General features: G+C 42.5%; 1 protein-coding gene across 2 annotated transcripts; it reads right to left on the bottom strand.

The window, feature by feature from the left end:
* Window positions 1-77,357: 77,357 nt before the first annotated feature.
* LOC123362041 (ADP-ribosylation factor-like protein 8B) lies at window positions 77,358-121,531 on the bottom strand. 2 transcript variants are annotated; one of them, XM_045002317.1, is made up of 7 exons: window positions 121,145-121,531; window positions 111,349-111,429; window positions 87,688-87,761; window positions 83,876-83,969; window positions 81,133-81,200; window positions 78,902-78,972; window positions 77,358-77,743 (listed from the first exon to the last, which is right to left on the bottom strand). In XM_045002317.1, the coding sequence occupies exons 1-7, from the start codon at window positions 121,265-121,267 to the stop codon at window positions 77,694-77,696; spliced, it is 561 nt and encodes a 186-aa protein (XP_044858252.1). In that variant the 5' UTR covers window positions 121,268-121,531; the 3' UTR covers window positions 77,358-77,693. The 2 variants fall into 2 exon arrangements, with proteins under 2 accessions (XP_044858252.1, XP_044858253.1); XM_045002318.1 differs by lacking the exon at window positions 78,902-78,972 and having other exon boundaries at window positions 121,145-121,484.
* Between the last annotated feature and the right edge of the window lie 21,248 nt (window positions 121,532-142,779).

The raw sequence follows: 142,779 nt of genomic DNA on the forward strand, positions 1-142,779 counted from the left end.
CTTCAGGAACTGACCTCAAACGAAAACACTGGTGTACTCTAAATCAAGCTGGGATGGCAAAGACTGGTGACAGTATGAGTAATGATCCCAAACGTGAATATGGAGAAGCTAGGCAAACATTTGAACACTGGCTGATGCAGTGTCCTCTATTGACATCCTGTACGCCTGAGGAATTATTTGAGACAAGTCATAACACCAGATCTTGGCTGCAGGTTTGGAGTGATAAGCTTTGATGATGATGATTTGCATGGTGCTTCACAGACATATAAAATACAACAGGTCTCTTACCCAAGGAGTTTACAAATTAAGGGACCAATCCCTGTAAGGTGAGAGGTGTGCTCAACTCCACTGTAGTCATTTGAGTTACTTAGCACCTCACTATATTTGGACGTAATGCTAATGGTCTCCCTCATAGGATGGAAAATCTAGACTGGGTTGGCCAAAGCTCCCGGCACTGACCCAGCATCAATCCTTGAAGTTCTCACATAGGCTCAGTCCCACTGACTTCAGATGGAGATAAAACTAGAAAGGACTTCACATTTTGTCTCCTTGGGCATATTTATGCAAGAAGATAAAACAAGCAGCAGATTAAAATTCAGCTTTGAAGATGCAATGAGATTTTCTTGCCAGCATTATGTCAGGAAAACACTAAAAAAATTATGAATTATTACATTGATTATGATTATTACATCTTCCATCTATATTGTTTCAACATCTGGCCAACCTGATTCTAGGAAGCAACACAGAATTATATTGCAGGTGATGTCTGGAGAGTGGAAATATATATGATGTTATATATATATGATGTTATATATATATATACATGTCTTGGACGTGAAATGTAATTAAAACTTTGTACTTCTTATTTTATCAAGTGCTTTACATGTGTGTAATCTGTATTTTAATGTGAAGCCCAAGTTCTTTATCTCTGTTGAAGGCTGCCATATATTGTATCCAGCTACAGATGCAGATACAGAATTCTGTGGTTTGTCACTTGTTTCATTCTATGGTGCTTGATGCTACCCTCCATTCCAAGCATAAGATACACTTTTTCAACCTGGTCTTCTCTGACACACATTTAGAAAGATGTGGAGAAAAGAAAAGAAAAGCACATTTCACTGGAACAACATACTGCACACACAATTCTTCCTCTGGGGAAAGGAGGGGAGAGAGAATGAACCACAGATGTTAGTCATGTTACTTAATGTACAACTGGAAGATGCCAAAATACTATGATGATGATGACAGCAGTAAAAGAAACTATATTGTCTAGAATAAAACTTAATTTATGTTTAAAATAACAAATCAGTGACCTGGCTAGATGCCCTCTAGGTTTTTTTTAAAAACCTTGTAATTTCTACCCACTATACCTAAAAATATTTGATAACTACTTGTGTGTCTTGCTTGCGTATTGTCCTATGTGAACTGCAATATTGAGTAGCACCTCCGGTTTCATCTAAATTACAACTTGCACAACAAAGTATGATTGATTTCTTTTTAATGGCACTGCAAATGGCAATATTTACATCCTTTTTGATCTCTCATCTCATTTCAGCACCACACGGAGACAGATAAATAGCATTTTATGTCCGTTACCATGAATGTAGTTTGTTTATGATTTGCTTATTCTGGAGAGCTCAGATTTACATAATCTGAATAGCAAATAAATTTTAGCAAAAATGTAACATTTCTGTTCTTCAGTAATTCAATCTCCAGACTTGGGTTTGACTCAGAAATTAAAATATTGAGGGTGTGGGCAAAATTAGAAGTCACCAATCCTGCTACTGACTTCAGTGGAATCAGATTTGGGCTCTTCATGTGGTGTAGTCAGTAATGATTAAAACACAAAGCAGATGAGGACAACTGTCCGTCATCATTCATGTTCCTTCATGGTTATTTCAACAGTGTTATGAAGATTGGGAGTCATATGGTTAGAGAAGGGGACTGAGCATCAGGCTCTTGGGTTTTCTTTGTTATTTCATTACAAATGACTTAGGGGTATGTCTGTACTGGAGCTGGATGGAATAAATTCCATCTCAAAGAGACATACTCGCTAACTCTGATCAAGATAGTGCACTAAAAATAGAAGTGTAGCTGCAGTGTAACAAGCAGCAAGAGACTATAGTCACCCTGAATAAAATCACAGGTACATACTTAGGATGACTAGCCCCTCCCACTATTTGCACCATGGCTACACTTCTATTTTTAGTGCACTCCTCAAATGGAATTTATACCTTCCATCTCCTGCATACACATACTCTAAGTCCACTAATTTGGGGTGCCTCATACGTTCCCTAGCAAAATGACTGCCTTTATCTAAAGGAAGGTGGCAACAGTTTGCCAGAGAAATTGACATTTAGCAGAATTACTCTAGTGCTCTAACCAGTGCCTTATTTTCACACTTGACAAATATAAATATTAGCTAGTCAGGAAGTAACAAGGATTGGATTTAGTCTGCGATTCCACACTATTCTTACACATTTTGAGCCCCTAAGCAGGATATGTTGTTGGAGTTGCCTCAAATCCAGAAGTGATAAAATCAGAACCCTAGGATCTAGCATGCAAGTGCAATTTTTCAGAAATCTACAATTCTGGTTTGAGTGATGTTATCTTTGCTTTCATCACAGAAACATGAAAGAAGAGATCTCAAGGCTATTTGCAGGGCCATAGTAAGGAAGGAGAAGGGGACTTTCAGAAAGTATGAATGAACTTTGGGTCAGATTTCTGAAACTTTATCCAAGCTGAGCCTTAAACCTTTTGAGCTTTGCCCATTGCCATTTAGGATGATTCTTAATTAAATTGCTTGTCAACAGGGGCAGCTGACTGACCACAGAAATAGGAAAGCAATTTGCATTACAATAGGCCTATAATACTGTTTGATTTTGCTATAACATTTGGGCAAAAGGATGGTTGAGACACCTTGGGCAGGAAAGCAAAAGGCCCAGATGCAAAATAGGAAACAACTGAATAGGCTACACGGTAATTTGTCATATGTGTTGTTAATTTAAAATAGGCCTGGATGGGCAAACAAATCACTAAACATATCACAGAGGGGTAGCTGTGTTAGTCTGTATCCACAAAAACAATGAAGAGTCCGGTGGCACCTTAAAGGCTAACAGATTTATTTGGGCATAAGCTTTTGTGGGTAAAAAAACCACTTCTTCAGATGCATGGAGTGAAAATTACAGATACAGTCATATATATATATATATATATGACTCACTCACAAAGAAGTATAAGATTTCGTATAACCGGTGTAGCATATTATAAAGGAGACATACTGCAGTATCACCATTCTTTACCGATTACCACTGGTAGAGTAGTAAACATTTATATATCAGTTTGAGTCTTCAGTATACTGTAGACACACTAGCTAAATCAATCTTCACAGCGCTCTTACAAGGTAAGTAAGAAAACAGCATTATACTGAACAAGCAGAGTAAAGAATTGATCAAATCATATTCACTGGGAGTTTACTTAAAAAAATCAAAAACAAGAAAACTCGGTTTCTTCGTTTTTCTTTTTCTAAATATTTATCTCTTGGTGCCTGATTTGAGGGCCCTGCTCTGATGAGATTCTAGGTGCCTAATGTGCATTTTCATTCACCTGACCCTGATGAGATTTAGCTAGGATTGTTACAAATGTTTGCTATTGAATTAATGCCAGAGATTCAGTAGATTCAAAGACTCCTCACATTTTCTCAACTACTGTGTCAGAGCTACCCAGGAGCAAAGCATCTTATGCCACCAGCCCCTTGCTCGTCTTGTAACAGTCAGTTGAAATTCAACTAAAAAATGGCCACCTGGACTTTTAACTTCACTACAGAATAAAATGGTACATCACATGCTTCAGCCCAAGACACGGTCAAGTTGTGAGACCCTGACCTAGGCCTTAGTGCTGTTGTGGCAGGACCAGGGAACTCTTCTCCTACCCCAGTTCCACTCAGGACTCCTCTTTAGGAGAAGCAGGCAAGCCTTCTTATCTTTCTTTGTGGGTCCTGATTGGCTATTGCCTTCTTCCTGGCCCTTCTACTTGCTGGAGAATCAAGTTTTGTTGGTTCTGCCAGTACAAGAACCTGAGTAGCCTCTCTAGGTAATGTTTGAAGGTATAAACTCACTGTCCCTCTTCTCCAGGTGACATGTTTCCTTTGTGCAGATGTATCAATATCTCCAACAGGGGACAGAGAAGGTGTGATACACCCTGTCACACACTGGTTCAGTTATTGGTATCTAAACACTTAATGCAGTATAGTCCCACTTAAACTTAAGGACAGTCTTTCCTATACTAAATAGATCCTAGTTAAAGGTAGTGAGGTCAAGGGGATAGGACACTGGATTAGTGGTCAGGAAATCTTGATTCTGTTCCCAGCTCTGCCACTGATTTGTTGTGAAGCAACTTCTCCAAAGTCACACGTCTCCGTGTCTCCTCTTCCCCTCACCCTTTTACTGCCTTTTCTAGGGGAAATTGAGTGTTATTTCCAGGGTCATGTCAAAACTCATGGAATTCAGCTACCCGATAATTGGCAATTGACAAAAAGGGAGGAGTCACTGGAATAGACCCATCCTTGGGCAATCCTCTTCAACTGTAGAAAACATGAAGCTGCCAAAGCCCCTCTTTAATTTCCCACAACCCCTCGACAGTTCCATCTGTTGTAGCTAAACAATTTCATATACTGAAAGCAACCAAACTAAATAACTCTTTGTTATGAGATGGAGCCTCCACAGTCTCAAATTCCTACATGGGGAATAAACCACTCTCTGATATGTTGTAAAATAGGACAGAGCTCTAGCTTCTGCTGTAAGAAATTATGTTAAATACAATCAAGAAATAGAGTGCAATAATTGGTCATGCATCCTGCTGAAGGGCACCACTTGTATAATGAAGAAAAGAAAAGGGGAAGGAGGCACAACCTTTTGCATCCTCTGTTTTCCTTTTGCTAATCACATCTATTATTAAGAAGAATCAGCAGTAAACATATTGGGAGGTAAACATATTGAGATAAAACCCCTATGGATTAACTGGTTTTGCTTTCTTGTTGTGTCCCTTTAAGTGCCAGCCTTCCCCAAAGCTATTCCAAGGTTGGTCATCTCTGACTAAGTGTCTCTTCTCTGCATAACCAGTAGTTTCACAGTTAATTCCCTTTTTCTCTATTTTCTTCTTCCATGACTGAACACTGATAAGTAATATTGTCAAAACATTTAATTAGCAGTATTTCTCAAAACAGAAGAATCAGGTTCAATCCAGAAATAAAGTCATCTTTATTTTAAAAGTACTACAGAGTAATAGTTTTTTTCAAACATTAGCCTCTTTAGTTAAATTCCTAGCTAAACAGTCCAAGAAACATTAATGAATTAAAAATAAATAAATAAAAATAATGAGTAATTGAATGTAGTGCAAAATAAGAAGTGCTTGCATTCTGGCTCAGCCAGTTTTGGGCAAATAGCAATCTTCAAAGTTATTATTATTTCAATAAGTTTGTGACCATTTATGATAGGGTGTCCAGCCCACACAGGGCCTGAAGGGGTTAAGGTAGCTAGGTGGGCCAATTAACTACCCAGACTGCACCTGGAGGAACAGCCAGGGAGCAGGGATTAATTAGATGATGCTCAGCTGGACAGGAACAGGAGAGGCCTGTATACAATTCAGGAGCTGAGATCAGCTGGGACTACAGGGGAGTAGTCTTCAGTCACTTCCTGGGAGAAGGAAGGTGTGTTTGGAGCTATAGAGGGAAATACCATACTGGGAAGAGGGAGTTTGGGCTGGCAAACCCAGAGAATAGGAAGAGCTGGAAAGGCTCATGGGGAAAACAATAAGGTATATAGAATAATGTAGACCTTGACCCCTGAAGAGAGAACCCCTGAGCTGGAATCTGGTGTCAAGGGTGGGCCTGCATTCCCCTACCAGCCACTGAGAAAGTAGCACAGACCAGGCTGTGGAGAGTGGACTGCCTGAGACAGTTTGCCTGAAAATCATAGAATCATAGAATATCAGGGTTGGAAAGGACCTCAGGAGGTCATCTAGTCCAACCCCCTGCTCAAAGCAGGACCAATTCCCAACTAAATCATCCCAGTAAGGGCTTTGTCAAGCCTGACCTTAAAAACCTCTAAGGAAGGAGAGTCCACCACCTCCCTAGGTAACCCATTCCAGTGCTTCACCACTCTCTGAGTGAAAAAGTTTTTCCTAATATCTAACCTAAACCTGCCCCACTGCAACTTGAGACCATTACTCCTTGTTCTGTCATCAGGTACCACTGAGAACAGTCTAGATCCATCCTCTCTGGAACCCCCTTTCAGGTAGTTGAAAGCAGCTATCAAATCCCCCCTCATTCTTCTCTTCTGCAGACTAAACAATCCCAGTTCCCTCAGCCTCTCCTCATAAGTCATGTGTTCCAGCCCCCTAATCATTTTTGTTGCCCTCCGCTGGACTCTTTCCAATTTTTCCATATCCTTCTTGTAGTGGGGGGCCCAAAACGGGACACAGTACTCCAGATGAGGCCTCACCAATGTCGAATAGAGGGGAATGATCACATCCCTCAATCTGCTGGCAATACCCCTATTTATACAGCCCAAAATGCCGTTAGCCTTCTTGGCAACAAGGGCACACTGTTGACTCATATCCAGCTTCTCGTCCACTGTAACCCCTAGGTCCTTTTCTGCAGAACTGCTTCCTAGCCATTCGGTCCCTAGTCTGTAACAGTGAATGGGATTCTTCCGTCCTAAGTGCAGGACTCTTCACTTGTCCTTGTTGAACCTCATCAGGTTTCTTTTGGTCCAGTCCTCTAATTTATCTAGGTCCCTCTGTATCCTATCCCTACCCTGCAGCATATCTACCACTCCTCCAAGTTTAGTGTCATCTGCAAACTTGCTGAGGGTGCAGTCCACGCCATCCTCCAGATCGTTAATGAAGAAATTGAACAAAACTAGCCCCAGGACCGACCCTTGGGGCACTCCGCTTGAAACCGGCTGCCAACTAGACATGGAGCGGTTGATCACTAGCCATTGAGCCCGACGATCTAGTCAGCTTTCTATCCAAGAGACATTGATAGCTTGGAAGGGGAGAACCATAGTGACCTGGCCGGAGGGCCAAGCCATGAAGAGGAAGCTGCAGCTCCTGAAGAAAGAGAGCTTGCAAGGGGAGAATGGGATGATGGGTGGAGACACCACCAGGGAGGGTGTGGCACCTGGATGGAGGTAATCCCCAGACTGGCCATGATGAGGCACCCTAGCAGTAAGTGCACCCTGTGATATTGTTAAGCATATCTGTGTTGCTGCATTTTCCAAACTTCAAAGAGAAGAAGTTATTTGGATAGGGAATGTTTAGTTAGACACAATCAGGTTTATTTTTTATTTTGGCTTGTGGATCTCCTCTGTGCTAACCCCTGATGCTTTTGTTTGCTTGTAACCTTTAAAAAGAATCCCCAAGACAGCTAGTTTTGGTACTTCATTTTTGGAATTGCTCTTTTAAAATCTAGCAAAAGCCTAAGTTGCAGGTGTATGTTCTTTCTTTTTGTTTTTAATAAAATTTATCTTTTTTAAGAACAGGATTGGATTTTTGGTGTCCTAAGAGGTTTGTGCATATGTTATTTGATTAGCTGGTGTGGGGGAGAGGTGTGAAAGGGCTTGAGGGTACCCCACAGGGAGGAATTCCCAAGTGATCCTTCCTGGGTCCAAGGGTTTTTGTTTTGTTTTGTTTTTGTATTTGGATGGTGACAGCATTTACCAAGCCAAGGTCAGAGAAAAGCTGTAACCTTGGGAGTTTAATACAAGCCTGGAGTGGCAAGTATTAATTTTGAGAATCCTTGTGAGCCCCCACCTTCTGCACTCGGAGTGACAGAGTGGGAATTCAGCCTTGACAGCTTGATAAGAAGGGATTTGAACAGGTGTCTCCAACCTCTCAGGTGAGTGCTCTAGTCATGGACTATTCAAAATATGCATTGGGGCAAGCGAGAGCGATTCTCTGCGCATTTTGACTTTTTCTGCTTTTTAGCATGTTCACATTTATGCACTTATAAAATACTGCAATTCACCTGAAAATGGGACTACATTGTTTAGGGTGGAAAGCGTTCTCATAGTATCAAAGAAAACTTTTTATGTTTCTGTGAATGTTTTAATTTTTTTTTAAAAACAACAAAACAAAACCCTCGCGGATTGCTATATGCTAAAACAATTAGCACTCTAAGGAGTTTAATGTAGCAGGTTGAGCAAAACATTTTTAGATCATTTATTAGAAGCATACATTAAATATGTATTTTGTTAGTGCTTCAAAGCAGCATTTAACTCAGCTCTTCCAAAAAATATAAAATCAACCTGGACTGACTCTTTTCTTGGACTCTTTTCTGCTGCATAATCAGACCTTGAGACTTGGCCAAGCTCCACATAAAGTCTTCAGTGACTGATCGTATTAAGGTCCAATATTTCTTATTCATTGCAAATATTGCTGTTCAATTTCATTGCAGGATGAAATCCAAAAATATAAATCAGAGTATATTATATGATAAATATTAAAATATTTCTGGATCCAATCCTGCATTCTTTACTCATTTAAAACGCACCAAAGTAACTGGGACAAATTCTGTTCTCATTTACATTAGGTAAATCAGGAGTACTTCCCTGGAATTGAATGGGCCAGATTTGCCCAGGTTGGTGAGGCAAGGATTCAACATAGAGGAAAGGAGGTAGTAGTACTGATGAAATTTTCCATCAAGCACAGGTGTTTTAGTTCATGGCAAGGATGTCATAGGAAGGGATGAAAAGATTCAGCCGTTACCATAGCCACTTTTCCCATTCCCTGGCCAAAGCGGGACTTCCTTGGAAAGGTGCTGCAGCTTCTTATCCTGGCAGACATTTTGGCTCATGGACCCTTGAAAATTTACATTGGCTGAAGCTGGTGAAAACTTGATCCAGTGGACTTATTCCAGACAGATATCAATGTAACAGAACAGAGGGCCCAATTTCCTTTTCACATGCACCACTTTAAATGAGGAATCCGTGGAAATACACTGATGTAATGTCTGTTAGCAAGGTCAGAATTAGGCCCTCAGCCGCCAGAAGTGCTTGATAAACTTTAGTCACTGGATAGTGGGAGGAGAGTGTTACTATCACAGGGGACTACTGCTTTCTGAGAACTGTTATGGAGGTTAAGTGGAGTAACCTGTTGATTGAGGGAGAATCTGAGAGAATCCAAAGTTGATGCCAAAGCCATCTTGTCCAAAGGTGATCTCAGAAGTGTAGGCCTGTGCAAGCTTTGTGTTCAGTACATTTTACTAACAGCATACACTAATGTTTCATTCACAGCAAAGTTTGTAACTTTATGTTTACTGAGATAAGTTTCTAAAAGAACTCACCACTGTCAAATGCGCTCTTCTGCTGTTCATTATTTCCCCTCTGGGTACAAGCAGTGACTGCCTCATTATGCACATGAAGGGTATGTAAGTCAAAACATGGACAAAATCAGCATAAACAAGTTCTCCCTCTTCAATTCCTTATGTTGCTGCTTATTCTGTAAACACTGAAAACTGGCAGCTTCTAAGAAGTACGATGCATAAAGTAAGCTGCCTGTAAAAGAAACTCTCATTAGAGGGTTTTCTTTATTTGCAATGGTGGCTCCACAAAAGTACAAAAAATGAGAACTTGCCCTGGCAACCACAACATCACCATATAGAGCATATATATTACCTCAGTCAGATACTTATCACATCATTGTTATGGGGAGATTTTCATAGGCTTTCCTCTAACCTCAAATACCCCTTGGCTCACCATCATTTTCACCAGTAGGTTTTGTTCTGGGGATGTCTATGAGAACAATTCCTCTCTCCTGAGAGCAGGTCTCCTGTTTTGGAGCAACTGAGTATCCTGCTTCATCATCAGAGGATACAAACTCCCGCTCATAGTGACCAGGTGACTTGCTTCCTCTCACTCTCCACCAGTGTTACAAGTGGGTCCCACAGGGATGCAGCAATCTTTCCAATAGTCCCACTGAACTCTAATTAAAAATGCAAAAGCCCTCTCTTATTTGCCCACAATTTGCTCTCAAAAGTGTATGACAAAATTGTAGAGTCCCAGAGGAAGAGCCTTCCTCTTGTCAGTTTAGATAAACTCCCATGGGAAGGAATCTTAGACAGTGTGGGATTTTACAGTCATTTAAAGCCATACATTGTGGAGAAACGACCTTACATCCTTAAATCTGCATAAGAAATAATGTAGTTCTTAAGAAGTTGCTGGTTACCAGTAACATCAATCTGATGCCTGGGAGGCTAAGTGGAGCCATTCTCCATATACGAGCTAACCACCTGTCATACCTTCCAAGGAGGTGGGGGGGCACCTCCTTGACCAAAGATATTCCATCCTCTCTACTCTTTTGCAGCATGCTGCACACCTAAAAATGTCAATTAATTTTTTTTGAAAATTGAAGTATTTTGACAAGGATTATACATGGGAAGTGGTGGACTCTCCACTTGAAACTGGATGCCTCTGTGGAAGATATGCTTTAGTCAAACACATTTATGAGCACAATGCAGGGGTTAGTGAGTGAAATTGCAATGGCCCATGTTATACAAAAGGTTAGACTAAATGATCTAATAATCTCTTGTGACCTTAAAATCTACTAATTTATGAATGAACATCCAAGTACCAATTAGCTGATCCATCCAGCCTCCAAATTTCAGTTTGTGAGGTTGATTTGTTTACAAGGAGGAGAAGTCTTGTGCCCCTCCCCTTAATATTTTGTTTGGTAATACATCCATGCCCATTCTAATCAAGATTACCCAAAATGGGATTTCCCCTGCCTCCAGCTGCTACTGGCAGACTTCCCACATGTGTAGAGCCGTGACAACATCATCATCTCATGCTCAAACAACTGCACTGGTTTCCCATTCATTTCAGAGTCCATTTCAGAATTCCCTTCCATAGACCTGCTTCAGCTGAACTTGCAGACTTGATTCCTCTCTTTTACCCTCTCCACTCCCTCAAATGCTTTAGTCTTTCATGCAACCTTACCAGTTTTACAAGGAAAGCCTTCTACAGCTAGAACAACCTTCCTGCAACTCTCTACATCACCTCACCTCAAATTCTTAGCTAAAAAAAATACTGTTTTCCCTATATTCCTTAAACGTTCACTCTTCAAATTATTTTTTACTCTTATTACACTCAACTCAAATGTCTTAGGATGCAGTTCACATGCAAGATTATATATAATTTAAATTACACTGTATTATCCTGAATACTTCCAGTGCTTTCCTTAGTGCAATAGCCAGAATGAACAGAAGAAATGTAATATAACATTGTAATGCTGCAGATAGACAAAAAGGTTAGTGACAGTGAGTCAGCAGGGGCCTAAATTTTGCAATCTGTCTGGAAAAGCTGAGCTGGCTGTGAGCACAACCATTAGCAGTAGGGCTGCCACCACATTACACTCACTCTTTCTGTGTCTGGGAGGACAGGTATACTTCCTACTTCCAAGGTAGTGATAAAACAAGTCTTTGTAGAAAATGAAAACCTTCATTATCTGGAGAGGTAATTTAACTGGGAATCCAAGGGAATGAAAAACAGAAAGAGAATTTACTCTGAGAGGTAGAAATAGAGCTATCTAGGCAATAACCTACTTTCATACAAGGAAACTGTTTGTTATTAGAATAGGGTGACCAGATGTCCTGATATTATCAGGACAGTCCCGATTTTAGGGGACCTGTCCCATGTCCCGACCTTATATCGGTCGGGACGCCCTTTGTCCCGGTATCGGGGACTGTCCAGACTGCAGCTGCGGCACCACAGCCATGGCACCACCACTCACCGCTTCCTAGTGCAGCTCCCGGTGCCTGCCTAAAGGCAGGAGCACCGCGTGCTGCAGGGGCTTGCAGGCATTGGGAGTGGGAAGAGAGCCCTCCGCCGCCTCCACCCACCCCGCCCCAACCCACGACCCTAGGAGCCAGAGGGACCAGCCTGCCAGTTGCTTCCCAGGATGGGAGCCGCCCCAGGTAAGCACCACCAGGACTTCTCACCTTGCCCCCTGTCAGGACCCTCTAGCTCTTAGGGTGGGGGAACTCTGCGTGCTGCCGGCGCCTGCAAACCCTGCTCCGTGGCTCCAGCAGCTCCCATTGGTGCTTTTCCTGGCCAATGGGAGCCACAGAGCTCGCGCTTGTGGCGGGCGCAGTGCACGGAGAGTCTGGAGACTCCCCTCTCCGCTCTCACCCTAGGAGCCAGAGACCTCCCATCAGGGCTGATGAGTGCAGCCAGGGAAGGGGGCAGGATGGAGTGAGTGCCTGGGAGATGTGTGGGGAGTGCTGGGCTGTGAGGGTGTGGATGGCAGTGGGCAATGGGGGAGGTTTGTGTGTTTTGGGGTACTAGATGGTGGGGGCCTGTTGGGGGGTGCTGGGCAGTGGGGGAGATCTGTGTGTGTCAGGGCACTGGCAATGCAGGTCTGTGTGGAACATTGTGTAGTTGTGGTGGTGGGGCTGCGGGGAAGGGCACAGAGAGGGAGGAAGGGAGGGAGGGGAAATCTGTGTGTATTGGGAAACTAGCTAGTGGAGGGCTCTGTGTGGGGTGCTGGGCAGCTGTGGTGGGGCTGTGGGCAGGGGGGCGGTGGGCAGGGTGTGTGTGCACAGCACTGTGCATTTGTGGTGGAAGCGTTGTAGGGGGCTCTGGGCATAGTGGATCCAGGGGGCGCTGGGCAGGGAAGCTGTATGGCACAGCATGGGCCCACCCCCAACAGTAAGGGGCACGCTGGTAGCACAGGGCCAGGTGGACCAGTGTGCCTCTGGCTCCAGTCGGGGCTGTGCACCTGTGTCTGTTCCGTGTGTCCCATCTCTCCCCCCCCACCCCCGCTCGCCCAATGTGTCCTGATATTTCACTCTTGCAATCTGGTCACCCTATATTAGAAATATTCAAAGAAATATATACTCACTCACACACACACTACACTACACACAAACTATGTTAAAAGAACAGTATTAAGGTTGCCAAGTCATGCACTGAAAGATCAGGAAATGCCAGAATTAAGATTGCTTGTGAACCCTTAATTCATCCCTGGGTTCTGATTTGAAGAAGTGCTAAGCACTCACAGCTGCAGCTGAAGTTAGTGGGAGCTGTGCTTTGAAGATATAACAAGCTATATAATGCTAAGTACTCTTTAAAAAAATCAGACCCTCAGTGTCTCAAATTGAGCACCCAAAGTTAGTGGATACTATTGACCTTACTCTATCTGTGCCTCAGCTCCCCACCTGTAAAATGGGAATAATACCATCCCTCTGAGGTGAGGGGTGGTATGTAGATTAGTATCTGAGTGCTTCACAAACGTTAATTATAGTGATGCGCACCATAGAAAAGACTACGAAGAAAACGATAATTCTTTCTTTGAGGCAGGGTTTCTATAGTGTGCAATAATTAGGGGAAGAAGCTACAAATTGTTCAATGAGGATAAAACAGATTATTGAATAGCTGCTCACTAAGTGAGCACCATCCATCCTGTGCACAAATAAGGCAAGGCTGCTGTGAAAAAAATAGAATGTGACCATATAATAAAAGACTATATCATAATGCATATGCACAATGGAGCCAAGTTAAGGTTGCACAAAATATCCTTAATTCTGACATTTCCTAATGTTTGAGTGCTTGATTTTGTAACCTTAATAATGTTCTTTTAACATAGTTTTTTTGTAACAGATTCCATGATGTTACATGATACTAAGACCCACATGGTTCATAAGCAGGTTTGAACCCTTTTGATCCATCGCATAGACCTCTGCCACTTCCTCTAATGAAGTAACTGATAGCAATAGTAGGTTGCCATCCTCTATGAGAGCCAGCAATAGAGGGGAATAGACACACATTTTGCCAGTGGGTTTCAAATATTTGCTGACAGCAGAGGAATGGTGAGGATCAAGAATCATGGTTCCATTCCAGGCTCTGTAGAGGGAGTGTGCTGTAGTGGGCACAGACCATTCTGTCTGTACCTCCCAAGCATGGCCCCTTCTGTCTGTACCTTACAACCTGTCCCCATCCCAGTCCTGTTTCTACCCCACCCAGCTCCTCATCCTAGTCTGATTTTCAGTCTCCAGACTCTCCACACATCTGACTCCTCATCCCAAGCCCAGTCTCCTTGTCCAACCCGTCAAAATGAGCCCTTGCGGGTCCCTCTCCAAAGCCCAGTCTTACCACCACCACTAGTCCCAGTCCTCTTGGCCAGCCAGTCCCAGTACTTCCCCACCCAATTCCTAGCCCCCCGTCTCCTTGCACTCCAGTCTACTTGTCCAACTAGTCCTGGTTTCCACACTCTGCCAGCTCCTCATCCTATTTCTGTTTCTATCCCCCAGAAAACTGGCTGTCAGACCCTCCTTCCCTCACTAGAAACTAGTCTCATTCCTCCCCTCCCACAACCCAGTCACAGTTTCTCTTCCTCCCATCCCTTCTGAGTACAGTCTCATCAGACTCCTTGTCCCAATCTACTCCTTTCCCTTTCCCCTGGTCCAGTTTTTAGCCCCTTTGCATTCAGTTAAGGGGGCTTCCTCCTGTGTACTCCCTGGGTGCCAGCAAGGGGGGCATGAATCATAGAATTTCAGGGTTGGAAGAGACCTCAGGAGGTCATCTAGTCCAACCCCCTGCTCAAAGCAGGACCAACACCCAGACAGATTTTTGCCCCAGATCCCTAAATGGCCCCCTCAAGGATTGAACTCACAACCCTGGAGAACACGAGAGACAAGTTGCCGGCCCTCAGTTCCAGTGCCCAGCCTGGACTGGCCCAGAACAGACAGTAGCAGTAATTACAGCAAAAGTCTGACTCCACCCCATAGTTCTGGAGCGCATACAGGCATTATATACACACAATTCATTCGCTACAATGAACAAACTAACAAGTTCTAGGAAGGGTAAACACTACATTTCTTCTTGGGGGATTCATTTTTTTATTTGAGGTTTGAAGGAGCTGCTGTTTGAGTTTTGAATTCCCAGTGCTATCATGTTAGGTGAGCTGCTTTTCCTATTTAGGGTGACCAGACAGCAAGGGTGAAAAATCGGGACAGGGTGGGGGGTAATAGGCGCCTATATAAGACAAAGCCCCAAATATCGGGACTGTCGCTATAAAATCAGGACATCTGGTCACCCTATTCCTATTACTTGCATTTTAGCGTAAAGGGATTCTAAGCACACATAGGTGTTGTCCAAATATTTTAGAAATAGGGTGACCACACATTCCATTTTGGCCAGGACAATCCCCCCTTTAAACCCCGATGATCATCTGGCAAGAGTAAACGGGACAAATGGCCAGTTTTGCCAAAAGAGTGGGATGTGCCCCCCAAGGGGGGCGTGGCGGAATGTTCAGGGGGGCGAGCAGTGATGGCAGGTGCTGGGGCTCGCCCACTCAGCCCCAGGTGACTCAGGTGACCCCTGTGTGGGAGGCAGTGGGGGCTCAGGCAAGTGGCAGTGCCAGGCAGCTTGGGGCAGCCCTGCACAGTGTCCCATTCTCCCCATTTCTAAGGTTTTTATTGTGTAGTTGGTGAAGTCTCCATAATTATATTGGTGGTGACTGAATGGTTATTAGGTGATTTTAATCACTGAGAGGGCAATCAATCACTGTTCCCCTGGAGCTATTATTGTGCAAAGTGCTTTTTAGTGCTCATTTTTCTCAATTTTCTTTTTTTGAGGAAGGGAAATGGATTGGATTAAGTTTCTCCACTAGTGATATAAACTGATTCCTCCCCTCTCGCTCCCTCCCCCAGTTCTATGTTTTGCTTTAGGGCTAAATTCTAGTTGTCTTTCACAACAGAGCAGAGCAACTGAGGTCAGCAAGACTTCCAATATGAGTAAGGTGACTAGGACTTGGCCGTAGTTTTGTATGTGTTTGGTGAAAGCTTGGTTTTTCCTGAGCAGTTTTTTTACTCCAGACTGTTTTGTGTGGGGCAGAGCATCAGTGCTAGGTTTGCTGTGGAAGGGAGGGTTGAAAACAGCTTCACATTTTAAAATCTAGAGAGTGTCCATTGCCCATTAGGCCCTCACCCCGTTTAGTAAGGGGGCTGTGTCCCAAGAGAAGAGACACACCTTGTGGGCCCCCACGGAGCTCCAGCTGCCCAAGAAGGCAGGAGGGAAAGCTATGAATATCCCGGCTTTCCCGCCACACCGTGAAGATGGGCAGGAGTGCAGAGAAGAGAGAAGTCTCCCAACAACTTGCCCACACAGCACTTTTAGGCCCTGCACCTGGCCTTACTGCTGCACCTCCAGGCCCGTCTTTCCCTTCAGCCTGCCAAATAGCCTCAGGAGGGGACAGGCTGTTTCTCCTGCAACCTGCCTGCTAGCAAGAGGAGGAGACAGCCCATTTCTCCTGACCCTACCTGCAACCTGCTTTCCCTGCAGCCAGCTTACACCGGATCCTGGACTTTGGATCAGAGACCAGACCTGCGTGCATCTGAACCCATGGGTTTCAATCTTTAAAGACTGTCAGCACCATTTCAGAAGGGAGTGGATGGTTAGTCTCCATCTGGCAATCACCAAGGAAGACCTGCTTACCCGTGTCAGGCTCCAGACTGATCAGCCAGAAAAGGAACCTGAGTCAGTACCCTGTATTATAGGTAGGTAGGTAGTTAGGGTTATGTTGCACACTGTATCTGCACAAGGACTTTCATCTGCCTGGATTATTAAGACCTGCACTGCCAGTTCCCATTATAATAAAGTGTGTTTCTAACAGCATCTCCTTACAGTCCTGCAACGTGTCTCCATGAACACCAGCTGGGTACTCAGGTTGTGGAGGACAGGCAGAACTGGAGGGGGAGACACTTTTAGTTAGGAATACTGGGGAGTATGTGGTCACATGTGATTGCCAGCATAGCTTTTAGTAATAGAAAAGGATTGTTGATATCTCCATTGTTTTAATCTTTTAATATTTTTATTAGTTATATAATTTTATTTAATCAAATGTTTATAAAAAGTTCATGGTTATCGTTTTTACACTGTTTGTTTGTGTGAGTCTGAATTATTTGTGAGTTCAAGTGTGGTAGCCATGGCCTTAGTGTGGTTAGCCCTTCGTCTCATTGAAGGCACCTCCAAGTAGCTTTATCCTTTAGCACACCAGGAGGAGTGGGGCACCTACCAGCAGCACCGTGAAAGGAGCCCAGGCAACAGAAACTTGTAACCATTCAAAGATTGTGAGGTACCCCTCTCCTGCTGGCACATCATACAGGTATTAAGCCAGCACTAAAAGGCGGGTTACACCCAATTACTCATATGCATGTAATGGTACCACGAGTAGAAATATTAGAAGACAGAACTTCACCGGGGAGCATATGCAGACTATTTTGAAGCAGTTCTCTCTGTGTGAAATCATAGGCCTGATTCTGCTCTCACACTGATAAAACTCAGGAGTAACTCCATAGAAGTCAATGGAGTTATCCTGGTGTAAATCTGGTGTAAATAAGAGGACAGTCTGGCCCAACTGGCTCTCTCTAGTGCACTGTTACCTGCGTGGAAGTTGATTTTGTTGCCACATACTTTCTAAAGCCCCAGTCCTGCAAAGATTTACACATATGCTTAACTTTAAGCCTGAATTCAATGGGCCCAGCCATATACTTGGCATTTTGTATTTGCATAAGCCTTCCCAGGATCAGGGACTAAGATTTTCAGTCCATGAGGTCATTCAGATTTATGTGACCCGCCATTGCGGTATTGCATAGCTGGCTTGAAATACACAGCCAAGCCACATAGTCTGTACTGTTCACTACTGTAGTTAAGTATTTCAGAAATTCACTTTTGTTTAAGAGTGTGTAGCATGTGCACAAGCAACCTGGTATGGAAAAAATCCATTAAATTCAAATGATCTGCATACATATGACTGAATCAGAATAGAACTCTGTAGGTCTACGATGCAACAATCTATTAACTGGGTGATTGCTGCAGATTTAGGCATGGTCTTTGCATTAATTAAATCTATTTAAACTCACCATAAGGTCTTTAAAAAAAAAAAAAAGGTTAATTAGCCAGCCATTTTCATGCATTTCATCCATCAGTAGTCCTAGTGTGGCTAGGAAGCAAGTAACCATATGCCATCTGCAACTCCACAGAACATGTGACAATACTAGAAAAGCGATTCTAAATGTCATAAAATATTCTTTATATATTTGATGGATCACACCTAGTATGAAGATACGAGACAATGAATTCTGTTTATGTAAGTGAATCCCCTCTTTATCATTTAAATGGCATGCAATTAAGTCAGTTCTTGATAAGAAACAAAATCTGCCTTGAGACTGAAATAGATCAAAGGTCAACTTGGATTAGGCATCTCACTGACAAATAATCATTTTAACTTCATCTCTCACCATAGAGAATACTTTGACAGAGAGGCCACTGAAAAGGCCTAGTAAAGATTTTGAAGATCTTTGAAGTATTAAAGTCAGTGTAGGCATGAACCAAGATTCTTGAGATTCAGTCTTTGTCAGTACTACTCTTCCTTGTATATGATATCTGCTTTAAAACCTATCTACAGCAAAAGTTACAGTTATTGTGGTTCATTTCTCGTAGCTAATAGAATAGAAAAAATTATAAAGAATTGGGATAAATGTGCAGAAAAATATTGTGTGTATGCTTTTCTTTCTGAATTAACAAAACATTCCTTTGTTGAGGGTATTACATATACCGGGGTGGGCAAACATTTTGGCCCGAGGGCCACATCTGGGTACGGAAATTGTATGGCGGGCCATGAATGCTCATGAAATTGGGGGTTGGGGTGTGGGGGGAGGTGAGGGCTCCGGCTAGGGATGCAGACTCTTGGGTGGGGCCAGAAATGGGAGTTCAGGGTCCAGGAGGCGGCTCTGGGCTGAGGCAGGGTGTTGAGGTGCGGGGGGGAAGGGGAGGGCTCCGTCTGGGGATGAGGGGTTGGTGGTGCAGGAGGGTGCTTCGGGATGGGACCGAGGGGTTCAGAGGGTGGTTGGGGGATCAGAGTTGGGGTGCAGGAGGGTGTCAGAGTGCAGGCTCCAGGCTGCGCTTACCTCAAGCAGCTCCCAGCAGCAGTGTCATGTCCCCCTTCTGACTCCTACACAGAGGCGCGGCCAGATAGCTCTGTGCGCTGCCCTGTCCACAGGCGCCACCCCCCGCAGCTCCCATTGGCCACAATTCCCGGCCAATGGAAGCTGAGGGGGCAGCGCTTGGTGTGGCAGCAGTGTGCAGAGCCCCTTGGCTGCCCCTATGTGTAGGAGCTGGAAGGGGGACATGCCACTGCTTTTGGGAGTCATGTGGACTAGGGCTAGCCCCGGACTCCGCTCCCCAATGGAAGCTTGAGGGCCGGATTAAAACATCTGGAGGGACGGATGACCCCTGACATGTACTGTGCTGATATAGAGTTTTTCATTTATACTTTTACCAGCTATAATTTCAGAGTTCTTCCTGTTACTTCTCATGGATTCTTGACACTCAACTGTTATAATTCTCCATACTAGGCAGGGCAGCTCAGAAAGAAATAGCATGAGAAAAAGTGCAGCAACTTAACTTGTAGAAAATTATTACTTTTCAATGCAAATCTGAATCAGTTCAAACTATCATCATGATTAACATTTTCATCCTTCTCTTTTTCTCCCAAAGATTCCCTCTTTTCCTGTTGTCTTAGAACCAGCATTCATTTTTCTTAATATGGCCTCATTTCTAGGTTTATTTTTACCCTTTTTACTCTCTCTACATTTCACCTTTTTGTTTTTTCCGGTCATTCTCTCTCCTCCCTTTTTCTTTTCTTACATCCCCTCTCACCTCACCCTCCTGCTTTCTGATCTCTTCTCATCTACCTTTATGATTGTATTTTCTATCTTACTCTCCACAATCTCTTCTCAGGACTTTCAGTCTCTTTGTTTCCCACCACCATCCATCATTTAGATTTAAAACGGTATAAAATGAGTTAATATACTCCCATGATCTAAGACATACTCAAGACTAGAAATGAGCCAGAACAAGAACTCTTTATCTAAAAGATCCCCTCTGACAAATGTTGATAATAGAGATAAAGCAAAATGAAATCTAGAAGTCCAGAGCCTGACTTTTAGTTTTGAAAAATCAAACTCAGTGTTTCTATCATTGTAGATAAGGCTCAATGCTAAAGTATTTTTCTGAAGCTGTTATTCAAACAAGTTTTAGTGGTTTGGTTAAACTGAACCACAGATCCAACCAAGGAGGTTTTGAAAAACCAAAACAAATGTCAGGCCAGCCTCATGCACAGTTCAAGAATGTATTGTAATCTGAATTAACTAATGAAAAACTTCCTAATCCTACTTTTTAATAATGACTGGTTATAATATTTATCTCAGAATGATGTATCACAGTTTTGGATGTAGCTGCAGTGCTTAATTTCTAACGAAAGAGGTTCTGGGGCTCAAGCAAGTAGGAGCTTGGGCTCAAGCAATTTTTTTAGATTTGTAACTGCTGCAGCAAGTCCAGAGGTGCCAGGACTATGATCTGCCAAGCCTAGAGGTGCCGGGCCTCAGCCCTGGCAATCCCTACCACAAATTAAGCCATTTTATGATTTATTTTTTTAATGTACTACTCTTCATTTTCTTAAAAATATATGAATATTTGAAACAAGAAACTTAGTAGTTTGCCAATTGCTCCTCAGTCTTTAAATCCATCAATTATTTCGCTATAATGAAAAATGTGCAAGCATACTACAGTAAATCTAAAACTCCTTATTTATATTGATTTTTTAAAAATACCTAGTTTTGTAATAATCTATATCTGCTTGGTACCCAAAATGTGTGACGTGGGAAATCAGTTCTTGAAAACATTAATTCTGAAAAAAAACCTGCTTCTAGATAGAAATGTTGTTTCATTAGAATTCAGCACAACTACCAATCACCACAGCATACAAGAGAGAGAGAAAAGATCCAAGAATAGCATAGGGAAGAAAGGGGGACAATTAAAAAAAAAAGTCTGTTAGTGTGCTGTGCACTTTGTACTATTGACTTTTACTTTGTCTCTATGGAATCCTCTTCCTGACAAATCCTAAGTCTAGCAAACAGCATGTGATATGTTCTACAGCTGGATTGTCTATGGCACCCATAAGTCACAACTTTGCACAACTGGCAGACAGTTATGGAGCTTATTTGCTTGCTAGTTAGCTGGAGGACAGGTTTTAACTTGAAGGGATAATCTACAGATGTTTTAGCATGAAGAGGGATGTGGTACGCTTGCCATGAGCACATGTTACTCTCGCTGCCTCCCACATCAATTTTATTCCCCAGAGTGGGGTAGCTGTAAAGATTTACCTGAAAAAAAATCTGACATGTTCAGCACTAGCTAATGAGGGTCCTTCTGACTGGAATCTTCTGGAACCTTCTGGTCCTTCTGCCAGTTTCCTCCAACTGGATCGTAGATGGAGAAAAAGGCAGGAAGTGAAGTGTTTTTGCCAGAAGTCCAGCCAAAACCAGTTTCTTAAATCTCACAGTATTAAAGGGTTTTTCCTGACATTAGAACAACAAATCCTTGGACTATTTCCATGATGAAATAACTCCCCCATGTTCAAGGAAGATACTCTGTTTTATGAAATCATTATGTAACCGTTACAACCCCGACATCATGCATCAACAGAACAGTTTGAACCCAGAAACATTCAAGGCTGCAGCATAAATCTGAATAACTATTATTGTATGGGAATCTAGGATAATTTGAAAGAGCCTGAACCAGCAGCAGATGATAATATTGCCTCTGATTCTTTTTTAAATTATCATAGAGATTGGAGGATGAATATTAGGTCTTTAATCCATGCCCTTCCGATGCAGAATGGTCCCCCTACAGTGTATTTTTAATGCTTTAACCAGACTAGTTATGACTTACTTGAATGATGAAGTCTTTTCCATGCTCCTAGGCCTCACTATTAGGAAATGTATCCAGACATTCTATTTCTCCCCCATGCTTAGTTTCCAACAAAGTGGCTGTCTATGTGCATTTCCTACCAATATTGTCACTTAAACTGTAGGAAAATCCCAAGTTAAGGACGGGGCGGCTCCAGGCCCCAGCACGCCAAGTGCGTGCTTGGGGCGGCAAGCCGCGGGGGGCGCTCTGCCGGTGCTGCAAGGGCGGCAGGCAGGCTGCCTTTGGCGGCTTGCCTGTCGTGCTTGGGGTGGCAAAATCCCTAGAGCCGCCCCTGGTTAAGGACTAGGGAGAGCCAGAAGAAGAGAATTCTGTTTCACAAAGTCCCTGCTTGGCCTGATTCACAGCAAAGACTTAAACAAGGGGTCTCCTGCATCCTAACTCACAAGACTATAGACTCAGTCTCTTGTGTTCTCCCATTGGAGCTGTTCCATTTTGTATAAAAAATTAAATATTCGTCAGGCCAGAGAGAGACTGACTTACCTAGAATGTGAGAAACCCAGGTTGAAGTGCCTACTCTACCTGATTCAGATTAGGTGAGTGCCTGATCATGTGAGCTAATGGCTATTCTGGGACCTCTCTCTGGGCCATCTTGGATCTGAGTAACCTTTCCAATAAAAGTTTTGTCAAAAAGGATACATTTCTGTGACTCGGTGACCTCTTGGTGTCCTGGGACAGAAGGCACAGAGGTGTATAACGGTTACAGAGATCTCCTGGGTCTCACATCTACATACTAGTTTACCAAAGAGTGTCATGTAAGGACTCTACTGAAAGCCTGTGTCACACAAGTCTTCATAATCATTGCAAAACATATGTATGGATAATACATTAGGTGTTATGTGTAAATATGCTGAAAATTATGTTCTTAAGGTCTGTTACTTGGGGCTCGCCACGAGAAGGTAAACACAGGAGACTCTTTTCTGCCTGTCTGCTAATCAAGTGATAGCAAAGTCTCCGGGGGAGATTCTCGGCATGTTTGCCCTTTTTACAAGTTAAGACAATGGATCAAGTGAATGATATGTGGGGGTGGAGAGGTACACCCAGTTATCCCTCACCATGGGACAAGCTGGTAACTACCTTGTCTTATGAATGATGGATTACAGCCAGCCTGGCTGTTTGACTCTGGGAGAGAAATCTATGAGACAGAGGAATGTCTCATTAGTAAAGTTTAGGCTCTAGACAGCGTGTTATGTTTTTATTTTGCACATAACCTTTTGTTTTCATTGATTCTACTTGCTTCTTCTCAAATCTCTGTTCTTTATTGAATAAACTACTTGTTTTTACTATAAACATATATTGAATCAGAGAACCATTGGGTTAGAAGGGACTGCAAAGGTCATCTAGTCTAACCCCTGCCAAGATGCAAGATTTGTTGTGTCTAAACCATCCAAGACAGATGACTACCCAGCCTCTTTATGAAAACCTCTAGTGAAGGAGCTAAGTGCTGTGTGTTGGACTGAGTGGTGAGTAAGATAGTATGAGAGGTAGCCGTGTTAGTCTGGTTCTGTAAAAGCAGCAAAGAGCAGTTGAGGTGTGAAAACCAAGGGAGGAGAAACTGGTTCTGTAGTTGGCAAGCCATTCACAGTCTTTGTTTACTCCTAAACTGATGGTGTCAAATTTGCAAATGAACTGAAGCTCAGCAGTTTCTCTTAGAAGTCTGGTCCTCAACTGCTAGAACAGGGCCTCATCCTCCCTGACTGATCTAACCTCGTTATCTCTAGCTTGCTTCTTGCCTGCTTATATTTACCTGCCCCTGGAAATTTCCACTCTTGCATCCGACGAAGTGGGCATTCACCCACTAAAGCTCATGCTGCAAAACGTCTGTTAGTCTATAAGGTGCCACAGGATTCTTTGCTGTGAGTAAGATAGTGTGTACTATTCCTTTGGGAGTGGTGGATCTGTGAGTGCCTTGTGGAACATGGGCTGGACGCTCCAGGGAGATGCTCAGAGTGTTCGGATGTTAGAGTGTGCCTGTCATTAACTGGTACTGAGGGAACAGGGCCTGCAGAGGCCTGGGAAGGCAGTGCTTGTGTTGCCAGAGGCTGGTGGTGGTGGGGAACTGGCCCATGACATGCACAAACAAGGCTTCCTCATGCTAAGGGCAGGCAGAAGCAAAGTGCCTCACAACCCTGGGTGCCCCAGGAAGCATCACAGATTCCACTTCAGATTCAAGGTGTCTGCATTTTCTGATGAAAAACATTTCACTGAAAAATTCCCAACCCACTCGAGTAAGGACATCATGAATATCCAGGCCAAACTCAATTCACGTGCCTTAGCACCCAGACTTCATAATACCCAAAATGTACACATCTGAAACACACTTTTCAGTTCCAGCATAGAGTCACTAACAATCAACACATCCAAATTCTTCTGAAATTACAATGAAAGTCTCATCATTCACTCTGATCTCAGATTGTTATTTAAGGTATTTAATAAAACACTACAGATTTTTAATCTGTCAGATAGGAATTAGGGTTGTTTGTTTATGGTGCAGTGGGGCATAGAGGTTTGACCAAGGGTATGGAACCCTAGTGGAACATATTGAGAGGAGTACAGGATTCTGTTGGGAGACATGCTGCTTAGCCACCACTGCTCCAGGCCAGGTTGCGACATACTCACTGAGAGACTAAACCAGTGGTATTCAACCTGTGGTCTGTAGACCCCTGGGGATCCCCAGGTTATGTCTCAGGGGTCTGGAAAAGTTTGTCATTACCACAGAATAGTTGTTTTCAACCTGTGGTCCATGGACCCCTGGGGTTCTGCAGGCTATGTCTAAGGTTTCTGAAGGGGTCTGCACCTGCATTAAAAATTTGTTAGGGGTCTGCACACGAAAAAAGGTTGAAGACAACTGGACTATGCTGTTAAATGCCTGAGACTATGGGAGTCTCACTACTCTTGTGGACAGTGGAGAAGCACAGGTAAAGCTCTGGGAGGTGCAAGCTGGAAGATCCAAGGGGAGCCAGGGCTCCTTCAAATATCAGGATGTCTGTGTACAGGTGAGGAGCAAAGACTAACCGGGGAGGGTCTTAAGAAGCTGGCTCAGCTCTGCCCTCAGCCAGCCTCTTTTTCCCTATACAGCTCCCCCAGGCAGCCTCCACTTCCCAGCTGTAGTCCCCAGCAGATCTAGCTGAAACTGCCGGCTGGAGTAGCTGAGCTGAGGAGAAAATCCGCATAGAGGGTTGGAAAAATAACCTTGAGCTGGTGAAAGCTGCTCAGATCAGAAGGCTCGGTGGGGTCTGCAAGAAGGGGAGAGAGGTAGTTATGGGACCTCAGGAACAGCTCATAGCTGCAAGGAGGAAAAGCAAATGTATATGGCTTGCTCTACAAGAGCGAGCTAGTGCTACAAGCTGCAGCAGGCACTTGCCTGCAGCTCTTACTAGGTCTCTTGCCCTTCACACAGAAGCCAGGACACACGGCTGCATTTTAGTTCTGGATATGTGGGACAGACAGGTCATGGTTTCTTAGAATTTTCCACTTCAGATTTATCAGCTTGTTATTTGAGCACAATACCTTATTTGGCTAATGTTGTGGCTCTATATCAAAGCTTACTATGGCATCTAGAAGCCTTTGGAGCTTAAAGAAAGGAAAATAGTTATTCTAGCAGTTTACATTTTCTGGATAAATAATAATTCGTGAGTAGCTAAACTTGTCAGCCTTTAGACTGGAGATGAAAAAGTATCTGCTGCCCTAAATGAAGTATTAAAAACAGATTTTGTGACAATGGATTTCAGTTTTGTGTCTCAACATTTAATAGCTGGAATTATCACCCACACAGCTTTCCTGATGGAAATCAAATGAACCTTTGCTCTGATAAATAATATTTACTTCTGATATTTTTAGTACTCAGCTGTTTCCTCTGAAAATGCCAAGGGAGTCCCAAATTGGAGTCCCTGATCAAAGTCCCTTGGTCCTGGAGCCAGAAGACAACTAAAGAGGGAAAAACTATTAACCAGGATGGAAAAGGCGGGTCAAGGAGGCTTAAAATTAACCACTCCCTGTCTTCTTAAATCACACCTTCGTGGTCTTTTATCCAGGCTGACAAATGGCTTAGCATCTTATTTTTTCAAATTATTTTATTGTCATTATGGGAGGTGTAGTGCATGGAATATATATGACTGAGATCAGGTGATTGCAGGACTACATAAACTCTTATGCTTAGTTCCAGAGAGACCAAGAACAAGCCAAAATCTAAAGTAGGGGTGTTTTGTCAAAGAACCATAGCTGTAGACTGATCCCTGCCTGAGCTATAGATTCTCTTAAAGGGCCAGTGTAACATCCCCCTTTCATCCCCCCACCCCCGTTGCAGAGGTTTATTTTTATTGCTTTCCGGAGCTCACCCTATTTTGGCTTTTTTGATATGCGAGGCCCCAGAGCAGTGATACTCAAACTGAGGCTCACAAGCCAGAGGAAGCTCTGTAATGTGTCTCCTGCGGCTCTTTGCAGCACATGATGTTAAAACACCATGTGATTTAATTATTAACCAATCTAAGTTATTAACCAATCAGGATGCTTTTACTATGTTATTATCCAATTAAGTTGTCAACTTGCACTAAGTTATTAACTTATTTGCTGTGAGAATTACATATAATGATATAGTACTCTAGTAAATGAAACAATGAATTCACACTACTGTGGCTCTTTTGGGTAATGTTGATCGCTAATTTGGCTCCTGAATGGCTGAGGTCTGAGTATCACTGTCCCAGAGTGAATACAGTACTTCAGCTGAGGCCCCAAATAGAGTGGGATTACCACCTTAATTGTTTTAGACATAGTACTGTTATCTGCTCTATAACCCAACAGGCCATTTGCTTTTTTCTGGAACAGCATCACATTGATGACTCATTCAATTTATCATCTGTTATAAACAATGAGGTCTTTCCCTGCTGTGGCACTACCTCATCACTTATCCCCTATTCTGTATCTGTTTATCAGTTCCCATGGCACTCCCATGTGTGATTTTTTGTTTTTTTTCTGGGAGACTGCTAACTATTTGTCCTTTGCAATTTGGAGAAATGGATGATCTTGTATCTTGAGAGGTGGAAGAAAATAATTATCTCAGTTCATCTTGGCTCTCTGAACACAGTGCCTTTTCCAGACGGTTTTCTGGTCTCATTTTGTTCCTCTGCCTTATCTGAAACTGGAACACTTGAGTGGGATGATTGTGTTTACATTAACCCGCTCATTAAAGTCCCCATCAGGTGCTCACTGAAGTCAATGGGAGCCCATCCACTGATTCTAATGTGCATTGGATCAGGCCAGACACTGTCAGCATAAAAAGCCTGGTGAAGGGAGAGAGGGAGAAAAGGGACACTTTTTCATGTATTCCTCTTAGCTCATAAGCTGCCAAAAAAAATAATAATAACAAATGAAAAAAAAGTGAAGAATAGCATTTACAGGCTAAAGTTTCAGCACCCTGCACAGGAAATTAATTGCTCACCTCCAATTATCACTAGTAAGAGTTGTGCATCTAATCCATCACAAGTATCAGAGGGGTAGCTGTGTTAGTCTGGATCTGTAAAAGCAGCAAAGAGTCCTGTGCAGACGTTTTGGTGCATTAGCTTTCGTGGGTGAATACCCACTTCGTCGGATGCATGTAGTGGAAATTTCCAGAGGCAAGTATATATATGCAAGCAAGAAGCAGGCTAGAGATAACGAAGTTAGTTCAATCAGGGAGGATGACGCCCTCTTCTAGCAGATGAAGTGTGAACACCAAGGGAGGAGAAACTGCTTTTGTAGTTGGCAAGCTATTCACAGTCTTTGTTTAATCCTGAGCTGATGGTGTCAAATTTGCAAATGAACTGAAGCTCAGCAGTTTCTCTTTGAAGTCTGGTCCTGAAGTTTTTTTGCTGCAGGATGGCTACCTTTAAATCTGCTATTGTGTGTCCAGGGAGGTTGAAGTGTTCTCCTACAGGTTTTTGTATATTGCCATTCCTAATATCTGATTTGTGTCCATTTATCCTTTTATCGCCTTATCCTTATGGCAATATACAAAAACCTGTAGGAGAACACTTTGTCTAAGACAAGAACTCCAGACTTGGCTATATACACCAAGTGTATCTAGTCCTTTCATTTTAAAACATTATTTCTTATTCATATTACAGCTGTACCTAGACACCCCAGTATGAAATCAGAACCCCTTGTGTTAGGCATTATACACTCCTTGACCCCCTGAACAGACAGACCAAGGGAGGGAGATGAAACAGAAATGTAAAACAACTTGCCCAAAGTCACAGAGGAAGTCAGTGGCAGACCAGAGACTAGAATCCAGGTTGCCCAACTCCCACTCCAGCACCTTATCCACTAAACTATGTTGCCTCTCACCTTTGTTTCAAAATTCTCGTTTACTTTTAAAACAATGTCATTTGTTAAACAAATTACATACTAAGTACAAGCAGTACACTCTCTAGTGCCTTTACACACACCTCCCTCTAGTGTTAAAAGGGAGCAAGTGACAACCCTATAGCAAGCAGTTAACATGTTATCTTTACAGTTGACTCCAATGAAACCCAATATTCTGTCCTCAGTGGAATAGCATCCAAATAGATAGTGCTGCAAGTATAATATTAAAATGTTAGCATCCCATCAGTTACTTCCCTATCTGAGCTATTTCAGGTCCTGAGGAAAAACACCCTGCCCAAGTTAGAAGATTCAGCAATATAATATATTCATTAAACACTGCCAGGGATTTGTGCTTTGTAGCTATGTATTAATGTTGGACCCCACTTTAAATAATCAATAGCTAACACAGCACTGCTGACATGAAGAGATTCCTAATATAAAATATTTTAATGTCTGGCTATCTACTAAGAATGTAGCTGCAAGGCAAAACCTCCAATCATCATAATATTGTGAGCCAAATTTAGAGGACAAATTTTGTAAATATCTTGTATCTACTTATGACTAATTAGGTTATTGAGTTGTGTTAAATCTTGATTTCAGTTAAAGGCTGAAATCGTCCAGGGTGAGTAAGAAGTGGCAACATGTCACTGTAACTGTAAACATGATGTGTAAATTGTAAAAGAAAGCACACAACCAAGTCAAACAAATTATGTCAACAGAGTTTGTTTGAGCTAAAAGAATGGCGGTTTAGGGGCTTTCAAGGCTTCTGATGGGTTTGCAAAGTTGTTATAGCAACGAGACCAGAATCTTCTTCATATGAAACAACATGTCCACATATGAGCCACTGGATATTTGATTTGATTGGACACAGCTGTCATTCCTTTTCTACTTAGGAAATATATGGTAATTTACTAGCATTGCAGGAGCTATCACCAGTGCTACCCTGAACAACATCATTGCACACTGGGAACCTGGGAACTTATTGCTTGTTGTGTCTTTTTGGTTAATCCCCAAAACGTTCTAACCCAACTAGTTTAAAAATATAAATTAAACCACCATCTCCACAGGTGCATGCTAAGCAACTCCTGAAATGTGACACTAATGTTCCTGCTATTCTCCATTCCGTGTCAATTTCTACCCTACATTATTTATCCTACCCCTTTTCTATTTATTTTTTTCAGTTTACCTTAATTCTGCGTGGTTTTACAGCTCACATACCCATTTGAACCTATGCAAAGTGAGTGGAAATGCTACCATTCTGCCTGACTAGGTTCCCCCCCACACACACTTAATATAAGTTTAGGTGACTACACCAGGTCCAAGGCAATAGAGATTAAGGTCCACTATGTCCTGTACTTTACTGCAGCAAGTTTAATGAGCTAAACACAATGCTTAAGCTGCTCAATTTCAGTGAAAGTTTGCCAGGACCCAGGGTAGCTAATAAGGCCAAGACCGTGTAGCTGACTGTGCACAGGTGCAGTGTTTGCATCACTGAGGGCTTAGGAAAATCAGTTATGCTAATACACAGGTGTCATAGGTCTCACCCCCACTTAGAGCTGTTGGGTTCCAATATGGGGACCTGCATGAAATTTATCTCTAAACTAAAATCCTAGTTTAGATCTAGTAAAAGCTGCCACCACCCAATCAGGAACATGGATTGGGACACAGTCCTTCCCCAAAATCCTTGGGGATCCCAAGAGCCCCAAATCCATCGAGTTCTTACACCCAGGAGAAATAAACCATTCCCCCCTGTTTCCTCCCCCCTCCCTTTTCCTAGGAGAGACACCAGGATCTAACTACAGAGGGATACCTCCCTCCTCCTCTTTCCCTGAGAATCCACCCAAGGAAAGACCAACCAAGTCCTTAATAGAAAATAATTTATTAAAGAATAAAAAAGAAAGTCACTGTCTCTGTAACCAAGATGGAACAATATACAGGGTCTAAACTTATCAGTCTCTGGAGAGAATTCCCCCTCCCTTCTTTCTCAGTAAAAGCAATCACAGTACAGACTTAAAGAAATTCTATAGCAAAACACAGAATTGCAAATACAGAAATAAAAGTATAAGAATACTCGTTCCTTGCTAATACTCACTAGCTTGAATAGAAGAATTTATTGCAGAAACCTGGGAGGACTTGATTAAGATGTCTGGACTCTCTTAATTCCCAAGAGAGACTCTCTAAAAAATAAAGAACAGGAAAAAAAAAACTTCCCTCCACCGGGATTTGAAATTATCTTGTCCCTCATTGGTCCTCTGGTCAGGTGTCCACAGGTACTGCTTGTTAACCCTTTACAGGTAGACAAAAACCTTAACCCTTAACTAACGGTTTATGACACGCCCCCCAAATTGCCAACAGTGGGAACCACTGGCGGTGATTTCCTCCTAGAACTGTAAAATAAACAGATTACTAAAACACATGTAGTATTACATATACTACTAAGCATGTAAACATGTGAAGAACACTTTTTAACCACTTGATTCTGGGAAACTTTCACGAGAGAGTGCATCAGCAACTTTGGCTTCCATGTCTCTCTTGTGGTCAGCCTGTTTGGCTTTTTCTTTTAGTTCCTCCCCCTTTTGGATAGCTTCTTCCCTGGCCATTTCTGCATTAATTAGTTCTATTTGCAACCTAGCAAGTTCCAGTTTATCAACTGTTTCACTGCCACTCATGATTGTGTGTCTTCTGGTGCTGGCCACACCCCTCTGCAGTCAGCAATATTTCTGGGGGTTTGGTAGTGCTGGCCACACCCCTCTGCAGTCAGTGAACTTCTCTGTTGCTTGCTTCAGTTCCTAACCCTGTCTATCATCGACTATACAAAGAAAAATCAAATCTATTGTTTTGCAAATTGTGTTCTGCGGGGTGACTGTGCTTTTGACCGAGAAAGAAAAAAAAGTTCTCTCCTCCTCCTCCCAAGAGCAAGACAAACCGGTTTAACCAGTTTCTCTCGCCCTTGCTAAGTAGCTCTCAGTATGGGGGTCTCCTGAAACAAAGGCTTGTCAGAAAACCTACCCCTCCTTTTCCTCCAAGGTGCTTTTTGAAGCAACCAGAAAGAAAAACTGCTTCCAACAAAGCCTGCTGGAAAACTTAATTCCCTCCAGCCAACCTTGCTGAAGATTCCTTCTAACAATACCAGATAGAAACTGAATACTTGTAACCCCCCCCCCCCTCTTCTCTCAGGTTGCTTTCCTGCTCTAGAAGAAGAGAATAGCTCCCTTCAGCTTAGCCCAGCTGAAAAAAACCTCCTTCTAACCCTGAAAACTGCTTCAAAACTGCCTTTTGGTAGAAATGCCTTGCCAGGTTCGTCACCGCTGCCAACCATGGCATAGGTCTCACCCCCACTTAGAGCTGTTGGGTTCCAATATGGGGACCTGCATGAAATTTTTATATCCTAGTTTAGATCTAGTAAAAGCTGCCACCACCCAATCAGGAACATGGATTGGGACACAGTCCTTCCCCAAAATCCTTGGGGATCCCAAGAGCCCCAAATCCATCGAGTTCTTACACCCAGGAGAAATAAACCATTCCCCCCTGTTTCCTCCCCCCTCCCTTTTCCTAGGAGAGACACCGGGATCTAACTACAGAGGGATACCTCCCTCCTCCTCTTTCCCTGAGAATCCACCCAAGGAAAGACCAACCAAGTCCTTAATAGAAAATAATTTATTAAAGAATAAAAAAGAAAGTCACTGTCTCTGTAACCAAGATGGAACAATATACAGGGTCTAAACTTATCAATCTCTGGAGAGAATTCCCCCTCCCTTCTTTCTCAGTAAAAGCAATCACAGTACAGACTTAAAGAAATTCTATAGCAAAACACAGAATTGCAAATACAGAAATAAAAGTATAAGAATACTCGTTCCTTGCTAATACTCACTAGCTTGAATAGAAGAATTTATTGCAGAAACCTGGGAGGACTTGTTTAAGATGTCTGGACTCTCTTAATTCCCAAGAGAGACTCTCTAAAAAACAAAGAACAGAAAAAAAAAACCTTCCCTCCACCGGGATTTGAAATTATCTTGTCCCTCATTGGTCCTCTGGTCAGGTGTCCACAGGTACTGCTTGTTAACCCTTTACAGGTAAAAGAGACCTTAACCCTTAACTATCTGTTTATGACAACAGGTACAGGGCTGAACCCATGCAGTGAAGCTTGAAAGGTTAGGGCATTATTTTAAGTGACTTGCCAGAAGTCACACAGAAAAATCTGTGGCAGACCCAGGAATTCAATCTAGATCTCCTGCATCCCAGTCCAGTGCCTTAACCATACATGTATTCGTCCTCCCTATGGGCCTTCCCTTAAAGATTTCCTAAAGACCTCATGGGCTTTGGATCCACAATTGGCATCTCCAGCAGTCCTTGCTCTCATGAATTGGGAAATACTCTTGACTATTACAGCTCTAGAAAGTAAACAATATTTTAATAGGAATATGAAAAGGGGCTAGCTATCTCAGACAAATGCTAATTATCAGAGCTGGTCAACTGTTTGAATCTTTCCCATATCAATAGCAAATGAAAGCTGTTATCGCTCAGTAGATTTATACCATTCCTCAAGTTGGGTAGTACCTTACTCAGTGAATAATCCTTTTAAAATCAATGAGATTACCCAGAAAAAGGTGCTTCTCAGCATGAGCAAAGGTTTCAAAATCTACTCCTAAGTGTCCTGCAATCAAGTAAGAGAGTATTACTGTTCTGCATGGGAATTAGTACCATGCAAAGGAAAATTCCCTTGCTGGTAATCCCTCTTCAGTGCAACATGGCCTGATTTGCAGAAGTTCAGTGGTTAAATAGCAAACTTAGTCCCCAGTGGCATTCAGCCGATGTTGTTTTGTGTTTTGAGGGGGAGCTAGAGGGTTGATTTTTGGAGGAGATTGTTGGGGCTTTTGCAGGGGGTGGGTTGTTTTGTGGGGATTTTTTTTAAATAAACACAACTTCACTAAAAATAAATGTAAAAAGGAAAGAAGGTAGACAGGAGCTTTCCACAACACTGCTCAGTGCTTTGGACAGGAAAGTGAACAGAATATAGATAGTGTTTTTCCTGTTCATCTAAAATGAGAAGAAGAAAAAGCTGCACTTTTGTGCATAAATGGTTACCACTCAGTTTTCATTGCAGACGTCCTTTTCCAGTTAACCATGAAAGTTTTGGCCTTCACTGCCGCTACAGGATGTTCTTTGAATTACTAATTTGTGTCCTTTGTGAAATACAGTAATCACTGCAACTGAACATGAGTACATTTAGTGAGATATTTCTTAAACATTATTTTCTTTTATTACTTCCAGGAGAAGGCTATCAGTCCACGGGAGTTGAAGAGAAGCTAGCTTTAAGTGTGTTTTTATCCAATTTGTTCAGCTACGTATGCAGTGGAATTTCGTTTAAATCATTAGTATGCTAAAAGTAAGTGAAGCTTGTGGGTAATGGGATATAAAAGTAGGTCAATATATAAAGAAATTCTCTCCTTGACAGTTTTATGACTTAAAGCAATAGCACATCCTTGACTACTTGTGTTCTGAATTCTAATGCACAATTTACCAGGTTAATATGGGAGATTAATATGTGAGCTTTCAGCATCGAGATGTATCAAGTTCTCCCATTGAATGACTAGGACACATTTTAATTCCAAATATATTATCTTTCTCAAAATATTTAAAGTTAGAGAAGTCACTCAGCTGTCTAATTCCTCCTTTCCTTGCAAGGCAATTACTTGCACTTTTGTCACTTAACAGGAAGATAATATCAATACAATATAATACTGAATGTTCTGAAATGACTGTTTTAATCATCTGCAAAGACTGTCAAAAGCACACCTGTCGGGCGATTGATAATAAGTCAACATACAGATGCTGGAAGAGGAAAACACAGTATTCACAGTTGTCATACCTATTAAGGCCCTGATTCAGGAAGGTACTCAAGCATGTGCTGACTTCAGTGGGACTACAAACATATTTAAAGTAATGCATGTGCTTATGTACCATACTGCACTGGGAACCTGAACTGCTTGAATTACTCACTGAATAATATTAATTGTGAATTCATCTCTCATTATCTCTTTGCAAACTCATCCTGTTTTTAGCCTCTGTGTTTGTTATTTGTAAGCGTTTACTGAACGGTTTGGATTTTCAGCCTATTGAACTGTTCACTTTAAGTATGTATTGTGCCTAGGGTTCCCAACCCTCCCGGATTGGCCAGGAGTCTCCCGGAATCAGAATTAATCTCCTGGTGGCTTCTGAAACCAATCTGGGAGATTTTAATAGGCCACTAAATGTGCAGTTGGCGGCACAGCAGGGCTGGCAGGCTCCCTACTTACTGTGGCTCCACGCAGCTTCCAGAAGCGACTGATATGTCCTTCTGGCTCCTAGGTGCAGGGGTGGCCAGGGGGTCTCTGCACACTGCCACCTCCCCGAGCACTGACTCCACAACTCCCATTGGCCGGGCACCACGGCCAATGGGAGCTGAAGGGATGGTGCCTGCAGGCAGGGCAGCGCACAAAGCCTCCTCCTAGTCACCCCTGAGCCTAGGAACCAGACATTCCAGTAACTTCTGGGATTCACCTGAGGTAAATGCCGCCCAGCCAGAGCACACACCCCTCACCCTCTCCCACACCCCAACCCCCTGCCCCAGCCCTGAGCCCCAACCCACACTCAAACTCCGTCCCAGAGCTGCACCTCCTTCCTTCTGTACCCCAATCCCCTGCCCCAGGCTCAGCCCAAAGCCCCCTCCCTCACTACAAACCCCTTTCCCCACCCCCCAGCCCAGAGCCCACACCCCCTTCCTGCACCCCAACCCTCTGCCCCATCCCGGTGAAAGTGAGTGAAGGTGAGGAAGGGGAATGGAGTGAGTGGGGGCCTCAGAGAAGGGGCAGAGGCAGGGGGTGGCCTCAAGGAAGGGTGGAGAAGGGGTGTTTGGGTTTGTGCGATTAGAGAATTGGCAACCCTAACTGTGCCACCCAAGTCTCCTGGTATTGTGTCTGTGTAACGCCAACAGACCCCATGGTCTTGGTGCCACTAGATGGGACAGAACACCACACCCAGAAGGTGTGTGGGTTACATCTGCTCCCAAGCTGTGACACAAACTTTGTGATGAATGGTAGGCTTCCAATCCAAGATTTTATGGATGAATACTCATTTGTGGAAAAGTATAATGAAACCTTTGGGATTCACAGAAATTTGGATACAACAACCAGTGGTCACTGGAACATTTGGGAATGATGAATAACATGACTCCACAAACAGCAACATAAGAAGGTCACAGACAAAACACTGGGGAAGGACTTGCTGCCTCAGCTTGCTGCATGGGGGGAAGACATGTTTCCTGATGTGTCTAATGAGCTTTACTCTGCCTAGCTAACTCAGCAGTTTCTAGTCTCCTCTAGACAATGGATACTGTGTATGGAAATATTTTTAGTAGCTACTGAATATCTACCTGCTAAGCCCTCACTTAAAAGATTCTCTCCTGAAGCAGAACAAAATTAAGGACTTCGGAAAGAAATTTAATGTTATTTGAGATATTTTCTTACAGTCCATTTGACATCCTTTCCTATAACTTCAGTGACCTCTTATGATCATGTGTTATCTGCATTCCTGTAGCATCTCAGGGTATGTCTTCACAAAACCTAGACACCTGCAGCTGGCCCATGCTCGCCAACTAAGGTTCATGGGTTTGTTTTTCCCCTCCCTCTCAATTCAGAATGTTTACAGTTTTGAACATAAAAAAAAAGTCACTGGACATGCAGCAAAAAAGTGCAGTCAAAGAAATAAAATTAACAAAATGGCAATCTTACAAATTAAGCAGAATGTGTTTCAGTTCTGATATCAATTAGTGTAGAAAATCTTTTTTTTTACTCCATTTAAGTTCTAGCTAATAAAAAGTATAAAGTTCCCGGGTCAAATACTGGGCTCTCATTTACACCAGTGAAAAATCCAGGATAACTCAGAGTAATTCTAGTGAAACAGAGCAGAAATGGGCCTCGTATTTTGAGGAATTTTGTTTTAAATAACATATTTTCAATTCTTGCTATAATTACATTCCTGGAGATATGGAATATGTTGCCTTATGAGAAGTTATGGTGTATAAAATGGAAAAAATAGAGATTAAGCGTATGTTTCTAAGAAGATCACCTTGGATAGATTTAATTGAAACCTGCCATCCAATTCTCAGCAGCAGCAGCATGTCTGTTTCCACACTAAGTGATGGACCCTGCCTCTTTGTTACATCATCATACAAAGATAACATTGTGACCTACATAACATGCATAATTACTTGTGAAACAAGGTATCAAGGTCACCAAATGCAAACACAATTATTTGGATTCTGAGAACATTAATATGACATTTTTACGGATACCGAGACCGAATCGCAGTTAAATTAAATAGGATATTTAAAAATTAGAAGGGATATAAACTCTCATGCTGCAGGGCATAAGCCAAATACTGACTAATTGCAGCTATGGGCAGTTTACCCCATTATGTTCACTACAGGGTTTCCTGCACAGTCCTCTGAAGTACCCAGTAACTGTTAGAGTCAAGATACTGTTATGAGCTGTGTTAAACCTTGTTGGCTGAGCTAAAATCTCATTGAAACTGATGTGTGAATGCACTCTTCACTTAAGATAGTTGTAAGAGAAAGTTCAGGGGCCACACCTAAAACAAGGCCTAATAGATTCTGCCCAGAAACTAGCACCATGTGGGTGGAGAGTTCCACTGGGTATTGTTCTGACCAAGTTGTGGGGAGAGGGGTTGTGTCTATGGAGGTATAAAAAAGACAAGCTGGGGTGCAGACAAGAAACAGAGACTGTGGAGAGCTAGACAGCCAAGCGGCAGCCTGGGAGCATGATGTGACTCTGGGAGAAGCCTAGAGAACGTTTCTGGGTCAGGGGTGGTGGCTGAGAGAAGCCTGAGCCTATAACCTAAAACTGCTGCTTTTGTTTTTGGTTCTTCCTGTGCTCGGAGAAGCCGGACTTTGTATATTCCTTGTGAACAATCCAGCCTGCACCAAAAAAGTGACAGACTTCATCATCAATTTCAACATTTCCAGGGCCCCAAATTCTGATTAGTCACTTGGGCTGAAAAGGGGGCAACAGTACTGATTAAATGAACCGCCAGTCTCAGCTGAACCACTGATGTGATATTTCTGTAGGTCTATATTTATATACAGTGATCACCATTTAAAAAAAAAGTCTGCATTTACCAGTTACTACTCTGGTATGTGAGAAACAGTAGCACTACCCTTTGCATAGTATAATTTAATACTAAATGATCTAGTACTGCTGTAGTGTGGTAATTGCTGGCAAAGGCTGACTTTTTAAAAAACATTGAAATTAATGGTGATTACCACATAATGTAAATATACCAATAGAAGAAATCCCTGGCAAAGAAGAAACAAAGTAAATGAATTTAGAGGAACAGTGCTATAGGAGAGATATTAATGTTATATACACAGTCCATAATGTGACAAGCTATATTTCATCCTAAGTAGGAAAGTGAATACAAAATATGAGCAGCTCATGAACAAAGGAAACAGAGTTCTAACTGGTTATAGTTGTGTGGACATTTTATTTTCCATGTGACAATCTCTGGGGCAGCAGGATACAGCAGATTACCTGCACAATAGGAAAGAAAATTTAAAAAACTAGCACAAATGAGAGAGGAAGTCTTTTTTCTATAGGACAAAGAAACATGCAGAGCATTAGTTCTTGAAGTCCTATTGGATTTGGTTTCTCTCACTAAGGAATGCAGGATCAAGATCAGAAGATATAAGACGCCACCATAAAAATGCATTGAACTGTTATGCAGTGGGATTGGAAAAACAAAAAACCCCTGAGACATGAAGGCCAAAAAAAATGGGCTTTTCTTCTACATTGTCCTTTGACTAAAGCATTATCTGGTGAACAGTCAGTTTGTGAGCTCCAAATGTTTCTTACATGAAGGCTTGTGCATCATGTGCTGAATCAATATTAATTAATTAATAAACAAATTAAAATTTTGCATTTAATTATTCCAATTTAAAAAAAATACAGCATCAACTAATCATCTGTATAGTTAGGAAAATGTATCAATTTTATGGTTGTTCTAGATAAACAAGATGTGTTAGTAACGTGCCTTTGGAAAGTGTAGAAGAGGATCAATGTATACCTTAGTGTAAGGAACTCTTGCATTTGAACTGGCGCACAGTCACTTGCCGCAGGAACATCTTTTGTCTGCAATTTTTCTTTTGAAGATACTCATGGTTGAAGAGAGATGAATTTCTTAATACAGCTCATTATAAAAAATATTCTATTGCATCTATAATGTGCTTGGGTTTTGCATCTGCATAGAAGGATGGAAGCTATAAGTCGCTCTTACCTATTAATCAAAATGGAAATTTACGGAGCATTGTCCTCACTGAAGAGCTCTTGGTAATGAGCAGCTGACCCCAGATGCATATGCACAGATCGCTACTGCTGTCTCTAGTGTGCCACATGCTCTTCAGGGTAAGGGCTCTCATAAAAGCTTTAAAATAAGCAATAATTTTGAAAAAAAATCTTTGTATTTGGCATTTATTTGAGTTCTAAACTTGGAGGGGGAACAGATCAGCCATTTTTTAAATATTTGCTGTGACCTGAAAATTAGGGATCAGTGAACCATTTTGAATAAAATGAGAACTAGCCTGACGCTTCCTCTAAACATGGACCTGTACCCAACTCTGTTGAGGAGTTGAATTGAACTCCATAGAAAGAGTTCCATTTTTCTAACATTTTCCCCTGTGCCTTTTCACTATTGCTTTTGAATGGACCCAGAAATGGAACATCATCACAATACCATAGGATAGGCCATTTTCATAGGGCCTAATCTTGCTATCCTTTTTCAGAATGTACTCAGAGGCCATGTCTACATTACAAACTTTGATTGATGCAAGTTACATTGACATACAGTGACCCAAGTAAGTATATAAATTGTGCACATGCATACTTGGCTGCTTGTGTCAGTGCTGCATGTACTCACCATGAGTGCTTGTGTCAATGAAAAGTGGAATGTACCACAGGTAGGTATCCCAGTGTGCCATATGCCACCATCCAGCTCAATACCGTTTGGCAAATTTTTACAATGTGTTATGGGGTGGAAAGGACTCATGCATGGATTTCTGGGAGCTAGGGGTCAAATTTCCAACATACAACATTCTCCATCCCATAATGCCATCCATATCCCATATTTTTTGCACCTTCTTCTTTTAAAATCCCACAAACCCACACTGCAATTTTTGGTGTCCACCATCTCTGACAGAAGCATGGTGCCCACAGAGCTCTGCATTATTCTCATGAATGCTACAAATACAGGACACATGAGTATGTGGTATTTACAGACGCACAGAAAGAATCTCAACAGCAGGGCACATGATGATTTCTTCAAGGAAAGATTGGTGAGGGACAAATAATTCAAGATTATTGTTGGCATTCATGGAGCAACTGCAGATCATGAATCACTGCTTCTGGGCCCAAGAAATGAGCAGTGACTGGTGGAATTGCATCATAATGCAGGTTTGAGATGATGACTAGTGGCTGCAGAATTTTAGGATATGAAAAGCTGCGTTCCTGGTTCTGTGTGCTGAGCGCACCCCAGCCCTCCAGTGCAGGGACACCAGAATGAGAACTGCATTGACAGTGGAAAAGTGAGTGGTGATTGCACTCTGAAAGCTAGCAATGCTGCGGGACTGGTACTGGTCAGTGGGAAATCATTTTGGAACTGGAAAAATCCATAGTGGGGGCCTTGTCGTGAAAGTGTGTAGGGGCATTAATCGTCTCCTGCTACACGGGACTGTGATTCTCAGCAATGTACAGGACATAGTGGATGGATCTGCTGCAGTTCAGGAACTGCATTGCAAAGGGGTATGCATACTCCTATTTTGGCACCAGCCCACCTTGCCACAGAGTACTTCAACAGAAAGGACTATTTTCCATTGTTATGCACCAGGAATGCTTCACCAATATCAGTGTGGGCTAGTCAGGTAGGTGAATGATGCTTGCATCTTTAAGAACATCTTTAAGACCACAGGACTGTTCAGAAAGATGCAGTCAGAGGCATTCTTTCCCAGCCAGCAGATTATCACTGGCAATACTGAAATGCCAATAGTGATTCTGGAGGATCCAACCTACCCCTTGCTCATGAAACCATACACTGGCCACCTCAACTGCATTAAGGAAAGATTCAACTACCAGCTCTGCAGGTGCAAAATGAGAGCTGAATGTGCTTTTGGTGGATTGAAGGGAAGTGCTTACTCACAAGATTGGATCTCAGCGAGAAAAATACCCCAATGGTTATAGCTGGCTGTTATGTCCTACCTAATATCTGTGAGGCAAAGGTGGAAAAGTTGCCACTGGGGTGGAGGTGGAGCGGCTGTCTGCTGAGTCTGAACAACCAGACGCAAGGGCCATTAGAGGAGCTCAATGTGGAGCTATACATTTGAGGCAGGCTTTGAAAAAGCATTTTAGAGTCAGACACAGTTGTGTTCTATGTGGGACTGTTCTCTGGCCCTGTAGCTTTGGGTGCTGATAGGAATTGAATAATACTGGCTGTACATTTATAAATATTACACTGTGTACTTTACTGAACCTATGATTTATGCAGTGCTTGCTGCACATGTATAAATAGTACACTGTGCCATGTACTGAACTTATGAATTATGCAGTGCCTGCTGTACATTTACACGTATGACTAGTTGTTTTCTTGAACCTCTGAGTTCTGTGGAGCTGTACCCTTGCAAGTACTCCCATGCTTTGAATGACACTGTGTATTCTGCAAATTGTTTGTGAACTAAAATATTTTATTTTCAAAAAATAGAAATTTGAGTGGCAGAAATGTGCAAATAGAAAACATCTAACCAAATAACAGAACAGAACTTTAAAATCAGAAAGGCAGCAAACATCTGTCCATTTTGGTGCACAAATGTAGGCCATTTTGCCTACACATACACTAACCATGGCTCTCTGAGGTCAGTATATGTGAAGATGTGGATGTCCTTCTGTCCCCTCGTGTGCAGTAGTAAGGTTGGGTAGGGATGCGTCCCATGCGGCCACACAGAATGTTGTTGGGGATAGGGAGCTGCTACCATGGAGTTCTCCAAAAACTGCACAGGGTGGCGAGTCCAGGATTGCTAGACCTATAGATCTACCAGAGCCTGCAGCATTTGTGTTTGCTGCCCTAGAAGCCCCATTATGTCCTGATGCATTTCACTCTCCTTTTCCTGCTGGGATTCCTGGGCCTTTCTCCATTTTCTCCTGTCCTCTCTGTCCCTCTCCATGTTGTCTTTAAAAAAAAATCCAGCAGGTTCTTTCTTTGCAGTGTGATGCAACAGTGGCTTGCATGATCTCGCTGAACATGTCCTCCCTAGTCCTCTTGTTTCTCCTCATGCTCAGGTATTCCATGGGTGTAGAGGGCGCAACCCTAAGGCTGCAAGAGTAGTAGCTACAGATAAAACTGATAGATGTATCACGGATTTACAGTCACAATGGAAAGGGAAAGATAAGTTTCGAAACTGTCTTCTCTTTTTCCCCATAGAAACTTTTAATAAGACATGCTTACTGATATTTTGGGTTTGGAGTAGTTCTGCACAGCATCACTCTCCAGTCCCAGCCATGGTGACTAGAGCCCATCTGCGGGGAGGGGGAGGAAAGGAGGAGGGCATTAAGATTTTCATTTGGATGAAACAATAAAATTATGGTCTCTTATTTCCATGGTTATGAGTATCAGGCAATGGCACTGAATATTGACACTGCTTTTCACAGGCGGTGGTGATTTTAGCTGATCTCTCACTCCTGAAGGTAACAAAGTCAGAGAGCCCAGCTGGTGGTGTCCTGAAGCTGCTTGAGCCCATATGCCACTAGGCAGTTTACTGTAATGGAACCTGCCAATCACATCTTGGAGTGGTGTGGGAAAGTGTCCTTCTGCAGAGAAAGAAATAAGGCTGCCATCACTAGAAACCGATGGGAGAGCATTGAAGAGTATCTCCATGGAAGTTTTATCAAGATTGTTCGGGATGATACAAGGGACATCCCTACGTACACAAACAAACAGTTCTGCATAGCCTAACTCAACAGGGGAATGAAAAGCAGAGACCAACCCTACCTGTTTGTTGTACCACTACCTCTTCTCATAGGAGTAAAACAATGAAAAGTTGATGTCTTGTTATCTTGGAGATGGGCCGAGAATCATTTTTACATTTGAACATTGTAAGGGAAAATGGATGCATACACACTTGCCCAAGGTCCCTCCCCCTTCATCAGGCTCATCTGTGCTCAACTGGTGGGACTAGCTAGACAGCGATGGAATCTCAAACAGGTCCTGGTTTGTAGCATAGGTGGACTTCCCCCCCACACCAACATCTATCCCACCTCTCCTCCTCACTGTTCATGTTAGTTCTTTCTGTTTTAGGCTCCTCCAAGGTATCTCCAGTGTCTGTGGATGCTAGTGGGGTCTCCACCCAGTATGATATGCAACTCTTTATGAAAGCAGCAGGTCTGTGGTTCAGTAGTAGATTGACTGACTGCTGGCCTTGTGGTATGCCTGCCACAGCTCCTCGGCTTTCACGCGGCACTGCTGCTGATCTCTGCCAAACCGGCACTGCTGATGATCTCTATCAAAGCCCTGCATCTCCCGGGCAATCTTTTCATAGATGTCCATGTTTCCGTGGCTGGTCCAGAGCTGTGTTTACAGATTCATTAAAAATCCTTGCTATTGGGCTTGCAATTTCATGTGACATTCTTTTAATATTCCTGGATGGAGATTATCTGCCCTGTGAAATTTTTTCCCTTGTTTGGGATGCAGGCTTCAGATACTTTAAGTCAAACTTGGAGAAACTAACTCCAAACCTCCTCCACATTCAGTTCTTGAGTTCTTTGGTCCACACCACTTCCCTAATTACTTCCCTTAATTATTTAAAGAGTTCCTTTTTAAACCAAGGACCTTAGTTGCAGATCCATTTTTGTTTATCCTTCCATTTGGTTTAAAGTGCAGGGGCGGCTCCAGGCACCAGCGCTCCATGCCGAAGCCGCGGGACCAGCGGACCCTCCGTGCTTGGGGCGGCAAAATGTCTAGAGCCGCCCCTGTTAAAGTGAATTAGCTTATGATTAATCCAACCAAGGTTGTCCCCTACAACCAGTTCTTCTATGATGTCCTCACTACTCACCAATACCAAATCTAAAATGGCATCACCTCTTGTTAGTTCAGCGACTATTTAGTGAAGAAATCTGTCAGCTATCACATCCAGGAAAATCTGGGCCCTATAGTTATTAGTAACACCTGTCCTCCAATCTGTATCTGGGAAGTTAAAGTCTCCCATAATCCCACAAATTCCAGTAGTATTTATTTTATTAAAAACATTAAAGAAGTCTCTATCCTTATCCAGATTTGATCCTGGGGATCTGTAGCACACCCCCAAGCACTATCCCAGGGGAGCTTCTGGTAGCTTTCTTCCTGAAAGTGATTTTGACCTAGACAGACTGTCTTATCCATTCCATCACTTCTTATCTTTTACAGTCTACCTCATCATTCATATACAATGCTACTCCACCACCTTTCCCTTTATTTGTCTTTCCTGAACTGCACATACCCTCCAACACCAGTATTCCAGTCATGACTACTATTCCACCATGTTTATGTTATCTCTATAATATCTGGTTTCACTTCTTGCACCAGTAGTTCTAGTTACTCCATTTTGTTACCCAGGCTCCTTGTACTGGTGTACCAACATCTTAGCTGTTTCTGCTTGATTTCGCCCAGATTCCTCACCTGATTGGGGACAGTCATTCTACTGCCAGTATTGCCTAACTGTTAGTTTAATTGATATCAGCACTAGCTTTTCTCTTAACGTCCATTCTCCTAGCCACTGCTGTTCCTTTCTCCATTGATGTATCCTCTCTTACTTGATTTTCTTCCTGCTCAATGTTAAAATCAGGAGTGGAGGTTACATGAGCATTTCCCAACTGTCTCCTCTGAGTTCCTAGTTTAAAGTTCTTTTAATCAGGTGTGCCAACCTCCATTCCAGAAGTCTATTTCCCCTACTTTACTGAGGTGGAGTCCATCCCATAAGAACAGTCCTCTGTCCATGAATGCCTCCCAGTGGTCAAACATCCAAAAGCCCTACTTATAGTACCACTGCCTGAGCCATCTGTTGATCATCATAATCTTGTCTTGCTTTCTTTCTCCTCTTCTAGGGACAGGTAGAATCCCACTGAAGTTCACCTGAACCTCCATTTCTTTCAGCATCTTCCCCAGCCTGGCCTAGTCTCCTTTGATGCGTTCCAGTGAGAATCTATCAATATCATTTGCTCCCACATGAGGGACAATCAGTGGATTTTTTCCTGCTCCCATTAGGATCCTCTTCAGCCTCAGGTTCACATCCTGTATCTTAGCTCCCGACAGACAGCACATCCTTCTGTTCTTTGGATCAGCTCTGGTGACAGGCCTGTCAGTTCTTCTTAGTATGGTATCCTCAATCACATAGCTCTGCCTCTTCCTCATGTTGGTGCGATTCTCCAGCCTTCCTCTTGTTATTTCTGGTTGGAAGTCTTATCTTTTGTTCTCTCTTGCAATCTTCTGCAAGTCAATCTGTATCCTCCCAGTGATCCAAAATCTGGTTATCGCCATTGACTCTTCCCCTCTTCTTATAGGACTAGCCATTCTTCTCTCCTTCCTTGCCCTTCCACCATCATTCTGTGCCCCTTCTTCATTTTCCAACTCAGCACACCTGTTCCTGAGCTCTATTTCTCCTTCATTAGCCAGTCTTTTCCTCCTCTTGGTTCTCATAGTCACATTGCTTTCACTGGACACTTTCTTCACCCAGCCATCTCTCCTCAGAGTTGTTCAGTCCAGATTGTACCTGCAAGTCTTGATTTTTCCTTTCAGCCTCCTCCTGCCTTCCCTTCATCATCTGCTCAAAGTCTCTTCAAAATTCAACCATAGTTTATAGCTGAATCTCCAAACCTTGGATTTTCTCTGGCAGCAACGCTATCAGGAAACACTTCTTACAAACCAAGCTCTTTCCAGGTACCCGCTCCAGGATAATGTACATGCCACAACTTCCACATCCAGTCATCTTCATTGTGTCTTCCATTCCTTGGGTCACTACCACTGCTGCCTCTGTATCTGTCATAGCCTACCTGCCTAAACTCCTGTCAAGGAAAAAAAACAAAGAAAAAAACCAAACACCACACACACTTTCCCCAAACTCCTCCAACAGAACTCGCACTCAAACTCCCCTGTTTTCAGCTCTGTTTGCTGACTCCTGTGCCAATGGTTGCCTTTATAGGCCCCCTAATCAGGGTTCTGCTTCTCTCACTGTTACCCGGGGTTCTTTCAACCCAAAGCTCTTGGTAACTTTACTCTGTGCGAGGAGGTGTCAGGAAATAAATCAGAGGAGACACGGCCGTCCGACCAATAGATGGCTGGCACAAACAGGACAACACAAGAGTGCTTTCACTTAAAGCTAAACTTTACTAGTCTCAGGCACTTACACACGTCCGCAACAAGTTAGTAAAACACCCCCAACCCTTGATAATTACCAAAGCTGAGTGTGGCTTTCAAGTGGTACAGCGGCAGCCTGTCTGTGGCTGGGGAACACAAGATGCATCCAGAGGGAGAGACCAGTCCCGAAGAGTCCCCCAAATGAGTCCCCTTATTTATACATTAGTAATAGAATGACATGTCCCTTAAAGAAACCTTGTTAAGTAAGCAGTTTTAAGCAAGAAGTTCCTTCTGATTATTGATTAACCAGATGTGGGTTTTTCCAGAACTTGCAGCCTTTAGACCTCAATAGACATTCCTGGGGCATATCCTACTCTTTTAAAACGCATGTATCAGCAACTTCAATGCAATTCTTATCAGGAAGGATGCGGGGTCAAGCTGCCCTTTAGGTGGCACCCTAACCCCCCCCCCCTCCTGCCTTGGTCAAGCTGAGACTTGCTTTTAACAGCTTGCTGACTAGGCTGTCTTTAACAATAAGCCATAGTGGTTTCAGGCACTTTACTGGTTGGCCAAAGTCTCCCCGTATATCACTGCTTCTGCAAACTGCAAAAAATAAAATAAAATAAAAAAAGTGGGGAGTTCCATTGATGTAGGTCAGCCACCTCTCTGAAAGGCAGCAGCTAGGTTGATGGAAGAAGTTTTTTATTGACCTAGCCACATCTACAGCAAGGGTTAGGTCAACCTAGCTGCACCTACAGTGAAGGTTAGGCCCTCATAGAATGCACATTTTTTCACAGCCCTGAGCAATGTAGCTAGGTCAAACTAAGTTTTAGATGTAGATCAGGCCTATATAAATGAAAATGAAACTAACCAGAAGCCATAATGTCATCTTGTTACAGCCTTCATTTCCCTTTCACTTGCCATCTCTCCCACCCCCACTTATGCTGGTTTTGCTCATCATTATATCTAAAATCAGAATGGAGTTTCCTTTGGGCAGAGTGGGCCCCAATCCTACAAGTGGCCCAATACAGAGATCCGTGGAAATCAACAAGGCTCAGAGCAACTGCAGAGGTCTTCCCATAAAAGGCTAGTTACAGGAGCAGGGTATTGGTCTATAAATGACCTAGCACACTTTGTGCACTGCATAAGGGATAACCACTAGTTGAATTTCCCATACCTCATTGTACAATTGCCATACTTTAATGGGATTGGTTTGGTTCCAGGTGCCTTTCACTATAAGAAATATTGATTGGAAAACAAAATGTACATATGAAGGATAACAGGTGAATAATGGCAGTATAATTCACACAGAACCGACTAACATGAATGCAGCATCCACCGTGCACTGGGTTTCACTTTGTTGCAGACAGGGACACCACTGGAAACACGTATTGCTGATTTATATCTAGGTAATTCTGCTCCTTAATCACCAATATAAGCTACAATCAGACACATATGAAAGCACCTCTAGGGTCCAAATGGGTTCCTGGTGGCCAGATGAAAGTTAAAATTCCTGTTGGCAAATTGCCTCAACTTAATACTGGTAGAAGATGCTTTTATGGTTTTAAAACCCTTTTTATGATGTGTAAGTAATTGCATCAATTTGGCAACCATCTACTTAATTTTAAAGAGATTTAAGAGAACGCCTAGAGTTGAAAACAATCTTTCTCAATGCTACAGTAAATTGACTCATTTTAACTGCTATTCTGCTATGAAAAGGGGAAATTGAAACAGCTTTTGTCACTGCTAAATTGAGTCACTTGAACTGTTATTTACATGTAGTGTAAAGTTTTATTTACTGTCAAAAGACTGTTCATGCAACTGCATTTACATTGTAAATCCTAGACTTTGTTTAGCGTGAAACAGTTAATTTTTTGCTTTTTATTATGCACTCCTAGTTGGCAACAGAGTGATCAGAAATAGACAGGTTTAAAAAAAATAGTTTCCATCACAAGTAGTACTCATTTCTATCATTAGTTTCCAATAACAGAATACCTTCTGAAAGCTGAAAGAGCCCCTTACTGAGCATATATCAACTCCTCTCTCAAAGACCAGCTTTATTCAGCACTTTGTAGCCACTGCCAACAGAGAATCCTTTTATCTGCTGCTTTTGACAGGTTTTTGTTATTGACTGAACTGCCACTGTAATGGTAGATTAAACCATTAAGCCCAGATGAGCAGCAAAATATCTACCACTCATTAATGACTTGCATCTAACCATTTAAAAAATCCACAGTATTGACATCACTATATTTTACATCTTCACACACAAATGTAATGCCTGTCAAAAGTGCCAACTTGACAGCCTTGCTTAGCATGAAATCTTGTCTCAGCAGAAGAGATGTATGCTGTGGCTGGCTCTGTCAGATTTCTCTATGCTGCCCTTCCAGCCTGCCTCCTCACTGACTCAGACGGTGAGTAGAGAATTCAGACTATCTGCACCTTCAGCCTTTGACCTCTTACTAAGATTATCAACACAGGGAGTTAATTAATGCCAGTCATGGTTATGGTGGGTGTACAAGAGATGGACATCTGTCTGCTGGCAAGTTAGTTTCACATTGTCCCAGTTTCAGTGACCCTGGGCTGGATTTGAACTGTTAATGCAAAAGGTAAAGATTTAATATAATCGTTATTTGACATTCAAAAAAAATATTGTGTATGTACAGAAATTTAAAGCAATGTGACTTTGTTCAATAAGGGGGTTGCACTTAATATGGATAGCTAAATACTTGTACTCTTCACAGATTAATTGCTAGTCCTTACTTTCCTGCTATTAAATTCTAGAGAATGAGGTGAAGAAAGGCTTAGCTGTTATAAGGCCGTTATAGCTCATCCTATATCAGGGATTCCCAAACTGGAGGTCGGGACCCCTCAGGGGGTCGCGAGGTTATTACATGGGGGGGTTGCAAGCTGCCAGCCTCCACTCCAAACCCCGCTTTACATCCAGCATTTATAATGGTGTTAAATATATTAAAAAGTGGTTTTAATTTATAAGGGGGGTCACACTCAGAGGCTTGCTATGTGAAAGGGGTCACCAGTAAAAAAGCTTGAGAGCCACTGTCCTATATCCATGTTCCACAGCATGGTCTGTCTCTCACTCTCAAAATGTATCTACAGAGTGCTCAACCACCTTTGTATTGAATGTGCTAAGAATTTCATTTAGTTTATACCTGCTCCACTTCTTTATCTTTTTTGCTTGTTGGCCCAGACATTTCTTGTGAATCAAACATGACTAGGCTCCTGTGTAGGACACCCTTGCCGTTTCACTGAATTTTTTATCACGAGCACATCATTTCATTCATACTGAAGATATATGTTGTGGAGCATGTTTTCAAGAAACTATGCCTTAACCTTCTTCAAGCTGCCATGTTTGTTTGTTTTATTTTTAATTTTTTTAAGGAGACCCGTCTTTGGTCTTTGCACCTCTCGCAGTAGTGTGGCCAAATGGCTTGCTTCTAATCTGGAAAACTAAAGCTCTTTTCCTGAAGTGCGTGCCGTATGTTTGCTGCAGGTACATTCTGATATAGAAGGGTATATTTTTGCTTGATTTTTACAAAATAACAATTTGCTCCATTGTCAAATGGTAGCAGGTATAGGAGTCTTGCAGTGGGTCACAGACCCACAAAAGCTTATGTCCAAATCAATCTTAGTCTTTAAGGTGCCACCAGACTCGTTGTTTTTGTGGATACAGACTAACACGACTACCCCTCTGATACAGACTCAAGGTATTTTCTCCTACTCAATTTTTACTCACAACACAAAGAATTTCTCCAAGACTATTCTGAGGCTATTTTACAGGCCAAGAGAACCTTCCTATCAGTATCTGCTGAAGCAGCCAAATCCAACCCTGAAGAACTACCCATGGTGGTAAACCAATTCATCAATTATAAGTGTCTACAGCCCACAAGAAAACCTCGTACCATGTAAGGATAACTATCATCCTATTTCATTGAAACGGTCATGCATATTTGGGAAGGCTTCTCACACAGCATGGACTGGGTCCCCTTATGCTAGCAAGCAAACAGCCTTTCTACACTTCCAGAGTTCAGCAAATGCACTCCTCAAGAAGTATTGGCCATCCTAACGGAGTCTTGGCCAAAGACCTGAACGAATGACCCAGGCTTTTCCTGGTTGGTGAAAGAGTCATGAGCAGAGCTGACCAGAAGGAGGATGATTCTGTTTCACAAAACTATTGAGGTTTTGACATTTATTTTTGGTCTTCACTGGAACAAGAGCAAAACCTCTCAAACTTTTTTGCAAAAATGGAATTGTCTCAACATGTCCATTTTTGGACCAAAACTGAGCTCTTTAGTTTGGGGTGTGCAAATGTTTTTCCATGAAATGAGTTGGCTTTGACAAAACATCATATTTCAGCACAGTTTCATTTAAACAAAAACCTTCCAACCAGCTCTGCTCATGAGCAATTGGTGCTACTCATGACCAAAATAATCAATGGCTCATTCAGGAAAGAAATCTTTCCTTCCTCTATCAAACATGCAATAGTACTACTGACACTGAAGAAACCCTCCTCAGGTAATCATTTTTAGCAACTATCAACCAGTATCAAACATTCCATTCCTGAGAAAGCATATAGAAAAGCTAGACAAAAGCCAGCTAGAAGCTCATCTAATATTTTAGAGCTAGCACAGTCTGGATGCAGGCCAGCACATAGAACAGTTTTAGTGACACTGATGGATGATCTCCAGCAATCAGTGGATGTTGGGAAGACATAAATTCTCATCCTCCTGTGCCTCCTGCAGAATTCAGCACTATCAAGTCTGAGATACTGCTGTCCTGCTTGAGAGATAACAGCATTTGATCATGTAATCAGAGACTGTATCATAATGCATACACCAAGGTGGCAGATTATGGTTGTACAGGCACTGGCAGTTGGAGGTTTAGGGACAGCCAGAGCATGGGGTTGCATCCCTGACCATCTTGGACCTATCCTCCATGAATTTATCTAATTCTTTTTTGGAACCTGTTATACATTTGGCCTTCACAACTTCCCTTGGTAACGAGTTCCACAAGTTAACTGTGTGCTGTGTGAAGAAGTACTTCCTTATGTTTGTTTAAAACCTGCTGCCTATTAATTTCATTGGGTATCCCCTGGTTCTTGTGTTATGTGAAGGGGTTAATAACAACACTTCATTATTCATTTTCTCCACACCATTCATAATTTTATAGACCATTAGTTGTCTCCTTTCTAAACTGAATAGTCCCAGTCTTTTTAATCTTTCCTCTTATGGAACCTGTTCCATACCTCTTGTTAGGATATAGATATTCAGACCTGTCTGCAAAGGCCTATACTATAAGAATTTAGGTGTACTCTTATCACTTAGCTAGTTATAGACGTATAAAAGAAAGAATCAAAATCACTGTCTGCCACTGGTGTAAGAGCCTTCTCTTACTGTGACAGTGTGAGGCCCTGTTCTTAGGCTAAGTAAGACCTTTGGCTAAGCAGTAGAGGCCAGCCATAAACTGGGAAGTGTATGGTCACGTTCTTACATTCCAAACTAGTCACATTGAAATAAGGTGCTATTGGGCAGTTAGGAATACAGTCCTGTCCTGATATTCTTATCACCTCCAGAGAAAGGGAAGAGCCTAGAAAATGTAAAAGGAAACTTAATTTGAAAGCATCCTGTCTGGTAAGAACTTACTTATCAATAGCTGGGATGTGAAATCCTCATTTTTGTTCTATCACTGTAGTTTCCACTTCCCTATTGTTTGTCTGTATAATCTCTGGCTGGTTCTGTGATTGTTTCTGTCTGCTGTATAATTAATTTTGTTGGGTGTAAACCAATTAAGGTGGTGGGATATAGTTGGTTAAATAACCATGTTACGATGTGTTAGGATTGGTTAATTAAATTTCAGTAAAATGATTGGTTAAGGCATAGCTAAGCGGAACTCAAGTTTTACTATATAGTCTGCAGTCAATCAGGAAGTAAGGGGGGGATGGGAACAGGAAATGGGAATGGGGGAATTGAAATTATGTTTCACTAAGGGGGGGAATGGGAACAGGGAATGGGGACAGGGACACAGGCAGGGCTTTGTGGTGTCAGAGCTGGGAAGGGGGACACTGAGGAAGGAAACAAATCATGCTTGCTGGAAGTTCACCCCAATAAACATCTAATTGTTTGCACCTTCAGACTTTGGGTATTGTTGCTCTTTGTTCAAGCGAGGATGACCAGGGAAGTGAGAGGGTGAAGGAATAAGCCCCCTAACATCCCTTATTATTTTTGTTGCTTTTTTCTGTGCTTTTTCCAATTCTAATATATGTTTTTTAAGAAAGGGGAACCAGAACTACATTATGCTTAGTTTTCAAGGTGTGGGCGTACTATAGATTTATAAAGTGATATAGTGATATTTTCTGTTTTATTATCTATTCCTTTCCTAATGGCTCCTAACATTCTCTTAGCTTTTTTGACTGCTGCTGCACATTGAGTGGATGTTTTCAGAGAATTATCCACAATGACTCCAAAATCTCTTTCTTGAGTGATAATAGCTAATTTAGACCCCATCATTTTGTACGCAAAGCTGGGAATATGTTTTCCAATGTGCACTACTTTGCATTTACCAACATTAAATATCATTTGCTACTTTGTTGCCCAGTCAGCCAGTCTTGTGAGATCCCTGTGTAATTCTTCATGCTCAGCTTTGGACTTAACTCTCTTGAGTAATTTTATATTGTCTGCAAATTTTGCCGCCTCACTTTTCACTCCTTTTTCCAGATCATTTATGAATATGTTGAACAGCACAGGTCCTAGTACAGATCCTTGGGGAACCCCACTATTTAACTCTCTCCATTGTGAAAACTGAACATTTATTCCTACCTGTTGTTTCCTGTCTTCTAGTCAGTTACTGATCCATGAGCGGACTTTCTTCTTATCCCATGACTCCTTACTTTGCTTAAGAGCCTCTGGTGAGGGTTCTTTTCAGAGGCTTTCTGAAAGTCCAAGTCCACTTTAAATTGACTGGATCACCCTTGTTCACATGCTTGTTGACACACTCAAAGAATTCTTATAGATTGGTGAAGCATGATTTCCCCTTACAAAAGCCATGTTGACTTTTCCCCAACATATCATGTTCATGTACATGTCTCATAATTCTGTTCTTTGCTATCATTTCAACCAATTTGCCTGCTACTGAAGTGAGGCTTCCCAGCCTGTAATTGTCAGGATCACCTCTGGAGCCTTTTTTTGAAAATAAGCATTGCATTATCTACCCTCCAGCAGTCATCCAGTACAGAGACTGATTTAATGATAGGTTACATATCACATTTAGTAGCTCTGAAATTCCATATTTGAGTTCCTTCAGAACTCTTGGGTGAATCCCATTTGTTCCTGGTGACTTATTACTGTTAAATGTATCAATTTGTTCCAAAACCTCCCCTATTGATATCGCAGTCAGGGACAGTTCCTCAGATTTATCACCTAAAAAGAAGGGCTCAGGCTCCCACATATCCTCTGCAGTGAAGACTGATGCAAAGAATTCATTTAGCTTCTCTGCAATGGACTTGACTTCCTTGAGTGCTCCTTTAGCAGCTTGATCATTTAATCTGAGCCTCTACTATCATGTTTTTATGACGTTTCCATGCAGCATGCAGGCATGCAGGCATTTCATACTGTTCCTTTTAATCTCTATTTTAACTAGCCTCCTCATTTTCATGTAACGATCCTTTTTTAAGTTAAATGCTAATGTGGTTGGTTTCTTTTGTATTCCCCCCCCCTACAATGATGTTAAATTAGTTACACTATGGTCAGTATTACCAAATGGTTCAGCTGTATTGACTTGGACTTGTCACTTAGGAATAAGTCAAGAATTGCCTCTCCCCTTGCGAGTTCCAAGACTAGTTGCTCCAAGAAACAGACATTAATGATGTCTAGAAATTTTATCTGTGTGTGGGGGAGGGGAGCATCTTCTGCATACTGTTTGTTGTTGGCCTAAGTTCAGAGTATGTTTGTTGGGTGTAACTGCCTCTAACATACCCTGTGTAAACTCCCTTGCAAAACTCCCATTTGCTATTCCTGTTCACTAGCTTTTGTTTGTCTGTCAGTTTGTGGTTGTATGCTTGCTTGTGTATCCCTTCTGCCAAGTGGAGCCAGCAGAAACAAGGGTTGGGTTCTGTATCTAGGGGTTCCTTTTCATCAATACAACACAAAACCAGATCGAGCCCCCACCCAATGACCTGGAACAATTACACACAACCCCCCAGGCACTGCTAAGAGGCAATACTTCCCCTCTCACAAGCACAGAGTCTGGATGTGGCAAAAAAATTAATAAAAGGAGAGAATTAACTCAGCATTTATTTGGGAAAACTCCTCAACTAGGGGTCAGAAACACAAACCATGAGCAAAAGACCCACCCCCAAGTAAGTTGGGCAGTGTCCTTTTCCCCTCAGGGTCTTAAGTCCGGCAAGCCAAAAGTCCCTTTAACGTGCCCGTCCCTTCTTTGTACCCCACCTACAGTTGATGTCCTTGGCCAGTGCAGCCCTAGAGTTCAGAGGTTCATTCGCAGAGTTCGCCTCCCACCCTGGGCGGAAGGCGGGTGTGAGGGTAAGGAAGCACCTTACACGCTACACTGCTCGGGCACTCACTTGTTGCCCCAATGGCCGATGGCCACACTTCTGCAGGGCTCTGCTCTGACCCTCTCCACCAGCTTCTCTGCCAGCTGTCCTGCTGGCTGCTTCTCTCTGCCAGCCACCCTTTTGGCACTACCTTTGTGATTTCAGCTGTTAGTGGGGGAGCTGCACCGCTGGTGCACACTGGGCAGTTTCTTGCAATAGAGACACTGTCCCATAGTAGGTCTAATACTCTAGACCTAGATATCAGTGATTTCAGCTCTGCAGTATGTAACAAGACTCTCAATTGAGACTAAATTAGCTTTTTTTATTATACCATGGAGAAAGGAAGGGTCTAATTGTGTCTGGCACCCTTAAACCCTTTATTACTCCTGCCCCAATAACAAGGAGATGGGGATCCAACACCAGCCACAAGTGATCATTTGGGCAAGCAATCCCATCATGCTGAGCTCCTAGGCAGGGTGGGTGTGTCCATGCAAACGAGATCAGCTTCTGAAGTCTTTTTCCACAGCTCACCACTAGATGTCAGGGGAGAGCTCATTCAGATTCTGCTTACACTTGCCTGACGATTATAGCATGGTCTGTTCTGGGGTCCATGGTGCTAGGCTAGGCTGAGAGCTGATCTGAGAGCTGAGGTGAGGCTCTTCATGGAGAAGGAAAGATTATATCAATATAGATCAACAACAAAAGATTTGGCACATATGGTGTTGCACTAGTTGATTTTTAATATCCAGTGCAGATAATATGGTACTTTCAAATAACAAACAGGAGCAAATGGGGGTGTGGTGTCAAAATAAAAAAAATTGTATGTGTTAATTGCTATGTGTTAACTTTTAGGTGTCTAGCCATGCAGTAGAATCCACAAACCCTGAGTTAGGTGCCCAAGCTCCCTATAAAATTCATGGGAAGAATGCCTGCAAATGTGTGCTGCTTCCTGGGGGTACCCAGAATTGGGATGCACCTCGCTACCATCTGCCCGTTGAGTGAGGAAGCCGTGTCTGTGCCTGCCATGGGTCAGCTTCCTGACACCACCAGCCACAGGCAGCACAAGCACTGCCCTCTCAACCTAGGTAGGCTTCACTGTCCCTCTGCAGATTAGGGATAAGCACACTCCGACCAATGAGCATCCACCTGCAGTGCCCAGCCCCAAAGCCCCAATTCTGACTTGTGCTTCAACAACCAGTTAAGCTGAGGCTCAAGAAGAAGCGGAGCATAATAGTTATGCAGAATATTGCCTGATCATCCCCTCCTTTCCCTTCATTACACAAATGAAATCAATGAGACTATGCACATGCATAAAGTTAGGCACATGCTTAAGTCGTTGCAACATCAGCGTCTGCAACTTTCTGGATGTCCGTGGCAGGGCAGCAGCGGGAGAGTGCGTAGGAAATCCCTACAGTTGAGGAGATAGTCCAGTCCTGCCCTGCCTACAGCTTGCGGCTCTTCCCCCTCTGCCCCTCCCTGATCGCTGGGGGCTACACACTGCCCCAGAGTAGTGAGGAACCCATCCCTTTTAGTGTGAGGATGGTGGTTTCTTGTGGTGATGGTTTTTGTTTGTCATTGTTGCTATTGTTTTCCACTTATGCACTGTGCTCTAGGAGCAGAACTACCGAGTTAGTGGAGGATGCAGTCTGCATGACCTAGAGCTTTAAGAGCTTCCCTAATGAAAAGGGAATCGCTTGACTTGGTTTTTAGGAGTTCTGTTGCTAAGGAAATTCAGAGAATCCTCACTGATCCAGCAGTCACTTCCTGATGATCACTGTGATTAGGAAGAGAAAACCAGCTGGGGCTAACTGGTAGGTGCACAGGTGGATAATTAGCTGAAGTCACTCTAAAATTGCCTGTATAAGTCCAGAACAGCAGCTAAAAATTGGTTTTGCTGCATTCCCCAGGAAACTGGCCAGGTACTGGCTCTCCGGTTAAGGAACATAGTAAAGTGTTCTCAGGCTTTAGGGAGACTGCAAAAGCTTACTTGAGAGCCTGTCAAGTTCTTTGACATTTATTGGTTAATAAAAGACCTGTCTGTGTGTGTCTTTCTGCCAGCTTGCCCAAGTCAGCAACCTTCGTAATATTCCTGTGGAAGTAAGGGCTGCTCCACTGCTGGCTAGCAGCCAGAAGGCTTAGAGCCATCAGTGGTGGACTGAGAAACCTCTATAGCCAACCAGGGGTCTAGTCCACTTCAAAACCCAGAGAGCTGTGGCTGATAGGATTCAAAGGGCAGGTGTGGGAGGAGGTCGGAATGAATGTGAATATCCCGTACAGCTGATGCAAAGTCCAATCCCTCCCCTCCTTAAGGGGAAAAACATCAATTGCTTTGCTTACAGAAATGGCCTCACTTTTTGACTTGTTGTAATATCGTGGGGATCTCAGGAAACACCAGCCTGACAGACTTTCAATAGTTGGGACCAATCTATATTTTCAAAGCTAGCGTTGCGAACAAAACAACTAAAACTTGATTTTAAATAAAAGCTTAGATTAACTTGGATGTCTGTAAAGTCCCCAAATGAGAAGGTGAGAGGCTGCAAACATGGGCTTCATAGACCCCAAATGCCATCTGAATGGATGGTTACTGCCTTTGGTCACAATTGGCTTGGGAGAGATTGGAACTGGTTACTTAGAAATGAAAAGTTGTTTTGTTACCAGTCACTTGACCCGGGATGTTATTTCATGCTTTAATATTTTTGGAAGAGCAATTTCACCCTTTTCATATTTTGGAGTTGGAAAAGAGTTGGTTAACTTTTTATTTTTGCCTGACTCTTCTCTCCCTGATTTCTGCTACAGCAGACAATGGAAGAAACAGAAATTTCACAATAACAATACTAATATGTAGTGCATGTTTGCTGGACTGGAGGTCAAGTCATGACAGAGCTGGGGATAGAATCCAGTCCTATCCATTAACCCTAACTGCCTTCAGCTTGTAAGATTTCCTGCCATTTTACTAAACCAAAGAGGTCTGGATGAATTAAGAAGCACTGAAACTTGTTCTGCTTAGTTGAACCTCCAAACCTTTTCAGATTCCCCCTTCACTACTAAAGACTCCTTCACACCCCAAGATAACATCACCATATTTTGAAAAATAAAAATAAATCAAAATGTGAGAAGTAGTTAGGGCACTAAAAGACTAACCTTCCTTTGGTCATATTCTGCTCTCTGGATACAGACATTAGGAGAATTTTCTCCTTGTTAATTAGTTGGAGAAAACAGAAAACATATTCTTTTATTCCCCAGATGGACTCTCTCCAGTTCTGTAATGTGCCTCAATCTTTGGCAGTCTATCTATTTTCCATTTCAGAATAATCTCATATCTGCCCACCAACAGCTAAGAACTGATGATACTTTGGCACAAATTATCAAAGACATGGTTGGTGAAATCCAACTGATTTGAAGTCAATGGGAATTTTGCCATTGACATCAGCAGAGCCAGGATTTCACTCCGTCTATCTAGAATTTCAGTAGTAATTAAAGAGATTCATTTCTCTCAGTAAAGGGAAATCTGTTACCCCAGTCGGAAAATTAAATGGTTGGACAAGGCAATAACATTTGAGGCAAAGTTCCCTATAATGGGTATATAGGATTTTTAGAGATGTACAGGACTTTTGGGGAATCACACAATGCTAGTGGAACTCATTGCCACAGACTTCATTGTGTTCAAGAGCTTAGCAGGATTAAAAGAAGGACTGGACATTTATATGGATAACATGATCAAAAAGAGAAAGCATTTTGGAAGGTTATAAACTCTCAGGGGTCAGAGCATAGATCTGTCTCTAACTAATAGTGATTAAAAAGGAACTGTCCTTGGGTAGGTTATTCCATAATGGCCTATTGCTGGTTTTCATTGCACCTTCTTCTAAAACAGTGTTTCTCAACTGGTGGGTCATGACCCCGGGGGACTCATGAAGGGCAATTAGAGGGATCACAAGACATTGAAAAATTGATTACAATCTGAAGCAAAATCTCCCTACCCCACACGCCCTTAACCTTCAAGGTTAATTATTCTCAGTTTACCTCTCAAAACACAAAAACAAATAAATGACATAGGCTTATCATTGTTATTGCTGAGACCTTTTCTTGCTCTTTTATAGAAATGAGGTTGAACATTTTTTCCCTCCAACTTGAAAAGATTGAGAACATAAGAACATAAGAATGGCCATACTGGGTCAGACCAAAGATCCATCCAGCCCAGTATCCTGTCTACCAACAGTGGTCAATGCCAGGTGCCCCAGAGGGAGTGAACCTATCAGATAATGATCAAGTGATCTCTCTCCTGCCATCCATCTTCACCCTCTGACAAACAGAGGCTAGGGACACCATTCCTTATCCATCCTGGCTAATAGCCATTAATGGACTTAACCTCCATGAATGTATCCAGTTCTCTTTTAAACCCTGTTATAGTTCTAGCCTTCACAACCTCCTCAGGCAAGGAGTTCCACAGGTTGACTGTGCGCTGTGTGCAGAAGAATGTCCTTTAATTTGTTTTAAACCTGCTGCCCATTAATTTCATTTGGTGGCCCCTAGTTCTTATATTATGGGAACAAGTAAATAACTTTTCATTATTCACTTTTTCCACACCACTCATCATTTTATATACCTCTATCATATCCCCCCTTAGTCTCCTCTTTTCCAAGCTGAAAAGTCCTAGCCTCTTTAGTCTTTCCTCATATGGCACCCATTCCAAACCCCTAATCATTTTAGTTGCCCTTCTCTGAACTTTTTCTAATGCCAGGGTATCTTTTTGCAGATGAGGAGACCACATCTGTACGCAGTATTCAAGATGTGGGTGTACCATGGATTTATATAAGGGCAATAAAATATTCTCCATCTTATTCTCTATCCCTTTTTTAATGATTCCTAACATCCTGTTTGCTTTTTTGACTGATGCTGCACACTGCATGGACGTCTTCAGAGAACTAAATGATGATTCCAAGATCTCTTTCCTGACTTGTTGTAGCTAAATTAGCCCCCATCATATTGTATGTATAGTTGGGGTTATTTTTTCCAATGTGCATTACTTCAGCTGTTCTCAAACTTGGGCCACTGCTTGTTCACGGAAAGCCCCTGGTGGGGCGGGCCGGTTTGTTTACCTGCTGCGTCCGCAGGTTCGGCCGATCACGGCTCCCACAGGCCACGGTTCACTGATCCAGGCCAATAGGGGCTGCGGGAAGCGACACGGGTTGAGGGACGTGCAGGCCACCCTTCCCGCAGCCCCCTTTGGCCTGGAGCGGCGGACTGTGGCCAGTGGGAGCCACAATCAGCTGAACCTGCGGACGCGGCAGGTAAACAAACTAGCCCAACCTGCCTGGGGCTTTCCATGAACAAGCAGTGGCCCAAGTATGAGAATCCCTGCATTACTTTACATTTATCCACATTAAATTTAATTTGTCATTTTGTTGCCCAATCACTTAGTTTTGTGAGATCTTTTTGAAGTTCTTCACAGTCTGCTTTGGTCTTAACTATCTTGAGCAGTTTAGTATCGTCTGCAAACTTTGCCACCTCACTGTTTATCCCTTTCTCAAGATCATTTATGAAAAAGTTGAATAGGATTGGTCCTAGGACTGACCCTTGGGGAACACCACTAGTTACCCCTCTCCATTCTGAGAATTTACCATTAATTCCTACCCTTTGTTCCCTGTCTTTTAACCAGTTCTCAGTCCATGAAAGGATCTTCCCTCTTTTCCCATGAAAACTTAATTTACAGAAGAGCCTTTGGTGAGGGACCTTATCAAAGGCTTTTTGGAAATCTAAGTACACTATGTCCACTGGATCCCCCTTGTCCACATGTTTGTTGACCCCTTCAAAGAACTCTAATAGATTAGTAAGATATGATTTCCCTTTACAGAAACCATGTTGACTTTTGCCCAACAATTTATGTTCTTCTATGTGTCTGACAATTTTATTCTTTACTATTGTTTCAACTAATTTGCTCGGTACCGATGTTAGACTTACCTGTCTGTAATTGCCGGGATCACCTCTAGAGCCCTTTTTAAATATTGGCATTATATTAGCTATCTTCCAATTATTGGGTACAGACAGCGATTTAAAGGATAGGTTACAAATCCTAGTTAATAGTTCCACAATTTCACATTTGAGTTTTTTCAGAACTCTGGAGTGAATGCCATCTGGTCCCAGTGACTTGTTACCAGGGCCGGCTCCAGGCACCAGCACAGCAAGCAGGTGCATGGGGCGGCCAATGGAAAGGGGCGGCACGTACGGCTCTTCGGCGGCAATTCAGTGGCGGGTCCCTCAGTCCCTCTCGGAGGGAAGGACCTACCGCCGAATTGCCGCCAAAGAAGAGGTGGCAGTAGATCTGCCACCGAAATGCCGCTGATCTCAGCTTTTTTCTTTTTTTTTCTCCGCCAGTTGGGGCAGCAAAAACGCTGGAGCCGGCCCTGCTTGTTGCTGTTAAATTTATCAGTTAATTCCAAAACCTCCTCTAATGACACTACAATCTGCTCTAACATTGCTCTAACACATCTGGTACTGGTCATTGTGAATTGCAAACAACAGGATTAGCTGGGTCATGGTTCTGATGCAGTATGGCAATTCCTATGTATCTGAGATCACGCTTTGTCTCTCTTTCAGAATAACTACACTTAACACAGGGTGCGAAGGTGGGGTGGAATAGGAGGCCACTAGCATAGCTCCCTGTCCTCTGTTTCTCTAATAAAAGGGCCTCTCCTCAGGAGAGAAATTTTAAAGGGAGAGACTAGGGTAAGGCTCCTGTGACTGGATGACTTTCAAATAGGTGGCTGAGTAGAAATTATCTGTATTGTTTTTATTTGTTATTTGCATTACAGTAGCATCTATGTATTCCAGCCAGGGACTGACCTCACTGTGCCAGGTCCTGGACAGCCAAATAACAAAGACAGTCTCTGCCCTAGTGAACTTGCAGTCTTGGTGCCAGACAGGACACTACAGGTGGTCAAAACAGACAAATGGGGGTGGGGGGTGAGTGCGAGTCTGAGATGAGACAATTAACAGTTTAGCAGAAAAATGAAGCTTTTTCTTAGTTCTTGCCTAACCAACATCAGACAAAGGCTTGTTAATTTTAGTGGTTTTTTAGCTGGGCATAATTGTCACTAGTATCTGGTGAGAGGGAAGATACCCAAGACCCTTTATTTGTGTTTAGCTGAAATGTGCTATAGACTGTTTCAATAAAAGACCATTCCAGACAGGGATTTCTTCTGGTTTGAACCTCTGTGATGTATTGATCCCTCAAAAACCTCTGGCCTCTTGCATTCTCTTATGGCTGAAGCATCTGCATCATCTGTCTGATATCCATTCTGCTATGTTTATCTGGGCACTGATAAAATCCTAAACCAAATGTTAGCGCAGTCACACTACAAACAAAGTCAATTGTTCTTAGAGCAACTGAATCTCTCTCTTCAATTCCAAACTTCAGCACTATCGCCTCCCATTGTTCGACAAAAGGCTGTTACTTTACAGAGAGCATTCAAAAGGTTTCCACTAAGATTTGTTAAATTCAATGACGGAGAAATAATCCTTTCAATTTTATTTGGGAGCGGAATGATGTGATGTTAAATGTGCCTACTAAAGACAAAGAATTTGCAAGGAATTCAGTTAAATTACATTTAATTTAAGTAGGAGTTAGAAGCCTAAACGCCTTTGAGGATCTGGGCCTAAGTTCTAACTTTAGTTATGGAAACTAATCTACAGCCCCCAAAAGAACTGTGAGTAGATAATAAGGCTTTACCTTCATTATATTGATCACATCATTATTAAGCAGGGAACAGGACTGCCACTAGCTGAACACAGGGAATTCATCTGGTCCTTAATGTCTCTCAAATTATAATCACAGAAGAACTTAAGGGGTGGTGGTTTCTGACACTTACATCTGAGTGGGAGCATTCTGAGGAAGTTTAACGGCAGAAGCTGGTCTGTGCTACATCCATCGAATGACAATGGACTACGTTTAACCTCCAATAAATTACCAAACAGCGTAATATAAAGTCCAGCAAGTCCTACAAATGTAAGGAACCCCAGTGCTTATCTAAGATTTATGTTGTTTTAAATAGATTTATCTTGTTGCAATATCTTAAATTTGACTCAGGGTCTTTCATAAGCACAAAGGCAATGACAAATCCCACTATTAATCACAAGGAGGAGAAAGATGAAGGTAAATCAGCTGGTGGCATATAGAACAAGTGAATGATTCTGGCCAACCAGTTCATTTCTATTACACTCAAGTCTTTCTATGGAAATACATAGATATAGCATCTGTCCTCAGCTCTGATTTTGCAATCAAGAGCAGGCTGAAGTTTGTTTTACATAACTACTAAATTTTGGCAGCAAAGTATAATCTAAATATCTTAGTTTATCTTTCTCCCTCTCTCTGAGGATCATAAGGCACATAACACATCACTCACCAGAGCTGGTACAGTATGTTTGACAGGAGAACCATTGGTTTCCTCACAATAAATCATTTCTTTAAAAAAATCCAATTTCTGCTATGAATTAGAAATAAAAGTAACAGAGAGGCAAGAAAACTGGCAGCCTATTTGCTTACAAAACAAATTTCATTTAATTAGACCAAGAGAATTTCCTTTGATGCTCTTTGGCTGGCTGTAAATGACCCGAAAGCTAGAACAAATGAGGACACCTTCCCCTTCGTAGCCCAAAGCTATTTATAAGGTTCTGACTCAGCAATATCCAGTTCCCCAGTTTAATAAACATTGCAGGGTCCAAACCTCTCCAATTGCCAGCAAAACCCAGTGTATTCAATTGAGTCAAGCAGAGCTCTCTTGTCTATCAATTGCAATGTTTACATACAGCAAAAGGAGCATTGATTGTTGACAGGTCAAGTGGATAATATCAAGTATATGAAATTGCCTGATGGGAACCAAACATTTATAAAAATGGTTTGATATTGTTTGATGAAACCTATAAAAATATCCTTTCAGTAACAGATGATAACATGGTTACACTACATGGCGAAAAAGGCATGTGCAATACAAACTCATGTTTTGGTTTTCTATTTTAGAGCTATAACTTGGAAACTTTAATGGGACTACTTACGAGTAAGATCTACAGGATCAAGCCCTTTTAAAAAAATCATCTGGCCCCATGCAAATAATAATTAATAATACATGGCACTTGTATAGCACTTTTTATCTGTAGATCTCAAAGCACTTTACAAAAGAGGTCAATATCATGTACCCCTATTTTACAGATGGAGAAACTGAGGCACGGAGAAGTACAGTGATGTGCCCTGGGTCTTTCAGCAGCAGCGAATTGAACCCAGGTATCCTGAGTCCCACTCTAATGCCCTACCCATTAGGCATTAGTGCTTCCCTAATGGATATTATTTCCACTCTTAGGGAAAATCATACAGCAGGTTTGGATAATCAGATGCTTAAGGCCTCTTGGCTGTGGATCACTAGGCATTTTCAGGACTGCTCAGCTTTTATCAAAGCAATGTGTGTACTGAGCTGTGCCATGGCTTGTAGGTTCTTATCCTAGACTAGACAAAACATTCATATTGAACCTACTCAAACTGAACTTCAATGCCCACTTGAGCAGTGGGATGAAAGTTTGCACAGTGGAGGATCTCACAAACCCTGTTGAACATTCTCCCTTCATCTGATTGGATAGCCTCTTGCATTTTCCTCAGTTAGGGTCCCTCTTCCCCCCACCATCACCCTTTGTGCCCAAACAAACCCTGGGGCCCCTACTTACTATTGCTTTCTTCAGAGATGCCTGGTTTCCCCCTCTCACTTCCCTATGGGTCTTTGGAGTGGGGTGCCAGTTGCTGATGGCCCATTATGCTCAGGAAGCACCAGACACTGTTCAATTGTTGCCAATTGTAGTATTATTTCAAGTCTTGTGATATTGGTGAGGGGGGGAGGGGTTTAAGCCTCAGCTTCCATAGTCAAAGGATTGTGTGATAACCTCAGTTTTCTTTCTTTTCTTTTTTAATGTAAGCTTCTAGCTCTCTTGGTTGAGGAGAGAGGGTTAAAAATGTGGCTCCCAAAGGCTCAAATGAAAAGAACCCCAAAGGTACTACTTTTAAAGTTCCCCTGATTTTTAAGCCAATCTCCGGATCTTTGGTGGTAGTGGGAGATAACTCATGATGTTTGAATACTTGGGTTGGCAATACTATGGTTCCCTCAATACCAATGGTCTTGGGGGGAACTGGTGAGAAAGAAGTGACCTGATCCGAGCTCTCTCAGGGCAGCAGGACGGAGAAGCACTGCACTGCACTGTGTGTGGCTTCTGGTCCCTGACTGGATGACTCTAAAAGCCACGTAGTTTTCAGAAACAAGTATGCGTGACATGTCCTGTAAGAGTATAGGACCACATTAGACCTGGGTGAACTATAGTTTTAAACTGAGTTTGGATCTTAGCATGAGTGATAGGCCCAAAGCATTTGATCAAAAAGAATGAACTCACAAGAAAGGATTGTTTGTGCTAAAACTTGTGGTGAGCCTGGAAACACCAGTGTTATCTTATTTAAGTATCAGAGGGGTAGCCGTGTTAGTCTGGTTCTGTAGAAGCAGCAAAGAGTCCTGTGGCACCTTATAGACTAACAGACGTTTTGCAGCATGAGCTTTCGTGGGTGAATACCCACTTCTTCAAAAGCGTGGAGTGTAATATGGTTGAACAGACATTTTTGTTTTCCTTTGCTTTTGTTTAAATAAATGCCTTTACTGAGTTATTTCTTAAAGCATCGATGTAGAAGTGGATCTTTAAAGAGGGTTGCAAGGCCTGCTCCAATTTTCATTACAGTTAATGTGAATCTTGCCACTGACTTCAATGGGCTTTGGATCGAGTCCTAACTGAGAGATTAGGGCCACTGTGGACTAGCTCAGGTAGAGCGTTCCATGGGTAGTGAATGCCATGGAAGGAAATGCAGACCACTGCAGGAGAAGCAGACAAATGTGGCATTGAGGCTGGCATCATTGGTAGAACAGCTAGTGTGGAGGTCAGATAGGAAAGGAGCAGTCACATAAATCTTCATTTCACTCATTTCTGTTTTGTTTTGTTTTTTAATTTGCATGGTTATTTTTACATGAAGACTTTCCAAGGAGTGTTCAGTCACTCTTCATTAGCCATTTGAGTGGTAAATCTGAGCCATTATAGCTGACCTTTAACTCACCTCCCTCCAAGACTGCCATTCAGATGTTTTAGGATTTGTGTAGTTCTATATACTCCTATTTTTACATTATCAAAAAGATAATACTGGACACTCTTGATGCAAAACGTAGGGCCTGATCTAGCCCAAAATCTTTTCTGCATTATGTATGGCAATTCTTTAAATCTCCTCAAGAAAAGTCTTCCGCTGTAATACTCTAAGTACAACTCCTAAATATAATTAAAACTAAGCAAAATAAATATCAATACACTGCTTTGTGCAGTGAGAAAATTACTCCTGCTGAGCACTAATCTTTAATCCATTGTATAAAGAAATTGATTTGTTAATTTACTGTTTCAGTGAAACTGATGTTCCAGGGAAAGCCCTGAGCTCAGTCTTTCATTAGATCTGGTTTCTGACTCTTTGTTTCTTAACAAAATGTACTTTGAGTCTTTCTTGTACAGTAGCATTAATTGGAAATCCTTTTCTAAAAGTTCCAGTATTATTTTATTAGTGCTTCCCTCTTTTATATTAAATTTAAGATGAACTGAACTGCACTTTTAAACTTTATTTTTGATCCAGTTAGGCCAGTGTAACAATTTCGGATTTGGCCATCTATGAAAACCTAATAATATATATCAGTAAGAAAAGCCTTAGGCAAACAAAGCTCTTTTGAATTATAATTCCCCAGGAAGAAAGGACTCCTAATTCTCAGAATTATTCATCTTTTCTCTGAATTTTCAGAGATGTGTGACCCCACTTGGCATACATTTTCTGATGATTATACACACCCACACACCTATATATATTTTGCTGGAAAAAGTTATTACAAGGAGCAGTGTAACAGCAAATAAAGGGTAAATGGGGATTAGATTAACTCTTGGATTTCTTTAGAGATGTCTCGATAGTGCAGTAAAAGGCACAAGCATGTTGCAACTTATTTTGCCATTAGTGTGCCAACAGGTCCTCCAAAGAATGGATTTGGTTCCAATACCAGATACTCTGCTGTCTACTGTTGGTTAAGCGCTGCTTTCTTGCAACGTTAAGAATACTATTCTGCCTGCATTTATGAGCCACTCATCTCTAATTTTTGCATAATTGATACAAATGAGGCATGCATTGTGGCTTTATCAAGTGTGTGAAAAATGGCTGTATATTACGTGTGACTTGGAGACCTTTCCAGTTGCATGGAACTGGAACAGGTCACATAATTTCATTCTTCCATAATGTGAACACACTGAAGACGAGCATATTAACTTTCATCTATTTGATCATAGGGTCATTTTATAAACAGTAGATAGACATCAACTACTAGCAACTGCACAGGTGTTATAGAAGGTGACATTTATACACTGGTATTTGCTTGTAGGGAACACAATGAAGACTCCTGAATTGTAGCTTAAAAATTCCACCTGCTCCATATTAACTGAAAAGTATCATTCCGTGCCCAAATATGGATGTTTGCGTAAACGGTGGCTCCATTTATTCTTTCCTGCATTCAGAGTACACCTCAGAACTAAACCCCACAGTCAAAGCTTGTGATTTCTGAGGCTTCAGAAATCCAAACGCTCTGGGCCATAAACACTAAGGAAGCCTTGGCATATAGGGAAAATCAAATGTTTTCTTATTTGTATTCTCATAGAGCCCTGTATATGGGCAAGGACCCCGTTGTGCTAGACACAATACAAACACAGACACTACCTGCCCCCAAACAGCTTACAAGCTACCACAGATGGATACATAAAGACAGAAGAGTACAAAGAAACAATGAGATAATACTGGTCAGCATGATAGGCTATGGTCTTAGCGTACATTGTCAAGTGTGCTAACATTGTCTAGCCACTGTTGAGTTTTCTGTCGGCATCAGCAAAGGAAAATTTTAAGGATGGATTTGAAGTAGGATAATGAGTTAGTTTTGCATGTGTTTACAGGGAGCTTTTCCCCAAGTGTGAGGGGCGCCAGAGGAGAAAGCTTGAAAATTTTAACAAGAGGACACTGGAGTCTGACATCCTGGGCAGATCAGATAGGGGGCTCAACCCACAGGAGGGAGGGAGAGCTCAGTGGTTTGAGCATTGGCCACCTAAACCTGGGGTTGTGAGTTCAATCCTTGAGGGGGGCCACACAGAGATCTAGAGCAAAACCAGTATTTAGTGAAGGCTGGACTCAGTGACCTTTTCAAGGTCCCTTCCAGTTCTATGATATTTTTTTCTATATTGAATGAGAGATGAAAAGTAGGGTGGGGATAGGTTGTGAAAGGCTTTGAAAGTGATGCTAGAGAAGAGCGAGCCAGTGGAGGGACTCAAAGAGATGGGCAAAATAGTCAAAGAAACAGGTACGGGTATGAGCAGGGCAAGATTGCATTTGTGAAGACCAGAAAAAAAAAAAGATGCTGCAGTAATTGGGATGCAAGGTGATGAGATCCTGGACAAGAGCTTCAGCTGTATAAATGGATAGGAAAGATTGTATCTTAGAGAGGTATGCTTGGATATGAAGACCTGGAGGAAAGTCCAAGTCAAAGATGACCCCCAGTTTACAGGCCTGAGTGACAGATAGAAGGGTGAGAAAGAAATACAATAAAGATTATTAGTAATAAAATAAAACACTAAAAGGGTTGTAAAAAAAAGGGGGGGGCTACAGGGGCCCATTGCCTACATATTACTGTTGATGTCTGACCTCTGCTCCAAAAAAAATCTTACGAGGATGTTAGTATCTGCTAGTAATTATTAACCCTTTTAGTCCTTCGCTTTCTGTATATTTGATTCATTTATATATTAACTATTCTTAGAATCTTTAGGCGATTAACAAAGAATATGTTGAATTCTAAGGCCTATAAGTTACCCTATTCAGGAATTCTATGTGTAAGACTGTATTTAATAATCCTGGATGCCTCTATGTTCATAGAACTACAGATAGTCTGGGAAACCAGATATCTTCTGTTGGGGAATCAAGAGGCAAGAATAAATGTGGGGTAAGAAAGACCCACTGAAATACATTACCTTGTTAGTCCTCTCAGCTGTAAATAATCATGCCTTCACACAAATCAGGTAAATTGAGAATCAGAACATATGTTTCTTTTGGCAAAAAGGTTTTATTTGAAAACCCTATATAATGACACTGGAACTTAGTTGGAGAATGAATCTGCTGTGTCACTCCAGTTACAGTGAAGAAGAGCCAGAGCCAGCTCTTTATCATATTGTCATATAAAGGGGGTAACGTGTCTATTCTTTCTGTATTCTGCATAGTGCTGCATTAATCTCTGATCATCTTTGATTAAATAATTGCAATTTAGTCTGTTATTTGACCATCTTGAGTTGTCATTAACTCAGACACAGAACAAGGGAGACAGGACATTTATCCCCCAAACCAAGAAAGGAAGCAGGTCTCCCATTCATTCATTCTTCATCACCAAGGCAACCCTGCACTGGGGTGTCTATGTACAGTGTAACGCACTGTTACCAATCCTTAAAGGTAGTTTGGTGGGGATGGGCAAAGCCATTTCCTGTTTTGGCCAAGCCATTTCCCCATTCCTTAAGCAGAACTGCAGGATCTTGGGGCTTGTCTGTAAATGCTGTGTGAGACATGCTATACTCCCACTTTTCTGCTGTGACATGGCTCCCAGTCTGTCTCTTGGTTGTAATAGCTTGTTGTATAGCTCAGACTAGGAAACACTTCACAGCTGAAGAGCAGGTGTAGGCTATTCCTCTCTTTTCCCTGACATACTGCTGGATCTGAGATCATGTCAAGAACCACCAGCACAGTATTGTTCGAGGTGGCAGAGTCTGGATTGGTTAGCTGCATGCCACCACCTTTGTTCACAAGCATTTGGGAGGGGACAGAGGAGTGGTTTTTGTGGTGGCGTTTGAAGGTTAAAGAAGAGAGCTTTTGTGCTGAGATGGAGTACGGTGAAGGCAATAAAATGTCAGTCGTGTAGGGGCAATTTAGTTGATCTGACTATTGGATTTTGTGGCCTTGTGCATACTATGGTAAATGCACCCAGAGAATCTGGATGGTGCTTATTTTCATGGATTGATTATAAATTAAAATAAATACTTGTAGTAGCAAATAGTTTACCTAGCATTGTAAATCTGCATTAATTTTTACAGAGAAGACATGCTGGGTTCTTCTGCACATGGGACCGTATTTCCAAAAAGGTGGCCTCAGGCCTACCTTTAAATAGCTTAAATAGCTATTTAATGCTCATCCTATTTAAATAGCTAGTCAGGTGCCCAACTATCTATTCACATTTGTTATTACTGTATTTGTACCCTTAGTCACAGTAACCACACATGCAATTAAGGATGCACTTTTGTATGTGGACCCAAGCCTCTAACTTGGGCCCATAGTATTGAAAATAAATGTAAAGGATAAATTATCAAAACCCCGCTTCCTTGTCCCAGATGGCTGAAATTGCACACTATGCCAGCTGAATATTAATCTGTATCTCTGTTTATTTGTGACCTTAATAACAAATTAACAAACCCATCTCTCATATCTTATTCATGCTAAGAGGTGTTTAGTTTATCAGTTTGTCCTTAAGAGTTAAGTCTTAGTGTAACCCACACACCTCCTGAGTGTGGTGTTCTGTCCCATCTAGTGGCACCAAGACCACTTAGAGAGAGATTAATGAGTCTGCTACAGCCTTAGCTAAAGGCTATGTGGCATTTAGTTCATGCAGTAGAGGCTCGTACACTACGCTTCAAAGATTCCAGGTTTGATCCCACCTGTTGATGACCAGAGTCTGTCAGTGTTATAAGTATCATTAATCTCTCTCTAAGTGGTCTTTGTGCCACTAGATGGGATAGAGCACCACACCCAAGAGGTGTATGGGTTACATTAGTATTGCAAGCCAATACGTTAACAGGTATACATTTGACATATACCCATTCATTTCCCTAGTTGCTCCATGTCTGAGGAGGCAATTGAGCATCAAAGGGGCAAATTACTTCCCTTTTATCCTTCCACAAGGAAGTCCTCCATACACCAAAGAGGAATTCCATCACAATCACAGCACCATGTCCCCCCACAATTTCTTTGTGCCGAGGGTACATGTGGAGTGGGGAGTGGAAGGAGAGTAGGTGCATCAAGGGAATGTATGTCACTCCCCATCCAAGTCCAACCCTAGAGATGTTACCCAGAATGAAAGTACAGGCCCAGAGGGCTGCTGCTGTCAGAATGAGTCCCTTTTAGAATGACTCCATTGGAGTGGCACTATCAGGAAGCTAGGGGAGGAGGAAAGGCAAGGGTAGAGGAACAGGACCACTGCATCCCTGGTCCTACTTCCTTGGGATTGGTACTAGCCCTTTTTTCAGAGGGGGACAAACCCCTCCTCTCAACTGTACAAGGAGGAAGACGCTCAATTAGGGATTGAGGCTCCTGACTTTTAACCTGGGAGGGAGCGACCTGACCCAATGGATGGAATATCGTTTGTACTTGGACTACCGTGCATAGCCAGTCCCTTGGCCCAACACAGCTCTGATATTCAGTCAGCACAAAGCCAATGAAGTGCTGCCAATATTGGCAAAAGGAAGTTCCCACAATTCCCATCCTTTAACCAATGGCTGAACCCTGCATACCAGAATTGCATGTCTGCACACAGAATGGATGACGAATTGATGAAATTTATTAACATGTTTTCCACTTAAACAAAAACACTCTCCACTTCATCTGCATGTAACAATAAGGAGTGAGACGACAACAGCTTGGCCAACACACTTATAAGTGCACTTCACTGTAAATGTTTATATTTTGCTCCTGAAAAGTATACTGAGTGTATTGCTAGCATCGCATCGTGGTCAGCGTGTACAACTGAAAGGGAAATGAGTTATGTTCTTCTGGGGCCATATTTGGAAGTTACTAACATTTGGTACAATTTGGTCCATTCCAGTGGCCAACAAAAGTGTTCCAAATGTGTTTGTATGAACCCCAGGGATCAACTGTCTCTGCAAGGGCTGATTAAGCAGTATTGAGAGAAATGGGTGAATTCCCATCAGAGACAGGGAAATCACTTCACGCTCGTCAGTTCACTGGTGGAATTTCATTTTCACTGGTGGACTCTCACCAGCTCACTCCAGCCTCATTTGGAACATGGAATCGTCTAGAGCAGAAGTTCTCAAACAGTGGTCTGAGAACCTCTGGTGTCCACAGAAATATGGCTGGTCACACAGACTTGGCTCTCTTTCTCATGAATGCATTTATGCATCTCATCAACACAATTCTCAGTGCATTAAAAGACATACCTGTATGCTGAAAACTCTCTAATATTACTGTACAATATAAGAAATTGCTATAAGTATCACAGGCATACTATGTGATCGCAAAGGAGAGAAGAGGTGAAAAAGTTTGAAAACCTCTGAACCAGGGGAACAGTATTTCCACATTGCAGCTAAAATAAGTCTTATTTGCTGCTGTTTATTGGATAGCTACCCCCGGGCATCACTGGAAAGACTTACTCCTTACTATATTGTTTTAGGAGTTAGTTAATTTATTTGGCCACTTACACATGAACCCAGTACTTGTCCTACAGACTTGCTGTGAAGACCAGTAGGACACACTGTACTAGAGTATATAACAAAGCTATTCAGTTTATTATTCTGCCTAGGTGACTAAAGTACCAGCATTTTACAAAATGACTTGTTCAGAAACAAATTATTTATGTGTCACTGCTCTCTGCTGCAATTGTTCAGGGTTGTTTTGTGTGCCTGGTAACTTGAGTTTCCTTTGATTCTGCCCCCCCCCCCCCACCATTTAACTACAATTTTATGTTCTAAGTTTACAGAGCTGTTTTATACAATATATACAAACAATATGGAAAAGAAATATAGAGGATACTTTTCAATAAGCAAAAACTAGGTACTAAATGAAAAACAGATGTTGACAACTAGCAGCTCTGCTTGGGCCCTAGCTCTCACTCACTCGGTTTCAAAACTTAGAGCAGAAATGGAGGTGGGGCAAATGTGTCCAAGTCATTTTTGTGTGCCCTGCATGCTGGGCTGTTCAGGGCCCTGCCCAGCCCCTGGTGTAAGTTAGAGCAGCTCAGGGGTTACTCTAAGTCAGTAAGCTTCTCACTGTGAGCTCAAGGAAGCAGTGAGTAGCCATAGAGCTCTGCATTGCAGCCTGTCCCTGAAACACTAATACGGCTCTCACACCAAGGGCTGGGGCTGCAGGCTTGTACAGCACTAACACAAGCTCGGTGCTAGTTGGGGTGGCCCCCTGCACAGAGGGTACTCTCAGGAAGCTGTTTGAAACCCCTTTTAAATTTTATTCTGCACCCTTATGTCTTATTATCTAGTCTCTGTGATCCTGGGTTTGTGTATGGCTTCAGAAACAGAATGATGCCAATCTCTACAGTCAGACGCACTCTATCTCCCTAGCCCTGCTATTGTGTGACATCAAAAGCCCATCTACAGTTAAAGGTAACTTTTCAAAGTGGGCTTAAGGAAGCAAAAAGGACAGGATATTTTGAACGAGGACAGCAAGGCCAGTGTCTGCACTGTGCTGGCTGGGGCTCAGAAATTGGTTCATGCAGTAGGGGGGGAAGGGAAGGAATTCAGTATATGCTGTATAATGAGACATTCTTAATAATCAAATCCCTCATTCACACCGCCCGCTCTCTGGGATTCATTCAGCTGGCTCCAAACATGAGCCTGTTCCCTCTAAAGGGCCTTGACTCCAGCTTGTGAAGGGGGATGTGTGCGCCACATAATAAGCATAGTTTCTCTGAGTAAAGAAATGAGAACCAACCACAAGTAACGGGAAGGTGGAAAGAAGGTGGAAGCGGCGCAGGCCGAGGGACGTACTGGCCGCCGCTTCCAGCAACTCCCATTGGCCCGGAGCAGCAATCCGCGGCCAGTGGGAGCCGCGATCGCCCGGACCTGCGGACAGGGCAGGTAAATACACTGCCTCTCCTTACCCGTTACCTAAATTGGGCTGCAGCTGCTGCTGCCATCAAGTGTCAAGCAAGCAAGGAATCCAGTGGGGGAACCACACCCAAGCCTCCTGCACTGAAGTGGTTGAAATGTCCCAAAGCTATGAGTGGAACAACGGGGATTGATAGACACCCCTGGAACTCCCCATGCAGAAGCGGTAGCATAGTGCGTTCTCAGGCAGCTATCCCCTAGTGCAAGGTTTCTGAAACAGGGGTAGCCGCTTGTGTAGGGAAAGCCCCTGGCGGGCCGGGCCGGTGTGTTTACCTTCCCGTCCGCAGGTCCGGCCGATCGCGGCTCCCACTGGCCACGGATCGCTGCTCTGGGCCAATGGGAGTTGCTGGAAGCGGTGGCCAGTACGTCCCTCGGCCTGCGCCGCTTCGAGCAGCTCCCATTGGCCCGGAGCAGCGATCCGCGACCAGTGGGAGCCGCGATTGGCTGGACCTGCAGACGGGGCAGGTAAACACACCGGCCCGCCAGGGGCTTTCCCTACAGAAGCGGCTACCCGTTTCAGAAACCTCGTCCTAGTGACAAGCAGCATAGTCTTCGTAGTGATGGAGACCTTTGGCGTGGATGCGGCTCGCTTTGTGGTATGCACAACCTGGCTCTGGGATGTGCTGAGGTTCTGCCTCCAGAGCTGGCAGCAGCCCCACCCCTTAAAAAGACAAAAACTGAGCATGGCTGGTAATCACTGTTCAAGATTTATTAGTTTGGTCATTACTGCTCGTTTTCAAAATACCACAGGCAATTAGACTACTAAACTATGGTTACTTGTCCAAGTTTGGAATCATGGTTGTTTATAAAAAAACAAAAATACCCCAGACCAAGACACTTGCATTTATTTTTTGTTTTTCCTGTTCAAAGTTGTAGGGTGGCCACATTGTTTTCTTTTAACTGCTAGACAAAATGGTTTCCAGGCTGTGACTGTGCATGCAAATACCAGCATGCTGCAAACATTTACAAACAAGCTATATGCCCCTGAAAATAGGGGGTTTGACAGAAGTGCCAATCTTGATTGCAGTGGAACTGGTCTGACACTAAAATAAGATTCCATCAGCTTTGTTTAACATGGCACTAGGAGTGACTCACTAAAGCTACATCCAAAAAGCATCTTCAAACTGAAGCTGCATTAAAATTATTACCATTTGTATCGTTTATACATATGTTTAAGTAGTGCTTAAATATATAACAACTTTATGTTGACTGCTGTAGTCATCTGTCCCCATGCCATCTTTAGACCAGTAAACCCAATAGCTTTTCTCCCTGCTGCACCTGCAAACATCTAAAGGAAAGATTTAGCCCTTGGTCAGCTTTCTTGGTTACCTCTGAAGGTCTACTCACTATTTGCGCCTTAAAGTTCCATTGCGCCTTAAAGTTCCACAGCTTACAAGAAGTGGAAGATTGGACAAATAACCAGGGAGGAGTATAAAAGTATTGCTCAGGCATGCAGGTGTGAAATTAGGAAGGCCAAATCACACTTGGAGTTGCAGCTAGCCGGAGATGTTAGGAGTAACAAGAAGGGTTTCTTTAGGTATGTTAGCAACAGGAAGAAAGTCAAGGAAAGTGTGGGCCCCTTGCTGAATGAGGGAGGGAACCTAGTGACAGAGGATGTGGAGAAAGCTAGTGTACTCAATGCTTTTTTTGCCTCTGTCTTCACAGTCAAGGTCAGCTCCCAGACTGCCGCACTCTGCAGCACGGTATGGGGAGGTGGAGGTGACCAGCTTTCTGTGGAGAAAGTAGTAGTTCGGGGCTATTTAGGAAAGCTGGACGAGCACAAGTCCATGGGGCCGGATGCATCCGAGGGTGCTAAAGGAGTTGGCCGATGAGATTGCAGAGCCATTGGCCATTATCTTTGAAAAATCATGGCGATCGGGGGAGGTCCTGGATGACTGGAAAAAGGCTAATGTAGTGCCCATCTTTAAAAAAGGGAAGAAGGAAGATCCAGGGAACTACAGGCCAGTCAGTCTCACCTCAGTCCCTGGAAAAATCATGGAACAGGTCCTCAAGGAATCAATCCTGAACCACTTAAAGGAGGGGAAAGTGATCAGGAACAGTCAGCATTGATTCACCGAGGGCAAGTCATGCCTGACTAACCTAATTGCCTTCTATGATGAGATAACCGGCTCTGTGGATTAGGGGAAAGCAGTGGATGTGCTATTTCTGGACTTTAGCAAAGCTTTTGATACAGTCTCCCACAGTATTCTTACCAGCAAGTTAAAGAAGTATGGGCTGGATGAATGGACGGTAAGGTGGATAGAAAACTGGCTAGATGGTCGGGCTCAACGGGTAGTGATCAATGGTTCCATGTCTAGTTGGCAGCCGGTATCAAGTGGAGTGCCCCAAGCGTCGGTTTTGTTCAATATCTTCATTAACGATCTGGAGGATGGTGTGGACTGCACCCTTAGCAAGTTTGCAGATGACACTAAACTGGGAGGAGTGGTTGATACGTTGGAGGGTAGGGATAGGATACAGAAGGACCTAGACAAATTAGAGGATTGGGCCAAAAGAAATATGATGAGGTTCAACAAGGACAAGTGCAGAGTCCTGCACTTAGGACGGAAGAATCCCATGCACTGCTACAGACTAGGGACCGAATGGCTGGGCAGCAGTTCTGCAGAAAAGGACCTAGGGGTTACGGTGGACGAAAAGCTGAATATGAGTCAACAGTGTGCCCTTGTTGCCAAGAAGGCTAATGGCATTTTGGGTTGTATAAGTAGGGGCATTTCCAGCAGATCGAGGGATGTTATCATTCCCCTCTACTCAGCACTGGTGAGGCCTCATTTGGAGTACTCTGTCCAGTTTTGGGCCCCACACTACAAGAAGGATGTGGATAAATTGGAGAGAGTCCAGCGGAGGGCAACAAAAATGATTAGGGGGCTGGAGCACATGACTTATGAGGAGAGGCTGAGGGAACTGGGATTGTTTAGTCTGCAGAAGAGAAGAATGAGGGGGGATTTGATAGCTGCTTTCAACTACCTGAAAGGAGGTTCCAAAGAGGATGGATCTAGACTGTTCTCAGTGGTAGAAGATGACAGAACAAGGAGTAATGGTCTCAAGTTGCAGAGGGGGAGGTTTAGGTTGGACATTAGGAAAAACTTTTTCAATAGTAGGGTGGTGAAGAACTGGAATGGGTTACCTAGGGAGGTGGTGGAATCTCCTTCCTTAGAGGTTTTTAAGGTCAGGCTTGACAAAGCCCTGGCTAGGATGATTTAGTTGGGTTTGGTCCTGCTTTGAGCAGGGGGTTGGACTAGATGACCTCCTGAGGTCCCTTCCAACCCTGAGATTCTATGATTTAATAGAATCATACTGATGTGTGTATATATAGGGAACAGGTTCCATAAGAATGCATTTCAGGGCAGGGGGATGTCACTAATGTATGGGATTAAAGAATAATAAGGAACATACAGTAATATAAAAAGAATTAACTGCTTCTTTACCTTGTTGGCAATGGAGCAAATCCTAATCCCAGGTCAAAGCCCAAGTAATGAGGCTGTGTGCTGGGGAGTTCTGCAAGGGCCAGGGAGGGAAAGAATATTCCACTTATAGGCCACACAGCAGCACTGGAACCACTTGGAGTGCTACTTCAGCCTCACGAAGGAAATGGCCACTAGATCCCAGGGTGTTGAGGGTAGAATGGCTAGTCAATCTGTGCAGTCATAGATTCATGCACTCTAGCCTACTCCTCTACATGCTGGTGCTGAGGGGCCGCTGTTATGGGGATCTAATATATCTACCTCCCTGCATGAAGCCCTGGCATTCTGTTCCACCCATGAGGTGGGACGGCATCACTTTCACTGCAGTCACACTCTCAATTTCTGCTACTAGAGTGTGGAGTGGGATTTGCCACAACGTGGAGAAAGTGGTGTTTTGGGGGTTTTTGGGTTTTTTTTTTTAATAAAACAAACGAATGAGTCATGTATACTTGTGATGAGACTATGGTACCAGATTATAAATGTTCAAATTCTTAAACCACTCTTTTCCACATCTGGCCATTTAAACAACATTTTGACTGATGCATTCTTTTTTTTTTTTTTTTTTTTTTTTAAAGATTTGAAAATTCAAGAATAAGTAACTCAGTGTTGGCAATTGAAAATAGAAATTAATAGCAACATAACCATAAATACTGTGTGCATATGTTTATACATCATCTCTGCAATACGCCTTACAATAAGACACACTAGTTTCTATTGTGCAGTTTATTCAGCTTCATATTTAAAAAAATTACTAAACAGTTGACAATTCACATGCATAAACTCAAAACATTCCAGCTCAGAAAAAGTACTGATTTTTTTTCCAGTTTTATATTAAGGCTTTTAGGACAGACAGACAGACATTCTGGATGTATGTATGTTTGTTTTCTAAAGGCCGTAATGGACTGAAATTTTCTATTTGTTAACAAATCTAGTGAAAGTGAGTCCTGGTAGTATTTAGTTTCATTCCTTTTCTTTTCAGTAGTGTATAATAGATGGGGGCCCATGTGATTTGGAAGGAAAAGTTATCTTCAGCAAAAGTTTTCTTCAACAATGCCTTGATTTGGAGTGCTGAATAAGCCACTGTAATGTTATGTCTGCAGGGACAGATACAAAAACAAATACTCTATGAAGGGACATGAGAATGCTAGCAGATCATTACAATAAAAAAACAGAAGTCTCACATTTGACTTTATATCTATTTCAAAAGTGGCAGGAGTGGGGAGAGAAGAAAATTGCTGCAGTCTGCCTCAATCTGAGAAGAGATGTGCATGGCTGATTTCACTGTCATGCCCTCATTGTCATCAAGCCTTTGGGGTGGTGTTCGGGTATGTTTCAAGGCCAAGACCTTCAGAGGTAGCTTACACTCTTGGGCACTTTACATGTGCCCCATCCCCAGCTGTGATATGCTCAAGATGGGAGTTCCAACAGTTTCCCCTACTTGTTTATCAGGCTCCAGGGGATGGGGGGAGGGGGGGGGAGGAGAGGGGGTACTGGGTTAGTGCATGGTAATGATTACTATTGCTCTGCCGAGGACAAGGGATTACTTCTCCTTGCCCTGCTCTTCTCCAGCTTTGTATAGGATAGAAGAGTCAAGCAGATCCTTAGCTGGTGTAAATTGATATAATTCCATTGGAGTCAATGGGGCTCCACTGATTTTCACCAGCTGAGGATCTGGAACTATTTTGCTAAAGGATGGAAAAACATCCAATATTGAAATAACTAATCTGGAGAAGTAGGCTGGGAAATAGTGAACTACTTAGGGCTTAGTTGGGATGTATTTGAATTCAAGGACATTCCAGTACAGAGGACTTAAAGCTTAAAAGTCTGCAACAGCCCCTAGGGGTAACATCTACTTGACAGCTGCCTACAAGACCAGTAACGGTCAGAATTTTATTAAAATAGATAACATACTGGTATCTTTCTATCCAGGAAATAACATTCTGAAAGTATCACAAGTTGTATAATATAGTTAGTTTATGTTTAAAATGCATCTTAAAGGGTTCAGTTAAACTAATGTAATGATTTTCTGCAGAACTAAATGTCTTTCTAACTGACTAGTCTATTTGCTTCCTAAAATTTCCAGACTCTTTTGAAGGGTTGCTTTAATAGCAAGCTTGGGTCAAAATGTCTCCAACTATAAAGGTAAACAGATTTTCAAAGCTGCCTAAGGGAGTTGTATGCTCACCCCCCATTAAAATCTCAATCATAATGTAAGTAGTGTACAGAAAGCATTGCCAAAATAACATGCTTACCTATGTTATCCTTTTCTTTACAGGAAATAGAATAGCAGCAGATTTCTCGGTCTTGAATAGCTGAAAGGTTTCTATAGAAAGTAAATTCCATTGAGTAGTTTTATTACTCCACAAAACCAGACCCAAGCATTTTCCACACAATCCACTAAATTACATGTTTGCAAATTTGTATTCAAAGGGCCAAACTCTAACCTCTGACATGCAACTTTAAAACTCCACTATTGCTTACAATAAATGCATTTTTTAAAGTGATAAATGTTTTAAGGGCTTCAAATCCTTTCTGATTAAGCCAGGTTTAATAGAGAAAGATAGAAAAGAGTAGGCATCCATATGTCTGAGACAATATTTCTTAGTAGTAACTAGGAAACAGTGCCTTGTCTTAAAAGCTTAACTTTCACCCTTTTGTATCAGAAACCAAAGATTTTACGAGTTTCCTACATTTTGCAACAATAGTATTCAGAGGAGCTCAACAATAATCTTTGGGAGGTTCACAACACCATACAAAGTTTACTAGGTTAAGAACTAAGGCAGGGATCGGCAACCTTTGGCACGCAGCCCTCCAGGGACATCCCTCGGCCCTGCGCTGCTTCCCGCAGCCCCCATTGGCCTGGGACGGCGAACCATGGCTAGTGGGATCTGCGATCGGCTAAACCTGTGGACACGGCAGGTAAACAAACCAGCCTGGTCTGCTAGGGTGCTTACCCTGGTAGACTGTGTGCCAAAGATTGCCGATCCCTGAACTAAGGTATCTAAGATTCCTGTATAAATGTGGATGCTGCCTGTGGGGAAAAAAATCTGTATTTTAAATAATATTTTTAGGTTTTTTTAGCTACTTATATGGTCCCCACTATTTAGTGTCTGAGTGTCTCACAGTCTATAATATATTTATCCTCACAACACCCCTGTGAAGTGAGGAACTGCCATTATCCCCATTTTACAGATGTGGAACTAAGGCACAGAGAGGTTAAGTGACTTGCTCAAGTTCACACAGGAAGTCTTTGATAGAGCAGTGAATTGAACTCTGGGCTCCCGAGTCCCATCTTAGTGCCCTAACCACTGGACCATCCTTCCTCTCTGAATTCTTTTTCAACAGGATTGCATCCCACAAATGAAAAATGTGGTTTGATTCACAGCAACTTATTTAAGCAAAATTACTGCTGTATTGACAGGGCCCTACCAAATTCAGGGTCCATTTTGGTAAATTTCATAGTCATTGGATTTTAAAATTTGTCAGTTTCACAGTTTCAGATGTTTACATCTGAAATTTCATAGTGTTGTAACCATGGCGATCCTGACCCAAAAGGGGCTTGCAGGATTGCCACCCTCGCTTCTTTGCTGCCAGTTGGGCTCAGAAGGTAGGTTTCTGGAGGTGGGTCTGATCTCCCCCATGTTGCTGTGAGCGTCCCAGGCAGGGGCTCCTAGCTGCTAGTCCTGCTGGGGCTGGGGAGGGATGGGATTTCCTCTTCCCTTGCATGGCTGCTCTCAGGAGGAGATCAGACCCACCTTGCTGTGGAGTTTCCTGTAGCAGGGGGAGGTACCCAGAGATGGGTCTGATCTCCCCCTGGAAGCGGCCCCTGCAGGGGAAGAGGAAGTCCTGTCCCTCCCCAGCCCCGTTGGGATTAGCAGCTGGAGCCCGGTGCATGCTACATGCCCCGAGCCCTGCCCCCTCCTCCTTCCTTCCAATAGCTAGATTTTACTGGGGAGATCTGATTTCATGGTCCATGACACATTTTTCATGGCCATGAATTTGTTTAGATCTCTATGTATTGGACTTCTTTGTATAAAAGTAGATTTCCCTTACCCACTGTATTAATTTAAGCAAGTTTCAGTAAACAAAATTTTTCTGCTTTGGTTGCATGCCAAAAATACTGAGTTGCTTAAATTTACAGACAATAGTTTCAAATGACTCTCTTCTAATGACAGTCAAGCATAAAACTGCCATTACAATGCACCCTGGATAGCGTAAGGAGGAACATTATTCTTTACATTAGTTGCATCTTCAGTGATGAGAAAAGAAGATATCTGAAACTATCAGAAGGAAAGATTCAATATTGGTTTCCTCAGTCATCAACCATTGCTATTTTAGATGCCAGTGCAGCTAAAAGTGGAACATCTGAGAATGTAAAATAGAATCTGTAACTGCTGGTCACTGCAGCACACTTCCCATGATTTTGCCTTTACACAACAGCTTTTCAGAATGCCACAACTATTTAGATAGGCCAGCTACTTACAATTTCTCAATTAGCTGTTTTTCATCCAGTGCACCAGGAAGGTCTCTTTTATTTCCAAGGACTAACACCTGTCAAATAATTAACATTCAAAATTAATGTAAATAATTTCATGTAAACTTAGTTTTATTTTATTTACTATTTACTATCACAATTTAATTCTATTAGCTTTAACACCTAAATATTTAAGACAGGATGGGCTACATTCTCAAAAGTGACTAGTGATTTTTGGGTGCCAGACTGGAACACCCCTTAAAACGGCCTGATTTTCACAAAGGGTTGAGCACTCACATGCTGAAAATTACACCCCTTTAAGGTGCTTCAAGTTAGGCACACAAAAAGCAGCCAGTGCCACATTCTCTCCCACCAACCCCCACTCCAATCCCTTCCATGAAGAAGCAAGTAGATGCTTGTGCTCACAGAACTACATAAAGAATACAAAGTGCACCACGTATAACTTAACACTGGATAAACATCCTGTATATTTTATGGAAGACAAAATAAGAGATTGAGGGGTTTTAAAATCATGGTCATATTACTGTTTTAATGTATGTCACAACTACAAGTAAAAATCCAGATTAAAATTAAATAACACATTAAAATTCACTCATTGTCATCTTTGGGTTAATAACACTATCTTACTATTATGCCAAGGAATAACTACAGTAAATAAAGAATAGTTCAATACTAGTTACTTACAACAAACTAATAAGTAAAAACAACATACTACTGCAACCTGAAAATTTAGGTGGACCCACAGACTGTGATATAACAGCACACAAAAGGAAAAGAACTTCATTATGCACGGCTAAAAATCTCAGATCTATTTCAACCTACCTCATGCTCAGTAGACAAGGGGCAACAGAATGGGGAAATCTGATGAAAAACTGAAATAGGAGCTCCCTACTTTTTTGTCCCTGTCCTTATAAATCCTGGCTGCAGTTCTACTTTCTCTTCCCTATTTGACTGCTCCAATAATATGCAGTGAGGTTACAGAGGGGGTCTCAAATCTTTCTGCTGCAATAGTGGGTGGGATCAGAAATTCTGCCTGAATTCATTCTGCAAATCTCAGTTTACTACAATGATTTGGATGTCAGTCACCTGTCTACTCCTCACCCAGCTCTCTTTTAGCTAGCATTTTCCTAGGTCAATGACTGGACAGAACTGAAAGTTGCTGCCCACAGAAAATATGCAGGGGCCAAGCAATAGCCCTATATTCCTAATACTCTTTGCCCTGGGTCAGAGAACAATCTATTTTCCTTCTCAAAACAGCATCTCTGTGGATGGGCCCCATGTCCTCTTTTTCTGATATCTGTATCCAGACAGAAAAATGATATAAGGCTGAGGATAACCTATTCTAAAATTGCAAATTATCTTTAACAAAACATTCAGTTCCACCTCCTCAATTACTTAATGGTGCTTCAAGCTCACATTATTCATTGCCAAAAGTCAAGATCTTGCTTGAGGATCTTTTTTCTATTTACATTTTTACTTTGCAGCCAAGGTCTTCCTTGACTTGTAGAAGCAGAGGACTATTTCATGCTTGAGTTCTGCTAACCAACCTCTACAAAGACAAGTCTCATACATCTTAAGATATTGCTACTAATACCTCTCGGTTACCAGTTCAAATCTGACCCACACTGGTACTGACTGAAAAGTATTACCAACTGATAATGCCCTATGTGCAATTAATTTGATAGGCTCAATCCACCTCCAAATTTGTATTGACCTTTACACTGGAAGATGTACAAACACACACTGTAGCAGTGATACCATGTGATAATAACCAGGGCTCTTTATTGCATAAAATACATCCATTTCAAAAGAATTGTTTAGAAAAAACAGAAATGAAGCTTTTCAGTAATGTTGAAATGTAGTGTTTTGATATTTTCAGAATGAACTATTTTGATTTTTTTTGTTTCAAAATTACTTTTTGAAACAAAATAGTTTTTTTTAATATTACATTAAATTTTTTTTAAAAAGGTCAAAATCTGAATGAAATTCTTTGATTGACCTGAACTATTTTTTGTTTTCCAATACATTTAGAAATGTTTTGGCTTTATTCCTTTCTGAATGGAAAAAAATTCAAAATCACAGAATTTCCCAGCAAAACTGGGTGAGAACTGGATTTTATGTTTTGTGGGAAATTCTGTGATTTTGAATTTTTTTCCATTCAGAAAGGAATAAAGCCAAAACATTTCTAAATGTATTGGAAAACAAAAAATAGTTCAGGTCAATCAAAGAATTTCATTCAGATTTTGACCTTTTTTAAAAAAATTAAATGTAATATTAAAAAACACTATTTTGTTTCAAAAAGTAATTTTGAAACAAAAAAAATCAAAATAGTTCATTCTGAAAATATCAAAACACTACATTTCAACATTACTGAAAAGCTTCATTTCTGTTTTTTCTAAACAATTCTTTTGAAATGGATGTATTTTATGCAATGTTTCAATTTTGACAAAAATGGAAAAACCACTTCCACGAAAAAAATGTCCAACCAGTTCTAGTGTTGTGTAGCCAACTTGCATCACATTTGGGCTGGGATTTTCAATGGCTTCAGAGAATGGGAGTTCAGTGGGAGTTGGGCGCCCTTAGGTTTCTTTGAAAGTAGCAGCCTCAGGCTATAAAGTCTAATTCACATGTGAACAATTAAGTAAGTAAATAAATCAATTTATTCATGTCTGAATATCAGTGACACCATAGCAGAACAATTACATAAATACAAAAACTCACAAACACTTACTGGAATTCCATGCAACTGCGGCTTGTCTATTAAGCTGTGTAGTTCATTTTTGGAAGCTTCTACTTTTTCTAAATCTGCTGCATCCACCATGTAACTAAAATGGGGAAATTGTCACTTGTATACTTTTATCCAATACAGATGGAAAACATTATTAAAAATATCTGAAATCTGTCAAACATACCCACTCCTCCCCCACTGAGCAGATGATTTTAAAAATATCAATTTTCCCTATTTCATTGGGAATAAAGGAAAAAAGAAAAATTAAATACAGGTTGTGGGAAGACAGAAATTTCTGGAAAATGTAATTGATTGCATAGAAAGGATGCTGGATGTCCAAAATATACTATATACATGTGCCAGGTCTTTTTACTGAATGACTTGTCAGAGCCAAACATAGTTTTAAAAAAAAAGATTTTTTGGAGTAACCTTCTCAGTTGGCAGGAGATGGGCAGTATTACACTCCAAGCGTAAGGAAACACCACCTATTAAACAATATTGGGCAAACGGGTGTGAAGCATGTGCACCAGGCAAATACGTATGTGAGAGTCAAAATCTCCAGGAATAATCTTGCACAAGCTAGGGGACTGACTGGATATTTTAATAGATCTTCTTCATCTAGGGTCTGATTTTTGGGCCTGGCCTTTTCACTAACATCAGTGGGATTTGGATCAGGCTCTTAAATTCTACAAGTGTATTTCCTTCTAGTGCTTCAATGTTATTTCCAATAGACCCTTTGAGAGAAATTTCCTTCCAACCTCCAAAATCTGGCCATCAGTTTAACTTACTGCATATGACCAAGAATAACTGGGTTAAGAAAATGATCCCACTTTTACACAAAAGGTACTGTTAGTGACCAAGTAATTTTTTCTTTTTGAAATTTAGTATGATTATGGATACGATTATGTCGCAGTAAAATTAGGCAAAATTCACAGAACAATTATGGTAAAAATGTATAAAATCAGGGTATGTCACGGCAACAAAAATTGTGTAAGAATTTAAAGTATTACACTGTAACATTTACACAAAAACAACGTTAATGCAATAGTTTTCATTTCCTTCTCAAAGTAAACTATTTGGAAATTATATATGCATATTGTGCAACCATTTTTCAAACAAAAATAATGAAAAGCTATATAACAAAAATAACTGATTCTTTTTAGTAAAGTCCCTTGTACAAACTGTTGCAATTTTGGTATAAGAAGTTATTTTTTATGTGGTATCTATTGACGCCAAGCACATTTTTAATAAGATAAGGCGCATTTGGCATCAACATTGTTGACTGGTACTGCTAAGTATCACAGGGCAGCTACTGACTGAGCTGGGAATCTGGCCATCATGCTTCTTTAGAACTGGAAAACATCCTCTTTCCTCAATTCTCAAACTGCTCCACAGTAAGCCCAATACTCTAAGTGCTGCAATTTTGTCTTCAAACAATGGTATATTTTCAAATACTGTGCTTTCACAAATATCAAGGTGTTTTGCTTGACTTGGCTCAAATATACGGCATGCACAAAGAAAGTGGCAGCAGACTGGTGAAGGTGGGAGGTTGAGTCAGTGTCCATGTCTGAGTTTATTTTTTGAGCTTTCTAAGAGTGCTGTTTTTGCTGCTGGGTGTTGGCAAGATTCAGAGCAGCTCTCTGCCCACAATGCAGGGTCACACAATTTTTGACTTCATGAGCATGAACTGTGAGCTCTGCATAAGCTGTAAGCATGTTCATGATTTGGGGTGCAAACTCTTTTAGAGCCTGGAGTTCTTCAATAAATGCTGTGGATTGGCAAAGATAATCTCTTGAAAACTTGAACTACTGCTACAACCATTCTCTTCTGTAAAAAATATGAAACATAATTCTCAGTGTGCTCAATGTGATAAAGAGATGCATTGAACCAGCTGTTCCACGTGGTTATTATGGGGATTGGTAAGATGGAAGGACTTTTCGCTATTTCCATTAGAAACATGTTGAACCGGGCTATTCTTGGCAGGGCAGGCAGTGAAAGCATGTTTCAAAGCCACAATTAATTCATTTACTTTCAAAAGTATCTTCCTCCTCAGATTGCCCATAAGGTTAAGTAAAGGTGCCATGCATGTAAGATATACAGCCTTTAAAAACAAAGGTTTCAAACTCAATCCCAAGCTTTCCCCATGTAGGTGGCATTATCAGTCACAAACTCAGTGATGGAATCAAACGGTATTGTGGATTTTTCAACAATTTCCTGTATTGCTTTGCTGACTGTTTTTAAATCAACTGCTTCCAAAACTTCACACTGTAACAAAAGAACATCCAGCTTGTGTTCACCTGCTTTTGAAGTGCCTGCATTATCACTGCTTGTGGGAAAGGGATGGCAAGAATGTTAAGCACATACCTGTCTTCAGCACTGGAAGTTTCATCTGCCACAATGCTAATTCCTTCATAGGACTGCAACTTTTCCTTTAAATTCTTCAATGTCAGTCAAACATTTTGAGGAGGTAAAACTTTCTAAGTTGATCTGCACTTGGTATAACACCTACCTTGCTCTCTAAAAACCTTCTCACAGTTTTGGATTGTCAAGGGTATTCAGGGGTATATTTGCTGCAGAGAAGGCTTCTGTTAATTTGAACACTACATTTTTCCTGTAAAGCTGCTTTTTGGTCTTAGTATTAAACAGCTTTCTGCTTTTTTTAAATTTCTATCTTCATCCATTTTTAATGCCTCACATTTGCACTTATGAGTTGCACTTTCAATATACTTATAATAGGCAGCCTTTCTCGTAAAATCAACGGGTACATTGCATGACGCACAAAACAACTTTCCTCCACTTTCACAGAATGTTTTAGAGTACTGCTTAGCGCTTAATTTTGCAACGTTGCTAATTTTTTTTGTTTGCTGCTGTTCTCCTAGTCTAATTTCAAATTAATTGCTGTAACCTAGGGGTAGGCAACCTATGGCACGCGTGCCGAAGGCGGCACACAAGCTGATTTTCAGTGGCACTCACATTGCCTGGGTCTTGGTCACCAGTCCTGGGGGGCTCTGCATTTTAAATTAATTTTAAATGAAGCTTCTTAAACATTTTAAAAACTTTATTTTCTTTACATACAACAATAGTTTAGTTATATATTATAGACTTATAGAAAGAGACCTTCTAAAAATGTTAAAATGTATTACTGGCACGCAAAACCTTAAATCAGAGTGAATAAATGAAGACTCAGTACACCACTTCTGAAAGGTTGCCGACCTCTGCTGTAACCCCTTCTTTTACAAGATGCATGACTCTTACTTGTGAAATAAGTGAAGGCCACATGATGTTACATTCTTAGTTACTGTTGCAGGAAGATTGCATTCACCAGTGCTCACTTTGTTTACAGTAAAACAAATGTTAGTGAGTTTATTTAGTTTGTTTTTCTTTTTTTTTTTTCCCTAACATATCCTTCTAGTTCTTACAAATAAAAAAATTAAAAAATGGTTTTACAGGGATGAAATGGTGCATTTTAAGGCATTCTCACAATGTCAAACTGAAACAAATGGCAAAATTCACGGATTCTATTCACTATAACATAATTGTATCCACAAGTATGGTTAATTCTTCTATTTTTGGGGGCAGAGACTAAATGTTGAAAAAAGCTACTCCTTGTTTTAAAGCTTTTTTTGTTTTAAGGTTTAAAACACTGTCTATCAAGTTAAATTAAACATATAACCATGATGGAAAGTAGGCAGTCGTACAAAAGAGGTAAATGATTGAGAAATATCTGTAGGTGGAGGGGACTGAAAGTGGAAGTTGGCAATATTACAAAAGATATTTAAATAATTGATTGTAAAGAGATACATAAAGATGCTTACACAACTGCATTGACTCCTCTGCAATAGCGCTCCCACATGCTTCGAAACCTTGGCTGTCCCCCAATGTCCCATACCTGGAGGGAAAAAAAAAGGCTTCCTATGTTATTCTGAATATACCATTAGTATGAACAGAGATTTAGAAATTAAAACAGAAATCTTAAGTTAAATTGTAATGCCTATAAAGATGAAGTCATTCAATCACATTAACAATGTTAAGTTATGTGTGGGGGTAAGGAGACCAGAAGAAAGAATGCATTAGTCCTCCAGTGACATGAAGGACAGACAGTAAAATGTTGGGTGGGGAAGAGAATGAGCGAGTGTAATGATAGACTAATCTGGCTAACTCTATTATCTCAATAGCTTTCACATTTGATCATTGAAGATGCTTTTAAAGATATGAGGTCAAGATAATCAGAACAAGAAAGAAAACGGTAGTCAATTGCAAAGTTGGAAAACCACTCAGTGATGAGACATATGACTAATTAGTTCACCGCATGAAAAGAAAAGATGAAATATACATACATTCTACTTAAAGAGTTTAATAGGTTGAAAATAATCATCTGGGGCCCAATCCTGCAAACACTTATGCACACGCTTAACCGTAAGAATGTGAGTAGCCCCACTGACTTCAATGGAAGCAGAGGCTACTGGAATTCTTTGAGATGTTCTTTCAGATGGTGTCACCTCTTCCTCAACTGTCAGTACTTGCTCCTCAAAGGAGTACCCTTGGGGAGGGGATAATAGGGCATGGTCTTGGGATACCAGTGGCTGTCCCTCCTGATGGATCCTCTTGTATGTGTGGGCCCTGGAGTACTGATCTCCATACAAGGCAAGGATTCTAAAAGGCCCATTGAGATGAGGCAAAGGCAAAAGGTGGAGGAACATAAGGGTGTTCCTGCCAAGGAGGTTGTTGAGTGATTCGTTGATTAGTTTCTGGGAGCTCTTCCTCAAGATACATCCCAAGTGAGGGGGTCTCAACGAGAATCTAGTGGTACTTCTGAGTCCAAAGAAGTAACCTTCTCTGTTTCTAGTTGGGGGAGGGAGGCCAATCATGTTGGTACTAGCACACATGCCGGCATCAGAATGTGCAACAGCACTAGCAGAAGATTCCTTTTGGTATCTGTCAGGAGAGGGGAGTCAGAGGTCCATAGCTGTGGAGAAAAGACCTATTACAGGTCTGCTAAAGTTTGAAACCTGGAGTTTGGGGCACATGCTGTTAAAAAAAAAAAAAAGAGAGAGAGAGAGAGAGAGAGAGAGAAGAGAAGGCCTCAGACAAAGGGAGAGAGGTTGAGGGTGGGGCAGATAAGACATGTGTGTGTGTGGGGGGGGGGAACGTCCTGACTGCAAGAAGAAATAAGAGGGAGGGGGCAAAATGCACACCGGGTGTGATGGGGAAATAAAATAAACACAATAAGAAATAATGAATAAAAGACAAAGCAGATTAGCTAAACTTGAAAGGCTAACTAATGGACACCACAGAGCTCCATTTCAGGCCACAGGCAGCTGAGAAGGAACTGGAGAGGTGGTGGGTCTGCTCTCCCCTATATGCCCTCAGATAAGAGCATGTGGATATGCAAGGTGCAAGTGTGGACCATGTGGACACTGCTACAAAAAAAATTGTCTGATCAGACACACAGGCCTGCACCTGAAGAGCAGAACCCACAGGGACAACTACTCAAAAAAACAATGAATTATTCATGAATTTGTAGAACTGAGATTTTAATTTCTTGCCTAAAACCCATTTATTCTGGTTTTGTTTATATAGTGGTGAATTTTACCCATGAGAATAGACCCAAATGTTCATAATCGTTAGCTAAAATTGCATCTAAGATAAAATATCACTGTACAGATCTAAAATGCATGGTCACATGTAGGGAAGTTGTACCTATGTTGAAGTAGATGTTATGTTACAAGACACCCATCTATTAAAATACTGATGACTACTGAAAAATAAAATCAAAGGAATGTATTTGTTCTCAAGCCAGGCGCAGAGAGGGGTGATTATTTCTTAAACATATTTAGTTATCAAAATAAGATCTGAACCAGAACTAGGAGGAATGTGTGTTACAGCTCAGTTTGGATTTATAAACAACATATAGAGCAGAAAAGGTTTACGCCTTTTAAATTTTCTCAATTTTTTTTAAGTTTATTCTCTTTCCCAAATCTACCTATGTTGGAGGCTGCTAAGGCACTGCAGACTCACATGGAAGAGTTAGACTTAAATAGATCCAAGGAACTAAGACTTTTCCAACTGGCATGAACCTTACTTTTTATTCCATAGTCCATAAATCATATTCATGTATTGAGCTCTGTATCGTTTCCAACACTTTAGGCTCATATTTTAGATAAAATATTCCCAATTTCCAATTAAATAATTCCTGGATTGAGATCTTACTACTCCCTCCGGCAACACATTAATATATCACACGAATGTAGACTATTTTTGATCCCCAACTAAGAATGTACACTTTAAGGATAGCAAAACGACCATTTGTATGCCACCTGGGTATCAATTAGGACTCTCCCTGACCTTTTGGGGGATGTTTCAGAAAGACTTAATAAAAATCAATCATTTATTTATAAAGCATAAAAAGGGATGACTACATAGTGCAATATTGCAACCCTCACACCAATGCCAGTATCACACTAGGTGACGAGGACCTTGAAAAATCAGTTATCATATGGTGCACATCTGTCTGAGTGGGGAGAAAAAACAAGTTATTTTCCCGATAGATCAGAAGAAAAAGGAGGAAGGAGGAGACAGAGTGTTAAGAAAAGACCTCAGAAAACTACAATGATTCATTACTCTTGGAAACAGAAAGGTCTACAGGATGGTGTAGCTTGGAGTTAAATTGAGAATCTGAGATACAAAGATACTATATCTGTCCAGTGATATAGTATACCTGATCTATGCGATATTTCTTCAGATATATGAACATTAGTCTAATCAGCAGAATCATCCTGAAACACTGGACAGACAAGTTATCTCCAACTGATTATGAATCAGTTCTCTCAATAAACCTATTGGCAATCCATTGGAGAATGGCATACTGGATGCAAAATAGTATGAATGTATTTGATAGGATTTGGAAACCACTTACTCTATAACTGGAGACACTGAAGTTATCTTTAACAGGGAAAGAAAACAGACAAAACTGATTAACTAGAAAAATGGGTAGTGTATGAATGGCCATCTGTACCTCTTTACCCATCCAAATAAAAATGATTAGGTAACTACTGTTCATACTAGTACCATCCTTCTTATGCTTATTCATCATTTTACAGAGCCCACAACTGTGGTAGGTACTCAGTAGAAAACACAGGCCTCTGCCCCAAACAGCTCACAATCCAAATGACAGAAGTGACAGACAAATGAGGATATAACATACACCAGGAAGAGGAAAGGAGAGGAAAGACATGGGTTAAAGATACATGCTTAGATGGTGACTCATTTAAGACATACATTTGACTTGGTCATAGAAATGTATTCTTGTGCATGCCCTGTATGCTGAGTACATAACTCATTTTTGCATCACAGTATCCCGTGTATAGGGCAGTGGTCCCCAATTTTTTTCTGTCACGCCTCTCCTTACCTATAATGGACCCTCCCCACCACCGTAGCTGCAGTTGGGAGTGGGGCTGGAGTTGTGGTCAGGAGCTGGGGCCACGTTTGGGAGTGGGGCCGCGGTTGGAGGTTAGGGCCCAGGAGCCAAGGCTGGGGCTGGGGCCTGAGCTGCGGCTGGAGCAGACCTAGTGACAATGAGGGGCTGAGTGGTGCTCCTGCAAGGCCCTTTCCCTGAATGTTCCTCCGTGCCCTAGGGAGACGTACCCCACAGTTTGGGGACCACTGATATAGGGAAAACATATGTTGGGGGGAAGCTATGACTGAATAGCACAAGATACAACTCAGTATAAAAATCAAGATGTCTAGATCAGGGGTTCTCAAACTTTTTTTTTTTCCTGAGTGTCCCCTCCGCCCCCCCCCCCCCCCAACATGCTATAAAAACTCTACGGCCCACCTGTGCCACAATAACTGGTTTTCTGCATATAAAATCCAGGGCCGGTGTTAGGGGTAGCAAGCAGGGCAACAGCCTGGGGCCTCGTGCTATAAGGGCCCCCACGAAGCTACATTGCTCAGGTTTCAGCCCTAGGCGGTGGGGCTTCAGCTCTCTGCCCTGGGCCCCAGTGAGTCTAATGCTGGTCCTGCTCGGATGCTCCACCATTAACCTGCTCGAGGCCCCCTAGGGGGCCCCAGACCCCTGGTTGAGAACCACTGGTCTAGGTGATATTAAATGTAGATTAGACTTTAAATGGTTACTGCAGTCTTCTTTGGTCCCTCCTGATTAGAATGGCCACATTTTATGGGCAATTTTATCCCAAGTTGACCAGCACATCTGAAGAACTGGAAAATGCCCTGGATATGCCCAAAATGAATAATAGTCCTGGGGGAATTCTGCACCAAAAAATTAAAAATTCTGTGCACAATATTTTCAAATTCTGCATATTTTATTTGTCAAAATAACACAATATAATCACACTAATTTCAATGATTTTTGGTCATTTGTTTCAAAATACCTGTCCACAAGTATGTCTGTAACAATGCAGATATCAAAAGAGATTCAGAAAATGATTTTTGAAAAATAGATTCCTTACTAGGCATATTAATACAAAACTCTGAGTAATGATTCGTTTAAACTACAATAGAGAACCATATTTCCCACATCCCCCAGAAGCAGTGCAAAGGTTGGGGAGAGTCAGGGTAACAGAAGAGCTGCGGAAGAGGGAAATAATTGCTGGGAAGGAGCCTCGGTGTTAACTTGGAGGCTTGATGGGTATGGGTGGGAAAAGTTTGGAACAAGTTTTTTTGGGGGGTGGAGAGGGACTGTTAGGGAGCTTCCCCCGTGCAGACTCTGGCCGACCCCTAGCCTCTCCCATTCAGTCAGGCACATGTGTCTCTCCACCCCCATTCAGACACCCATTCCCCCATCCCCATGTGGCCCTACACCCCCTCCCAATGTGGCCCTGTGCCTCAACTCCCATTCAGCCCCTGCCGCTGTCTATCCTCCCCACTAGCCCTTATGAGCCCGTCTGACTTCCCAGCAGCCCGATGCTGTCTAGAGGCACTGTGAAGAAGGTTCTGCAGTCTCTCTCTTCCCTAGCAGGCTGGGAACACCTGCTGTGTTCTATTGCCACAGTGTCCTCTCGTGGACAAAATGTGGAACAGCAGCAATTTTTCAGCAGATGCTTTTTTTCTGCGCAAAACTTAAAAATATGCGTGGCTCATTAATTATGCACAGATGCAGGGCACAGAATCCCCCCAGGAGTACAATAAGGAAGAAGATTCTTTGCTAGGTGGATAAATTGCTGAAGAGGATATTTAAATCTCATTAAGCAGATATTATTCAGACTAAATCACAGCGGCAGATCATATTCCCACAGAATTTTATAAATAAAATGATTTATTCATTCCTGTTTGTTTCTGTGGAGTAATAATTCTTAGTATATAAGAAGTGTTTCATATTCTCAGAGGGCTGTCCTGTACAAACACTAGTTAATGTTTTAATTAGCAAGTTAGGGTAATCAATATGCTTTAGATTCACCATTCCTTTTAGTGTCCTTACACTGATCTGTTAAATCAAATTCTTCAAAAACAGGAATCCCGCTTGTCCAATTTCCATACTTTATCTGGGCATAAAACTCTTTCTTAAAATTGCAGCTATCAGACTGTGTAACAGGTTTAAGGGGCAAATCTGTCCCTTTTGTGCACAGGAAAGTTTTAGCAAGGGAGCAGGGATGCAGTTGGAGGCATGCTTAAGAGTTTGGAAAGCTGTAGGTGGATTAGGGACTCAATGGTTGGTTTCGATAAGTGTTTATTGTGGAAAGATTTGACAGGTGATGGAAAGTTGCAGGAGGGGAAAGGATAGTTTTGTCTTATGCTGTTCTTTCAATGTCTGCCTCCATGCAAACACCACATTTATTTCTACGCAGAAGCTTATCTTTGCAACCAGACAGGATTTTTTTAAAAAAAAAAATGTTTTCAGAAGAAAAAACTTTAAATCTTGTAGAAATAGAGATGGGAACCAAACTCACAGGAAGAGACTAAATCCTTGCACAATGCAGAGATTACACAGAGATTTCTACGGTGCTGCTCACAGGGCAACATACATCAGCAATTTCTGACAACATTATACTATACACTGACAAGTAGGGAGGAATAAAGTGCTTCTACAGAGGTCCTAGGCATACCGATAATATTTAATGCCAATTCTCAAAGTCACAATATAAAGGCAGTAATTATCAGTAACTGTTCATCTAGCATAGTGAGGAAATAGCACATCAGGAAGTACTCAATTTCACTGACAAGGAAATGGGAGCAATAGAAATTTCCTTCAAATCATATCTATGGATAGATATATAGGGTATCTAACAAAAGATGCTTTCTTTTAGTACTAGCTAAATTAGCTGCTGTGGAAGATACACTCCCCTGCTCGATGCAAATGATGAGCAAGATGTACGTCTTAATGGTCTATCATCTCACCTTTTGTAGTGTAGATTCTTTTTATGACTAGCTCTGTATACACTGAAAAAAATATTTCACATGACTATATTTCCACCAGGCAATACATCAGAGAACACTATGTTCTTTGAAATAATTCCTGGCCCTTTGAAGAACCCTGCTGTCAGTTTCTGTAGGTGGATGAAGCCCTACTTGTATGACATTTTTCCAGTAACAAGATAAGCAATATTGCGTTACCTCTGAGAGAAACAAGAGTAATTTTCCCAGACACACACTTTATGCAGTATATTTTTAAATTTAATCATGATACTCTTCTCTAATGATCAAATGGAAACATATCTAGGGCCTGAGCCTCAAAATGGCTGAGCACACAAAGCTCCGGAAAGAAAGGCCAGGAGTACATTAACAGAAAGGGGTATTACTCAGTGGCAATGCGGATACAAGTGCATTATCACTGACATGTTTGGTGGCCAGAAAAAGGGCATGATGCCAGAATTTTCAAAAACTGGACTTCTCAGAAGGGACAAAAGGAAACTATTCCCATTGAACAAAATTGACATTAATGGTTCCTCAACCCACACTGATTTTGGGTGACAACGCATACCCACTTTTGCCATGGCTCATGAAACTGATCCTAGATCATACAAACCCAGTGAGAGGCTGATTCAGTTAATAAAATAAAAATTTCAGAAGTGCCAAAAGTTCATTTAAAAAAAAAATCTAAACCATTTCAAAATGTAATTTTGAATTAACATTTTATTTAGAAGTGTTGATTTGGACATTTAAAACATTTCATTTCAACCCGAACAAAAATTTGCTGCATTTTCATTTCGGGAAAGAAAAAAAAAATCAGTTTCAGCTTAAAAGGAATCTATCCATCCACGCCTCTAAGTTTGGCCACCAAACCAAAAAATCTGTTATTCGCTCAGCTTTATTTGGGAGGCTGAAAGCAGGAAAGGAAGGGCTGTTGGCCTAGAGAGATGGGTCAGTAATTAATGTAGTAATTATTAATTTGTCTGATGATCTTTGAATAATGTATATTAAAGCAAAGATGAGGTTTTTATTATTAAACAACAGTGAAAAGGCAGCAGGACTCACAGTACTATATACTCCATGGGAACAAGAAATTGTTGCAGCAGCAGTAAAGAGTTAGAGAAGGAGAGCTGGCAATGCCAGCTTGAGCTCCCTGGGCAGTTCACAACTAGAGCCCTGCACGGATACAAATTTATATCCATGGATGTGGATATAAATTGGTTTCCACGGATATATATAAAGCCCTGCATGGATAGAAATTTATACCCATGGATGCGGATATCCTTGGATATAAATCGGTATCCACAGAACTGCAGGGCTCTCCCAGGAACCACAGCGGCGAAAGGAGCAGAACATGAGGCTGCTGCTCCCAGGAGCGAGCGCCCCATGCCAGCAGCTCCTCTGACGCGGCTGTACTGCCTCTACCCCCATCCCTGCCCCTTCCATGCAGCTGATGAGGGCATGGGATCCGCTTGAACACAAGAACATGACCGGGGACATCTGCCAGTGAGCCTGGTGCCCGCCCCAGAGAGCGGGGCTGGAGGCGGTACAGCCGTGCTGGAGGAGCTGCCAACACCGGCTGCTGGCTCCTGGGAGCAGCAGCCCCCCACGTTCTGCTCCTTTCACTGCTGCAGTTCCCGGGAAAGCCGTGTGGTTCTGTGGATACCGATTTATATCCAAGGATATCCGCATCCATGGGTATAAATTTCTATCCACGCAGGGCTTTATTCACAACTTTTCCAACATGCCCATAGTTGCTCTCCACATTCAGGGCTGGGGTCTACAGAGTAGTTCTCCTGCTCTTGCCTCTGGGGCTGAAGCCAGGATTCACTCACGCTCTGTCACCTCCATCCATACCCTAGTTCAGCAGGGCAAAGAGGCTTGAGACAGTTGAAACTGAACCTTCACCCAATGAAATTCATCCGTTGTGTGCCTCCCTCTCCAATAGTTCAATTCTCAGTCCAATGGTTCTCAACCAGGGGTACATGTATGTCTGAGGGTACAGAGAAGTCTTTTAGGGGTACATCAACTCATCCAGATATTTGCCTAGTTTTACAACAAGCTATATAAAAAGCACTAGCAAAGTTAGTACAAACTAAAATGTCATGCAATGACTTGCTTATACTGCTCTATATACTATATGCTCAAATGTAAGTACAATATTTATAGTCTAATTGAATTATTTTATAATTATCTGGTAAAACTGAGAAAGTCAGCAATTTTTCAGTAATAGTGTGCTGTGGCACTTTTGTATTTTTATGTCTGATTTTGTACGCAAGTAGTTTTTAAGTGAGGTGACACTTGGAGGTACACAAGACAAATCAGACTCCTGCCGGGGGTACAGTAGTCTAGAAAGGTTGAGAGCCACTGCTTTAATCTATTTTGTGCCCCCAGCTTCATCAATTACATTTTCTCCCTAAATCCCATATTTCTTTGTCCCATCCCCCCAAGACCAAACACTACATTCTGATGGCCCAAGTCCTAGCTGTTCATCCACAAAATTCCTCATTACCCAGGACAGGAATCAGGAAGAGGCAGGGGGCTTCTGGTCACCCTGTCTCTCCTTCTCAAATTCCTCCTTTTCTTTGTCCCCCTTTAGTCCATCCACCCACCTCTATCTAGGTCACTGACTACCCTGAGCTGAAAAATCATGAGATTACAAAACAAATAATTTTTGAGCTACACTCCCACTGCCTTTTGGTCAGTTTTCTGAACCCTTGGAGGCGGGGAGGAGATGTGTGCGCACATTTCACATTTGGGAGGACCTACTCTCTTTTACTCCTAGCTGATAGGTGGGACACTTCAACACCTTCCCCTGATTCCCTCCGAATGCATTGTTCTGTGGTTCTTCATCCATGCCCTGCTCCCTGCAGGCCCCTCCATCCAGTGGGCATTATTCTGTCTCATGCTCTCCACTTCTGCTGGGCACAGCCCCAGCCTTGCGCCTCCCCCATTGCCAGATGTTGGCCTTGTCCCAGCACCTTCTCTCCCCTCAATCCCTGGCACACACTGCTCAGTTCCCCCTCCCAAAACATTTTCCATGCCCAGCTCCCTCCCCACTCCCCATTACTGCTGCTGCCCGGCCCATACTGAAGCTCAGCTGCAACAAAAGAACTGGCTCCCCATGGGATGTAAAGGTGGGAAGCACACACACCTGGGATCACTTACTTCTCCCACCATTCTGTTCCAGCCAGGGCCGGATTATGACATGCTGAGGCCCTAAAGTAGGTCAATTGTAAGAGGCCCCACCCCATAAAAAAATGGAATTTATTATTTTCACAGAAAGGACATTGAATATATAAACATGAAAGCTTTATATTTGCATATATACAAAGGCTGATTTGTAAAAATAGAATAATAATCTTCATTTTCAGCAGCCCTCTCTGTAACGATGACATCATGACAAATACATTTTAGACAAATTCTTTGAACCAAAAGCATATGTAAATAAAGTTAGAAGTAAATAATACAATATACAAAAATACAAAATAATACTGTAAATAATACAATTTACTAGATGAGTTCTCAGGAAATTTTTCTTCTCTGTTAGAAGAAGAATTGTGGAATTCCTTGTCTGAATATGCAATGAGACTCAGAGGATATAAGATGGCAATAGAGGATACAAGAGGCAATAAAGGATGCGGATAACTCACTATCTTAAAGCTCAACTATTTGTTATATTGATATGAATTACACCCATGTAATAAGCAAACCATAAGAAAATTGTATGTGGGTTGTATTTTTCCAATACATTGATTTGTTTTGTTTTTATAGAAGGTTATGCTGAATTACCTAAGATTGCTACTAATTTTAGTAGCAGTAAGTTTTTATTGAAACAAGTAAAAAAACTTTAATTTTATATTATAAATATTGAGATTTATATATCTATACCAACAACAAATAATATGTTGTTAATATATATTATATATGCCAAAAACCTGTGTTAGTTTACCAGGATATTTCTGTGAAAGTTACTGCTATTTTGTCTATGTTCTCACAGGAAAACAAGAGAGGATTTTTTTTTTTAACACCATGAATAAGGAAAATTATCCTTCTTTTCATATGAATAAATGAAAAAATTATTAATTCTGTTAGGGAAATACAAAGTTTATCCAGACTCTATATAAAACACAGTTACAAATGTTTATTCCGATTTAATTTTCGCTACGAAACAATGAATTGTTGGGATACAATTAATTATGCGTATGATATATGATTTATAGAATCATAGGACTGGAAGGGACATTGAGAGGTCATCTAGTCCAGTCCCTTGCCTCATGGCAGGACTAAGTAAAAATCTCCAATGATGGAGATTCCACAACTTCCCTAGGCAATTTATTCCAGTGCTTAACCATCCTGAAAGTTAGGAAGTTTTTCCTAATGTCCAACCTAAACCTCCCTTGCTGAAATTTCAGCCCATTGCTTCTTGTCCTATCCTTAGAGGTTAAGGATAACAATTCTTCTCCCTCCTCCTTGTAACAACTTTTTACATATTGAAAACTGTTATCATGTCCCCCTTCAGTCTTCTCTTTTCCAGACTAAACAAACCCAATGTTTTCAATCTTCCCGCATAAGTCATGTTCTCTAGAACTTTAATCATTTTTGTTGCTCTTCTCTGGACTTTCTCCAATTTGTCCACATCCTTCCTGAAATGTGGTGCCCAGAACTGGACACAATACTCCAGTCTATATAAGTATCTTATATAAGTCTACATAAGAATTTTTTTACATAATATTTTATTATAGGTAGTATGCTATCTTGTGCCCTCCAAACCCGGCGAGCAGAAAATCCCAGCCTTTTTTTGAGGCAGACATCTCTCTTTGCGTTTGCTTCTCTGTCCTCTGTCTCCCCAGGACCACTAATTAATCTCGAGTAAACACCTCGGACACACAGAGTGACAACAAGCTATATGTGCGAAAGAGAAAAAGAATTTACCAGAAAGACTGATAATGTCTAGACAGGCATTGAGAAAATGAGGAAAAAACTAGCCTATATTCAAGCAAATATAACGACTATTATAGGCTTTAATAGCCTATAAATCATATATGCACATAGTGAGCAAGTTATTTCACACTAAGTATTCAGAATATTTTGATATATATGTCTATCTTCCTTCACTTCTCTCAAATCCCTCTATTTATCCTTTCATCAGCACTCTCCAAAATTTATTGTGAAGTTCCCGAAACTGACGGAGGGAAGCCAACACAAATCTATCCTCCTCAAGATCCACTCGATCCAAGTCCGTAAGACAATCATCTACAAACTCAATCATGTGAAGCTCAGATAGAGCATGAAGCAGAAAGTGGCGGGTGCATTAAAATACACAATTGTACAAATGTACAGATCAAAAGAAGAAAGAACACGGTAACATACGAGCATGAGCTTGGCAGGATTGCTTCACGATACGGCTATCTCTGACCTCACATTTTTCCCCAATTTTATCGGCAGTGAGATTTATTTATTTAAGTAAGTTATGAAGGCACGGTCAGAATTTTACCAGTAGCAACTCGCCAACAAAATACTGCCTTAGACCGATGGCAGACTCACTCATAGAAACACTCATTTTACAAGGGCAATTATCGTTTTTTTTCTCAGCCCTGGCCTCCTGCCTGTCAGTAATGAACAATTAGTGAAGGGTACAAGTAGAGTAAGGGTATTTGTGTAGCCAGATGTGTATATTTGTCATATTTGAACAAAAATGTCTATATTTAGAGAGAATCTCTTTTGTCCCTTATCTCCTTTATTTATCAACCAATTTTGATAAAATTTGAAATGGAGTCAGTTTTTTCTCTCTCTCTCTCTTTTTAAAAAAAAAAAAAAGAGGCCCCTCATATTCCGAGGCCTTAAACTGTAGTTTAGTTATCTTATACCTTAATCTGGCACTGGTTCCAGCACAGCACTAAATGGGAGTGAGAAGGGCTGCTATCCCTGAGCTGCCTTCCCATGGGCTTCCACGCACTGCATAGGCAGCAGCTTCACTGAGGGAGCAGATTCCACAGCAAGTGGAGGGGCGGCCTCTGCTGGCAACAGCTAGACCTGCAGCTCAACCTGCCAGTGCCTGCCTCTGGTGGTTCCAGCCAGAACTGCAGCATCAGTTACAGCTCAGACAAAAATGCTGAGTTGCCAGGATCTTCCCATGAGATTGCAATAGACCAGTATTCATGCTGCAAAGTTGCTGGACTCACCAAAATACCAAAAGAGCTGGCAACACAGATGCCACTCCACCATCCTAGCTACACATCTCCTCTCCAGTTCCCTCTAATCCACTTCTGTGGGTCTCCCTCAATTTCCCGCTACCCCCCCCGCACAAACATTTCCCCACTCTGGGCCCCCTCACCCCAATACCTCTGCCTGCCACTCCCAGGCTCCTCTATTCCTCCACATCTTTCCATGTTCCCACCAACCTCGGGGTTCACTCACTCGCTACAGTACCCTTCCCTGTGATTACTTTCCACTTAAGCACTCAAGTAATAATTTGATTTCACTAATCAAAATATTTAGCCATCTTCAAGTTATAGATACAACCAATTTTGGTAAACTTCTTATAACTGGGGTATATAGCCAAATGAATTGCCACCTCCTTGGATTCCTTCTTAGAATTTAGATTGTTTGTTGTATTAATCTTACAACTAATTAATTTGATTATTTAATTTCAATCCAGTATTGAAGCTAACTTGTTGAGTAAACCGTGATTTGTTTTTTATTTGAAAGTTGTATTGTTTTAGTCTTAGTATTATTGAGTATTATTAACAGTATCTTAGCCTTGGGGATGTATTTGTGATTTTATTAAAACAATTAATCAAAAATAAAATGTATAAATATAACACAGCCACATTACTTTCAATGAGCAAACAAGGGTCTAGAAACTTTGAGGACCTGGGTGGACATCAGCTGGTCAACCTAAAATCCTGACCAGTTCCCCCTAATTAGCCTTTGTTTCTCACAATGCCTGAGAATACTTCATGTATTTAAATAGAAAAAGTGAACTGTGATTGCTAATAAGGTGCAATGGCCTGACACATGCAATGCAATGCAAATATTTTAGCTAGAGTGACTGATATGAAGAATTAAAAAAAAAAAAACCTCCTATCTGTACATTTTTTATAACGCAGTTTCTATTCAAAAGTAAAATATTTTCCCCCTGTTCTTGTCCTCCATTTTGAGTCTAGACACATGACATGGCACAGCAACCACTGGGCATGTTCATCTGGGCACTTCCAAGCTAACTGGGGATGGCAAGCTCATGGAGCCAAAGGCTGGGTTTTACCAAAGGTGATGCTGATTGTGGGGCAGTAGAACCAGGTGGGACAAACAGGGGCTTGGCAGGTGCTGCTTGTGCTGTAGACATGAGGAAGGGGTGGGCAAGGTAAGGAGGAACGGTTTAAGCTGAGGGGAGTAATGACTGGAAGTGCTGCATGAGAGGTAGTGACACTGATGTGAAGTTATGGCTAGCCTTTAATTTATACTAATGGTAGCATCCATAACCCCCCTGAAAACAACAAAAATACACAAGTTGGGGGGGAAGGGGGGAGGAGACGGGACACAAACTCAGCCTCCATGGTACATATTTAGAATAAAAAGCAGCATACCTGTTGTATACAGATGAGAGTCCCTCAGCCACTATTTCCTCTTCCCAGTTCAGTTGCCATGTCCTCTGCTATGTCTGGATCCTGGGTCCCCCCCAAATAGTTTCTGGTAGAGTTTTATGCACCCCTCAGTTGGACTTAGTGTTTTCTTTCTGATCCTCTTTGTCCCTTACCATTGCCATGAAAGGAACCTTGGTACTACCATATAGCACTTTGGGCTGGTTGGAGGGATGAGTTCTGAGGATTTGGTCCAATTCACCGTAGACCAGACATATTTTCCAGGCTTATTACTATTGTCACGGGCCTTGTCATATAGGAGCTTAAGCTCCTCTATCTTTTCTGAGCACTGCTTGCTGCTCTAGGTAATGCTAGTCTTGACTAGCTGCTCAGACAGCCCCACACCAAACCTACCAAGTTTACCTGACAATCAATCGCATCTGCACAAATTGCCACCAGTTCTCAAATGTTTGCCTCAGAGCAGTTGGCAGCACACTGATAGGAAGGCCTGCTCTGAGTCATGCTATTGATAGAAGCAGAATGAAGTCCAGTACAACGTTGCTGAAAAAGTTGGCACCTGAGAAAATAGCATATAAGAGAACACCATGACATGTGCCTGTGTGTAAAAGTAAATGGCTCATCCAGTCGCTAGCCCAACTCTGGGGAAGCTATGAAATTTAGGAGAACTGGACAGCAGAAATATTCTTCATGGGCTGCTCCCAATATCTATGGGAGCATTCCCACACCATTCCCCAATATAGAGTAGGATCATCCCCTGCTTTACAACTTGGGGAAGTTTGTTCTATAGCTCACCCAACATTTACCCTTCTTTCTAGAATATGGAAAAAAAAGAAGCATTTTATATCAAAATACAGTATTTTGTATTTCTGAAACATTTTGAAATAGCACACACGCCCTTGTGATTATGGCAGAATGTGGTTGTTGCTCAAGACATTAAACAAGGAAGGGGAGTAAATCAATTAAGATTTGTCATATCTTCAGAGGGAACTTTTTTTGTTTCAAAGAGATTTGGCTAGTTTGGATTATATTCTGCAATTGTGTTCATGTAAAATACATGGTATTATATACCCTAAAAAACCCACCCCTATGTTGAAAGAATGTTATTTAGGTTGCAAACTCAAACACTTGCTATTTAGAAAATACCAGATTCCCCTTGCCCCTTGTTCATCCATCCTCTGCACTAAGAAAGAAATGGATCCTACAGAAAAAATAGTTTGTGGTCATGTACTTAAAGGCTGTAGTATAAAGTTTATGCACAAGATGGCAGATTTAAGGTTTCACAGGAAACTGCAAAGCTCACATTTCCTAACTTTGAGTGCTGCTGTGCTTTGGTGTGGGCCCTGCCTTAGAACGTTCATGTTTATTCATACCTCTACCCCGATATAACGTTGCCCGATATAACACGAATTCAGATATAACGCGGTAAAGCAGCGCTCCGGGGGTGCCAGACTGCGCATGCCAGCGGATCAAAGCATGTTCGATATAACGTGGTTTCACCTATAACATAGTAAGATTTTTTGGCTCCCAAGGACAGCGTCCTATCGGGGTAGAGGTGTATTTGACATGCTGTCCAAATTTTCCCCACAAATGCAAACCACAGCAGAAAGATTGTGATATTTAAGTTCATATCTGAACCAAAATTTAACAGAATTTCATGGACCATTTCGGGGAGAGGGAAGCACATTTCTATAGTTTGAGGGCTTTCATTCTGCCTAATTTCAAAGGCCTTCTGCAAACAACTGAGATGTTAGATCTTCTAAAAAAAAAAGTTGGCAAGACTCTTTTATAATGCAATTGTTTAGGTAACCTAAATATATTGGTACCCAACAGCTCACCCTATGATTTTTCTACAAGCTAGTAACATTAAAAATGAATGCAAAAGATTAAAACATTGAAATGAATGGTTTAAGGTCTTATTTCCTATTTGTATAGCTTTAATACTTAAGAGTCCTAGTCATGGACCAGGAACCCATTGTACTAGGTGCTGTACAAACACAGAGCTTGTCTATATGGGAAAGTTTTGACAGTTATAATGATAAAGCTATTCCAGTATAGCCCACTAGTGTGGACACTCCTATTCCAGTAGAAAAGTGGCTTTTTTGGTTTAGATTAAACCCACCAAGAGAGACAAAACTAAACCAAAAAATAAAAAAGGTTCTCATCCCGGAATAAGAGTGGCCAGACAGGTTTGGGCAGTTTAACAACAGTTTAAATTAATATCTTAGACTATAAAAAACAAACAAAAAAAAAACCCTCACAAACTTTCTTGAGTAGGCAAGGCCTTCAACCAGGTGCAGGAAGCCCACAATTCCAGAGGGAAGAGAAACAATTTCCAAGAAATGGAGGAGAAAGAAGCAACGGGAACAGAAAAGACAGATCCAGGAAAAAAGGAGAAGTAGCAGATAACTCTTTATATATGAGACAGCACAGTAATTTGAATATATGCAATACTGCTCTAATTTAGATCAGTTAGAGCCAAAAGAAATTCCCTCAGCCCATCCTATAATTTTTGAACTTCTTCCATTTGAAGAAGTGTGGAGGGAAAGCTTTGGCCTTGCAGGGACTTTCCAGTGACAAATTAAATGAATGCAATAATAACACAAATAAAATAAGAATGTATTTACTGGAAAAAAAGATGACATGTTTTGACCTGAAACATCTAAAAAATAACATCGTCAGCTTAGACACTTACTCATAGACTTAAGGTCAGAAGGGACCACTATGATCATCTAGGCTGACCTCCTGCACAATGCAGGCCACAGAATCTCACCCACCCACTCATGGAACAAACCCCTAAGCTATGTCTGAGTTACTGAAGTCCTCAAATCGTGGTTTAAAGACCTCAAGGCGCAGAGAATCCTCCAGCAAGTGACCCATGCCCCACACTGCAGAGGAAGGCGAAAAACTTCCAGGGCCTCTGACAATGTTCCATGGAGGAAAATTCCTTCCCGACCCCAAATATGGCGATCAGCTAAACCCTGAACATGTGGGCAAGACTCACCAGCAAGCACCCAGGAAAGAATTCTCTGTAGTAACTCAGATCCATTAATATTAGGGATCTATTATTGACCACCTGACCAGGACAGTAATAGTGATGATGAAATGCTAAGGGAAATTAGAGAGGCTATCAAAATTAAGAACCCAATAATAGTGGGGAATTTCAATTATCCCCATATTGACTGGGAACATTTCACTTCAGGACGAAATGCAGAGATAAAATTTCTCGATACTTTAAATGACTGCTTCATGGAGCAGCTGGTATGGGAACCCACAAGGGGAGAGGCAACTCTAGATTTAATCCTGAGTGGAGCGCAGGAGCTGGTCCAAGAGGTAACTATAGCAGGACCGCTTGGAAATAGTGACCATAATACAATAGCATTCAACATCCCTGTGGTGGGAAGAACATCTCAACAGCCCAACACTGTGGCATTTAATTTCAAAAGGGGGAACTATGCAAAAATGAGGGGGTTAGTTAAACAAAAGTTAAAAGGTACAGTGACTAAAGTGAAATCCCTGCAAGCTGCATGGGTGCTTTTTAAAAACACCATTATAGAGGCCCAACTTCAATGTATACCCCAAATTAAGAAACACAGTAAAAGAACTAAAAAAGACCCACCGTGGCTTAACAACCATGTAAAAGAAGCAGTGAGAGATAAAAAGACTTCCTTTAAAAAGTGGAAGTCAAATCCTAGTGAGGCAAATAGAAAGGAGCACAAACACTGCCAACTTAAGTGCAAGAGTGAAATAAGAAAAGCCAAAGAGGAGTTTGAAGAACTGCTAGCCAAAAACTCCAAAAGGTAATAACAAAATGTTTTTTTAAGTCCATCAGAAGCAGGAAGCCTGCTAAACCACCAGTGGGGCCCCTCGATGATAGAGATAGGAAAGGAGCGCTTAAAGATGATATAGTAATTGCAGAGAAACTAAATGGATTCTTTGCTTCAGTCTTCACGGCTAAGGATGTTAGGGAGATTCCCAACCCTGAGCTGGCTTTTGTAGGTGACAAATCTGAAGAACTGTCACAGATTAAAGTGTCACTAGAGGAGGTTTTGGAATTAATTGATAAACTCAACATTAACAAGTCACCGGGACCAGATGGCATTCACCTAAGAGTTCTGAAAGAACTCAAATCTGAAGTTGCGGAATTATTAACTAAGATTTGTAACCTGTCCTTTAAATCGGCTTCGGTACCCAATGACTGGAAGTTAGCTAATGTAACGCCAATATTTAAAAAGGGCTCTAGAGGTGATCCCGGCAATTACAGACCGGTAAGTCTAACATCGGTACTAGGCAAATTAGTCGAAACAATAGTTAAGAATAGAATTGTCAGACACATAGAAAAACAAACTGTTGAGTAATAGTCAACATGGTTTCTGTAAAGGGAAATCGTGTCTTACTAATCTATTAGAGTTCTTTGAAGGGGTCAACAAACATGTGGACAAGGGGGATCCAGTGGACATAGTATACTTAGATTTCCAGAAAGCTTTTGACAAGGTCCCTCCCCAAAGGCTGTTACGTAAATTAAGCTGTCATGGGATAAAAGGGAAGGTCCTTTCATGGATTGAGAACTGGTTAAAAGATAGGGAACAAAAGGTAGAAATTAATGGTAAATTCTCAAAATGGAGAGGAGTAACTAGTGGTGTTCCCCAAGGGTCAGTCCTAGGACCCTATTCGATTTGTTCATAAATGATCTGGAGAAAGGGGTAAAAAGTGAGGTGGCAAAGTTTGCAGATGGTACTAAACTGCTCAAGATAGTTAAGACCAAAGCAGACTGTGAAGAACTTCAAAAAGGTCTCACAAAACTAAGTGATTGGGCAATAAAAGGGCAAATGAAATTTAATGTGGATAAATGTAAAGTAATGCACATTGGAAAATAACCCCAACTATACATATAATATGATGGGGGCTAATTTAGCTACAACGAGTCAGGAAAAAGATCTTGGCGTCATCGTGGATAGTTCTCTGAAGATGTCCACGCAGTGTGCAGAGGCGGTCAAAAAAGCAAACAGGATGTTAGGAATCATTAAAAAGGGGATAGAGAATAAGACTGAGAATATATTATTGCCCTTATATAAATCCATGGTACGCCCACATCTCGAATACTGTGTACAGATGTGGTGATCTCACCTCAAAAAAGATATACAGGCACTAGAAAAGGTTCAGAAAAGGGCAACAAAAATGATTAGGGGTTTGGAACGGGTTCCATATGAGGAGAGATTAAAGAGGCTAGGACTCTTCAGCTTGGAAAAGAGGAGACTAAGGGGGGATATGATAGAGGTATATAAAATCATGAGTGGTGTGGAGAAAGTGGATAAGGAAAAGTTATTCACTTATTCCCATAATACAAGAACTAGGGGTCATCAAATGAAATTAATAGGCAGCAGGTTTAAAACAAATAAAAGGAAGTTCTTCTTCACGCAGCGCACAGTCAACTTGCGGAACTCCTTACCTGAGGAGGTTGTGAAGGCTAGGACTATAACAGCATTTAAAAGAGAACTGGATAAATTCATGATGGTTAAGTCCATAAATGGCTATTAGCCAGGATGGGTAAGGAATGGTGTCCCTAGCCTTTGTTTGTCAGGCCTGGTCTACACTACGCATTTAAACCGAATTTAGCAGCGTTAAATCGATTTAACCCTGCACCCGTCCACACAATGAGGCCCTTTAGATCGATATAAAGGGCTCTTTAAACCAATTTCTGTACTCCTCCCCGACGAGAGGAGTAGTGCTGAAATTGGTATTGCCATGTCGGATTAGGGTTAGTGTGGCTGCAAATCGACGGTATTGGCCTCCGGGCAGTATCCCACAGTGCACCATTGTGACCGCTCTGGAAAGCGATCTGAAGTCGGATGCACTGGCCAGGTAGACAGGAAAAGCCCCGCGAACTTTTGAATTTCATTTCCTGTTTGCCCAGAGTGGAGCTCTGATCAGCACGGGTGGTGATGCAGTCCCAAATCCAAAAAGAGCTCCAGCATGGACCATAAGGGAGATATTGGATCTGATCGCTGTATGGGGAGACAAATCTGTTCTATCAGAGCTCCGTTACATAAGACAAAATGACAAAGCATTTGAAAAAATCTCCAGGCTATGATAGACAGAGGCCACAGCAGGGACTCAGCACAGTGCTGCGTGACAAGCGTAACGGAAAGCCAAAGAATCAAATGGACGCTCATGGAGGGAGGGAGGGGGTACTGAGGACTCCAGCTATCCCACAGTCCCCGCAGTCTCCAAAAAGCATTTGCATTCTTGGCTGAGCTCCAAATGCCGGAAGGGTCAAAAACATTTTCCCGGGTGTTTCAGGGTGTATGTCGTCAATTTACACCCTCCACCCACCCCCGAAAGAAAAGGGAAAAAATCATTTCTCGCCTTTTTTCAGTGTCACCCTATGTCTACTGCATGCTGCTGGTAGACGGGGTGCTGCAGCGCTGAACACCAGCATCCCCTTCCCGGTGGCAGATGGTACAATATGACTGCTATCCATCGTCATCATCAGCCCATGAGTGCTCCTGGCTGGCCTCGGTGAGGTCGGCCGGGGGCACCTGGGTAAAAATAGGAATGACTCCCGGTCATTCCCGGCAGATGGTACAAAAGGATTGGTAACCGTCCTCCATCAGCCCCGCCCCCGTCATGTCTAAAGAAAAGATTCTGTACTGCCTGGACTATCATAGCAACTGGAGGCTGCCTCCTCCTCATTTTATCTCACTAAAAAGTCAGTGTTTCTTATTCCTGCATTCTTTATTACTTCATCACACAAATGGGGGGACACTGCCACGGTAGCCCAGGAGGGTTGGGGGAGGAGGGAAGCAACAGGTGGGGTTGTTGCAGGGGCACCCCCTAGAATGGCATGCAGCTCATCATTTCTGCGGGATCTCTGGGGCTCTGACATGGAGTGGCTGTGCTCTTTGGTTCTCTAGTACACTTGCCCCATATTCTAGGCAGGACTGACTCTATTTTTAGACAAAACATAAAGAAGGGAATGACCAAGGGAGTCATTCCCATTTTTGTCCATGTGCCCCCGGCCGACCACAGAGACCAGCCAGGAGCACTCATGACAGCAGCAGACAGTACAAAAGGATTGATAACCGTCATTGCCAATTTCCAAATGCAAATGGTGCAAATGACTGATAACCATCATCTCATCGCCAATTTACAATGGCAGACGGTGCAACAGGGATGGTAATCGTCTCTGCTACCTTGCAAAGGCAAATGAATGCTGCTGTGTAGCACTGCCGTACCGTCTCTGTCAGCAGCATCCAGAACACATACGGTGACAGGGACAAAAGGCAAAACAGGCTTCATGGTTGCCATGCTATGGCGTCTGCCAGGGCAATCCAGGTGAAAAAGGGAGCGAAATGATTGTCTGCCGTTGCTTTCACGGAGGAAGGATTGAGTGACGACATTTACCCAGAATCACCTGCGACACTGTTTTTGCCCCATCATGCATTGGGATCTCAACCCAGAATTCCAATGAGTGGGGGAGACTGCGGGAACTATGGGATAGCTACCCACAGTGCAATGCTCCGGAAATCAACGCTAGCCTCGGTACATGGACTCACACCGCCGAATTAATGTGCTTAGTGTGGCCGCGTGCACTCGACTTTATACAATCCGTTTTAAAAAAACGGTTTCTGTAAAATCGGAATAATCCCGTAGTGTAGACATACCCTCAGAGGATGGAGATGGATGGCAGGAGAGTGATCACTTGATCATTGCCTGTTAGGTTCACTCCCTCTGGGGCACCTGGCATTGGCCACTGTCGATAGACAGATACTGGGCTAGGTGGACCTTTGGTCTGACCCGGTACGGCCGTTCTTATGTTCTTATCCCATCTAACATCCCATCACAGACCATTGGGCATATTTACCTGCTAATAATCAAAGATCAATTAATTGCCAAAATTAGGCTATTCCATCATACCATCCCCTCCATAAACTTATCAAGCTTAGTCTTGAAGCCAGATATGTCTTTTGCCCCCACTACTCCCCTTGGAAGGTTGTTCCAGAACTACCCTCCTGTAATGGTTAGAACCCTTCATAGAATCATAGAATATCAGGGTTGGAAGGGACCTCAGGAGGTCATCTAGTCCAACCCTCTGCTCAGAGCAGGACCAATCCCCAGACAAGTCTAAACTTCCTAGTGTCCAGTTTATATCCATTTGTTCTTGTGTCCACATTGGTACTAAGCTTAAATAATTCCTCTCCCTACCTGATATTTATCCCTCTGATATATTTATAAAGAGCAATCAGATCTCCCTTCAGCCTTCTTTTGGTTAGGCTAACCAAGCCAAGCTCCTTCAGTCTCCTTTCATACGACAGGTCTTCCATTCCTCGGATTATCTTAGTAGCCCTTCTCTGTATCTGTTTCAGTTTGAATTCATCCTTCTTAAACATGGGAGACCAGAACTGCACACAATATTCCAGATGAGGTCTCACCAGTGCCTTGTATAACGGTACTAACACCTCCTTATCTTTGCTGGAAATACCTCGCCTGATGCATCCTAAAACCGCATTAGCTTTTTTAATGGCCATATCACATAGGCGGCTCATAGTCATCCTGTGATCAACTAATACTCCAAGGTCCTTCTCCTCCTCTGTTACTTCCAACTGATGTGTCCCCAATTTATAACCAAAATTCTTGTTATTAATCCCTAAATGCACGACCTTGCATTTTTCACTATTAAATTTCATCCTATTACTATTACTCCAGTTTACAAGGTCATCCAGATCTTCCTGTATGACGTCCGGGTCCTTCTCTGTGTTAGCAATACCTCCCAGCTTTGTGTCATCTGCAAACTTTATTAGCACATTCCCGCTTTTTGTGCCAAGGTCAGTAATAAAAAGATTAAATAAGATTGGTCCCAAAACCAATCCCTGAGGAACTCCACTAGTAACCTCCTTCCAGCCTGATAGTTCACTTGTCTGCTTTTCCCCTGTACTGATGTTTTAACTGTAAGATTACTATATTTGAAAAAGATTAGAGGGGAAAAAAATCATCATCAGTTTAATCTGTGCATTGGACAGCACTTCATATAGTCAGATTCACTACTTCCTTGAATTGTCAAGTAAATTTTTTTCTGTTTTTCACACAGCAGGAGAGCACAGAGAAGATGATTAGTTCAAACATACAAGAGTTATTGAAAAGTCACAAGAATTGGCAAAGAGATGCAGTGGCTGGTGTAGAAAATAGTTTTAACTTTCTTTTTTAAATAGACTAAGTTTCACATTTGCTGGATTACTTTAATAATGTGTTGTTCACTATGTAGGTCTGTTTTCATAAAAGTGAACATACTTCTGTAGGTTTCTTGAAATAACTGACCACAGTGCATATTCAAAAGAAGTCTCAATAAAGTTTATTAAAAAGAATAATCCATCCTATTATTTCATGAGAAAAATGACAGCTGTCATCAATTATGCTAAGTGCAGCCATTTTCACCACACTCACATTCCATGCTAAAAATTTTGGTTTTAATAGTTATTGTCTCTTTTGTATAATTCAGACAAGAACACTTACCTTTATGGTAACATTTCCTTTTGTTATTTTTCTCATATTGAAGCCTACTGTAGGAATCATATCTTCTGTGAACTGCCCTGACTGGAAAAAAAAAAGGGGGGTTATAATTAAAACAACTAATTAAGAACTAATACATTCAGCATTTGTAATCTAGATAATCTTTCATTTTCACAACACAAATTGAGAATTATGTAAATTATTTAAAATAACATGAACCAGTGCTTTGATTAACACACTGTCCTGCCACTGTGAGAAAACTGACTTATGTCCGGCCTCTTGTTCCTAGACTGATTATCCTGAGTAGTCAAAGAAACTCTCAACACGCTTCATCTGGTTCCTTTAGCTAATCTGGGGGCAGCACTGTTGGATTACTATGAGGCCTTGACAACACTAGGATGTTTCTCCTGAAGTTCCTCACCATTGTTACCATGGGTTCAGCTCCACCAAAGGTAACAACGGTGAAAGGGGTGATCCTGCAGGGAGTAACTGGTATTTTGAGTAGCTTGGTGTTGGAAGCACCACCTACCCTCGAGTTCTTACTATTACTGCAATAAGTGGAACTGAATGAGTAATAATTTGGGAAATTTTAGGAAAATACTCTCTCATACAAAAGGTTAAGGGAAGTCCTGTCCAGTGCCTCACAGTTGAAATGAACATTGCTACAATAAAGGAACTTAGTTTTTGTTAAAGCGCACTTTACCATAGTACCATGAAAGAGGAGGGGGTGGAAAATGAGAACATAAGTAGAGGACTCACTATGCCCTCTCCACCCATCACCTCCAAAAATGTACCTTTAATAAATATAGTAGGCATTTTGTCCCACGAACAACATTATATTGGAGCTATTTTCTATACTACTTAACAACTGACTGATTCCTAATGTTATCGCTGGTCACACCAGACCTGCTGCATCTTTCGCCTTCATTAACTGGGGTTAAGAGGCTAGATTCCATCACTCTATCCTTTATCAACCAACTATGGTAAACCAGTTTTAGTCCGAGGCAGGGTTTCTCAAACGGAGTCGCCACTTCTGTAGGGAAAGCCCCTGATGGGCCGAGACGGTGTGTTTACCTGTCCCGTCCGCAGGTCCGGCCGATCGCGGCTCCCACTGGCCGCGGATCGCTGCTCTGGGCCAACGGAAGCTACTGTAAGCGGCTCGGGCCAAGGGACGTACTGGCCACTGCTTCCAGCAACTCCCATTAGCCCGGAGCAGCGATCCGCGGCCAGTGGGAGCCGCGATCGGCCGGACCTGCGGACGGGGCAGGTAAACACACCGGCCCGACCCGACAGGGGCTTTCCCTACAGAAGCGGCGACCCTTGTTTGAGAAACCCTGGTCTAGGGCTTAAAAAGTCACACAACTTTCAATAGAGATCTGTTACTCTCACTTGATTTTTTTTTAATGTTCTCTATCTTTCAGATTAAAACAACTTCTATTAGTTAGTTCCTTGGTTTGTTCAGGGTATATTGTTCAGAGGATACCAAACTTCTCTATAGGCAATCCTATGGATACATTTTCTCCCATGCTTTGCCCCCATCTTTTGTTTCTGTGTCTCTCGCTCGTTCTTCGTTTCAGTCACTGTCATAAACATACAGCTAAGGGTAGCATTTAATTCCTCTTTTACCTGTAAAGGGTTAAGAAGCTCAGATAACCTGGGTGGCACCTGACCAAAAGGACCAATAAGGGGAGAAGATACTTTCAAATCTGTGGGGGAAGATTTTGTGTCTGTGTCTCCCGGAGTCAACAAGGAAACAGGGCAGGGAAAATACATCTCCCTAAGCCATATCTGAACTAAGCATCTAGTCTTGCAAGACTAGAAAGTAATAGCAAAGAAATCAGTTAGATTACATTTCTTGTTTTAGCTTGTGAATTTTCCCTGTGCTAAGAGGGAGGTTTATCCCTGTTTTTGTAACTTTAAAGTTTTGCCTAGAGAGGAAATCCTCTATATTTTTGAGTCTTCTGTTATTCTGTAAAGTACTTATCATTCTGATTTTACAGAGGTGATTCTTTTACCTTTTCTTTAATTAAAACTCTTCTTTTAAGAACCCAATTGATTTTTCATTGTTCTTAAGATCCAAGGGTTTGGGTCGGGTTCACCTGTACCAATTGGTGAGACTATTATTCTCAAGCCTTCCCCAGGAAAGGGGGTGCAGAACTTGGAGGAATATTTTGGGGGGAATAGGACCCCAGGTGGTCCTTTCTCTGATTCTTTGTCTAAATCACTTGATGGTAGCAGCATACTGTTCAAGGCAAGGTGGAATTTGTGCCTTGGCAAAGTTTTTAACCTAAGCTGGTAAAAATAAGCTTAGGGGGTCTTTCATGTGGGTCCCCACATCTGTACCCCAGAGTTCAGAGTAGGGAAGGAACCCTTGACAGTCACTTTCTATAAATGCCTCTACGTGCAAAAATCATCACTAAACACAATTGTACCTGTGCTCCTATATAAAACCACATGCCTAGCAGCAACAGAAGCAGAAATTTGGAATTGAATAATATCAGACAAAGCCTAGTTAGTTTCAATCTTCTTTTAAAGACATTGGTCTAATTTGTTCAATATTTTGTGCTGAACTGACTTTCAAAGCGAGAAACCAGAAGAAATGTGATTATTCTTTAAATACTGAATCTTGGAGGGAGGGGGAGGTGAGTAGATAATTACACTAAGAATCCATTAAAAATCATGATTTTGATAAATCCTAAGAAAGTAAGCCTTCCATTTTTATTAGTAAAGTATACATCAGACATTTTAAATAGGAAGACATACCAGTACGTAATAAAATAAAAGGTAAAACTGCTCTGGTATTGGAGATACAATGTATATATTGAGGTCCTCAAATAGTTAATGTCTCCTGTTTAGATATTTGGCCTTATCTTTCTGAGATATTTCTATTATGGTAGAAAGGAAACAGTTACAAGCTGGACAACATTATTTTTATAGTTCTCTTCTCCATATACAACCTTGGACTTTCTAGCTGAAAGACAAGGGGTGGGGGCAGGGGTGTGGGGGGGGGAGAGATTACTAATCGTTGCCCAATTAACATATAGTTTCTTATCAAGGAATCTGTTGTGATAAGATTATTTGTTTCAAGCGCTATAAGGAGCCTTGAAGTGAAAAGAATAAGTCCAATAAAACAGACTATTTCCTGGGAAGGTCCCACAAGATACATATCTTGTTTTTGTAATATTCAGGGGTGTGAAGTCAGACATCCTTATTCTATCATATTTCAATAAAAAGAAACAAACGACAATCTGAAGGAAACAATAGATTTGATGCTTGAGGGGTTTGAAATGAATTTTTCATAGCTTCCAAAGCCAGAAGTGACCATTGTAATCATCTAGTCTGAATGCTTGTCTTACACATGCTTACAAATATAGATTTATAAATGCTTTGGGATACTAAATGCCTCCAAATACTGAGTTACCATAACTATATGGACTATTTTCATTAACAGTCACTCTTACCATTAACAATGGCCCACATTCTGCTCTATTATACAGGCTCAAATCCAAAATAACTCCTTTACAGACAGTGGAATTTGTCTGGATTTACACTAGTAGAACAGGGCAAAATCTTGCCCAAGCTCTTCAGGGCAGGGACTGTCTCACAATGTGTTTGTACATGGCTTAGCACAGTGGAACCCTGACAAGGATCTCTGAAGTTACTGCAATACAAACAATATCCTACCACTGTGTTTTATGGTCCACCACAGTTTGGGTTTAATACACTCAGTCCCTTGTCATGATGGTTTCTCTTTCCCTCCCCTCCCCACTTCCAATCCCCTCCCCTCAGGTCCATTGTACACCTCTACCCCAATAGAATGCAACCTGATAGAACATGAATTCGGATATAACGCGGTAAAGCAGCGGGGAGCCCCGGGCCCTTTAAAACGCCACCCGAGCCCCGCTGCTTTACCGAGTTATATCCAAATTTGTGTGGAGCCCCGAGCCCTTTAAATCCCTGCCCAAGCCCTGCTGCCAGAGCTCCGGCAGTAATTTAAAGGGACCAGGGCTCCCCACAGCAGCTGGAGCACTGGGCCCTTTAAATCCCCGCTGGGGCTCTGGCAGCCAGGTTTGGGCGGTGATTTAAAGGGCCAGAGGCTCCATCCACTGCGGGGAGCCCCGGGCCCTTTAAATCCCCGACCAAGCCCCGCTGCCAGAGCTCTGGCAGCGGCTGGAGCACCGAGCCCTTTAAATCACCGCCAGGGAAGCCGGTCCAGTCCAGCATGGCATACCGGCCCGAACCGATATAACGTGGTCTCACCTATAAGGTGGTGAGATTTTTTGGCTCCCAAGGACCACGTTATATCGGGGTAGAAGTGTATTCAAGAATAATCCACTGTGAATCACTTATCCTGGACTGTTTACTTCAGAACTGGTTCCCAACCAACCCTTCTCTATCATGACACCTTATCTCATAGAATCATAGAATCTCAGGGTTGGAAGGGACCTCAGGAGGTCATCTAGTCCAACCCCCTGCTCAAAGCAGGACCAAACCCAACTAAATCATCCCAGCCAGGGCTTTGTCAAGCCTGACCTTAAAAACCTCTAAGGAAGGAGATTCCACTACCTCCCTAGGTAACCCATTCCAGTTCTTCACCACCCTACTAGTGAAAAAGTTTTTCCTAATGTCCAACCTAAACCTCCCCCTCTGCAACTTGAGACCATTACTCCTTGTTCTGTCAACTTGAAGGACACAATACATGTGCTTTTCCATAGCTGCAATCTGTGCCCTTCCCCAAATCAGAAACCATGGTGAAAAGTGATTCATTTCATAACATTCTTCTTAGACTGCATCTGTGCTGGCAGAAATTAGACGTAATTTTTCACTAGTGCATCTCCACTGATTATAGCAATGACAGAAACTGTAGTGTGCACCGTGCAGATTTTTTTTTTCTACCACCACATTGTCTAGCCCATTCGGATTGGAATTACATAACATGACAAGAAGAAGTTGAGAGTCCTGTCCAACACTGCTACCACTGGTTGAGCTGTAATGTGATGTCTTATAGCCACAGAGTTTGCTAATGTAAATGCAGCCCAAAATCAAAAGGTGTCATTTCTTAGCTAACTTGTTCTCCTCTAACCTACAGCAAAAGGTTTAGAGCAGGGGTCGGCAACCTCTGGCACGTGGCTTGCCAGGGTAAGTACCCTGGCGGGCCAGGCCAGTTTGTTTACCTGCCACGTCGGCAGGTTTGGCCGATCACGGCTCCCACTGATCACGGTTTGCTGTCTCAGGCGAATGGGGGCAGCGGGAAGACGCGGCCAGCACATTCCTCGCCTGCGCCGCTTCCTGACGCCCCCACCGGCCTGGGATGGCGAACTGCGGCCAGTGGGAGCCGCGATCGGCCGAACCTGCCAATGCAGAAGGTAAACAAACTGGCCCGGCCCACCAGGGTGCTTACCCTGGTGAGCCGCGTGCCAGAGGTTGCCATCCCCTGGTTTAGAGTTTGTGCCAGTCCTAGTATACCTGCAGAGAGCATCATAAACACACTGTTAGTGGGAAGTCAACTCCTTGCAATGTAAATCATTAAGCACTAACACCTGCAGTTTTTATTACACTGGTGCTGTCGTCTTATTGTAAGACTATTTCCATTTTTGCAATGGTTGCAAGTGGCAAGCTGATTTATTGTTTGCCAAGCAAGAACTCCCAAGGGCAGAGCAAGCCCTTGTGAGCTGAATGCTCCTCAGCTGGAGACTAGATTAACAGCAGCACCGCTGAGGCCCATATCATCAGATCACCCGAATGCCAGATATGTCAGCAAACTGCCTTTTACAATCTGAACTGCAGACATCTTTTTCTGTTTGCTGATTGATGGTCTTCCCCACAATATACCCTCCCATTGGCCCGCTGCTAGCCTCATTCTCCAATACCTGCACGCTTCTCTTTATTCTTCCATCTTTTTTCCCTTCTATCCTGCTTCCTTCCTCCTCTGATCTCACCCCCCACATACCCCGCCGCCATTTCCCTTCATTGCACCTTGGTCCCCATATTATAAAGTAAAACAAAAAACAAATGTGGGACTAAAGTTGTGTGATTACCACCACCCCAATCACTTGCTTATATCTTGTATTCCTTCCTCCCATGCTTCCTCTGTTTTTTGTCGTCTTAAACTGCCATCTTTTCAGGGTAGGGACTGGCTCTTGAAGTGTCTATATGGGTGTTACTGCAACATAAGTTAGTAGTAACTGTCAAGGCTGATTCCCCACTCTGGCACTTTGAGTGCAGAAGGTGGGGGGCCCGCAAAGATTCTAAAAAGTAATACTGGTCATTCCAGGCTGGTATTAAACTCCCAAGGTTACAGATTTTCTTTAATCTTGGATGGGTAGATGCTGCCACCACACAAGTGCAGAACCCCTTTAAGAGCCCAGGAAGGCGCACTTGGGAATTCTTTCCATGGGGGTACTCTCAACCCTTTCACTCCCCCTCCGGGGAAGAGCTGAGAAAGAAAACAAAGGAAATCAGCTGTTGCCAACAGCTAATTAAACAACATATGCACAAACCTCTTAGGGGACACACACAAAAAAACCAATCCTGTTCTTAAAAAAAAGGTAAATTTTATTAAAAACAAAAAGAAAGAAAATACATCTGGAACTTGGGCTATTGCTAGAATTTAAAAGAGCCAATATAATAATTAAGCATCAAGAATGGTGTTCTTGAGGTCCAGCTTAAAGGTTACAAGCAAAACAAAAGCATTTGCGGGTTAGCACAGAGGAGTCCACAAGCCATAAAGAAATAAAAGAAATAACCCTAATCGCATCTTCCTAGACAGTCCCTGATTTACTTACATATCTGGGGTTCAAATAAGTAGTTCTAGGTATGATCTGATGATTTTCCATACCTGGTTTAAAGCTTCTTATAGCATTGCTGCTATGTGTCTCCTCTCTACAGAGAGCAACAGACAGGAAAAGTTTTTTCCCCAATTTTAAAAAGTTCTAGCCCTCCCATTGGCTCTTTTGGTCAGGTGCCCACTCACTTACCTTTACCTATGCATGCAGTCAGACTTTTTAACCCTTTACAGATAAAGCAAGTTGAGAACAGCTACCAAGAGAGATTCTACGCTGACTGGCTGGCTGGGTGTCCACAAAATGAGCTACCCCCCTTCATTTATCACAGTAACAATGACAGGCAAAATGGAGACAATGGGACGCACTGGGAAGCCAAAGGAAAGATTAACTTTGAGTAACAATAGATAAACAGATAGATAAGACAGATAGATAGCTTAGCTGATCAGTACATACTGATAAGTAGGGCTGGTCAAAAGTTTTGATAGAACAATTTTCCATCAGAAAACGCTGATCTGATGGAATCAAAATGTTCCATGGGAATGTGTCAATTCCACTGAAACTTTCGAAAGAAGTCACACAGAATGGCAGACCGGCTAGTCAGCTCCTAAGTTCCCTCAAAGCTGCACGGCAGCCTATTAAGCACCACGCAGCCCTGCGCAGCGCGAGATGCCTCTCCCCACTGGCCTCAACTCAGCCCAGCCCCAGCCCTGCCACAGCCTGGGGGAGAGGTGCCCCTCCCCTAGCCCCGGCCTGGACTTACCATGGCCACGGGAGAGGTGCCTGTCCTGCAGCCCCAGCCCAGGTGCTGCTGCAGGGAGAGAGAACTGGGGAGAGTCCTCTCTCCCCACTGCAGCCTCGAGGCAGCCTGTACCCCAAACTTCTCATTCCTGGCCCCACCCCAGAGCTTGCACCCCCAGCTGGAGCCCTCACCCCTGCACCCTAGCCTTCTGCCCCAGCCCTGAACTCCTCGTCCTCGGCTCCACCCCAGAGTCCTCACTCCCTCCGCACCTCAACCCTCTGCCCCTGCCCTGAACCCCCTACCACACTCCAAACCCCTCGGCCCCACCCCCGCCATATGAATTTTGTTATGTGCACCAATATGGAGGTGATGTGTCACACATTGCCTTCGTATTGCTGCACAAATCGAAATTTATTCCGCACATGCGTGGTCAGCTCCTCAGATCACTACATGCTGGCCAGCTTGCCTATTACCTAGCTCCTTGGCTGCCATAACATAATAGTTAAAATCTTTCAACCTTTATATTACATTATAAAAGTCTTGTTGATTGTAATGTTATAAAGTCAAAACTAAATGTTTCGACCTTATCAAACTAAAATGTTTTGACGCAGTCAAAATAAAATGTAATTTGGATTCTTCCAAAATGAACTTACAGAATTTTGCTCCAGTGGACATTTTGAAAAATTATTGTTATATTCCTATTCTAAATACATTTTGGAATTTCCTACAGAAAAGTTATTCCATGTTCCAAACAGCTCTAATATTCAGTCAGCATGGCCCAGAGCAGCGATCTGCTGCCACTGGGAGCCAGGATCGGCCTGACCTGCAGACAGGGCAGGTAAACAAACCAGCCCGGCCCGCCAGGGGCTCTCTCTACACAAGCCCAGACCCCTGTTTGAGAAACCCTGGACTAAAACATTATTTTATCAGGTGCATTTTGGCTAGATAGGAGGTGTTGATGTGAGGATTTATATAAACAAAACACTATTTTATTGTAGAAAAAGTGACTTTGTATAATGTACAAATATCCTTTGCCTGGGGGATTCGCAGCGAGATGGATGAACACCTGATAATCAAAAAGCTATTTTCTCATTAATCAAAAAGTTACTTTAAACTCACATCTGTTGTTGGTGTGATATTAAAGTGGCTGCGAAATGGTCACTGTCCCAGGGTTCTTCCCATCCCCCACTCGCTACAGAGATCTTATGACAGGATAAGGACTTCACCACAGGCAATAAACCTCTCTTGTGAGGGGATGGGGAGGTGAACAGGAGGGAAGAGAGGTGCCAGGCATTCAGCTACAAGGCACTAGAAATCCTAACAAAGTTTCTAGCAACCATCTGCTTCCCAGCTTCAAATACAAACCATGTTCCCCCCACATACTACTACAAGTGTTCTCAACCTTTTTCTTTTTGGGGCCCTCTTCCCCAACATGCTATAAAAACTCCATGGCCCAGCTGTGCCACAACTGTTTTTCTGCATATAAATGCCAGAGCCTCCAGTAGAGGGTAGAAGGGAGGGCAATTGCCTTAGGCCCCCCACTACAGGGGGCACCACAAAGCTAAGTTGCTCAGCCTTCAGCTTCAGCCTGGAGTAGCGGGGGGGCCCCGGGGCTGCAATCCCATGTGAAAAGGCTTCAGCTTTCTGTCCTGGGCCCTAGCGAGTCTAATGCCAGCCATGCTTGGCGGACCACCTGAAACCCACTCACAGCCCCCCAGGGTGCCCCAGACCCCAAACCACTATAGTACTACACACTGCCCTAATGGCTTACTCCCAGGAGGGAAACCAACCACAGGCAAGGTTCATCCAGCAGGCAGGGCTGGGGGCCTGCTGCATCCAAACCCAGGGACAGACTGCCTCCATTTTCCCTAAAGAGAGACAGTCCCAGACATGGCCCTCTCGCAGCAGAGGGTCTCCCTGTCCCCTTAAAGAGACCCAGCCCCCCCCCAGCCCAGTGACAGGGTCCCAGACACAGCCCCCGGCCTCCCTAAAGAGACCCAGCCCCCCACGCCACCCCAGAGACATTGCCCCCCACCCATCCAGACAGAGCTCCCCCGCCTGCCAGAGACACCCTCCCATCTCATTAAAGGTACAGCCCCAGAGACAGAGCCCCCCGCCTCATTAGTGACAGCTCCTGCCCGCCCCAGAGACAGGCCCCCCCTGCCTCATTAGAGACACAGCCTCCTCCCCCCGCCCCAGGAGGGCCCGGGCCATGGCCCCCTTCTCCCGGGGACCGACGAGCACGCCGCGGGGAGGCCGTGGCCGGGCGCCGTACCGCCAGCACGGTGAGCAGGGTGGTCTTGCCCGAGTACTGCAGCCCCACCAGGGTGAGCTCCATCTCCTCCTTCCAGAACAGCGAGCGCAGCCACTCCAGCAGCCGGGCCACCAGCGTCAGCATCCCGGCCAGCGCCCCCGACGCGCCTCCCAGCTCTGGCGGCACCGCGGGCTCAGCGGGGCAGCGGCGGGCTCCGGGTCCCGGCGGTGGCGGCTGCGCTGGGGTCGGAGCAGCTGAGCGGGGAGCGGCACGTGATCCCAGCCACCGCCCTTCTCCCCAGGCTGCCGCTGGCTGAGTCGCCGCAGACTGGGAGGGGCTCGGGACGGCGCGGCCGGGCGGGTCTCAGCGGCACGTGGGCTGCGGGAAAGGGGGATGAGCCTGGGGGCGATAGGCTGGGTCCCCGCGGGGGTGTCACTCCGGGCGGGGGGTCACGTGGGGGGTGACAGGCTGGGCCCCCGCGGGGGGGTCAGTGAGGGGCGGGGCCCCGGCGTCACGTGAGGGCTGACAGGGTGGGTCCTGGGGGGAGGAGGGTCGTTGAGCGGTGGGGATTAGGGGAGGGGGGGTCACAGGGTGAGTGTCACTGAGGGGCTGGGTGGAGGGGGTCACGTGAGGGGTGGTAGGCTGGGTCCCTTCAAGGTAGGGTTGCCAAGTTTGGTGTGAGGTATTCCTGGAGGTTTCAGCACATGACAATCATTAATTAAACATAATTTTTTAATTCCTGGAGAATCCAGGACAGTCCTGAAGGGTTGTTAACCCTACTTCAAGGGGTTTATTACTGAAGGGTGGGAGGGTCGCATAAGGAGCAAAAGAGTGGATCCTTACAGGATGGGTCTTGGCTGAGAGGTAGGGATCAAGTGACAGGGTGGGCCCTCACAGCGGGGACCGAGGGGTGGGGGAATCATGGGTTGACAAGTGGGTCTTCATGGAGGGTTACTGAGGGGCAAGGCACTGGCCCTGTATAGAGTGTTGTGCAGGGGCTGCAAAGCTTAGTGCTTGGGGTCTTGTGGCACTATCCTAGTTCTTGGGAGACTCAAGGTTCAGGTCCCCACTCTGCCATTGATTTCCTGTCTGACCTTAGGCAAGTCACTTAGCCCTCTGTGCCTCAGTTTCCCCTCTGTACAATGGGGATTGCAGACCTACCCTGCCTCACAAAATAGTGGGAGAATCAATACATTAACATTATAAAGCACTCAGATATTATAGTGATAGGGGCCAGAGAAGTACCTAAGATAGACAAGGCTGGTGCAGTGCAGGGAAGGGAGGTGTGACTGGTGATGGCCTGGGGTCCATGCAGGGGGCATCATCTTTAGGTGTTGGGGCAGTTTACAATTGGAATACCTCACCCCTCTGTCAATAATGCCAGCTTCCATGCCCCCTTGATCCACATCTCCTATAGCCAACTGAATGCCTTTTCCCATACTACCCCTCATGTAGATAACAGTTGTTAAATTCTGGTCACTAGGTCCTATCCTCTCATTCAAAATCTTTGTTGAGACTCATGTTTTCATGATACCCATTTGAAGTGACATGCTAGCCTGTAGTTAACCAGATGTTAATGCCCATAAAGTGGATTTTCACTATCACAAGGAACTTCCTTTTGTTTGCAACTGATAAGGAAGCACACTAATACTCACCATGTTATTTTGACTCATAATATTGCACAAAACCTTATGTTTCCCCTATATATACAAGACCTATCACACACTGAATCTGGGTGCATATGTCAACCTGAAATTATTTGTTAACGTTGCTGACATTATAATTAAAGTTCTGCATTATACAGAGGGACATTACTGGGTTGGGTGTCATTTCCTCGCTTGTTAGAAGCAGAAGAAAATTCCTTTTGACAACGCATCTGTCACTAGCAGTAGAAACGTTGTGTAGCATTATGATATGGTTGAAATGTCCCATAATTTGGAATTTCCTTGCTTTTTAGGGTTTGGGGATATGTCACACATTCTTAATTATGTTTATTACCATAATGCATAGGGGACGACAATAAAAAAACAAGGTGGACAGTGCTTGGCACAATGGGAAACAGAGTAGTAGACAGTCTTTACCCTGCAGAGCTCAATATCTAAACACAAAATAGGGAAAGAGGATATAGCATGCAAGCAATGTGAACAGCATAATGGCCTGCAAATGTCGTGTTTTAATTGTTCTATGAGTTTTCTTTAAAAAACAATGTTAAAGATGGAATTTAGTTAGGGGGTAACTAAGCTAAATGGAAAGAGGACATTGAAGGGAGGTGGCTGAGGGTATGAAGGGCAAGTATGATGTGAAGCTGTGGTGAAGAGATGGAGAGCAGTGGCACAAGGCGGGGGAAGGGAAACAAACAGCCAGTCACATATGGCAGAAAATGTCCTGTCAAAATTGGAGAAAAACTCTGATGGGCTCAGTTTCAAATGATCGCTGCTAATCCCTTTTCAACAAAGTTTTGTTTATAGAATTTCTATTTATGAAATGTAATTGCCTCACCAAGATGTGCACATGATCAAATTGACTATCTGTGGGATCTTATTGCTGAATCTCTGACCCCCATCACCTCCCTACTCATTGAGACTATCACTCATCATGTTGTGTCTACATTTACATTGTACGCCCCCAAGGGCGGAGACCTTTTAGTATATATCACCTAGCAGGTTTTACATACTGCAACAATAATAAATACTACCACTACTACATATTTTCCTATTCACAGCAGAGGCAGGTCATATGATATACAGCCAATCCAGTTTACAGGAATGGTTTGTGTGGAATGCAGAGGTTATGATTCATGGATGTAGTGGACAACCTGCAAAGTGCAGTGGTTTCAGTTTGCAGGTGGGCTCTTTTGAAAAACTACCATTTTGGTTCAAAGAGGTCATGTAAAATGAAGCTATTTGAATTCACATCAAGTAGGAAAGTGTTGTGAAAAAATTTTGTTTGTGCAAGGCTTTTTAAATACTTGAGTGACTAAGCCCTGGTCTACACTTGGGGGGCGGGGATCGATCTAAGTTACACAACTTCAGCTACGTGAATAACGTAGCTGAAGCTGATGTACTTAGATCAACTTACCGTGGTGTCTTCACCACAGTGAGTCGACTGCTGCTGCTCTCCTGTTGACTCTGCTTGCGCCTCTCATGACGCTGGAGTACAGGAGTCGACAGGAGAGGGCTCAGGGGTCAATTTATCGCGTCTAGACTAGATCCCGCTGGATCGATCGCTGCCCGATGATCCGGCAGGTAGTGTAGACATATCCTGATATACTATGGTGATGGAGGCTTAAAACAATCTGTAGAGATACACATATACAGTATACCTTAGCAATGAGTACTGGAGGGACTATGTTTCTGTCATACAAATAATAAATATTAATATTGGAATATCAGACTTCCAGAAAGTGGCTGAAGTATGTATGTCTTTTGTTATGCAGCCCAAGGGGATCATAGTGTAATGTGTGACTAATGTCTTATGAAAAACCTGTACATGATTTGTCCACATTCTTAAGTTTGTTATAAAGTCCTAATTTTGAGACAACCTTTCTTGCTATAAAATTCTTTAGTTTTTAGTTTGCAGGCAGTCTAACAAAGTATTGCATGTAATACTGGGAGAATATACCTCTTTATAGCTGCAGCTCAGAAGTACACTGTTCTCATGGTTTGAGGTACGGGACTGGGAATCAGAAGATCTGCATTCAGTATCTGGTGTGACTTTGGGAAGGTCAATCTCTCTGCGACTTAGTTGCCTATGAGTAAAATTATACTTCCTTTCTCCTACCCTTTGCTCATCTTGTCTATTTAGATTGTAAGCTGTCCTGGGCTGGGATTTATGTGTATGTACAGCACCTAGCACAGCTGGGTCCTCTAAGCACTCTTAGGATTTAGCTGGTTTATTATTTTTATTATGCTCTGTTATAGTAATTGGCCCTACAAATTTGACCTAATTGTGAGTTCAACTGTTAAGATCATGCTTGATAAACAAGAAGAGTATGGAACCAGAGATCAGTGAACCAAAGTTGGTGTGTTGGAAACCAGGCCTAACTGGTGGACAAGATAATGAGAGAACAGGCTAGTCTACCCATCATTGCACTTTTGGGGTCCTCAAAAAGAGATGTGGGGAAGTGGGGAAGCTGGCTATTGTGACGCTGGCTGCAAGATGAGAGAAGGGGAAGGAGCAAGTTTCATCATTATGGCTGCCACCTTCACCATCTCCTGGGACCTAGGGCCTTCTTTATCCTAATGCTGATAGATGACCAGGCCAGAGAAAGAGGGACCTAGACACCACCAGCTCTGGCTAAATCCCAAACACCATCTGCACTTCATCTCCCTTCCCACCATGTGTTCTTTCCTTCCCCACCTTTGTTTCTTTTCTTTCCTACCTGTCTCCTTTTTCCACCCATTTAGTAAGTCTGGCTTAGCCAGGCAAGACTGCATATTTTTCAGTACTGCTGTGAGCTTATGACCAGAAAGAGGAAGCTAAAAGCAGTGCACAAGCAGTCCAATCCTCATGTCAAGGTTGCCAAGTCTCAGAGTGGCTGATAAGACCCTGGGCTTGTCTTCACTACTGGGGAGATCGACGCTGCTGTAATCAATGCAGCAAGTGTCGATTTATTGGGTCTAGTGAAGACCCAATAAATTGACGGCAGAGTGCTCTCTGGTCGACTCCAGTACTCCAGCTCCGCAAGAAGAGTAAGGTAAGTTGACTGGAGATTGTCTCCCATTGACATAGCACAGTGAAGACACCGGGGTAAGTCGACCCAAGCTACATCGACTCTAGCTATGTTATTCATGTAGCTGGAGTAGTGTAATTTAGGGCATGTCTACACTACAAAGTTAAGTCGATTTTATGTAAGTCAACATTGAACCTCTGATTTAAGCAAGTCAATCTTGCATGTCTCCACTATGCTTATTGTGTCAGCGGAGTGCAACCTCACTAGTAGGGCTTGCATCGATGCACAAAGCACTGCACTGTGGGTAGCTATCCCACAGTGCTTGTAGCCAAGTGGAATTTTGGGTTGGGCTTGCAATGCCTCATGGGACCAAAACATTTGCCTGGGTGGTTATGGGAACATGGTGTTAGTCTCCCATGATGCACTTACCTCCCTCCCTCCATGAAATCAACAGCAAAGAAACCAAGCCTTTTTCGTACCTTTTTTCCTAAGCCTGGGTTACCCACACAGATGCCATAGCATGGCAAGCATGGACCCCGCTCAGCTGTACATTGTTATTGTGAGCATTACAAACACCTCACACTTATCCTGTAGTATTTACTCAGATGAAGCAGGAGCCGCCCTGCGGAACAATGTGATGCCACACAAACAGCCCTGCTGGAAACCATGGACCGGAGCAATTTGCAGATGCTGGCAACAGACATGCATCACCTTGACACGGTGGAGTGCTACTTTTGAGCAAGGGAAACAAGCAGTGACTGGTGGGACCGCATAGTTCTGTAGCTATGAGATGACGAGTAGTGGCTGCAGAACTTTTGAATGAATAAGACCACTTTCATGGAACTGTGTGAAGAGCTTTCCCCAGTCCTGAAGTACAGCAATAGTCAAACGAGAGCTGCTCTGACAGTTGAGAAGTGAGTGGCGATAGCTCTGTTGACGATTGCAATGCCAGACTGCTACTGGTCAGTGGGGAATCTATTCAGAGTGGTAAATTTACCGTGAGATCTGTTGTGATCCAAGTTGCCAGGACAATCAATAGACTTCTGCTAAGAAGAGTATTGACTTTGGGGAACATGCAGGACATAGTGGATGGTTTTGCTGCAATGGGGTTCCCTAACTGCAGTGGGGCTATAGACGGATATTTTGGCACCAGACCACCATGCCAAAAAATACATAAACTGAAAGGAGTACTTCTCCATCGTGTTGCAAGTGCTGGTGAATCACAGGGGCCATTTCACGGACATCAATGTGGTATGGTCAGGAAAGGTGCATGACGCGTGCATCTTTAGGAACTCCAGTCTGTTCAGAAAGCTGCAAGCAGGTACTTTCTTTCCAGACTGCAAAAAAAAAAAAAAAACATTGGTGATGTTGAAATGCCAATCATGATCCTGGGAGACCCAGCCTACACCTTGCTCCCATGGCTCATGAAGCCGTACACAAGCAGCCTGGACAGCAGTAAGGAGCGGTTCAACCATAGACTGAGCAAGTACAGAATGGTGGTGGAACGTGCCTATGGATATTTAAAAGGGTGCTGGTGTTGTTTGCTTACTAGGTTCGACCTCAGTGAATGCAATATCCCTATTGTTGTTGCTACCTACTGTGTGCTCCATAATATCTGTGAAACAAAGGGGAAAATGTTTTCTGCAGGGTTGGTGGTTGACGCAGACCTCCTGGGAGCCAATTTTGAGCAGCCAGCCACCAGAGCAATCAGAAAAGCACATTGAGGGGCTCTGTGTCTCCGTGAGGCTTTGAAAACTAGTTTCAGCAATGACCCACAGTAATGTTACACTTATGTGTGTTCATCAGACTTTAAAAACAACAGTTCTAGCTCATTTCAACTAATTTCCTCTCTCTCACCACCACCCCTTAAAAAAGGACAGCTATTACCATAGATAATATGATTTAAAAGACAGTCAGATGTGGCGAAGGGGGACCTCCTTTTTAAAAACTCTCCACAGCTAAAGGAAAAAAGAACAAGTGATGTTAAAATGAAAAGTTTACTTAATACCTTACATTTCAAATGCATTAACTGTTTTTCATTCTTTTTTGTATCTTTTATAAAGAGTTAAAAGAGATGTTTAACGGTGTGCTTGCCGTGGTACTAAGCAGGCTGAGGTCTCTGTACACCAAACCCCAAACCTTGTTTAAATCTGTTTAATGTTGGACAGTTTCAGGGTCATGTTAACACCAACTCTTTGGGCCCTTTATTCCATCTAAAAAAATACAACATGCCATTCCAGAGACATAGTTGGAAATGTAGAAGTGTTTAAGAGGATGTATATGTACCCTTTGAATAACATAATTTTTGAACAATAATGATGATGACTTAAAATGTATATGTGGTAAGTGAGGACCTGTACCAAAACCCCATATCCAAGCACTCCTAAACTTCAAGGATGGCAGGGAATTCAGAATCCCCATCTTTGTAACACTGTCACTTCAGGGGGTAGGGGTGGGAGGTGTAATCTGAATCCAAATTTTGTGGCTCAGGCTCATTTCTAGTGGTAGCTGTAGAGCTGAATAAAAATAAACCTGCAACTTAATAAAATCTTTAGGGAGGCCAACATGAACAGAAATGATTTATCTGGATCGTGTGTGTGTGTATGTGTGTGCGTATGGTGTTTTAAAGTTTATTCTGACATAGTAAAACCAGATGTTTGGGGGGGGGAAGGGGAAATCTGCAATGTAAGCCACATACTTTTCCATTAATGAGATAATGCACTAGCATGTGACTAGTTGCCACTTCTCCTTTTACAGCAGGGTCAAGCATTTGCTTATACTAAAGAAAATTCAGAGGCTTTAATGAATTTATCGTTGGAAGCATTCGTTATGCTGGCTATATATATTCACTTATGCTAAGTATCCCATAACATCTTGCATTAGCTGAAGTATGCTTTGGCTTAAGTAGATAACAAAGCTGTCAGGACCAGAACAACAAGGTATAAAACTAGTTGGTTAAATCTGGTTTCAGATTATGTACACAGTACCTTCTACTTGTAAACAGGCAGGGTATAAAAAGATGGTTTTAGGGATGTAATTTTGGGAGCACATTTTCTGTGTTAGGTGAATGTAACAATGCTGCATGAGATGGCTTCCTGGAGACTGGTATTGCATAGAATTTTTTTCCTGTACTATATTATTATTGGCTCATAGCAATAAACCTGACTGACATTGGTTATTTGGTCTCTTGAGTATATTTCATAATGAACCAAAGTGTGGTCAAGCAGTTGACTATACAGTTTATCAACACTTTGTAACATACTATTAGTGTTTATGTGCGTCATTGGTGCCCTCTACTGGATGGAACGTCAGAAACTCTTTAGTGTTTTTCTTTTTTATAAATTTGTCTCCTGCTCTAGTGACTAGAGGACTGAAAAGGATTTAAGAGCAGATATGACATGCTAAAGCAGATTATCTTTTAGCTCAAGAAATCTGTTTTGGAAGCTGAAGTTTTATGGGTTCTGTGCATTATGAATGCAGCTTCACCCACTGAGACTATGCTTGGAATAGAGGGTGCTTCAAGCTAATTAGGCATATGCCCCTTCTAACTGATCAAGCCTTGCAGTGAGGTACTGGGTCCTTTGTTGGTGATATTAACAGCGTTCTCCTTATAAAACTACAGGATGCCACCAACTTTCCATTAAGTGAGAGATTATTAGTTCCCTGTTCAAGAAACCATCTCTTGACACTTAATAGCCTTCCCAACTAACTGTCCTTAGCCTGAGGGAACAGTGAATGTAGTGAGGCTATTAATACTGTTAATGACTTGTATTTTGTTTGTCACTGCTGCACTTAGGGCACCGTCAAACAAACATATTATCATAGCACTAGGATCCCTAGTCATGGACCAGGGCACCACTGTGCTAGGTAGTGTACAAACACAGAACAAAAAGCCAGTTCTTGTCCCAAAGACCTTACAATTTAAGACTAGTCAACAGATGGCTACAGATAGAGGAGTACAAGAGAATGCTGACATTCTTGGTCAGCATGATAGGCAGTAATCTCAGCACACCAGCAGCCTAACCGTTGTGAAGTTTTTTTGTAGGCATCTTGGCAAAGAGTTTATGGAGAGATTTAAAGGTTGAATAATGCATTTGTTTTGAGAAGGCTTATGGGGAGTTTCTACCAGCTGTGAGGAGCACCATGGGAGAAAACACGAAGGTGCTTGTATGGAAATTTAAACAAGTGAACAATGGAGGCTGGTATCAAGGGTCAGTTGAGGTAGTCACTGACCTCTCAATAGTGAGAGATAACATGTGGGGTGGGTTTAGGCAGTGAAAGACCTTGAAAGTGAAATATGTAGGTTATGTTTAATGTGACAGAGAAGGGGGAACTAGTGGAAGTATGCAAAGAGACCAGTGACAGGCTAGGGAAATGATCTTTGCAATCGGAATGGATATGAATGAGGCAAGATTGCATTTGCAAGGCTAGAGAAAAGAATATTGCAGTAATCAAGATGTGAGATGAGAACCTGGATAAGAGCTTTAGGTGTGTAGATGGATAGAGTAAAGCTGTATCTTAGAGATGTTATGCAGCAACAGTCTGCAAGACTTAGCTATAGCCTGGATGTGAGGATGTAGAGAGAGGTCTGAGTTGAAGTTGATGCCAGGTTATTGGCTTGAGTGACAAACAGGGTGGTGGTGTTATTCACAGTGATTGAGAAAGGAGGTGGCTGGGGAAGGCTAGAGTGGAAAGATTAAGAACTCTGTTGAGCTTGAGCTGACAGACGTCCACAAGGAGATGTCAGAGAGATCAACTGACATTTTTATAAATTGAAAATAAATGATAACAATATGTGATTATATACATACTAATTGGTGACTGTATGCATATAGCTACACACTTTGCTACAGCTTGGAAAAAATGAAATTAAAAATAGCACTAAATCACAAATGAAATATATGCTGTATATATAAATGAGTCATCCACACTGATTTGCATATAGCTTAGTATTTACTGATTGATAAATTAGACACATACATGTAAATATTTGTAAACTGAGCTGTATATGTAAATTGAAAATTGACATCCAATTATCACATAGAGAACTAGAAGCAATATGAAATGACAGATAATGAGTTAGTAAGCATGATGAAACCTGGTAAGATTATTCACAACTAGAATGCTAATATAGATGGGTACAATTTATAGCGGAGAATAAAAGGGGAGGAGGTGAGGGGTGGCACTCTTCATCAGAAGTATTTGCAATGTTAATGGCATACAATTTGACAAGAGAGAGATGGAGTCTGATCTTCAAGACACCTGCAATAGAGAACAACTGTTCTTTTACAAATCCTGAGAGATTCTGGGATCTCACTCCAAGGGCCAGATCCTCAGCTGGTGTAAACAGGCATAGCTCTGTTGACTTCAGTGGAATGTGGCAGGTTTGGGATTGCTCCGTGATAATTTATTAATACAGTTGAGGCAAGATTGACTTCTACAGTGCCCACCGGTGGCCCAACATGCCTCAGGGTCTCCTATGGTCAGCCAACACCTAGCATGGGTGCCGGTACTTGGAGCCTTAATATCACAGCTAAGAGACTTTCCAGACCCACCCTTCTGGGATATCAAAGACCCAAAACAAGAGAAAAAGAGGAACTTAAAAGAATAGCTTAAAACAATTCTTCAGCAAAACCCCACTCTTCTCTTTAGGGCTGTGACAGGGTGCTGAGTAAGGAGGACTAATCAGCCCTCTGCCATTCCAGACCCAATCAAGGAGAATGGACTGGGGCTCGTTCAAGAACTCTGTGCCTGTCTGTCAACAAGAAACAGCTGCCAGTCTAATTAGCCTGGGCAATAAAGGTTGGCAGGAAGGAATCAGGAGAGGAGGGGAAAAAGAAAGGCCAGGTACAGAGGGTGTGGGCGCTCTAGTCTGCTGCTGGCGGCAAAGCTTGTCTGTGAAAAACCTGTACATAGACTGTAAGGTGGTGGTGGGAAACAGTTGTAAATAAAGAGCACTGGTATTTGCATCAACCTGAGGTGTCCCTGACTGATTTGTGAGGAAAGCAGGGGCAGAAACCAGAAGGGCCCAGTTTACACTTTGCTACACATGGGGCCTTGTCCAGGACCTTAAGCCAGGACAAGAGTTTGGTGGCCTGGAGATGGAAGGGACCCTGCAATGGCTGGCAAAGCAGCAGGATGAGATTCAAAAGGTGCTGCAAGCCTTCCAGGAATCCCACCAGCTAGAGAGGTAGGCCTTACTCTCCTGGGAGACAGAACAGAAAACCTTGCAGGACTTTATAAGGGAGCAGGCCAATGTGCAGGAGCTCCTACAGAGACTGGTGAGTCCCATGGTGGGTGATGGTACCAGCGTGGAGGGTTTGGGCCTATGTAAGATAGGCCCTGCCGATGATCTGGACACCTTCCTCTGCCCTTTCGAGTGGGTAACCCTGGGCACCGGATGGGATAGGGCAACCTGAGCCCTACAGCTGGCTCCATATCTGGCTGGTGAGGCTCACGCAGCCTATATGGCACTGAGCAATGACCAGACCAAAGACTGAGGCAGTGAAGGTGGCCGTCCTAGACCAGGTGGGACTGTCGGCAGAGAAATACCAGCAGATGTTTCGGTTGGCCTGGTGGATGGAGGGATTGTGGCCCCGGGAATTTGCCCAGAAGCTGACGGACTGGGCCACTTGTCCCCAAATGGTGGGAGAAACTGTTCGAGTGATCCTTGAACAGTTTTTACAGGGCCTCCACGAGATTGTGTGAGTCTGGGTCAGGCAACACTGGCCGAGCACCGTGGAGGCTGCCATTAAGTTAACTGAGGAGTATGTGGAGGCATAGCTCCCCTGGAAGGAGGGATGGACATGCTGGGACCTGGAGTGGTGGACAAGACCCTGAAAAACACCCCCAGGAAGGGCCCAGAGAGGAAGAAGGAGGAATATGTAAAGGCATGAGGGGTGCACCCTTAGGGGTGCACTCGGAGAACGCAGAAAGGGGACAGAGGTGTAACAAGCCCTGTAATCGCATCATGGAGCTACACTGAATTAAATCAGCTCAGGATCTGGCTCCGCGATCCCCTCTCCAGAGTCATTTTTGGAACAGCACACTTATCCATAGACCTACTGACCCTTGCACCACTGAAAAGGGGACAGGTCAAAGAGTACATTGGGACCAAGAAGAAGATGAAAGAGTTCATGGTAGGTCAGATTCTGACATCTTTATTACTACCAAATAGTTATACTGGTTTCAGTGGGGCTACTCATGGAGTAAGATAGTATTAGAATCTAGCCTTTTGTGAGTCAAAACTTGGGATTGTCCAGGCAATTCTCTTATATAATCCTCCTCTTGGCCACATCATCCCACCAGAAAGACTGTTGATGTTTGGTGAGCTCCCTATCTCAATAGTGAAGATTATATCAAACTTGTCAAGGGTGTGAATATTTAAAGGAAAGTCTTTCGCCTAAATCTGTGTGGTGGTTTTGCTTGTTTTATTTTTTTAAGAAAAATACTTTCGTCACAAAGGTCAGTTACTGGGTAACATTTTTAAACACAGCTAAGTGTCTTGGGAGCCTATGCCTAAATCCTATAGCCTTTCAATGAAATCAAGGCTTCTAAGTGCCTGTGTTGCTTTTGAAAATTTTCCCACTATGTTTTACTTAATTTTAAACTCTACCCTGAAAAGTGAGTCTCTAAACATGATATCAAGCGATTCCATGGTCATTATGTCTCTCATTTAGATAGACAGATGCGGAGAGAGCTGATGGAAACGTAGCTGTGCGCTGTGCTTCCTTTATCCTTCTGGCTGCAAAACTAAAACTAAGAGGAAAGTGAGGCTTTGCATTGGGGATGGGTGACAGTACAGAGCCCCCTGAACCGCAGATTGCTTGCCTGTCAACTCCTGTACTCCATCAGTTTGAGAAGAGTAAGGAGAGTCAACAGGAGAGCGTCTCCCGTCGACATCGCGTAGTGTGGACCCACGGTAAGTAGATCTAAGCTACGTCGACTTGAGTTACGCTATTCACATAACTCAAATTTTGTAGCTTAGATCGACTTTTCCCTTCAGTGTAGACAAGGCCTAAGGCTATGTCTACACTACCCCACAGTGCAGACACAATACGTTGATGTGAATAGCAATGCACACCAAAGTGCTGGGCTGTAACTCCCCAGTGTGGACACTGCAGATGCAAACTAAAAGGTTTCTAGTTTGCATTAATGTAATCCTGTGACAAGCCCTGCATCAAGTTTAATTCTTTCTCTCTCTCACATTATCGCCAGGCGAAAAGGTTTTGAAAGTTAAATTTTGTTCTCAGCTGTATATATGCAGCCCCTTTGTTTTCAGCATATGCTCTCAGTGATACCTGTGCAAACCCATTGATGATTAATAGGGATTGTGCAGGTGTCACTGAAGGCTTGATCTGATGACAGTGGGTTTGCAGAGGTTTAGGTGAGTAAGAGTTGAACCACAGTTATTACCAGTTTAAGGGAGGATCCACTCCTTAAACCAGGAATCGGCAACCTTTGGCACGTGGCTCGCCAGGGTAAGCTCGCCTGGTGGGCCGGGCCGGTTTGTTTAACTGCCGCGTCCACAGGTTTGGCCGATCGCGGCTCCCGCTGGCTGCAGTTTGCCGTCCCAGGCCAATGGGGGCTGTGGGAAGCAGCGCGGGTCGAGGGATGTGCTGGCTGCCGCTTCCCACTGCCCCCATTGCCCTGGAGCGGCGAACTGCAGCCACTGGGAGCTGCGAGTGGGCAAACCTGCAGATGCGGCAGGTAAACAAACTGGCCTGGCCCGTCAGGGTGCTTACCCTGGCGAGCCGCATGCCAAAGGTTGCTGATCCCTGCCTTAAACACTTGTCTTAGTATCACCTGTTTTGGGATTTTTATTTTATTTAGTTATTTCTTTGTTCGGAACATTGGCAGATATTCAAAATCTTTTATCCACTTTATTTAGTAAAGTGGTGATTGTTAGCACTGCAGTAAAAGTGCATGTACAGGAACATCATAACACTGTTTTGGAACCTAAGGGCCTAATCTTGCCAGTTGCTTTGCATGGGCACTTGTATTCCAGCAGCCTGCACAACTGGGACATAAAATGCCTTTTAAAGCATTTTTAATAATGTATGTGCATTTTTAAATGACTGAATGCCTCTTTATAATCTGATTTTTTTTAAAAGAATTTAGCCTGTTTTTCATATTTTTTTTGTGTTGAAATATGATTCTTTATACTTTTGATCTGGTTTAATTCGTACACCTATCTAATCTGTTTCCAGAATTTGTCAGGACCTTAATTTCAATTGCATGACATTAGGTTCTGGATTTTTTCCTATTTCTTTTCTGCTCTGTGTATAACAAGGTATACCAATATGATGCAAAGATTGAGAGAGAATTGTTCTGGTTTCTTGGAATGCTAGCTGCATCCAGCCTGTTCTCATAATGCTCTTGTTGGCTCTGTCTCTCCAAACCTGTCTGTCTCTGGTTTTTAATTTGACTACAGATAGGCCTATGTGTGCCAAGTGGCCTCTTGGCACTTGATTTTAAGTTCTTTTCACACTAGGCTAAGTGCCAGCAGTCACCTCTCAGGTATGCCAGTACCTTTGAATTGCCCTGAAATGAACAGCACTACAGAACAGATGCAGGTGATTCAGAGAGGCAGGTTTAGATTAAGAAATCTAATAGTTATGTGCACTGGGGGAGGCGTTCATTAAGGCAGTTGGACCTGTCCTTCTGGACCATATCACCTTGCCAACTCAAACCCAGCTTCTTTCCCATGTCCCTGAGCATTGCCAGCCTGAAAAGTGCCTGGAGGGGAGGCATACAAAGTAATGAAGATAGAATGGATGCTCCTTTACTATTTACTCTCTCTCATAACACAAGAATAAGGAGCCAGTCAATTAAATAGAAAAACAACAAATGTAAAAATGAATTAAAAATTACCTGTGGAACTCATTGCCACAGAGATCGTTGTGCCAAAAGCTTAGTAGGATTCAGAAAATTATTTGTTTATTGTCCTTTAGCTTCCAAGTGCTGCAGGTTGTAACTCCCTACTTTCTAGCTAAACAGAAAGGAATGTGGCTACTTTGGTGAGTGACCTGATAGGCTGCACCTTGTGTTGCAGAGACTGGCCTGAGCTGACCTGCAGTAAAGCTGAGGCAGATCTAATGACGAGTGGCAGGACCAGGTTAGTGTACACTGTGGCTGGAGAGGCAGTTGCAAAAAGTAGTGAATGATGCCAAGGATCTAGATGTGGGATGTGAGTGAACCTGAGAGATGTTGCTCGAGGAGGAGATCCCTCCTGGGGAGATTAGAGGATTGGGCAGAGAATTGTAATTTATTTGTCAAGGAGTAAGCCAGTTTCTGGAATGGCTGTTCTACCATTGATATCTACTTTGTCCTCTCATTTGATTAATATATATATTTCCTCAAGTGACAAAAATTTCTTTGTCAACCTGAAATTGGCTTTTGGTTCTGTTGACAGAGGTCATCTCTGGGAAAAACTTGTGGGGGCTACTTGCCTCATGAGAACCCTTCAGAGCCAAACAGTGACTAAGGTTAGGGTGAGGCAGCAAGGTGAGGTAACTGACTCTAAATTCATCACAAAAGGTGGTCTGTCAGGGCTGGTTATTGGACCCTTTCCTTTTTAATTTTTATATTAATGAGGTGGTGGCTTTAGAAGAGGTGCAGTAGTTCCCTCCCAAAATTAGGAACTGATTTGTGTCTGCCCTTTATGCAGATGACATAGTTTTTGTCTCAAATGCCTATAGGCTTGAAGTATATATTAAAGGACTTCAGCTCCTCTTGCCAGCAGGTGCACCCAACTATAAACTACCAGGAAATTGAAGTAATTGTTTTTGGCTGCTGACCAAGCCTGCATAGACAGATAACTGATGGCTATTATGTAGAATGGGTCAGGTTTTTCCCCTATTTGGGCATTTGTTTTACATAAAATGGCTAATGGGATAAACATGTAGAGGAGGTTTAAAAAAAAGGAAGCTAAATTCTATTCAAGCAGTGCTTCATTTCACTTGGGTCCATGGGTGCAATCTTATAATCCCAACTCTGAGAGTTTTCAGAGCTAATGTCTACAGCCAAATACTAGATGGTGTGGAACTTTGGGCTGGAAGAATCATAGTAAATTAGAGGCTGTGAAAAACAATGTTTAAGGACAATGTTGGCCCCCCAAATTACACTGCTGCTGCTTTATTTGGGGCAGAGGTAAGGGAATGTGAAATTTCATCTCCTCTATATTAATTCTAGGCTCCATATTCAGCATATGAATGGACACTCCTTCCAAGGTTATGTCTTGAGGAACAAATTAACAAGATACATTCCCTAAAGTTCCTTTGGCTTTTGCAAATTCACTGTTCCTGCCATTCTTTGGGCTTTTCGGAACTTGACTTGGTTGGGACTGTAGGGAAAAGTGTGGAAATGTTAGTAAAGCTCAAAGCAGAAGATATCCTCAAACAACTGTATGTGGCAGTTGTTCATACAACAACTATGTCTCCTTGGTTTTCTCAGCTAAAGAATATCCATAGTTATAAGATATATTTGGCTATTTTGAACAATATGTTAAGGAGGGCCTTTATAGGTCTCCTTTCCCAAACTATGCAGACCACCTATTTGGAAGGGAGGTATATTGGCACGAGGAGTCTTGTAAATTTGTATTGTCACCCAAGAAATAAGTGGTTATCCCCATTCCCAATCCAGATGCCTTTTACCACATTAGCTTAGAAATTAGAATACTTGCTGAGTACTGAATATTTCAGTAATACAGATTGTCACTCTATTTGCCTGGTTAGTCATAAAAATAAGAAAAAAAGTATGTGAAAGACTGGCTAAATTTGACCTAAATTAAATAATGTACTCCTAGTATTTTATCTTATTGTCATATATCATATTGGAATGGTGATTTTAAAGTTGTAACTGATTCTAGGAAAGGGTTATTCTTGCATTTTTAATTTTTGTTTTTTAAATTTTTATCTGTTTTTTGGAGTTGTGTTGATTTAAAATGTTGTATTATGTACAGTGGCCTCTGGCTAAGACTCTATTAATAAACAGTAAATGATGTAAACATCAAAAAGTTACATTAGGCAGGAGTTTGGATAAGGTGTATGTAAACCATTTTACTTCAGGGCACTCATTGATGGGGGTTAGGAAGAAAATCCCTGTGGATGAGCTTTTGCATAACTGTCCAATTATAAGATTTCTTGCACTTTCCCAAAGCATCTGGTGCTGGCCACTGTCAGAGACAGGATATTGGATGAGATGGACATAGTGGATCAGACTATGTTCCTATGTCTATATGGTGCTATGATGGGGCAAGGAGTGGCTCAGTGAGGCCCCTGCCATGCTACACCTGTAGCAGATCTCAGGAGTGGAGAGGGGAGTTAAAAGGAGGAGACCCAGCTCAGTTTGGTGCTGACCAGAAAGGAGAAAAGAGCTCTGCTTCTCCCTCAGGGAGGAAAGCCTGGATTTCAGCCAGGAGTCTGAGACCACCTGCTGCCTGGATGAGCATACCAGTATGTGGGGTTGTGACATGTATGGAATATGGGAGACACTTTATGATATTATTGCCAATAATACCAGATTATAAAATTGCAATCAATTGTGCCAGATATGCCAGGTAAAGTATCTGTGAAAACTATGATTTGCCAAGTATGATGATCTTTGTACTGTGAGTTATAGATATGTATGCTATGTCTGTATTTCAAAACGTGTGCTGTTTCTGGATGACACCACCAGACAAATTGGCATCAGCACTAAGCCTGCTTGATGGCCTATCCAGGGACATTAGCTATACAATTAACTACTGAGAGAGGGCATGAGCAACACCTTATGAGCCAGCACTTGTAGGGGCCTGCCTGTGGACAGAGAACTCTTGGGCTTTTCCATGCCATGTGCTGTGAAGCTTGTGTTTGGGACACAGGAAGCATAAGCCACATGGCAAAAGGAATATAAAGGGCAGCTGCATCATCTCCATTTTGTCTTCATTCCTGCTTCTCACCTCTGGAGGAACTTTTCTACAAACTCTGAAGCTCTGAACAAAGCACTGAATGACCTATCCAAGCTGTGGATGTGTTCTAGAGGGATTTTCAAGCCAGCAAACTCACGAATACTGCTAAGAACCTGATATATGGACTTTGAAGACTCTCTATGCATCTGTGTTTTATCATTTAACAACTCTCTTCTTGTTCATTCTTTCTTTTATAATAAACCTTTAGTTTTAGCCACTAAAGGATTGGCTGGCAGCCTGGTATTTTCAGTAAGATCCAAACTAATATTCACCTGGTAATGTGGCTGGCCCTATCAATCAGAAGAACATTTCATATAGTGAGCATGATTTCAAATAACTTCTCACTGCACAGGACCTATGTGCTGATTGGGAGCCAGAGAACTGGAATGCAATAAAGGGGGCTGTGCATAGGCACCGACTCCATGGGTGCTCCGGGGCTGGAGCACCCACGGAAAAAAATTGGTTGGTGCTCAACACCACCGCATCCTGCTTCTCCCTCCTCCCTGCCAGCGCTTGTGCTGCAAAACAGCTGATTTGCAGGGCAGGGAGGGAGGGGAAGGAGGCGGAACACAGCAGGCTGTGGGAAGAGGCAGGGCCGGGGCGGGGATTTGGGGAAGGGATCCAATAGGGGCAGGGAAGGGGTAGAGTTGGGGTGGGGACTTGGGGGATGGGGCTGAAATGGGGGCAGGGGCAGGGTTGGGGAAAAGGTGGAGTCAGGGCGGGGCCAGGGAAAGGAGGGGCATGAAAGTTGGCACCTATGGGGCTGTGTGATTTCTTTTTTCAGCTTCTTGATAATCAGTGAGGGGGATCAGAAGCACCATTTGTGACTGGTTGGTGAGTTTAACTTCAGTGTAACCACCAGTTTGGGGAGTAATCTGCTCCCCCATTTTGTGACCTGACCTGACCTTGGCATTTTCAGTGAGGGCTACCCCAGTCACACCAGGTCACCATGATTTAAATGGACTGACTGTGTGAAGACAAGCCCTCAGTAGAAGAGTGGGGTCCTGCCAAAGACTCCTTGGACAACCATTGTTTCTGAATTCATTGTATCTATTTATATTTGGGCTTTAATATCCCAGTGAAGCAGGGTCGCATACTGGCTCCCACATTGTTTAATATTTACTTCTCATACCTGCTTCAACATGCATTCCATGATGTTCGAGAGGGTGCCTATCTTAGCACTAGACATGATGGATGTCTGCTTAACATTGCAAGTTTCAGAGCTAAGACAGAAGTGAAAGAGATCATCATAAGGAACCTGTTGTTTGCTGATGATGCAGCCCTTGTGGCTCACAGAGTTGATGCCCTATAACATCTCTGATTCATGCAAAACCTTTGGACTAGCAATAAGCTTGATGAAGACTGTTATCATGCACCAGGGTTCTTCAGAACCAGTTCAAGATATCACCTTAGATATTACTTGTCTGGATGTTGTTGACCAATTTGCTGCCTTGCCTCTACTGTTACTAGCAATGTAGATCTTGATGCTGTGCTCACTAGCAGAATCAGCAAAGCAGCCAGGAACTTTGGTCTTTTGCAAGACAGAGCCTGGAACAATAACAAATTGTCAACTGAAGTGAAAATCTGTATTTGACACACATTTTATCCACTCTTCTATATGGCTCAGAAACATGGACGACTTATGCCAAACATACCAAAAGACTAAACCACTTTTATATCAGATACTTGTGTAAAATTCTTTGAATACAATGGCAAGACAGGGACAAATGTGTAAGTGTTAAAACATGTTGGCATGTCATTCATGGGAATGTTGATTAGTAAGAAAAGACTCAGGTGGCTTGTCAAGCGAATGCCAGAAGACATGATCTCAAAGAGTGTGCTGTACTCTGAAGCTTGTGAAGGGTCTAGAAAGAGAGGCAGACAGCTTCACGGATGCCTGCAAGGATGACTTAATTTCTTTTGGAAAATCTGCGGATGATTGGGAAAGTAGTGCAGAATGCCACTCTGGTTGGCAGATTCAGCTTGTAGATGGAGTGAGGTGTTGCAAGACACACTGGATCAAGCTTTGTGATGACTAGCATCAGGGGAGGAAAGAATCTGCTGCTTGGATTCAGGGCATACCCATGCACTAGCAATGCTTTATCTGTGGACAGGACTGTCACTCATGCATTGGACTCAGCAACCATCAAAGAACTTATCAGTGCATACACCATGCTCTGTAAAGAGCAATAGTGCCATTGGTAATATCCCAGAGGGGGTGGGACAAGTGTGTTTTGCAGCTAAAGCACCACTGCACCAGACCCACGAGTGGCAGCAACCCACCATCAGAGACCCCATAACAGAGTGAGTAGTCCCCCATTGGGCCACAAGAGGGCACCATGGAGATGGGCTCCATCGCAGGTACATTCCATGGAAAGGGAAGGTGTGTCACAAACATAACAGAGAGAGTGAGTGATCTGTCCATACTCCCCTGGTGCCTCCAATTCCCTCCCCTCTCCATCTTCTCCCACTATGGGATCTCAGGACCTGGTGCCTCCAAACTCTTCTCACTTCTCTCCGTGAAAACTTCTCTCCTCCTGGTGTCTCCATCCCTTCTCCTGCCACACCCCTACCATGAGAGTTATTATTGGTTGGTTGTAGCATAGAACCCTGGCCTGTGGTCCTGACAGTTCTTTCATGGCAAAGGATTACCAGTGCGGTACAACTTTCAGAGCTAGACAGAAACAAACATGAACAAGAAGCTTTGACAACATATGTTAGCTCACAACAATGGTGTTGGTTGGTCATTAACTTGCATAAACTAATATAATTTCAAATGTGAAAAAAGGCTACTGTAGAGACTTATACTTGATATAATTATGGGCATTCCAAAACTCTAGTCTACGGCTTATAAAATGTTAACAGTGATGGTTCCCGTGGTTGGGGATGCCTGGATCATTTTCAGCTCTGTTTCTGAAATATAGAGGTGAAGAGTAACCAGGATTGTGTCTATATAGGCTGCTTAATGTGAAGTGGAGTGGGGGATGGCTCAGTTTCAGAAAAAACATGCGTAAATTCTGGTGTTTTCTGATGGCTGTATACTCAAGGTCTAATAACCTTTATCAGGGATGCAGTGAAGTATGTATTTGTATTAAAGTTGATCAAGACTGCCCAGCAGTACACTCTAGATTTTTTTATTATTATTATTCATGAGTAAACTTGAAATGTTAATGGCTGAAATTCCTTTGCCTGGTGGACTTGAGTCCATAGCTGCAATGGAAAAGTTGTCACTTGCCCATGATAACTTGCTATCCAAAATCCATCAGAACATTATTTATCCATAGTAAATCTAAGACCTTCAAATACTCTTCTGCACATGTCTGTTAGGATTGACAACCTGAAAATGTGAAGGTAATGGATTACAAGGCATAATGTATGTGCTTTGTGCTAGGTTTAAGCATTAACTTTAAAAAACATAAAGGGGCTACTATATCAAAATCTCTGAGAGTTCCATTAGTGAGCAAAGTTGTGAGGAAAGTTGTATCAATGGGAGTGATGATTTACAGAGGTTGCTGTTAGCTCTAGGAACACTTGCAATCTATTAACCCACCGATGCTAAGAGTCCTGCTTTCTCCATCCATCAGTTACTTAAATCAAACAAGCATCTGGCATAACAATTCAGAAAGGTTATTTTATAAGGTGAACTGCATTGTTCTTTGCCTTTAATGTTAAGATTGAGTAAAAACAGATCAGTCAAACTTGCAATATAGAATTAGTAAGGGGTAATTACAGATTCAAATATTAAACCTTAAACATTTCTTTGGCCAAGAAAGTGGTAAGACATCTAAGCAAATAGCTGTTGCAGCTGCTCAAATACAGCATTTAAAAGCAGGTGTATTGAGCTCCAAATAACACACAGATGCCGGGAAAACTTTTTATCAACTCCTTTAAATAGGAGTTATTTTAAGCCCAAAATGCCAACTGTGACTCTGCCAGACCAGGTGCCAGCTCATGCCAGTGTTCAGATCAATTTGTACCTTAGATCTCACACCAAAGATAATCCTGTAATAAATTTAATGATTTATTAACTAGGAA

Source organism: Mauremys mutica, chromosome 1 (genome assembly GCF_020497125.1).
Source record: "Mauremys mutica isolate MM-2020 ecotype Southern chromosome 1, ASM2049712v1, whole genome shotgun sequence".
NCBI lineage: Eukaryota > Metazoa > Chordata > Testudines > Geoemydidae > Mauremys > Mauremys mutica.

Bases quoted from the DNA above. Each gene is read 5' to 3' on its own strand.
- LOC123362041 (XM_045002318.1), bottom strand. From the start codon at position 121,267: ATGCTGACGCTGGTGGCCCGGCTGCTGGAGTGGCTGCGCTCGCTGTTC. The intron at 87,762-111,348 runs GTAAGTGTTCTT...TTTTCCCTCCAG, and splicing joins AAGGAAATGTTACCATAAAG to GTATGGGACATTGGGGGACA. The intron at 83,970-87,687 runs GTAAGCATCTTT...TCCCCATTTTAG, and splicing joins AGAGGAGTCAATGCAGTTGT to TTACATGGTGGATGCAGCAG.